Source organism: Stegostoma tigrinum, chromosome 12 (genome assembly GCF_030684315.1).
Source record: "Stegostoma tigrinum isolate sSteTig4 chromosome 12, sSteTig4.hap1, whole genome shotgun sequence".
In the NCBI taxonomy this organism is placed as follows: Eukaryota; Metazoa; Chordata; class Chondrichthyes; order Orectolobiformes; family Stegostomatidae; genus Stegostoma; species Stegostoma tigrinum.
Window position 1 is genome coordinate 30,069,133 of NC_081365.1, and position 144,179 is coordinate 30,213,311.

The window sequence follows — 144,179 nt, forward strand, 5'->3', positions numbered from 1 at the left end:
ACTAAACATCCTGGAGGTCACCAGCAACCAGAAACTGAACTGGACTAGCCATATAAATACTGCAGCTATAAAGAGGAGGCTGGGAATCATGCAACAGTTAACTCACCTCCTGACTTTTCAAATCCTGTCTCGTTTACAAGTCAGGAGTGTGATGGAATACTCCTCATGCCTGGATAAATGCAACTCCAACAACACTCAAGAAGCTTGATACCATTCAGGACAAAAGCAACTCACCCGTTTGGTACCATAGCCACAAATGTAGAACATTCACTAAAACTCAGAAGCAGGACTGTGTATCATCTACAAGACACAGCAGAAATTCACCAAGCATCCCTCGACAGCATCTTCGAAACCAAGTAATTCAAGAATGCAGCTTATCACTACCTTCTCAAGGGCAATGAGGGAGATGTAATAAATGCAGAGCCAGCCAGTGCAACCCACATCCCATGATGATTTATTTTAAAATGTCAAGATAATTTCCTGGAAGAATACATCATGGCATCAACCAGGAAGAAGGGATCTTAAATCTTAATAAAAACCAAAAAAAAAACTTGATGCTGTAAATCAGGAACAAAAATAAAAGTTGCTGGAAAAGCTCAGCAGTTCTGGCAGCATCTGTGAAGGAATAAACAAAGTTAACCTTTCAAATTCAGTGACCCTTCTTCAGAACTGACGGTGGTTGGGAAAACGTCAGTTTACATGCAGAAAAAAAGGTGGGGGGGATGGGTTAGGGAGTAAGTGGTAGGATAGAGCCAAAATTGGATTTTAAATCTTGTTTCGTGAAATCGAACAGAATTAATAAAATATTCTCACAGTAAGGAATCCTCTGGGAAAGAGTAACCATTTAAATCAAGAGTGGTGTACAAATGTTTGAAAGTGAAGTAGTAAAATTTAAAAAAAAATTACATACAAGGGAAGTTGACTCAGGCAGATTGGGAAATTGCAACTGGGGAAAGGTAATAAATGCTGAACCAGCCAGTGCAGCTCACATCCCAGGAATGATTTTTTAAAAAACAGTTCAAGTTAATTTCCTAGAAGAATGTGTCACGGAATCACCCAGGGAGAAAGATTTTAGATCTTAAAATTGTGAAATGGAACAGGTTTAATTAATAATGTCACAGTAAGAAATCTTCAGGAAAGAGTCCAGTTCTGGTCGCCCTATTATAGGAAAGATGTGGATGCTTTGGAGAGGGTTCAGAGGAGGTTTACCAGGATGCTGCCTGGACTGGAGGGCTTATCTTATGAAGAGAGGTTGACTGAGCTCGGACTTTTTTCATTGGAGAAAAGGAAGAGGAGAGGGGACCTAATTGAGGTATACAAGATAATGAGAGGCATAGATAGAGTTGATAGCCAGAGACTATTTCCCAGGGCAGAAATGGCTAACACGAGGGGTCATAGTTTTAAGCTGGTTGGAGGAAAGTATAGAGGGGATGTCAGAGGCGGGTTCTTTACACAGAGAGTTGTAAGAGCATGGAATGCGTTGCCAGCAGCAGTTGTGGAAGCAAGGTCATCGGGGACATTTAAGAGATTGCTGGACATACATATGGTCACAGAAATTTGAGGGTGCATACATGAGGAGCGATGGTTGGCACAACATTGTGGGCTGAAGGGCCTGTTCTGTGCTGTACTGTTCTATGTTCTAGTAACCATTTAATACAAGCGTGATATACATATGCTTGAAACTGGAGTATTGAAATAAAAAAAACCATTACATACAGGAGGAAAGTTGACTCAGTCAGATTGGAAAGTAAAAGGTATGATGACCTTAAAATATACAAGAAAAACAGTTTAAAGTTATATAATTTATCTGTGACTAACTGAAAAGGTTACTAATATTAATAGATTAGTTAAAGTTTATACTGTTTTGAGATGACTTGTAAACATGAGGCTCAGGAGAGTATTTTTCTCCTTTTTGCTATCTGAAATAGTAACAAGCAAATAAAACAAAAAAGGCTTTTACAAGTATGTATAAAAGGAAACAAGTAGCAAAAGTTTTTTTAAAAGGTTGAGAGGCAAGAAATTATTGGGAAAAAGCAAAGATTTTAAATAAATATTTGTCTGCCTTCATTTTGGAAGACAAAACAAAAGCATGCCAAAGTTGTGAGGAAGTATCTAACAAGAGTGAGCAACATAATGCATAGTACTAAAAATGCACCAAAAGGAATTAAACAGACAATAACCATCATTCTTCTGGGGTTATTGGACCACACACACTAGAATTCTAAAAGTGATAGGTAGAAAAATACTGGATGCACTGGTTGAGATCTTCTCAAACTCTAGATTATGGCACGTTTAGAGCACAGTGCAAATGTAACATATTATTCAAGAAAGGGAGGAGTGAAAAAGCAGGATTACCCCAAGCCTTTTAGGTGGACACAAATAAGGAAAATGTCAGAATCTATCATTAAGGAAGTGTTAACAGGTCACTTAGAAAATCCTAAACCATATTTTAATAAACAAGGCAGTTGTTAGAGTACTAAAGGTAAATGAAGATGAAATCACAAGCAAATAACCGTGAACTAATTGCACAATTAGGCAGGCTCAAAACTTCAAACAGCTAAATCTCAAAGGCCTACATAATTAGGCAGAGCCAATGTGGTTAATGAAAACTAAGTGTGTTTGATAAATTTATTAGGGTTGGAGGATAGTAGAGTGGCGGTAGATTTGGTTTTTCATGACATTTGATAAATCCACTGAATAGTTGTTGATGTCATTGCACTCAACACATTAATTGTTCTCTGCACAGACCTGCTGAATTTCCCAGCAATTTCCATTTGTTTGTTTTGATCTCCAGCATCTACAATAATTTTGTAGTATTGTGTAGCTTGTCTCCACACCTCACTTGCTCTTGAAACAGAGGTTTGGACATTAATGCATTGTTCCATTAGGTGAGATTAAGTAGATGGGGGCATGTAATCTGAAATTGAGTGCAATGATTCTCATTAGAAACATTTAAAGGCACTGAAAATCTTAATTTAAGAATAAAAAAAATCAGAAATCTTGACAATGTGGGTGTTGCAAGAACATTTCTGCTGGCTGGAGAATATTGAATTTGCAGACATAATCACAGAACAAGGGATTTTAACATTTAGGAGTGAAGCATGGAGAAATTTCTAAAGAGGGTTATGAATCTGGAATTAAGTGTACTATAAATGCTTAGTAATTGAGAATATTCAGAGTTGACCTAAACACTTCAAATGCTCTGAAAGTGAAAAGGGGATCAGATATGCAAGTAGAATTGAGATAAAAGGATCCACAGTGAATTGTTAAACGGCCATATATGTAATAGTTGGTGGTTCAAGAAAAATTCAAAGGAATAATGCAGAAGCTACATTCAGTCAGTAATTTTTAAACTTTTTATGAAAATCTATTCCAGTGATGTGGCAAGGTCTGAACCCTGTTTCAGGGGTAGAAAAGAGGAGAGATGAGAATGGAACCAAAACAGTTGCTGGAAAAGCTCAGTAGGTCTGGCAGCACGTGAAGAAAAATAGTTTGAGGTTACTGGACCCAAAACAGTAACTCTTTTGTTCACAGATGCTGCCAGACCTGCTGAGCTTTCCCAACAACTTCGCTCTTGTTCCTGATTTATGGCATCTGCAGTTCTTTGATTATTAGAGATGAGCATGGTTTTGGGATGCAACATTTAAGGACTTTGAAGGAAACAGTTGAGAAAGTCAAGGGTGGGTCTTTGACAGGGTTGTGCGGGTAAAATAAAAAGGAAAACCCACAAATCTCTGCTTTCATTATCTCCGCTGGGGTCACCAGATAAATGAAAAGTTTAAGTTACGGTCACAATCCTAGTTAATATCTTGTTTGGACATAATTGTTTTGACTGCTATAAAACTATGTATGTTTTTCTGCATATTCCAGTCTGTTTTAGTAAACATTGTTCAAAGCCATTTCATCGATGCTTCAAGTTCTCTGGCCAAAATACAGGTCCAACACACATCCACATCTCTTCCTTGGCCAGCACAGTTGGAACACGAAGTAAAACCCCATGCTGTTGGCATCAATCTGAACCATAATGCCCATCCAGCCAAATGAGTTAGTTACTATGGGACCATACGCTCATGTTGTGGCCTGAAGCTATGGATAGTGATGGTAGAGGCTCTAATTTATTTCCATCACATACAGCAATATCCTCAAGAGCAATACAGGTATTGGGATTTAGAAGGTGGCACTGAAAAGAGCTGTAGCTTTTGAATTAAGTTTTGAGTTCTTGAAATTTAGAGGATGACACCAGGCCCTGCAGTGAGGATGAGCAAACTGACCAAAGCACATGATGCAGCCCATTTATGGGGAATAGTTGTAGAGGAACGCAGTTGTAGTAATGGACAGCAAGTTTGGTACACACAGTTCTTCACAGTCGAGTGCACAGATCCAGAAGGCTCTGTTGCCAGCTCAGTGCTGAGGTTAGAACATCTTAACAGAGAATGTGGTGGAAGAGGAAATCCAATTCTCATAGTCCTATCTATGTTGTTAACATCCAGCTTGACCAAGAGATTCTGCTGATGGAGCAGAGCATCAGCATCTCTGGGCTAAAGTGAAATGTAAAACCAAAGATAAACTCTTGAATACTTCCTCAGCTACAAGCAAATTGGCATTAGTTCAATTATGCCCTATCACATGGATCAAAAATTGATTTTCATCTGAACAACAGTGGGATCAGAGCCCGTCAGAATTTGTAACAAGATAACACAAACAAAAAGGAGGTTGGGTAGCTCTGTTAAAAGGATGAGTTGAACACTTACCAAGATGATCAAGTAGCTTTGCAACAGATGCCACCCCAGAAACAATCCACAACACATGGCAGATTTACCAGTCTTCAGGGTAGAGTCAAGTCTTGTGGTTTGGCCTGCTCAGCCTTACCAAAGATAAGCCATATGAAACCATCAGAAATGGATTTACTGGCTGCAGGCTCATCATCTCAAAAGTGACTCATATTTCTATTTCCCCAAAATTAGAAATCTGTTTACCCCATCCTTAAGGTATTCGATGGGAACATTCACGATGCTCCAAAATAAGGGATTCCAAACATTTGCAACACTTAATTTTTCATCATAATCCTAAATGATCAGTACCTGGTCACGTCATTATGCTTATTTTAAATTACTCAACTTCCTGAAACAAGCTCTATCCTAAGAAGTCTCAAGGATGTTGATATTAAGCTGAGACGTAGAGAACGTCAAGATTTCTGCTTTAATCCCCAGTTCTTGATGAGAATTAAATTAGTACTCATTAAGAATTAAAAGACTGCTGGGCTTATTTCTGATTTCTATGCAATGACTTGCAGTGCAAGTACCCATTTGCAAAAGCTCTCAAGACTGCTGCAAGACAAGTCTAATGCAGTGAACACCAAGCAAAGATATTCACAATTTCTACTATTTAACTTTAAATCTGACTTTTGTATGAATTGATGAGGCATGGAAATCAGTGAATCTTATTCAGATTTTATTATACAGATACAATTAGGTAGCTAGCGTTTTCCACCAACACGTGGTGCCTGAGACTTCACTGGCTTAGCAAACTTCTGTTTGGGTGCTGCCTTTTGAGTAGCCTAGAAATATAAAAACATGAAATGAAAATTATGCAAGATTATTAAAATGTACACCATTTACAAAATTATAAATCATTTACAGCACAGACATTGGTCATTTAGCTGCAACCAATCTATCCTCTACACAAGCCAATTCTTCCATCCTTCATCTAACTGGCTTCTTTTGCCCCACTCCATGTAGCCTTCCTTTAAATGCATCCATGTTGTTTACTTCAACCACCCCTTATGGCAGAGTATCACATTCTCACCACTATTAAAGAAGCATTTCCAGAATTCCTTTTTTGAAGTATTACTGATTTTCACTACATTCAGTGAGAAACCAGAGCTGAAAAGATTGAGCCTATCTATCGAAACCTTTGAGTGTCAAGTCCCTTAGCCTTCTCATTCATAAAGAGAAAAAAAATTGTCTTTCCAGATGGAGCTATCTTGACCAATTCTTTTACACTCTTCTTTTTATGATAGAGACCAGAAGCATTTATGATACACCATGATTGATTTAACAAAAAAAGTCTTTACAAGTTTAATATAGCTTCTCCTGCTTTTCAATTTTAACCATTTAGAAATAAGCTTCAGTGCTCCTAGGATGTTACAGGTTGCATCAGCATAAGACAAAGAAACAGGAGAAGGCGGCAACCATCTGGCCTGCTCTGCAATTCAATAAAATTATGCCTGACCTGTTCGTGGAATCAGCTCCACATACCTACCAGCTCACCATACCCCTCAATTCTTTCACTGTTCAAAAATCTGTCTTTTCCTTAAAAGACATTGAACAAAGTAGCCTCAACTGCTTCACTGGGCAGTGAATTCCAGATTCAAACCTTTTGGGTAAACAAGTTCCTGCTCAACTCAGTCCTAAACCTACTCCCCCTTATTTTGAAGCTATGCCTCCTAGTTCTCATGACAAGTTTTGGACCTGTAACCTCAGATCTCCTTTAGCTACACTATTTAGACACTTCAGTCAATGAGATGTGGTGTCCTAATTATTCCTCGCAAAATCAGAATACAACAGGATCATGATCAGACGGGAATTAATGATTCCTTGAAAGTGGAGTCCCAAGTTGACAGGATAGTGAAGAAGGCATTTTGTATGCTTGCCTTTATTGGTCAGTGCATTGAGTGCAGGAGTTGGGAGGTCATGTTGTAGCTGTACAGGACATTGGTTAGGCCACTTTTAGGATACTGTATGCAATTCTGGTCACCCACCTACAGGAAGGAGGTTGTGAAAAGGTTCAGAAAAGATTTATAAAGATGTTGCCAGGGTGGGAAGGTTTGAGCTATACGGAAAGGCTGGATAGGCTGGGCTATTTTCAGGCAGTGTCAGAGGCAGATGGGTAATGTTACAGGTTTATAAAATCATGACAGGCATAGATAGGGTAAATCAACATGGTCTGTCCTCCAGGGTGTGGGGGTGCAAAAAAACAAAGTCCAAAACTAGGCAGCACAGATTAAGGCAATTCACACAGAGGGTGGTGCATGTATGAAATGAGCTGCCAGAAGTGTAACCGAATGTATCCACCTTCAGCTAGCGTACGCTGTTGTAATCTGCTTTTATAAGTATCATCTAAAAGGCATTTAGAAGAAGCAACAGCAACTTTTGTAGCTTTCTGTTTGTCATGTAATTTTGGTGGCCTACCACGCTTTCGTTTTGGCACATCTGACACATTACTACTGAGCATATCTGCAGATTCCTCCTTTACTTGACTTTCATTCTCATTTCCATTAACAGCTGGAATCTCCATCTGCGTATCAGCTGTGGGAGTTTCTGTCGCATTCTCAACTCTCGTCTCTGTACTTTCCTGCTCTGGCACACTTACACTAGACTCCATAGGTTCAGGGTGTTCATTAACATTAGCCTGGTTTTCATCATTACTGCCTCCTGCAGGGCAGTCCTGAATACCTTGACTTTGCTGAACTGATAGTTCTTCAGCTGTCTGCGTCTTTTCCGATTCATGCATTGCTACTTCATTCAAGGTCTCATCTTCCCTGCTAGGTGGAGGGCCTTCAGCAGATACAGGAATTTGTTCAGACTCCTGAAGTACCATTGTTATGGAGCCATCATCAGTGTTTTCATTAGTTTCAAGTTCCTGATGTTCTACAGTATTATCAATTGGAATCTCCACATCTTGTGTGTTGTCTCTGGAATTGAGAGTTTTCACATCTCCTTTCTGGTACACTGTAATTTTTCTTTCCTCCAGTTGCTTGTGTATATGCTCACATATCTCCAGAACTTCATGCATCAGCAGATGCCGTGCCAATGTGGCAACATCAGCCATGTGACAGAAATCAAATGCCAGGACTGATGTGTAGGCAAATTCCAACAGCGGCAAAAAACTTGTCTTATTAAACCCTGGAAGGAATTAAAAGTACAGTATTTCAAATAACATAATTATCCATTTTATAAAATCACGAGTGATCATCAGATTCAGGGACTGTAGGATAAACTAAGGGTTTGCTGCAGTGTACTAAAAACCAAATGTTGAAACCTGATGACAACAAAATAATGAGCATCCATCTACCAAATGTGGGGAAAAAATGTTGCACGTGAGCAAGTTATGAAATCAACCTCATTCAATTTAAGATATTAAGAAAAATTGAATTTGCTTAACATAAAATGAAATGATATGTAAACCACCATGTCAAATTGGAAATAATTCTACATACACACCAATTCTAATTAAATGGCAGCTGTTAGAGCAACACGAAATATTGGTTTGATTTCAGAATTTCAGCTGTGACACTACAGAAATCGCTGCATAATAAAAAGAAAAAAAAAATCACTGACCAAGAACCAATATGGCTTCTTCAACATTTTGCTAGTGATGTGAGATTAAGTTGCCTGACCTCTATATCATATATTGTGCATATGTAACAGTACAACATGGAAATAAAAATGAAGCATATAATTCAAATCTCAAAGAGCTCTGCTTGACTATGGCAGTTATGCAATTAAACTACAAAGCATCACTATTCATCTTTAAAATCAAATGATCATCAAATTCTTTCAGGTACTGCAGAATAGAGTACTGTAAGAGGAGAGTTTCACTGATGTCTACTACAAGCGAAATCCAGAAACTAGAGGACAAAAATACTAATGAGCAGGAATCCACCAGAGGCGTAAAACATTGCACGTAGACAAATTATCGAAAGAACCATACTTTTATTCCCAAGAAAAGTTAAATATAAGTTACATTAAATATAAAAATTATACAAAAATATGGAATTCATCACTTCTCCTCTGCCAAACTTTGCAATAGGTAGCCAAGGGATGATTGAAGCAAAGGCTGGTTCAGTCTACAAATGAATAGCTGAGCTGTCATTGGGGTTATCTGGATGGAGCACAAGATGGTGATCAGCCTCCATTAAATCATTCTGCACCTGGGTCATCTGGAGATGTTAACATCTTCAGGATAGAAAGGTAACCAAGATAGGTCAAACAAAAGGGAGCAATGATGAAGTTAAAGAAAAGAACGTTCTTTAATTACAGTTTGACACTTGCCTCATTAACTAATACACTAAAGTTAATACTGACCATGGTTAATAAGTAATTAACAAGTGTCTAATACTTCAGCTAGGACGAAACAAGCACTTATTGCTCAGCAAAAGTGAAACTCTTTTATAACCTAGTGATTTGTTTCATGCCATTAAGTTAGGTTTACCTTCATTCCTTAGCAAATGTGGAACCACTTAATGTTGTACTGATAATAAACACTTCAATTTATAGTTATAATTGTAACTTACAAAATTATTCAATTATTTCATACCTGAAAGGTCAACAACAGCTTCATGACTGGAGACTGCCCCTTTTTCGATAAAGAGTTCTCGAAAATATTCACTGCTTGCTGCGAGAACGGACTTATGTGCTTTGTACTCCTCTCCCTCAATCAGCAGGGTGACATCACAGAATTGGTTCAACAGTCTTTGAACGTTCAATTGCTCTAGCACTACTTGACAGTGCTTTTCAGATTCCTGTTTTACAAGTCCCTTGCTATCCACCTGAATAAATTGATTAATTTATACATTTCAAAACATGTATTACAACAATTTAAGTGAATCAATAGCTCACTAGTTATCATCCACTTGAAGAACACAATGCCATCTTTGATTATCATCCATCTGGCTCCATTACATGTCTTTAATATGATGAATGGATTCAGTTGGACAGATATAGAGAAGATATTTTCACTTGTGATGGAATATAAAACTGGGAAATATAAGTATAATTTTGTAACTAACAAATTCAATTACAAATTTAGAAGTTTCTTTACTAATTGAGGGGAGAATAGGGAAAACCGAGACAAATTGCGTAGACATTGCTAACAGAATGCTATTAAGTAAGTGGGGGAAGGGAGTAGAGTAAATGCTGTTAAGTTACATAAATTGAAGTGAAGGTAGTCTGTATGGAACATAAATGCCAGCACAGCCTGAATAGCATTCTTCCACATCATAACAGTTTGTGAAACAACTCAATGCAATGCTAAGAGATAGAGATGAACAGAATTTAAAGTATATGTTGCAGACCGGAATAAAACAACAAAGAGCAGGAATGCCGAAATACAAGAGATTGCCTCATCAACAACCTGTGTATGCTCATCATGATTCAGAACCCTGAGCAAAAGCATATATGAAAATACTAGGCACTATTTTCATTAAGATTTAACTCAGTTATGGGCTGATGACATTGGATGAAAAATAAGACCTAAAAAGGTGGGAAAAGATGGCGAAAAGCAAAGTTGTTATCCATCAATCAGTAAAAATATTGTAAATTTTGTGTTGGTCATAACCACTAATTCACAAAAGATGAACATGTCCAGATAATGAGCTGGTCATACACAGCATATCATATATGGACACTGTGATAAGTTTTTTTTTTACTAGGCATGATGGGGACTTTGGAACAGTAAGCCAAGCATGGCAACTCAAAACACAGTTTCCCTAGTTAGCCTGTTTCGTTTGTAAATGCTTTAGATTATTTGAGATATCTCAGGTTTAACAAATAAACTTCACACAAATAGATGAACTTGTAAATATTTTGTTTCTGGGCCTTCATTGAACTTGCATAAAGGAAGCTCGGTAAAGGGATCTTGTGGTCGAAAGCCAAGTTATATAAATTACGAAAACACTAGATAAATTTCTGGTGTTTGCATTAATACTTTATGCTGTGTGAGTCAGCAAAGGAGCACGATTATGTTAGTATTACATATAGATCAAGAATAACGAAAGGGAAGGAAAAAAATGGTCTCAACTCCTTGGAAATCTCTCAATGTGGATATGAAGAAAACAACTATGCTCTACGTGGAGAATATAGTAAATAAATTCAATAAGATTGTGTTTAAGATTCTGCTAACACATTTCAGCTGCAGCAATTCTTCCCTTCCTGCCCTCAACCTCTTAACTTGAGCCGGAAGGAAGGGACACTTTGTTGAAATTTTCCTGCCCACGCTGATTGCTGATCTAATATTTGGTCAGACTTGCAAATGAAGAAAAGTCTTTGGAATATGGACAAAACCATACGTCAAGGAAACACTATTTCCAGGAAAATAGGTGTGGAATACAAGAACACAAGATAGAAGTAATAGATGACTATATGGCTTATCAAACTTGCTTATCTTTGAACACAATCATGGCTTATTTGGGCCTCAACTACATTTTCTAATCCATTTTACATATCGATTGATTTCCTGAAAGATCACAAAATTTGTCTGTCCCAATCTTAGATGTAGTGAACAACTGTGCACTTGCCCTCCAGAATTCCAAAAATTCACAACCCTTTCAATACTAAACAATTGTCATCTTATCCTGAGATTAACTTCCTGTGTTCTAAATTTCCCAGCAGAAACAAATTCTCGGTCTCTACTCTTGAAGAATCTTGTATATTTCAAGAGCTTGCCTCTCATTTAAACTCCAGGGAAAATACTCGATCACTCAACATAAAATAACTTCCTCATCCCATGGAGTAATTCAGTAAGCCTTTTCTATATCATTCCTTATTATTGTACCATTGCAATGAAGATCAATATGCCACTTGCCTTCTTATTTGCTTGTTAACTAGCCTACATGTGTATCCAAACCCATAGCAATTAAAAAAAATTTTAAGCCGTATTATGATCAATGTGAAAAATCATATTATACTCCATCTGGCATTATGTCACAAATAATGTCCACATCTAGCTTTGTATGGTCAGCAAATGTAGGTGCATTATTTTGTCTCTATCATTAATACACACTGTAAATCATCACAGCCACAGCACTAATACTTGTCGCACTCTTCTAGTAAAGTCTGCTAAATTAAGAATGTCAGATTCATGCCCATTATTTGCTTCCTGTCTGTTAAGTAATTCTCTATCTACTATGATACATTACTTTGAACTCCATGAGTTGTTATGTTGCCTAATGATCTTTGTGCAGTATCTTATCAATTACCTTTTGGAAATGCAGTTATACCACTTCTAGTGTTCCCACAGGGCGGACATTGAGAGCCTTTTTCTTTGGATGGTGATGGCGAGCACGAGGGGACATAGCTTTAAATTGAGGGGTGACAGATATAAGACAGATGTCAGAGGTAGGTTCTTTACTCGGAAGACAGATGTCAGAGGTAGGTTCTTTACTCGGACAGTAGGGGTGTGGAATGCCCCAGCTGAAACAGTAGTAGACTCACCAACTTTAAGGGCATTTAAATGGACATTGGATAAACATATGGAAGATAATGGAATACTGTAGGTTAGATGGGCTTCAAATTGGTTTCACAGGTCGGCGCAACATCGAGGGCCGAAGGGCCTGTACCGCGCTGTAACGTTCTATGTTCTCAAATTCTCAAACAATACTCAACTCGCTCAAATCTACATCCCTTTTGTAAAACTATGTTATATTTTGTCACATCATACAATAAGAGGATAGAAAAAGGGAAACAATAGGAAATTGGGTTTAAGAAAGAAAACTCTAAATGCATTGTTACTATAGAGTATTTGTACACTTTCTATTTTAATTAACACCTTGGGTAAGATCTTGTTCAATACAGAGTGGAGCTGGAGGAACACAGCAGGTCAGGCAGGACGCTGAAGAAGGGCATAAACCCGAAACATCGACTTTCCTGCTCCTCTGAGACTGCCTGACCTGCTGTGTTCCTCCAGCTCCACACTGTATTGACTCTAACTCCCGTATCTCTGGTAGGATCTTTGTGATTTGACACTGCAAATAAATCAAGCATACATAGCAGTTTTTCTTAACATCAACAGCACGTTTGATCCTTTCTGATTCTTATCGTGGACAGTTCAGGGGAATCACCTTCCTGTATTGTCATTTCATTATCTTCACAGTAATAGTTACTAAAGGATGCTTAAAACGGATAAGTTTTCTATTAAAGCAGTACTTACAAATACCAATTCTTGCTTTGAGATGTTTTTTTTTCTGGTAGGCCTTGGAGGAGCACCCGATCTTCCCTCAGAATTACTTAAATCATCGTCGGTTTCATTGCTATCCTCCACTACTGGAGTATCTATTCCCAACTGCTCCAGAATTTCCATCGTATCGGCAGATACTGACTTGTTCCGATCGACCTTCTCCTTGCATTGAATGCATTCCCTGATGTAGTCTTTCACTTGCTTAAATATACCTGAAAATAAGACCCAAGTTAAAATTAATAAAAACAAAAGTAATGATTCACTGACAACTTGTCTCTAAAAGGCAGATTTAATTTGAAATACGTTTAAAAATTGAATAAAGAACAGATTCAATTGGGTTAGCACAACCTAACTTCTCAAAGCTCCTTCAACTTACTGTCATAATGACAATGAGAAATTTTTAGCACAGCTTTCTTTAACTGCTCGATAACTAAAAAAAAGTAATGTGATTTCAAAATATTTCAGACTGTAAATTACACTATATGGGACTTTGGAACTTCCGTAACCTAATCACAATTATAAAAAAATATTCCTTTTCCATCTCAAATCCCAGGAAACAATGGTGTGGTGGTAGTAATGTCATTAGAATAGGAATCAAGAGTGTTTCAGCACATAAACTGAGGCAGAAAGGAGCTGAGCACATTGTTAAATTGGTGGTTGTGTGGACACCTGGTTAGGAATTAATCTCAGAATCAAATATGACAACAAGGTTGTCGGCAATTTGGTTCAACCAAAGACAGTCACCAGGAATAGATACGGCATTGATGAGATAACAGAGCTGGACTTGAGATCAAAGATAATGGCTTTAGTCTTTCCAATTTTTGAAGAAAATTGCTGCTCAACCAGTACTGAATCTCAAAGTATTGGCAAATTAAGATTCAGCAGAGGAGTCAGAAAAATCAAAAGGGAAAGCTTGGTATTGTCTGTGTACTTGAGGAAGCAGCAGTCACATGAAAAATAAAAGTGAGCCAAGTATAGACCCTTGTAGAAGTGGAATGAGCAAAAAATAAAAACGTTTTAGAATTTTTGTGACAAGGAATTGTACGATTACAACATTTTTAATGATTTATTACAAATGAAAATTGTCCTCCGCTGCTTTACATAGACAGAATTATTAGACTTCAGGTGGGCAGAAACAGCAGTTTCCCCATTTATTAACAGAAAGACTTTGGAACAATGCACTTGTATCAAACCACCAAAGCGATCTCAGCACATCAACATTCATCACTTAGTCCATGCCACACAGGGTGAAATGCATGCTAACAAAAGAACATGGCCCTGGGTTAATGGGAACTGCAGATGCTGGAGAATCCAAGATAACAAAGTAGATGAAGGGTCTAGGCCCAAAACGTCAGCTTTTGTGCTCCTGAGATGCTGCTTGGCCTGCTGTGTACATCCAGCTACACACTTTGTTATCAAAGAACATGACCCTGTCTGGATTATCCACATGTGAAGCAAAGGGCTGCAACAGTGCTTCTCAAACTATTTTCCAGTGCAATATCATTTAAATAACCACATTTTCCAAGGCCAATGAGGGAAAGAAATGATAATAATCATTTCAAAACCAATAATACCCACTTCCCATTAAATAATATACATTTTTAACTTGTTCACAAGATGTGGACACCAATAGCTAGGATTTATTGCCCAATCTTCATTGCCTAGAGAACTGCCAGCCACACTGATGTGGGTCTGGAGTCATAGGCAAGCCAAATTTCTTCTCAAAAGAAGAACATTCACAGCTTTTTCAAACAATCCAAATCATCAAAGTCCTTCATCAACTGTAAATAATCCTGGGCAGATCTTTTTCTGCACCCTCTAAAATGGCTTCACATCTCTCAAGTTGGGTGCCCAGAACTGGACAATATGCCAGAGATAATGGGAACTGCAGATGCTGGAGAATTCCAAGATAATAAAATGTGAGGCTGGATGAACACAGCAGGCCAAGCAGCATCTCAGGAGCACAAAAGCTGACGTTTCGGGCCTAGACCCTTCATCAGAGAGGGGGATGGGGAGAGGGAACTGGAATAAATAGGGAGAGAGGGGGAGGCGGACCGAAGATGGAGAGTAAAGAAGATAGGTGGAGAGGTAGGGAGGGGATAGGTCAGTCCAGGGAAGACGGACAGGTCAAGGAGGTGGGATGAGGTTAGTAGGTAGCTGGGGGTGCAGCTTGGGGTGGGAGGAAGGGATGGGTGAGAGGAAGAACCGGTTAGGGAGGCAGAGACAGGTTGGACTGGTTTTGGGATGCAGTGGGTCGGGGGGGGGGGGAGAAGAGCTGGGCTGGTTGTGTGGTGCAGTGGGGGGAGGGGACGAACTGGGCTGGTTTAGGGATGCAGTAGGGGAAGGGGAGATTTTGAAACTGGTGAAGTCCACATTGATACCATATGGCTACACTTGTCCCCACACCTCCTCCCTCACCCCCATCCCAGGCCCCAAGATGACATTCCACATCAAGCAGAGATTCACCTGCACATCTGCCAATGTGGTATACTGCATCCACTGTACCCGGTGCGGCTTCCTCTACATTGGGGAAACCAAGCGGAGGCTTGGGGACCGCTTTGCAGAACACCCCCGCTCAGTTCGCAACAAACAACTGCACCTCCCAGTCGCAAACCATTTCCACTCCCCCTCCCATTCTCTAGATGACATGTCCATCATGGGCCTCCTGCACTGCCACAATGATGCCACCCGAAGGTTGCAGGAACAGCAACTCATATTCCACCTGGGAACCCTGCAGCCATATGGTATCAATGCGGACTTCACTAGTTTCAAAATCTCCCCTTCCCCTACTGCATCCCTAAACCAGCCCAGTTCGTCCCCTCCCCCAACTGCACCACACAACCAGCCCAGCTCTTCCCCCCCACCCACTGCATCCCAAAACCAGTCCAACCTGTCTCTGCCTCCCTAACCGGTACTTCCTCTCACCCATCCCTTCCTCCCACCCCAAGCCGCACCCCCAGCTACCTACTAACCTCATCCCACCTCCTTGACCTGTCCGTCTTCCCTGGACTGACCTATCCCCTCCCTACCTCCCCACCTACACTCTCTCCACCTATCTTCTTTACTCTCCATCTTCGGTCCGCCTCCCCCTCTCTCCCTATTTATTCCAGTTCCCTCTCCGATGAAGGGTCTAGGCCCGAAACGTCAGCTTTTGTGCTCCTGAGATGCTGCTTGGCCTGCTGTGTTCATCCAGCCTCACATTTTATTATCTTGGACAATATGCCAGTTCAGGCTGAACAGTATTTTATAAGGATTCACTATAATTTGCCTGATTTTGAACTCCATACCTTTAATCATAAAACCCAAATGTTGTCTGCATGATGAATCTGTTTTTCAACCTTCCCTGACACCTTTGATGAACACAGTTTTGCTCACTCTCATCCCTGTTCTACGATGATCTATGCTCGGCTCATTTTCAACATAAATTATGAAAAATGCTGATCCTACAAGAATTAATCTCTAGGAAACTCATTCCATTTTGAAAGACAACAGTTCATAACTACTGTCTCCTGTCAGTTGATGAATGGAAGGATGGAGGAAACAGAGCCTTTAGGCAAGGGATTGCAGATGGCGTCAAATGAAAGAAAACATTCTATTACCTTTGCACCCTAGGATAACCCTAGAACAGTCAATAACTAAACTAGTATTTTATCACGTGAGAACTGGGACGGTGGTAGAGCAAATAAGACGGAGCTTGGACTGCTTTTTTGTCTTGCAATCCTTATGTTTCAAGCAGACTGACGAGCAAATTTTAGAGTCGTCAACATTAAAACAGTGCTATAAATACAGGAAATCGAATGATCAAATCTGATCTGATATTTTAAAAAAGGATATTTAAACATTTTTTAAAAAAAACAAATTAGCAACCTACACGCCGACGATTCCAATGTATTAGAAGAAAATTTATTAAAGGAGGTTTGTGCAGAAACACAATGGAAGTGAGATGATTTTACAAAATTAAAATGTCGGCAACTCAGGCGGTAACATTGAAAAGAATAATTTGAATCTTACATAAATGTTTTAATCCTGCTCAATAAGGGTCGGGGAAAACAAAAGGCTCGTTACCTTTGGGGAGAGGGATTTCGGCTGGATGGATGGGGGAGCGGGTGGCCGGGTTCTCATCAGCACTCGCTAGCCCACTGCTTGATTAATGAGCGTGTCCTCTTCTGCTCTTCCTGCTCTCCCCGCCCCTAAGTGTCCCTGACTGCAGCTTCCCCACTGCCCCCCGCCCCAGCTCAGGGGAGGACGCGCGGTGCCGGCTACAGGGCCTGGGCTCATCCCTCGCAAAGTCGCTCACCTCTCCACCAGTAGTTCTGGGAGATGTTCTTCCAGGTCTGCTCCCGGGTCAAGTGGAAGCCCTTGGCGCTCTGGTGGAAGGAGGCGATCAGCTCCCGCCGGCTCTTGGCCTCCAGCACCACCTCCAGCTCGTCGAACTCGTCGCGGTCCTTGCGCTTCTTCTGGTAGTACAGGGTCCCTCGCCGCACCACGTAGCAGGCGGCAGCCTTGCGGATCTTCCTCTTGACGTTGCCCTCGGTCCCCGGCGCATAAGGTTCCTTCTCGTTGGTCAGGTAGCGGATAATGGCTTTGTAACTCTCCTCGTTCGACATGTCACACAGCCACCCTCCCCGCTGTGGCTACCAGCCGAGGCCTCGCTGGGGCGGTCGACAGGGGCTAAAGTGAAACAAAGAGGAAACCAAAACAGCAGGAGGCTTGTTTTTCTGACAAGGAAGTTCTTTCCAGTGTTGCTTTTATTTTTTTTTAAATTCGGATGTTGTGAAGTGGCTCGGTTTCGGACGCACGGAGCGGGAAAGGTTTCCTCGGATTGACAAAATGGCTGCTGCACAACCGGAGATGACATCAGGCCGTGACCTACGCGCCGGATGTACTTTTTCCGTCTCCCGGTGACTGCTCATGTGTGTTCCATTCGCTCGGAGTTGAGTGCCCGACTCAGTTGACCGGATGGCTGGTTTGCAGTGCGCGGTGATGCCAGCAGCACGGCTTCAATTTCCGCACTGGCTGCGGTTACCACTGAAGGTTCCTCCTTCGTCCCTGAGGTGTGGAGACGGCCACGTTGAAGCACCACCAGTCGACAGTCTCTAACGAGACCACAGCGGGCCAGGCAGCATCAGAACAGCGGGAAAGTCGACGTTTCTGACCTGCTCCCCTGAGGATGCCCAGGCTTCAGTGCTCCTTCAGCTGCACACCGTGTCAACTCTGACTTCAGCATCTGTAGTTCCTGCTTCGGACGAACAGTCCCTCTGGGACAACGAAGACTTTATTTTTACCCCTCCCTGTACGCTCGAGAATTGTACCTGTGACTCTGTCTTATCTCTCCCTGTCAGGATGTTGCCCAGGCTGAAGAGTTTGACTTGTGCACAGAGATCAGATAGAAGCGGATGAAACTAAAAGAACTGTAGCTCCTGGAGATGTAAAACAAAAACAGAAATTGCTAGAGAAGCTCAGCAGGTCTGACAGCATCTGTGGGGGAAAAGCAGAGTTAACGCGCCAAACTTCTCTCCATAGATGATGCCCGCCCTGCCAGATTTTTCCAGTAATTTCTGCTTTTGCTTTGGATAGAATGTATATATTTTCCTTGGAGCAGAGGTGGTTGGGGGAAAAGGTAATGATTGAGGTATTCAAAATTATGAGCGACATAGGTTTGATAGGGAAGAAACTTTTCCCTTTAGCAGAAGAATTAATGACTAGGGCATAGATTTAAGGAAGAGGCAAGAGGATGTAAAGAATTCTTTTTCACGTGGAGTGGTGCAAATCTGGAACTTACTGCCTGCAAATTCATTGAAGGCAGAAATCCTCATAACTCTTAAGTATTTAGATGTGCATTTGCAATACCAAGGAGCACGAGGCTACGGACCAAGTAATGGAAAACAGAATCAGGTGATTGTTTTTGACCAGCACAGACTTAATGTGACAAAAGGGCAGTACGATGGCTGAGTGGTTAGCATAGCTGCCTCACAACACCAGGGACCTAGGTTTCATTCCACCCTTGGGCAACTGGATTAACAATGCTAAATTGCCTGTTGCATTCAAGGATGTGTAGAATAGGTGGGTGTGTTTGGGTGGGATGCTCTGGGTCGGTGTGGACTTGTTGGACTGAAAGGCCTGTTTCCACACGCTAGGGATTCTACGATTCTAAAAAGGCCTTTTAGATCTTTATGGCTCCATATGCCGTAATGGATCAATACAGTTAAACTTGTTGCTTTTGATAGTGAGGGAAAACAGAGTACAAATCACCACCTATTTGCAGGTTAGGGAGGCAGGGAAAAGCTGGGCCGTTTTGGGATGCAGTAGGGGGAAAAGGAGATTTTGAAGCTTGTGAAGCCCACATTGATACCATTGGACCTCCCAAGTGGAATATGAAGTGCTGTTCCTGCAACCTTGGGGTGGCATCGTTGTGGCACTGCAGGAGTCCCAGGATGGACATGTCATCCAAAGGAGTGGGGGGGGTGTGGGTTGAAATGGTTTGCGACTGGGAGATGCAGTTGTTTGTTGCGAACTGAGTGTAGATGTTCCGCAGAGCGGTCCCCAAGCCTCCGCTTGGTTTCCCCGCTGTAGAGGAGGCCACAACAAGAACAGCGGATACAGTATACCACATGAGCAAATGTGCAGGTGAACATCTGCTTGATGTGGAAGGTCTTCTTGAGGGTGAGGGGGGAGGTGTAGGGGCAGGTGTGGCACTTCTGCAGTTGCAGGGAAAAGTGGCAGGTGTGGTGGGGCTGGAGGGGAGCGTGGAGTGGACAAGGGACTCCCAGAGAGAGTGCTTACTCCGGAAAGCAGATAAGGGTGGGGAGGGATGGCGTATCAGGAACAGGATTGCACATATTTAAAGATGAGGTGAAGCTCCAACATTGGACTATTTGTGTGTGTGTGTCAAAACAGCAGAATCAGCAAGAGTCAGAGCTAAGTGATTCCACAACTGATGGATCAGATCTAAAGCTCTGCAGTCCTGCCATATCTTGTCATGAATGGTCATGAACAATTAAAACAACTCACTAGAAAAGGAGAGTGCACAAATATCCACGTCAACATTTATAGAGGAATCCAGCACATCAGTGCTAATGATAGGGCTAAAAGCTAACTCTCGAGGTCCAGTATCACTGCGATACTTCAACGTGATGTCAAAAAAAACAGCTCAAAATGAGATATTGCAAAAGCTTGACAACATCGTAGCAATGGTACCAAAGATTTGTGCCACACAACTACACCCATAGCCAAGCTGTTCTAGTAAGGATATAACATTGGTACATTCCGGACAATGTGGAAAATTAACTAGGTATATCATAGAATCCCTCAGTGTGGAAACAGGCCTTTCGGCCCAACAATTCCATACCAATCCTTGGAGCATCCCAACCAGACCCATCCTCCTGTAACCCACCTAATCTACTCACCCCTGAATACTACAGGCAATTTAACATGGCCAGTGCACCTAGTCTGCACATCTTTGGACTGTGGGAGGAAACCCAAGCACCCGGAGGAAACCTACGCAGACATTGGGAGAACGTGCAAACTCCACACAGACAGGTGCCCGAGGGTGGAATCAAACGCAGGTCCCTGGTACTGAGGCTGCAGGGCTAGCCACAGAGCAACCAAGCCGCCAATGGCATGTCTTGTACATTAGACACAGGACTAATCTACCCTAGCCTATTACCATCTATCATATTTCTCTTGATCATCAGTAATGGAACTTGTTATCAACATTGCTATCAATCAGCACCTGTTTAGCAATAAATTGATCACTGATGCTTAGATCATGTTCTGTCTGAGCTACTCAGCTCCTCACCTTATTACAGCCTTGGTTCAAACATGGACAAAGGAGCTGAACTACAGAGGCGAAGTGACTGACTTTACCAAGTATAGCATCAAACAGCAAAAACTAGAGTCAACGGGAGTCAAGAAGAAAATGTTGCCTGAAGTCGTACATTGTACAATGGAGATGATTGTGGACATTAGATGTCAGTCACCTCTGCTCCAGAAGATCACTACAGGAGTTTCTCAAGGTAGATTTCTTTTAAAAATCAACCTGTTGAGACAGTTTTGACACACCTCTGGGAGGTGTGATTTGAACACACATTAGAGGTAAAGATAGTAGTGCCGTGCCACAAGAGTCCTTTGAGATCCTCATGGTGATGTCCACGGCAAAACTATCTTCGGTTGCTTGATGATTAATACTCCCTTCATCATAAAGTCAAAAATTGAGGTGTTCATTAATGATTGCATGATATTCATTGATTGCTCAGATATTGAAGCACACCATGTTCAAATGCAACAAGACCTGGACAACATCCAGGCTCGGGCTGACAAATGACAAGCAATGTTCATGCCATTACTAGTGCCAAGCATTGACCATTTTGAAAAGGAGGCATCCTTAGCTATTACCCCTTGACATTCATTTGCTGAATCTCCCACGACTAAACATCCTGGAGGTCACCAGCAACCAGAAACTGAACTGGACTAGCCATATAAATACTGCAGCCATAAAGAGGAGGCTGGGAATCATGCAACAGTTAACTCACCTCCTGACTTTTCAAATCCTGTCTCGTTTACAAGTCAGGAGTGTGATGGAATACTCCTCATGCCTGGATAAATGCAACTCCAACAACACTCAAGAAGCTTGATACCATTCAGGACAAAAGCAACCCACCCGTTTGGTACCATAGCCACAAATGTAGAACATTCACTAAAACTCAGAAGCAGGACTGTGTATCATCTACAAGACACAGCAGAAATTCACCAAGCATCCCTCGACAGCATCTTCGAAACCAAGTAATTCAAGAATGCAGCTTATCACTACCTTCTCAAGGGCAATGAGGGAGATGTAATAAATGCAGAGCCAGCCAGTGCAACCCACATCCCATGATGATTTATTTTAAAATGTCAAGATAATTTCCTGGAAGAATACATCATGGCATCAACCAGGAAGAAGGGATCTTAAATCTTAATAAAAACCAAAAAAAAAACTTGATGCTGTAAATCAGGAACAAAAATAAAAGTTGCTGGAAAAGCTCAGCAGTTCTGGCAGCATCTGTGAAGGAATAAACAAAGTTAACCTTTCAAATTCAGTGACCCTTCTTCAGAACTGACGGTGGTTGGGAAAACGTCAGTTTACATGCTGAAAAAAAGGTGGGGGGGATGGGTTAGGGAGTAAGTGGTAGGATAGAGCCAAAATTGGATTTTAAATGTTGTTTCGTGAAATCGAACAGAATTAATAAAATATTCTCACAGTAAGGAATCCTCTGGGAAAGAGTAACCATTTAAATCAAGAGTGGTGTACAAATGTTTGAAAGTGAAGTAGTAAAATTTAAAAAAAAAATTACATACAAGGGAAGTTGACTCAGGCACATTGGGAAATTGCAACTGGGGAAAGGTAATAAATGCTGAACCAGCCAGTGCAGCTCACATCCCAGGAATGATTTTTAAAATCACCCAGGGAGAAAGATTTTAGATCTTAAAATTGTGAAATGGAACAGGTTTAATTAATAATGTCACAGTAAGAAATCTTCAGGAAAGAGTCCAGTTCTGGTCGCCCTATTATAGGAAAGATGTGGATGCTTTGGAGAGGGTTCAGAGGAGGTTTACCAGGATGCTGCCTGGACTGGAGGGCTTATCTTATGAAGAGAGGTTGACTGAGCTCGGACTTTTTTCATTGGAGAAAAGGAAGAGGAGAGGGGACCTAATTGAGGTATACAAGATAATGAGAGGCATAGATAGAGTTGATAGCCAGAGACTATTTCCCAGGGCAGAAATGGCTAACACGAGGGGTCATAGTTTTAAGCTGGTTGGAGGAAAGTATAGAGGGGATGTCAGAGGCGGGTTCTTTACACAGAGAGTTGTAAGAGCATGGAATGCGTTGCCAGCAGCAGTTGTGGAAGCAAGGTCATCGGGGACATTTAAGAGATTGCTGGACATACATATGGTCACAGAAATTTGAGGGTGCATACATGAGGAGCGATGGTTGGCACAACATTGTGGGCTGAAGGGCCTGTTCTGTGCTGTACTGTTCTATGTTCTAGTAACCATTTAATACAAGCGTGATATACATATGCTTGAAACTAGAGTATTGAAATAAAAAAAACCATTACATACAGGAGGAAAGTTGACTCAGTCAGATTGGAAAGTAAAAGGTATGATGACCTTAAAATATACAAGAAAAACAGTTTAAAGTTATATAATTTATCTGTGACTAACTGAAAAGGTTACTAATATTAATAGATTAGTTAAAGTTTATACTGTTTTGAGATGACTTGTAAACATGAGGCTCAGGAGAGTATTTTTCTCCTTTTTGCTATCTGAAATAGTAACAAGCAAATAAAACAAAAAAGGCTTTTACAAGTATGTATAAAAGGAAACAAGTAGCAAAAGTTTTTTTAAAAGGTTGAGAGGCAAGAAATTATTGGGAAAAAGCAAAGATTTTAAATAAATATTTGTCTGCCTTCATTTTGGAAGACAAAACAAAAGCATGCCAAAGTTGTGAGGAAGTATCTAACAAGAGTGAGCAACATAATGCATAGTACTAAAAATGCACCAAAAGGAATTAAACAGACAATAACCATCATTCTTCTGGGGTTATTGGACCACACACACTAGAATTCTAAAAGTGATAGGTAGAAAAATACTGGATGCACTGGTTGAGATCTTCTCAAACTCTAGATTATGGCACGTTTAGAGCACAGTGCAAATGTAACATATTATTCAAGAAAGGGAGGAGTGAAAAAGCAGGATTACCCCAAGCCTTTTAGGTGGACACAAATAAGGAAAATGTCAGAATCTATCATTAAGGAAGTGTTAACAGGTCACTTAGAAAATCCTAAACCATATTTTAATAAACAAGGCAGTTGTTAGAGTACTAAAGGTAAATGAAGATGAAATCACAAGCAAATAACCGTGAACTAATTGCACAATTAGGCAGGCTCAAAACTTCAAACAGCTAAATCTCAAAGGCCTACATAATTAGGCAGAGCCAATGTGGTTAATGAAAACTAAGTGTGTTTGATAAATTTATTAGGGTTGGAGGATAGTAGAGTGGCGGTAGATTTGGTTTTTCATGACATTTGATAAATCCACTGAATAGTTGTTGATGTCATTGCACTCAACACATTAATTGTTCTCTGCACAGACCTGCTGAATTTCCCAGCAATTTCCATTTGTTTGTTTTGATCTCCAGCATCTACAATAATTTTGTAGTATTGTGTAGCTTGTCTCCACACCTCACTTGCTCTTGAAACAGAGGTTTGGACATTAATGCATTGTTCCATTAGGTGAGATTAAGTAGATGGGGGCATGTAATCTGAAATTGAGTGCAATGATTCTCATTAGAAACATTTAAAGGCACTGAAAATCTTAATTTAAGAATAAAAAAAATCAGAAATCTTGACAATGTGGGTGTTGCAAGAACATTTCTGCTGGCTGGAGAATATTGAATTTGCAGACATAATCACAGAACAAGGGATTTTAACATTTAGGAGTGAAGCATGGAGAAATTTCTAAAGAGGGTTATGAATCTGGAATTAAGTGTACTATAAATGCTTAGTAATTGAGAATATTCAGAGTTGACCTAAACACTTCAAATGCTCTGAAAGTGAAAAGGGGATCAGATATGCAAGTAGAATTGAGATAAAAGGATCCACAGTGAATTGTTAAACGGCCATATATGTAATAGTTGGTGGTTCAAGAAAAATTCAAAGGAATAATGCAGAAGCTACATTCAGTCAGTAATTTTTAAACTTTTTATGAAAATCTATTCCAGTGATGTGGCAAGGTCTGAACCCTGTTTCAGGGGTAGAAAAGAGGAGAGATGAGAATGGAACCAAAACAGTTGCTGGAAAAGCTCAGTAGGTCTGGCAGCACGTGAAGAAAAATAGTTTGAGGTTACTGGACCCAAAACAGTAACTCTCTTGTTCACAGATGCTGCCAGACCTGCTGAGCTTTCCCAACAACTTCGCTCTTGTTCCTGATTTATGGCATCTGCAGTTCTTTGATTATTAGAGATGAGCATGGTTTTGGGATGCAACATTTAAGGACTTTGAAGGAAACAGTTGAGAAAGTCAAGGGTGGGTCTTTGACAGGGTTGTGCGGGTAAAATAAAAAGGAAAACCCACAAATCTCTGCTTTCATTATCTCCGCTGGGGTCACCAGATAAATGAAAAGTTTAAGTTACGGTCACAATCCTAGTTAATATCTTGTTTGGACATAATTGTTTTGACTGCTATAAAACTATGTATGTTTTTCTGCATATTCCAGTCTGTTTTAGTAAACATTGTTCAAAGCCATTTCATCGATGCTTCAAGTTCTCTGGCCAAAATACAGGTCCAACACACATCCACATCTCTTCCTTGGCCAGCACAGTTGGAACACGAAGTAAAACCCCATGCTGTTGGCATCAATCTGAACCATAATGCCCATCCAGCCAAATGAGTTAGTTACTATGGGACCATACGCTCATGTTGTGGCCTGAAGCTATGGATAGTGATGGTAGAGGCTCTAATTTATTTCCATCACATACAGCAATATCCTCAAGAGCAATACAGGTATTGGGATTTAGAAGGTGGCACTGAAAAGAGCTGTAGCTTTTGAATTAAGTTTTGAGTTCTTGAAATTTAGAGGATGACACCAGGCCCTGCAGTGAGGATGAGCAAACTGACCAAAGCACATGATGCAGCCCATTTATGGGGAATAGTTGTAGAGGAACGCAGTTGTAGTAATGGACAGCAAGTTTGGTACACACAGTTCTTCACAGTCGAGTGCACAGATCCAGAAGGCTCTGTTGCCAGCTCAGTGCTGAGGTTAGAACATCTTAACAGAGAATGTGGTGGAAGAGGAAATCCAATTCTCATAGTCCTATCTATGTTGTTAACATCCAGCTTGACCAAGAGATTCTGCTGATGGAGCAGAGCATCAGCATCTCTGGGCTAAAGTGAAATGTAAAACCAAAGATAAACTCTTGAATACTTCCTCAGCTACAAGCAAATTGGCATTAGTTCAATTATGCCCTATCACATGGATCAAAAATTGATTTTCATCTGAACAACAGTGGGATCAGAGCCCGTCAGAATTTGTAACAAGATAACACAAACAAAAAGGAGGTTGGGTAGCTCTGTTAAAAGGATGAGTTGAACACTTACCAAGATGATCAAGTAGCTTTGCAACAGATGCCACCCCAGAAACAATCCACAACACATGGCAGATTTACCAGTCTTCAGGGTAGAGTCAAGTCTTGTGGTTTGGCCTGCTCAGCCTTACCAAAGATAAGCCATATGAAACCATCAGAAATGGATTTACTGGCTGCAGGCTCATCATCTCAAAAGTGACTCATATTTCTATTTCCCCAAAATTAGAAATCTGTTTACCCCATCCTTAAGGTATTCGATGGGAACATTCACGATGCTCCAAAATAAGGGATTCCAAACATTTGCAACACTTAATTTTTCATCATAATCCTAAATGATCAGTACCTGGTCACGTCATTATGCTTATTTTAAATTACTCAACTTCCTGAAACAAGCTCTATCCTAAGAAGTCTCAAGGATGTTGATATTAAGCTGAGACGTAGAGAACGTCAAGATTTCTGCTTTAATCCCCAGTTCTTGATGAGAATTAAATTAGTACTCATTAAGAATTAAAAGACTGCTGGGCTTATTTCTGATTTCTATGCAATGACTTGCAGTGCAAGTACCCATTTGCAAAAGCTCTCAAGACTGCTGCAAGACAAGTCTAATGCAGTGAACACCAAGCAAAGATATTCACAATTTCTACTATTTAACTTTAAATCTGACTTTTGTATGAATTGATGAGGCATGGAAATCAGTGAATCTTATTCAGATTTTATTATACAGATACAATTAGGTAGCTAGCGTTTTCCACCAACACGTGGTGCCTGAGACTTCACTGGCTTAGCAAACTTCTGTTTGGGTGCTGCCTTTTGAGTAGCCTAGAAATATAAAAACATGAAATGAAAATTATGCAAGATTATTAAAATGTACACCATTTACAAAATTATAAATCATTTACAGCACAGACATTGGTCATTTAGCTGCAACCAATCTATCCTCTACACAAGCCAATTCTTCCATCCTTCATCTAACTGGCTTCTTTTGCCCCACTCCATGTAGCCTTCCTTTAAATGCATCCATGTTGTTTACTTCAACCACCCCTTATGGCAGAGTATCACATTCTCACCACTATTAAAGAAGCATTTCCAGAATTCCTTTTTTGAAGTATTACTGATTTTCACTACATTCAGTGAGAAACCAGAGCTGAAAAGATTGAGCCTATCTATCGAAACCTTTGAGTGTCAAGTCCCTTAGCCTTCTCATTCATAAAGAGAAAAAAAATTGTCTTTCCAGATGGAGCTATCTTGACCAATTCTTTTACATTCTTCTTTTTATGATAGAGACCAGAAGCATTTATGATACACCATGATTGATTTAACAAAAAAAGTCTTTACAAGTTTAATATAGCTTCTCCTGTTTTTCAATTTTACCCATTTAGAAATAAGCTTCAGTGCTCCTAGGATGTTACAGGTTGCATCAGCATAAGACAAAGAAACAGGAGAAGGCGGCAACCATCTGGCCTGCTCTGCAATTCAATAAAATTATGCCTGACTTGTTCGTGGAATCAGCTCCACATACCTACCAGCTCACCATACCCCTTAATTCTTTCACTGTTCAAAAATCTGTCTTTTCCTTAAAAGACATTGAACAAAGTAGCCTCAACTGCTTCACTGGGCAGTGAATTCCAGATTCAAACCTTTTGGGTAAACAAGTTCCTCCTCAACTCAGTCCTAAACCTACTCCCCCTTATTTTGAAGCTATGCCTCCTAGTTCTCATGACAAGTTTTGGACCTGTAACCTCAGATCTCCTTTAGCTACACTATTTAGACACTTCAGTCAATGAGATGTGGTGTCCTAATTATTCCTCGCAAAATCAGAATACAACAGGATCATGATCAGACGGGCAACTGGACGAGGAATGGAAAATAGAGTTTAATTTAGATCAATGAGAGGTGCTGCATTTTGGAAAGGCAAATGAGGGCAGGACTCACACACTTAAGGGTAAAGTCCTGGGGAGTGTTGCTGAACAAAGAAACCTTAGAGCGCAGGTTAATGGTTCCTTGAAAGTGGAGTCCCAAGTTGACAGGATAGTGAAGAAGGCATTTTGTATGCTTGCCTTTATTGGTCAGTGCATTGAGTGCAGGAGTTGGGAGGTCATGTTGTAGCTGTACAGGACATTGGTTAGGCCACTTTTAGGATACTGTATGCAATTCTGGTCACCCACCTACAGGAAGGAGGTTGTGAAAAGGTTCAGAAAAGATTTATAAAGATGTTGCCAGGGTGGGAAGGTTTGAGCTATACGGAAAGGCTGGATAGGCTGGGGCTATTTTCCTGCAGTGTCAGAGGCAGATGGGTAATGTTACAGGTTTATAAAATCATGACAGGCATAGATAGGGTAAATCAACATGGTCTGTCCTCCAGGGTGTGGGGGTGCGAAAAAACAAAGTCCAAAACTAGGCAGCACAGATTAAGGCAATTCACACAGAGGGTGGTGCATGTATGAAATGAGCTGCCAGAAGTGGAGGAGGCTGGTACAATTACAACACTTAAAAGACATCTGGATGACCATATGCATAGGACGGGTTTAGAACTGACATGGGCCAAATGCTGGTAAGTGGGATTAGATTTATTTAGGCTAGTCAGCAGGGACGAGTGGGACCAAAGGGTCCGTTTGTGCACTGTACATGACTGACAGTAAAATGCTCTGCAATACATGTACATTGAAGTTTGTTTTCCAAGTACACGTATGCCTTTCTAGATTTTATCCTAATTGTCCTCTATATTCACATGCCTCCTCTTTACAATCAACTGAAAACACTACAATTGTACTTCTGATCCCAGAGGTGAAATTTAGTTAAACGGTGTGAAGCAATTCTTACAGAACACCACATCTCTATGATTAACCATTTTTAACCCTGACCATTCCTTTTACTTTGGTCGCCAGTTTAACTTGCCAAAGTTAATGCAATGCATGAATGGTCTACGCCTGAAATGTCAGCTTTCCTGCTTGGCCTGCTGTGTTCATCCTGCTCCACAACTTGTTATCTTGGATTCTCCAGCATCTGCAGTTCCTATTATCTGATACACAGTACTGGCTGCTTTGTCATGGATAGTGTCAAGTTTACTGTCATTTAAATGATTAGATTAGATTCCCTACAATGTGGAAACAGGCCCCTCGGCCCAACAAGTCCACAACGCCCCTTGAAGCATCCCACCCAGACCCATCCCCCTATAACCAACACACCCCTGAACACTACAGGCAATTTAGCATGGCCAAACCACCTAGCCTGCACATCTTTGGACTGTGGGAGGAAACCCGAGCACCCGGAGGAAACCCACGCAGACACGGGGAGAATGTGCAAACTCCACACAGACAGTCGCCCGAGGCAGGAATCAAATCCGGGTCCCTGGCGCTGGTGAGGCTGCAGTGCTATGTATATAACAAACCCGTTTTGCAGAGGTGAGCTATCCCTCATGATCAGGGGTGTAACCTACCCAGCAATACTGTGTTGAAAGCTTCTCAAAGTTCAAAAACAGACTATTGCATTACCCCTATCTACCTATTACTTCAGTCACTTTTCTATCCCTGCCATTAAGCTAATTTGTCTAACTTCCAGGATTTATAATGCATTTATAAAAATGGAGACCAAATATTATGACAAATTGGCTTGGTTCGAATGATTAGGAAGATAAACACCTTAAAATGTCTACAATTTTTAACTGCAGTTCTGGGTTGGAAATTCTTCCAAGGTTTGGTGCAAACTCAAATGGGACAAATGTCTGCACTGTAGAGACTATGATTCTACTTAGACCTTCATAATAAATATAAAGATTGTTTATAAGTGTAACTGCAGGATTACCAGATATGAATGTCAACACCTAATCACTAGTTGCTCTTTCTATCTTTTTAAATTTAAAATTTGTGCACATAATTGTTTGTCCTGGAAAAAAGGCCAAGACATCACTGACAAGTTCACACTTGAGCTAGTAAATATATTTTATAGGCATCACAGTTTAAATTCATATTTATTACTGTTTAGTTTGAACGTCTTTAAGAAAGAATGAACTTCCAATAACTAAAACACTAACTTAAAGAATTGCACCAGTTTCATTACCTTAGTTGTAGCTGCACTAACTTTCTTTGTTGCAGCTTTGGCCTTCTTAGCCTCTTTGGCAGCCCTGTGGATTAAAAAAAGTTACATAACTTTACCCCTACTATTAGTATTGGAAGAACTCTGGATCCCAGACAAAACATAAATCTAAGTAAAAACACCAGTTATGTTATGATATGATGAAGCAACTGGATATTTTAAGGAAAAACACATACGCTGGAAAAAAATCTCTAAGTATTTGTATTATAGTGCATGCAACTAGTAACTTACAAACAGGAAACTCTAATAGATGAGCAAAGGAGGAAGAATCATTCTGCTGAAAAAGCCACTGAACTGAAACGTGAGCTTTGTTTCTTCCCACAGAAGCTGCCTGGCCTCTTGGGTTTTTCCAGCACTTTGTTCACATTCAAGAGTTCTAGCATCTGCAGTATTTTATAACAGAAAAACAACTTTACATTTCAAACATAATTATTTCTCACCTGATTGCTTGCTCACGTTGAGCCTTGCGCACCTCAGGCTTCTGATTCCTCTTAGCCATAATCTCAGCAAGAGAGGCACCAGTGATAGCTCGTTGGAACTTCACTGCACGACGGGAGCGCTTTTTCTGAATTTCTTCCTGGTAATGAAAAAGTGATTTTTTTAAAAAACAATTCGAATAAAAAGCAAACTTTTGTTCAGATCAAATGACTGTAAAAACACACTTCCAAGACCACAAGATTTTAGTCAAGGTATTAGATGATTATGTTCCACGCACTGCAATGCCATTACTCCAGTTTCAAAATTAGTCCGAGTACCCACCTAAAACAATTTGAGATGCAAATACCCAGGGATATAAGGCAAGTATGATTTGAGGAAATAATCTGGTGGATGAATACCTCTTTGAAAGGGAACACCATGGCAAAATGTCAGTTCAAAAGTATGTTAAACAAGGTTGCTGATTCTTTTAATCTTGGGAAAATATTAGTAAGGCAATACCACAGATGTAATCCAAAAGGTGTTACAATTTCCCACATGTTTGTTAACTTCATTTTGTCAGCAACTCCTCTTTGGAAACGTTTCAAATAAAAAAAGGTAGGCCTGAGTAATTAGAGAGCCAAACTGAAGTAATATCAACATGTTTAAGAATGACTTTTCACGTCAACCCATTTCAGAATATTCACAAAATGCTAACTTGAGATGAAAATTATCAGGCTCAAATGCTCTTATAATCCCTCAAGACGAGGAAAGAAACTTTTCTCTGCCATCAACGTACACCAAGTACATGCAATTGATCTGAAATGCTTATCAGGAGACATCAAACTTTCTCCTGAAGGATACAGATTCATTACATATACATTTCTACAGCATTATGAATTACTGGATTACAGGAATAGTCACAGCAGGTCCTTACAAACTATGCAACATACAAAAAAAAGCCATCAGTATGAAAGAGTTTTATTCAAATGCACCCAGAGACAGTACTGTTACAGAATAAAATCTAAAGATCATAATCCAGTAGTTATTTTAAAGGCAAAAGTTTGGAAACATGCAATCTTTCAGGTGAAGCTTAAAAACTGATGAGTATATTCCAAATTCTAAGCTTTGACCAAGATAACGAAGCTCAATGACGCAATGGCACTTCGGAGAATGTCCTTTTTAAAAAAATTCATTCATGGAATGAAGGAACTGTTGGGTCTATCAGCATTTATTATCTGTACATTAGTCACACGTATGCCAGACTAGTTAAGGATGGCACTTTCTTTCCCTAAAGCACATTAGTGAACCAGATGGGCTTTTCCAACAATCAGCAATTTGGAATTCAAATTCCACCATTTGCCACGATGAAATTCAAACCCAGGTTCCTAGAATATTACCTGCGTTTTTGGATTAAGAGACAAGCAATAATACCATAAGGCTATTACCTTGCCTCCTTGTTGCTTTAAAGCAGCACAGTTCCACCTAGCCAACAGAATAATACTTACTACAAGTACAACACTGCTGATAACCCCTGACAACCTATGTATTTCACATGCACAAACTTCTCTCCTTTTTAATACAGAATGTGTAATTCTCACTTACAGACTGTCCCTTTTTGTGCTTGCGCCTGTACAAGACAGTCCAGTTGATCTGTCGAGGGTTTCTCTTGGACAGAAATGCTGACTCACATTTTGAATTCAGAAACTGGAAAACCTACAAAACAACAAAAACAAAAAAATCAGTAACACATTAGACCTTACCTAGGATCAGCAACAGCGCTAGCGGCCTTTTTAAATACGAGAAGTTGAAATAACTCAAATCTTAAAATACATTGCACTGTAACTCAAGTTACTTGGGACAGATGTATTGGAGCCTCAAATTTACAAATTGTTAATCAATCTTTCCTCCTCTTAAATTCACAATTTTTGCCAGGATCAATTTTACAAGTCTGAGCAATCCATTCTGTGCAGGTGTCTGAAAATCAGTGACAGCAATACAACTTTTTCACACCAGATATTGATAGTCAATTCAGCCAACCTCTCCACCACTTCAATGGATGATGTCTGGCTATAGTAATTGGAAAATGGTGCACAAGGAATAGCAAAAAAATGGGAGTACTTGGAGGAATGTAACAACTGTCCATTTCTGTCTGACAAAAATGGAATGGAAAAGGCAGAGGCCTGACCTAATACAGGAAAATTAGGGATGGTATTAGATCCAAGGAACAGCCATATTAATTGGCCAAAATAAGCAATGGACCCAACAACTTGGAGCAGTATAGATTTCAGCAAAGGATGACAAAAGGATTAAAGAGGAGGGAAGAAAATAGAGGATGAGTGTAAGCTTAGAGGAATGTACAAACCGATAAGTTTTAAAGGATATGTGACAAGAAAAAGTTTATAGTCAGTAACAGGGCAAGTCATAATGGGGAATAAAGAGAGGGTAGATCAGTTAAATACATATTTTAATTCTGTCTTCACAATGTACTAGAAACAACAGGGAACTCAGGGTCTAGTGACCTGGAGGAACTGAAAGAAACCAGTCTTAGTACAGAAATGATGTTGGGAATATCTAAAGGACTAAAGGCTGATAATTCCACAGAGCATGGTAATCTACACCTCAGAATACTTCAGGAAGTGGTTCTAGAAACTGTGGATACATTATAGTGGTTGCACTGACGATCATCGTTCAAGATTCTAGAGACTCTGGAACAGTTCCCATTGATTGGAGGGTAGTAAGCATAACCCCATTATTTTAAAAAAAAGGGGCCAGAGAGAAAATAGGGAATTACAGAACAGTTGACCCAACATCAGTAGCAAGGAAAATTTTAGAGTCCACCTTAAAAGATTTATTAGCAAAGCTTTCAGAAAAGGGATAGAATCGGGTAAAGCATGGATTTACAAAAGGGAAATCATGCTCAACAAATATGCTAGAATTTTTTCAGAATACATCAAGGCCAAAAGGGTCACTCAGGAAAAGCAGAGCCCCTTAAAGATCAACAAGGCCGTCTATGTGTGGAACCGGAGATGGAGGAGATATTAAATGAAAATTTCAATGTCAATATTTACTATGGAGAAGGATATGGAAACTAGAGAACTTTGAGAAATAAACAGTGATATCTTAAAGTGTCCACATCAGAGAGGTGGTGGTGCTGGATATCTTTAAGCACATAAAGGTGGATAAATCCCTGGGATGTGATCACGTGTATCCCAGAACTTTGCAGGAAGCAATCACTAGGCCCCCTGCTGAGATATCTATCATTAGTAGCCTAAGGGTGGGGTGGGTGGGGTGTGGAAAGAGGAGAGGTAAGACCGGAGGGTGGCTCGCCAACTAGAGAGCAGTGGGCCTGACTTCAGTGATGGCTAAGTTCTTGGAGGGGATTCTGATGGACAGGAAACTTCATTGTGTTTTTCTGAAGTGACAAAGAGAACTGAAGAAGGCAGGGAGGTGGTAATTTACTATATCAATTTTAGCAAAGTGTTTGACAAAGTTCCGCATGGTAGACTGGTTAGCAAAGTTAGCTCACAAGGAGAGCTAGTCATTTGGATACGAGCACGGATGGGGTGAATAACCAAAGTCTCTCCTACCCACTTAGTCTATCACCATTCAGATGATAAAGGGGAAGGGGCAACAAGACCTGGGTTGTATATCAGTCACTGAAAGCAAGCAGTGAAGATAGCTGATGGTATGCTGGCCTTCATAATGACAGGGGAGGTCACTTCTGGAGTACATGTGCAGTTTTGGTCTCCTTCTGGGAGGGTGGATGTTCTAGCTTTGGAGAAGTACAGCAGAGGTTTACCAAATGATTTGTGGGATGGCAGGACTGATGAATGGAGAGAGACGGGGTCCATTACATCTACGTTCACTGACAAGATATATACAGGAAGGATGTTCCCAATGAACAGAGTCCAGAACCAGGGATGCCAGTCTAAGGTTAGAGGGCAAGAAATTTAGGACTGATCTGTGAAAAAAAATTCTTCATCCAAGAAGTGTTGAGCCTGTGGGCTTCTCTGGCACAAAAACAATGGCTTTATGCTTAGGAAATTGTGTCTCACTGAGTGGATTGATTTTTTTGAAGTAACAAAGAGGATTGATGAGGGCACAGCACTGGATATGATCTATATGGACGTCAGTAAGGCTTTCGAAAAGTTCCGCATGGTACACCAATCAACAAAGTTAGATCACATGGAATAGAAAGAGAACTAGCTTTTTGGATATAGAACTGACTCAAAAAAGGTAGAAGACAGGCTGGTGGTGGTAGTGGAAGGTTGCATTTCAGACTGGAGGCCTGTGACCAGCAGCGTGCCACAAAGATCGCTGAAGCGGGTACTGCTTTTTGTCTATAAGTGATTTGGATGTGAACAAAGGAGGTATGGTTAGTAAGCTTGCTGAGGACACCAAAAATTGGGGCAGTAGCAAACAGTGAAAAAGGTTCCATCAAAGTACAATGGGATCTTGATTAGATGGGCTAATGGGCTGAGGAGTGGCAGATGGAGTTTAGTCCCAGGTAGATAGGATAGTAAATGCATTTGGTATGCTTGCCCTTATTGGTCAGTGCATTGAGTAAAGGATTTGGGAAGTCATGTTGCAGCTGTACAGGACATTGGCATGGCCACTTTTGGTATAATGTGCGCAATTCTGGTCTGCTTGCCATAGAATGGATGTGGCAAATCTTGAAAGGGTTCAGAAAAGTTTTAAGAATATTACCAGGGTTTGAGGGTTTCAGCTATTGTAGGAAGCTGAATAGGTTGGGGCTATTTTCCTTGGACCATCAGAGACTGAGGGTTTATAAAATCATGAGGGGCACGGATAAAGTAAATAGGTAAGGTCTTTTTCCCAGGGTGGGGGAGTTCAAAAATAGAAGGCATAGGTTTAAGGTGAGGGGAAAGATTTGAAAGAGATCAAAAGGGGCAACTTTTTCTTGGTAGTGCATACATGGAATGAGGAAGTGGTGGAGGCTGGTACGATTATACCATTTAAAAAGGCATTTGGAGGGGTATATGAATAGGAAGGGTTAGAGGGATACGGGCCAAAATCTGGCAAATGGGACTAGATTTAGATTGGATATAATATGGTTGATATGGACAAGTTAGATCAAAGGGACTCTGTCCATGCTGTACATCTCTAAGACTATTTTCAAGAAGATGTTTGAGACAGTTCTTGTGGCTAAGGGAATCAAAGGGAATGGGAAGAAAGTAGGAACAGAGTACTGAAGGATGCTGAACTGTGGTCATAACAAATGAAGGCGCAAGCCGAGAAGCCAAAGAGTCTGAGATAGTAGGAACTGCCGATGCTGGAGAATCCGAGACAACACTGTATAGAGCTAGACGAACACAGCAGGACAAGCAGCATCAGAGGAGCAGGAAAGCTGATCTTTCGGATCGAGACCCTTCTTCAGAAATGGGGGAGGGGGTTCTGAAATAAATAGGGAGAGAGGGGGGTAGGCAAATAGAAGATGAATGAAGGAGAAGATAGGTGGGGAGAAGATAGGTGGAGAGGAGACAGACAGGTCAAACAGGCGGGGTTGGAGCCAATGAAGGTGAATATAGGTCAGGAGTTAGAGATGAGATAGGTTGGTCCAGGGAGGGTGGACAGGTCAAGGTGGTGGGATGAGGTTGGGGCTTGAGGTGGGAGGAAATGGTTAGGGAGACGGGAACTAGCTAGGCTGGTTTTGGGTTGCGGTAGGGGGAAGAGAAGATTTTGAAGCTTGTGAAGTCCACATTGATACCCTTAGGCTGCAGGGTTCACAAGCAAATGAGATGTTGCTCCTGCAACCTTCGGGTGGCGTCATTGTGGCAATGCTGGAAGTCCAGGATGGACATGTCATCCAAGGGGCGGGAGGGGGAGTTGAAATGGTTCATGACTGGCAGGTGCAGTTGTTTGTTGTGAACTGAGCATAGATGTTCCACAAAGCTGTCTCCAAGCCTCCGCTTGGCTTCCCCGATGTAGAGGAGGCCACATCGGGAACAGTGGATACAGTATACCACATTAGCAAACGTGCAGGTGAACATCTGTTTGATGTGGACGGTCTTCGTAGGGCCTGGGATGGGGGTGAGGTATAGGGACAGGTGTAGCACGTGCTTCGGGTTGCAGGTAAAAGTGCTGGGGGTGGTGGGACCGGAGGGGAGTGTGGAGCGGACAAGGGATTCACGGAGAGACTGGTCCCTCTGGAAAGCAGGGAAGGGTGGGGAGGGAAAAATGTCAATGGTAGTGGGGTCAGATTGCAGATGGCTGAAGAGTCGGAGGATGATGCGTTGGATCTGGAAGTTGGTGGGGTGGTATGCGAGGACGAGGGAGATTCTATTTTGGTTGTTATTGCAGGGAGGGAGTGAGAGGGATGAGTTGTGGGAAATGCAGGAGACACAGTCGAGGGCATTTTCAACCACTGTGGAGGGGAAGTTGTCCTTTTTTTTCCCCCAAGAACCACATCTGGTATGTCCAGGTGTGGAATGCTTCATTACAGGAACAGATGCGGCAGAGGCGAAGGAATTGGGAATAGGGGATGATCTTTTTGCAGGAAGGTGGGTGAGAGGAGTGTATTCTAGGTAGTTGTGGGAGTCAGTAGGTGTGACAAGGTTTTTCAGCAGAAAACTGCTCAATGTCCAAACATGAGTAGTATTCATCGATGTGTGGGTGGAGCCAAAGAGTCTTCCTGGTTCATATTTTCTGTTTCTATGCCTGGTAAAATATTTCACTTTCTAGCCTGGATATTGTCATCAGTTGTCCAAGTTAAGAGCACAGAACTGAAACGAAAATGTCAGTCATTACAGAACACGTTCCATTTTCACCTCAAGACAGCATATTATGATTTTTTAACCCCACCCAATGACCTGAACACAGGTCAAGAGTGACAGACTCTTTCAAGTACTGTTTCATCTTTCAAATGAAATCCTATACTTCATGGACCTGATTGTTCAAAACATTGCCAAATCTCAAAACACCATTTATCCATCATTTCTACGCAACACCTATTTTAAAAAAGTGTGCTCACTTTTCTATTCAACTCCTTCCATACCTCAACAATTACCTCCAACTCTACAAGAGATTTGCAACAAAATATATACTGGTCAAGTGCCCCTCTATCCTTATTCAATTGCCTCAGCTGAATGCTCTGGTATTAACTCACTAAGCACCCCCATTCAATTTATTCGCCTTTCCTTTAAAGAGGCTCCTTAAATTCTACATTTGGCTAAACTTTCAGTCATCTGCCAAAGAGACATGGCTATAATTTTTATAATGCTCCTATGGGATGTTTTCAATACTTTCACTGTGCTATAAATACAAGTTGTTCATTGGTGTCAGACGTTCCAGCATTACATAACAGTGGTCGCAAAATTGCCTGAAACATTCTAATGTAGTGAAAGTGCAAGTCTTCAAAACTAGGATCTTTCACAAAAGTAAAACAAAGAAATACCGATGACGTAGGTCTGAAACAAAAACAAATTGCTGCTGAAAGACAGCATATCTGGCAACATCTGTGATAAGAAAGCAGAGTTAATATTTTGAGTCTAGTTATGATGAGAAGTCACTGGACTTGAAACGTAAACTCCATTTTCTTCCCAGAGTTTCACTAGCAATTTCTGGTTTTGTCTAGGATTTTCCACTCTACCACAGCTTTGTACTAGTATAGCTGATGTCTTTAATTGGCAAGTAACAAGATCCTTTACTCTCTACCAATACAAACAGAATCTCCATCAAACATAGCAAAAGGTCCTGACAGACTAAATCAACAACTAACTGTTCTTAGAAAGATGTTCTTAGAAAGATATTCTCAGTCAACCTAGGTTTAAACTAAGTTATCTAGAAATCTTATGTCCCTTATTTGACACTTAAATAAAAAACAAAACATTAACATAACTTTGCAATTATGTTTAGCACCTTAATTTCATGAAGGTTTCAACTATTCCCATGCAAGCACAGGACGTGACAGATCGTGTTAAAACACATCCATACAGTCCCAAACTGAGATTTGCAACTTTTAAAAAAATAAATAAGTTGTTTAGATAATTTGCCATATTCATTAAGCTAGAAGCTGAATAGTGAACTCAAACTTCACTTTAAAGGAAGTCTAACGATCTACTACTGCACAAAATTGTACTGCATCAGTACGAAAATAGGCTCAATTGGTCTACACGCTACTTGATTTAAAAATTTTAAAAAGGCTGAATATTACTATCGAAAAGAAACAAGTGAAAAGTCTTGGCAAGATCGAGCTGTACAGATTCTTAACAAACAGATCTACGAAAGGATTCAGCGTTAGTAGCAACTACCGATGCTGGAGAATCTGAGATAACAAGGTGTAGAGCCGATGTACACCGCAGGGCAAGCAGTCCAGACCCGAAAACGTCAGCTTTCCTGCTCCTCCGATGCTGCTAGGCCTCCTGTATTCAGCCAGTTCTACACCTTGTTATTTCTACAAAAGGATATTGGCCTGGTCAATTCACGTTTCGACTCAATGAATCCCAAGATACGCGATTTCAGTGCACATATTCAACACATTAACACACGGTGCCCTATTTGATCTGCGTGAACTAACGTATTTAAGAGCCAGTTCGAGCAGCACTGCACCACTTCAGAATTTTCCTTGCGTTTACCTTCCCATCAATCCTGGCGTAGCGCTTCCCATGACCCGGGTATATCTTATACCCACTGAAACTGCACAGTTCGACCCTGAGGAAACAAATAACCAGTCATCACGGTCGCTTATATTAAGGAACTTCATAACTTAACCGCGGATAGAATGACTTTACAGGCAAAAACAGCGGATGAAAGAGGATTAAATTAGCGATTAGACTCACTTCATGACGACAGTTAAGATGGCGCGAGAGAAAAGGAGGATTGTGGGTAAAGCCCTCGCGTTTCCGGAGGGGAGGAGTGGGAAGAAATATAAAACAAATCGCGGCTGCAAAATTAAAACGTATATGTTTGGAGGAAACAGTTTAAACGAATTTGATTGTTTCTCGAAAAAAGGGTGGCGTGTTATTGAGCCCTCACGGAAGCCAATCAGCGAGCGGAGTGGTTGCTTGGCGTTAAGCACGCGGGAAGTTGCTGCATGATGGCGGTTCAGGGCGGAGAGGTTCCTGACATGATGGTTAATACAGATGAGAGTAAGTGCTTGATTGTGATTCTGAGCATCGTATTTGAACCGTCCGATTGTACTGACACGTCGCTGTTTTATTTCCCTTGGGACATACCACTGCTGAAGTCTGGACGGAGGTTGTAGTTGATCACTGATCACTGTAAAGGTGCGGGCGGTGGTCAGAGACTTGTAGCTACAATTCCAACAGACGGCAAGTGTACTCCTTCCCCAAAATGTTCTAACTTTTTATAAGCCTTCTCTTTTCCCCTAATGACACGCGATTCTACCATTTTCTTTTATATTTATTGCCTAGTAACTTAATGTGGATAGGATGCACAAAATAGAAACCGATTATTTGGCCCAACTAACCTATGCTATTATACTTCCCTGCAGCCTTTTCCTAAGCATTCCCACCTAATCTATCGGAAGACCCCTCTGTTACCATTTCTTTATTTATCTAGCCTTCCTCTAGAACGTATGGTGGTCTGCATATGGATATACATCTATTCTTTTAAATCACCCTTGTAGAAATGACTTCCACATTCTCAGACAATCTTTAGTAAGGATTTTTTTTCTACTGATTTCACTTATCAGTTATGCATTTGACGTAGGCTGTAGTTTTTTAGTTACCTGCAAGTGGAACTGTTCTGTGTTCACTTTGTCAAAATCTTTAATTTTAAAGACCTCAATTTCTTCAACCCTCAGCCTCTTTTCAGAAGGAAAAAAAATCCAGCCTACAGATAGTATAGCCTCCTGTATCTGCTAACATCTTCCGAACCCATTTTGCATTTTGTCTCCTGCCTTGCTGTCATTTTGTAATGTACTAGAATTTGATGTGCTTCAGCTGTGAAGTTACAAATTTTGATAGATGGTTAGTGTAACTTTTTCTTTCAATTCTGCCCCTCTTAAAAAAGTACTCCACTTACCTAGATTTAATGACCACCTTAGTGTCTATCACTATTTTTTGTATGGCCAAATTATTTTGCCCCTTTGCTCTAATTAGATGCTTCTTTTCCAAGTAAAATGCATTTCCTTATTTTTCTTTCTGAAATACAATACCTCATCTGGAGTTTAGAAGAATGAGATCTAGTTAAGGCATGTAAGATGCCTTAGGACATTGACAAAGTATACATAAAAAGGATATCCCCTCGTGTGGGGCAATCTAGAATAAGAGATTGTTGTTTTACAATAAGGAGAAACAAATGAGGTGAAATTGCTTCCCTCTAAGGATCATAAGTTTGAGGAATTCAGTACTCCAGAGTGCAGTGGATGCTGGAACATTGAATAAATTTAAGGAAAACTTTAATTAGTGATGGGTTGAAGGATTATGGAGAGTGGTCAGGAAAGTGGAATTGAGCCTGAGATGAGATCAGCCATGATCATACCAAATGGCCCACTCCTCCTTGTTCTTATGCTCTTGTGTGTTTTTATTGGTGATGAACTTCATTTGCCAATTAAATTTAAAATCTTGTAACTTGTTGCAATTTGAGAAAGAACTTGAATTTGTATAGTGTCTTTCATAACCTCAGCACAGCCCAAAACATCTTCCTGCTAATTAAATACTTATTTTACTATAGTTCCTGCTGCAAAATAAGAAATGCAGGGTGGCCAATGTGGTACTGCAATCTCTTTCTAATGGAAACCTGCTGATCAGAAATTTGGTTTAATCGTTAAACTTGAATATGACACAAACAAACCAGTCAGACAGTATCTATACTGAAAGGCCATCTAAACAAATTTCTATCTATTCATTAACACTGCACAGAAGAGCATTAATTGGATTTAGAGCATCCACTCTGAAAGATGGCACTTCTGTGCAGTACAGACGGAGTGGTGTACTGTCCGGAGTGTCAGCACAGTTTATCTACACTCTCACTGAGCAAAATGGGAACCCTCAAACCTCTAACTTAGACAAGGTGTTTCCATTGAGTATTGTTTCTATTGCTTCCTTGGGTGACAAAGGTGACGTTTAAGTGAGAGGAATATAGTAATTGGGAGCAAGCTTATATAGCAGAAAGTGCCGGATCTGCTGTGCAGTACAATTGTGGTTGATCTTTGGTCGTAGTATTTTCTTGCAAGACTCCTATCTCCCTTGATGATCAAAGAGATCAAAAATTTGTCTATCTCAGCCTTTAATTATGTTCAATAATAGAGTATCCACAACTCATTGTGTAGAAAATTCCAATAATTTACTGTCTTTTGAGTGAAGAAATTTCTCTTCATCTCAGTCCTAAATGATTGTCCCATTGTCCTGAAACTGTGATCCCATCTTCCTAGATTCTCCAGACAGGAGAAATAAGCGTGTTCCGACGCTGTCAACTCCATCAAAATCTTGAATTTTTTTTGAGATTTACCTCACTTTTTTTTCCCCTAAACTCTGGAGAATATTACACCAGTTTACTCAGTCCCTCATCAAAGGATAGCCTTATCATCCCAGGACCCTTTGAGTACTGCCTCCAATGCAAGGATATCATTCTTTAAATACAGAGACCAGAACTGCACAAAGTATTACAGGTATGATTTCACTAAACTCCTATCCAAAAACTGGAAATAATTAGGTAAATGAGACAATTGGGTTGAAAGAAGTCTTCAAAGAAATCAATTAGTTTACAGGATGACTTGGTTCCAGAAACCCTGGAGATACTGGATTGAAAAATGTTCGTATACATAAATGTAATAATCTAGGCATAAACTGGTCTCATTTGGAATTACACCAACTGGATTTTCCTGGATTAGTACAGCTTTGTCAATATCCAAGAAGCTCACCTGATCAAGCAGGCAGCTTGATCGGAGTTCTGTCTACCACTGTAAATATTCACTACTTTGACTACCAACACACAATGCATAACAGTTTGCATCATCCACAAGATGCATTTGGGCAACTTATAAGGTTCTTTCAACAGCATGTTATAAACCATACCACTAGATGGAAGATAATAAAATGTGAGGCTGGATGAACACAGCAGGCCAAGCAGCATCTCAGGAGCACAAAAGCTGACGTTTCGGGCCTGGACCCTTCATCAGAGAGGGGGATGGGGGGAGGGAACTGGAATAAATAGGGAGAGAGGGGGAGGCGGACCGAAGATGGAGAGTAAAGAAGATAGGTGGAGAGGGTGTAGGTGGGGAGGTAGGGAGGGGATAGGTCAGTCCAGGGAAGACGGACAGGTCAAGGAGGTGGGATGAGGTTAGTAGGTAGCTGGGGGTGCGGCTTGGGGTGGGAGGAAGGGATGGGTGAGAGGAAGAACCGGTTAGGGAGGCAGAGACAGGTTGGACTGGTTTTGGGATGCAGTGGGTGGGGGGGAAGGGCTGGGCTGGTTGTGTGGTGCAGTGGGGGTAGATGGCAGCAGATGCATAGAAATGCCATCGCTTGCAATTTCCCCTCCAAACCATGCTACATCATAACTTGAAAAACTATATTGTCAGTCCCTCACTGGTGGAGAATCAAAATCCTGGAATTACCTTCCTAATACTAAAGTTATACACCGCTGATGGGCTACAGTAATTCAGGAAGGCAGCTCAGTCCCACTTTCTTTAGGGCAGTTAGGAAGGGGTAAAAAACATTGGTCTTTCAGTGATGGGTCAATATTCCAAGCATGAATTAGAAAATGCTGTTAAGCGAGGAGGAAAACAACATTGTTGGTGACTTTGTTATTCATGCAGTTCTTCCCTCAGAAGGTCAGAAATAGGGGTGTTCTCTGGTTGCACAAGGTTCAGCACTGTTCAGACTTCTCAGATATTGAGTAGTCGATGTCCAAATGCAGCAAGATGTAGACAACGTCCAAGCTTCCCTCTGATAAATGGCAAGTAACATTCCTGCCAGGTAACGACAATCTCTAAGTTGAGACTATCTCTCGCTGTCTCAACTCTCCACAGCCTGTCCACCACCTACAAGGCACAAGCAAGGACTTATACTTCATAATGCTCACTCTCATTAAAATAGAAAAAGAATCTTTCAAAGCCTCCCTGAAGCACATTCGGTTGTTATTTGGATTAGTCCATTATTCTTCTAGGAAGCAGTCATGCAGACCCTATTAAAATCTAATGAAATCTGCCAAGAATAACCAAAAATCATGAACAATAGCTCCCCCTAGCAGTGTTAATAACCCATCTGCCTTCCTAAAATTAAATTGACAATAAAAGTTTATGGCTGAAACTGTTTGAGAAAAATTAATCACCTTGACTAAAAGGCATTGGATGGTTCTGTACTGCAGGCAGGGGATAATACCTAGCACAATTTGCCAGTTTTGGCATAATGGCCATTTTAAATTTTGATCTATACAAGACCAGCTGTGAGCACCTGTTTTGTGTAGAATCTCCAGGAAGATCTTAGACTCCCCATCCCAGAGAGTGTTCTCAGCTAAAGTGAGCACAAGAAGGAACATTTTCAGAAATTAACTGTTTTGAAGGAATCCATGCAATTTATAAGTGCCGTAACTGCAGAATGTCAGTATGGGTGTATGTTCCCTCCATGGACTACAAGTGGTTCAAGAAGGAATCTAACAACCATCTTCTCAAGGGCATTTAGGGATGAATAATAAACATAGGCACTTCTGGGTGGGCCAGCCAATGTCCCAGGATTGAATAGTTTAAAACAAAGGAGTGCAGATTCAGTGTTGGTTGGATTTTTTTTTTGATTGAGTCATAGGGAATGTGGGTTTTGCTGGCTGGACCAGCATTTATTGTCCTCTCTTACTGCCCTCGAGAAGGGGATAGTGAGTTGCCTTCTTGAATTACTGGAGTCTATTTAAGGTACTGGGGTCATATAGCGACAGTTTTGCTAGCTTGGGACAGCGATACAAAGAAACAAAGAAACCTACAGCACAGGAACAGGCCCTTTGGCCCTCCAAGCCTGCGCTGATCAAGATCCTCTGTCTAACCTGTCATCTATTTTTTTTTAGATTAGATTCCCTACAGCATGGAAACAGGCCCTTCGGCCCAACAAGTCCACACCGCCCTTTGAAGCATCCCATCCAGGCCCATCCCCCCCCATAACCCTGAACACTACGGACAATTTAGCATGTCCAATCCACCTAGCCTGCACATCTTTGGACTGTGGGAGGAAACCTGAGCACCCGGAGGAAACCCATGCAGACACGGGGAGAATGTGCAAACTCCACACAGACTGTTGCCTGAGGTGGGAATCAAACCTAGATCCTTGGTGCTGTGAGGCTGCAGTGCTAACCACTGTGCCACCGTGCCGCGCCTTCTAACGGTCTGTGTCCATTTGCTCCCTGCCCATCCATGTACCTGTCCAAATATATCTTAAAAGACGCTAACGTGTCTGCGTCTACCACCTCCGCTGGCAATGTGTTCCAGGCACCCACCACCCTCTGTGTAAAGAACTTTCCACGATTATCTCCCTTAAACTTTCCTCCTCTCACTTTGAACTCATGACCCCTAGTAATTGAGTCCTCCATTCTGGGGAAAAGCTTTTTGCTATCCACCCTGTCTATACCCCTCATGATTTTGTAGACAGCTCCAAGTCTGGATGGGGCTTGACAGAGAACTTTTAGATTCTCATGTATCTGCTGCCCTTGTCTTTCATGGTAATGGTCATGGGTTTGGAAGTTGCCAAGAGTAAATTTCTGCAACACATCTTGTAATGGTACACAGCTGCATCTGTACATCTGGTGGAGGGAATATTTGTGAATGTGGCACCAATGAAGTGGGGCTGCCTTGTCTAGCTTCCTGAGTGTTGTTGGAGCTGCCCTCATGTAGGCAAATGAGAAGTATTCCATCACACTCCTGACTCATGCCTTGTAGATAATGAGGCTTTGTGGAGTCAGGCGATCTATTACTTGCAGCAAGATTCCTATCTCTTGTAGCCACTGTATGTATCTGTCCATCCATCAATCATCAGGGACTCTACCACTGCACCTCAAGAGGGCCCTTTACATTTGAACCAATGCCCCTAGCATGTTAGTCTGAAGTTCTGATTACTTGACTAGTAACAGTACCACAGCACCACTGCCTCCCTCTTGCATTATTACTAGTCCAATTCAGTTTTTGGTTTATCACAATCTATAAGGATTGATAGTGAGGACATTTGGCAATGGTTATGCCACTGAATGAATCAAAGTGGAGTTTATATTCTTCATAGCTATTGCAGCTTATCCTTTGCCAGAATTTCTAATTTTGAGACACCTGACCCCCTTTAATCTCTCCTACTGTACAGTTTTCAGTTTTACTTTGAGTTTAACATCAGCTAATCACAGCTTGTCTAATTATTGTTTCTTCTTGAAATGAAATGTTTGCCTTTGCATTTGTCTTTGACTTGGACTATGGGTTTTGACCTTGTTTTAACTGTTCTAATTAGGTTTAAAATGAGACATACATTCTTGTTTTAAAATAATTGTTTTTGAGTTGAAAATAAACATTTCTTTGTGAGAAAATTTCACATTTAAGGGCTGATTTAAAATAAATGTAAGATGCTACTTCATCTGTTGGCATTCTAGATATTTTCTAGTTAGCTTTTTCAGATCCTTTATTATGTTGCTCTTGAGCAGGTAGGACTTAAACCGAGTATCCTGACCCAGAGTTAGAGACACAACCAACGGCCCACAAGAGTACCATCTTATCTTGCTCCCTATCAGTCAATTGGATTATCAATTTCCACAATGTTAATTATGGCGAGTGGCCCAAATTGGGGAGGGGGGAAAGATATGTGGTGCCTGTTTAAATGGCTGGAGGGGTTACTCCAGATCCATGCTTCACTAGAACAATATGGTGGTTTGGGAAATGCAGATTTCCCAACAGTGGGGGCTTTATTGGGTTGCATGGTTTTAAACTTAACCCTCCAGCCAATTTGCCATTCTACCTTAGAATGTATCTTAGTTGTTTTGGAGCTGGATCAATCAAATGCTTGTTTTCTTTAATGTCCTGTTCTAATTGGTCTTGTTTCTGGGTTACTGTTTTTATTCAACTTGATAACTATTTTAAAACTCAATCTTACGTCAGTTATAATGGGAACTGCAGATGCTGGAGAATCCAAGATAAAGTGTGGCGCTGGATGAACACAGCAGGCGAAGCAGCATCTCAGGAGCACAAAAGCTGACGTTTCGGGCCTAGACCCTTCATCAGAGAGGGGGATGGGGTGAGGGTTCTAGTATAAATAAGAAGAGAGGGGGAGGCGGACCGAAGATGGAGAGAAAAGAAGATAGGTGGAGAGGAGAGTATAGGTAGGGAGGGGATAGGTCAGTCCAGGGAAGATGGACAGGTCAAGGAGGTGGGATGAGGTTAGTAGGTAGGAAATGGAGGTGCAGCTTGAGATGGGAGGAAGGGATGGGTGGGAGGAAGAACAGGTTAGGGAGGCAGAGACAGGCTGGGCTGGTTGTGTGATGCAGTGGGGGGAGGGGACGAACTGGGCTGGTTGTGGGATGCGGTGAGGGAAGGGGAGATTTTGAAGCTGGTGAAGTCCACATTGATACCATTGGGCTGCAGGGTTCCCAAGCGGAATATGAGTTGCTGTTCCTGCAACCTTCAGGTGGCATTCTTGTGGCACTGCAGGAGGCCCATGATGGACATGTCATCTGAAGAATGGGAGGGGGAGTTAAAATGGTTCGTGACTGGGAGGTGCAGTTGTTTATTGCGAACCAAGTGGAAGTGTTCTGCAAAGCGGTCCCCAAGCCTCCACTTGGTTTCCCCAGTGTAGAGGAAGCCACACCGGGTACAAAGGATACAGTATACCACATTGGCAGATGTGCAGGTGATTCTCTGCTTAATATGGAAAGTCATCTTGGGGCCTGGGATGGGGGTGAGGGAGGAGGTGTGGAGGCAAGTGTAGCACTTCTTGCAGTTGCAGGGAAAGGTGCTGTGTGTGGTGGGGTTGGAGGGCAGTGTGGAGCGAACAAGGGAGTCCAGAAGAGTGGTCTCTCCGGAAGGCAGACAAGGGTGGGGATGGAAAAATATCTTGGGTGGTGGGGTCGGATTGTAGATGGCGGAAGTGTCAGAGGATGATGCGTTGTATCCGGAGGTTGGTGGGTGGTGTGAGAGAACGAGGGGGATCCTCTTTGGGCAGTTGTGGTGGGGGCGGGGTGCGAGGGATGTGTTGCGGGAGATGTGGTCAAGGGCGTTCTCAACCACTGTGGGGGGAAAGTTGCGGTCCTGGGATGTGCGGGAGTGGAATGCCTCATCCTGGGAGCAGATGCGGCGGAGGCGGAGGAATTGGGAATAGGGGATCCCAGGTCGACCCATTGTCTCAGCCTGTTCCTGCCCCACCGAACTCATCTCCACCTATCTGGCCTCCATTTTCTCCCCTTTGGTCCAGGAACTCCCTACCTACGTCCGTGACACCACCCACGCCCTCCACCTCCTCCAGAACCTCCAATTCCCTGGCCCCCAACACCTCACTTTCACCATGGACGTCCAGACCCTACACACCTGTATTCCTCATGCAGATGGCCTCAAGGCCCTCCACTTCTTCCTGTCCCACAGGCCCGACCAGTCCCCCTCCACCGACACCCTCATCCACCTAGCCAAACTCGTCCTCACCCTCAACAACTTCTCTTTCGATTCCTCCCACTTCCTGCAGACTAAGGGGGTGGCCATGGGCACCCGCATGGGCCCCAGCTATGCCTGCCTCTTTGTAGGTTACATGGAACAGTCCCTGACCGTACCTACACAGGCCCCAAACCCCACCTCTTCCTCTGTTACATTGATGACTGTATCGGCGCTGCCTCTTGCTCCCCAGAGGAGCTTGAACAGTTCATCCACTTAACCAACACCTTCCACCCCAACCTTCAGTTCACCTGGGCCATCTCCAACACATCCCTCACCCTCCTGGACCTCTCAGTCTCCATCATAGGCAACCAGCTGGCTACTGATGTCCATTTCAAGCCCACCAACTCCCACGGCTACCTAGAATACACCTCCTCCCACCCACCCTCCTGCAAAAATTCTATCCCCTATTCCCAATTCCTTTGCCTCCGCCGCATCTGCTCCCAGTATGAGGCATTCCACTCCCGCACATCCCAGATGTCCAAGTTCTTCAAGGACCGCAACTTTCCCCCCACAGTGGTCGAGAACACCCTTGACCACATCTCCCGCATTTCCCACAACACATCCCTCGCACCCCGCCCCCGCCCCCGCCACAATCGCTCAAAGAGGATCCCCCTCGTTCTCACACACCACCCACCAACCTCCGGATACAATGCATCATCCTCCGACACTTCCGCCATCTACAATCTGACCCCACCACCCAAGACATTTTTCCGTCCCCACCTTTGTCTGCCTTCTGGAGAGATCACTCTCTCTGTGACTCCCTTGTTCGCTCCACACTGCCCTCCAATCCCACCACACACAGCACCTTCCCCTGCGACTGCAGGAAGTGCTACACTTGCCTCCACACGTCCTCCCTCACCCCCATCCCAGGCCCCAAGATGACTTTCCATATTAAGCAGAGGATCACCTGCACATCCGCCAATGTAGTATACTGTATCCATTGTACCCGGTGTGGCTTCCTCTACACTGGGGAAACCAAGCAGAGGCTTGGGGACTGCTTTGCAGAACACCTCCGCTCGGTTCGCAATAAACAACTGCACCTCCCAGTCGCGAACCATTTCCACTCCCCCTCCCATTCTTCAGATGACATGTGCATCATGGGCCTCCTGCAGTGCCACAAGGATGCCACCCGAAGGTTGCAGGAACAGCAACTCATATTCCGCTTGGGAACCCTGCAGCCCAATGGTATCAATGTGGACTTCACCAGCTTCAAAATCTCCCCTTCCCCCCCCCCCCCCCCCCTCCACCGCATCCCACAACCAGCCCAGTTCGTCCCCTCCCCCCACTGCATCACACAACCAGCCCACCTCATCCCCTCCCCCCTCTGCATCTCTAAACCAGCCCAGCCTGTCTCTGCCTCCCTAACCTGTTCTTCCTCTCACCCATCCCTTCCTCCCATCTCAAGCCGCACCTCCATTTCCTACCTACTAACCTCATCCCACCTCCTTGACCTGACCTATCCCCTCCCTACCTCCCCACCTATTCTCTCCTCTCCACCTATCTTCTTTTCTCTCCATCTTCGATCCGCCTCCCCCTCTCTCCCTATTTATTCCAGAACTCTCTCCCCATTCCCCTCTCTGATGAAGGGTCTAGGCTCGAAACGTCAGCTTTTGTGCTTCTGAGATGCTGCTTGGCCTGCTGTGTTCATCCAGCTCCACACTTTGTTATCCTACGTCAGTTATTTTCTTTTATGAAAAGGCATGCTTTGAATCAAAAGTACACTCTCCTTCCTTTTTGAAACATTGTATCAACAATTGAAAGGAAAATGGACATTTTTGTTCATCCTGTACAGAATGTGGTAACCAGTGGTGAAATGGAAATGTCTCTCATTAACTTCAAAAACTATTGCTTGGTGAAAAAAGTAATTTGGAAAGGCAGGCTTTGTGGCCAATGCCACCACTAGATGGCACTTGAAGAGACTGAAGTGATGAGCTGTGTGTGACGGATGTGGGTAGAAGTTGGGGGCAACAACTAGCAGGATGGCGACGGAGAGCAGTCAGAATGTAACCGATGGGTGGGGGTGAGGGGGCTTAAATCCACTTTCTTGCCTGAACCCCATGACCCTTGTAGATTTTAATAAAAGTCCAACTGCCTTGAATATAAGCCTCCACTGCTACCTGGGGAAGAGATTCCACTGCTAACAATCTTCTGGGAGAGGAAATTCCTCCACATCTCCATTTTAGATGAGGGACCCCTTATTTTCAGACTATACTCAGAGTTCAAGGTACCCATCCCAAAAGGGAAAGATCCTCTCAGGCAAGTACCCTGTCAAGCCCCGTCAGAATCTTATGTTTTGTAAGATCACTTGTGAAACTTCCAAACTCCATCAGTAGAGAAGAAAGATTCTCAATTTCATTAAGATGGAGGTGGTGTAAGTTGTAATGTGTTTGGACTAGTAATTCAAAGGTTCAGGCTAATAATCTGGGAATTTCACATGTCTTGTGGAAGTTTAAAATTCTGTTATTAAAATCAAGCCTAGTGATGACCATTGTTGTTAATTGTAAAAACAAAATCAGGCCCTTTAGGGAAGAAATTTGCTTTTCATACTTCGTCTGGCTCACACCAGTCTGTGGCAGTATAGCTGACTCTTAATTGACCTGTGAGAAGACCTAGAAAGCTCTCAGTTCTGTCAAACTGCTACAGATCTTAAAAATAAAGTAATAACACAGGACGAACTTGTAGACATCCCAAACCGGGCCCAGGCCAAGCTGAAATGTTCACCTTGGGAACATCTGGAAGGTTATTTGAAAATTGAACAACCTGACTGGTCCCACAGACTACTCGAGCAACAGCCTGACATTTGTCTGTGAGGTAAAATTCTGAGACCAGTTCCTGAGATCATGTTCCAGGCACCCCTATCACCATCCATGGATGTGTCCTGTCCCTCTGGCAGGGCCACAGTGCAGCGATACAGAGTTGCCTTGAGGTTTGTCATGGCATCAGGTCAAACACTGACAAAGAAACCTCCAACTGATTAAAATGTACTGACAACACTGCATTCAAGTGCCAACCTATGGTATGTGCTCCATCCTTATTGCTTAGAAGCGTTCCCACTGAGTAGAAGCTGACATTCGTAAAGAACAGTAGAGATTTCTGTTGTTATGATGGCCAAGGATTGTCTTCCAAATGACAAGACTTAAGATCTTATTTGTTAGTGTGAGTTAATCTGTACTTACTTGATTGGTCAGCGTTAGTGAATGCATATCATCTGTAAACTTAGATGTTTCATTTCCAAATTCAGGTTATACTTTAACAGCACATTGCATTGGGAATAGAATATTCACATCCGAAAATTTCTTTAAAGATTATGCTTATGACTTAATGGTTAGTTGCTTGCTACACCATTTCATTTCTGTCTGTTCAGGATAACTTTACTTTGCATGAGTTCTACCAATACATGAGTTATGTTATCATAAAACATCGCAATAGACGTAAGCCGTTCAGCCATTAATGAAGAGATAGTAGGAACTGCATATGCTGGAGAATCTGAGATAACACGGTGTGAAGCTGGATGAACACAGCAGGCCAAGCAGGAAAGCTGACGTTTTTCTAAAGAAGGGTCCAGACCCGAAACGTCAGCTTTCCTGCTCGGCCTGCTGTGTTCATCCAGCTGTACACCTTGTTATCTCAACCATTAACGAGATTGTGGCTGACATGATAATCGTCAACTCCACTTGCTTCGGAACAGTTTCCGCATCTAACACAAGCACATGCCTTGATCCGGGCTCCTCCACCCCAATGCCTCGAATCCCTGCTGCACCCGCGCTTGGCCACATCACTGCTCTCTGGCGCCACCCTGAGTTCACACTTGATGATACATCTGCCACCAGTGCTACATGGTCCTGCTATGGATCTAAACTTGCCGCTGTCAGCTCCTGTGCCGGGAGGCATCCCGGATAAGTCACAGACCTGGAGCCTCGGATCAGCCTGCGAGTCTGGACTAGTGGATTATGCCTGGTACCTGCTACTCACTCGCCAGGAGACCTCAGGCGGGCCGGGGTAGCCAGGTCCTCCACGCGCTGGCGTTGCTGTCGCCATCACTGTACACCTCTGTCATTTCCTTGGCCTCGTCGCTGTCCAGGCTCATGCTTCCCTCTTCTTCCCTTGAGGCACTCCAACAGTTACAGATTGCCACCCAGAAAAAAAGGACTCCTTATCCCAGCTGTCTGACTTCTATTAGGTAGTCAGTTTTTTTCTCAATATGAATATATTATTTTTACTCCATGTGCTCTTAGCATATTAAGTAGATTTACGTGCGGTATCTCATGTTTGGAAATCTAAATATATCACACTCATTGGTTCCCCTTATATACTGGCCTGAACAAGTTCTTCCTTTGTGGGACACGATTTCCCATTTGTGAAGCCATGCTGACTGCTTAATAGTACTGTGTTTCTAAATATTCAGCTATTAGATAATATGGGATGTAATTTCAGAATCATAGAATCCCTGCTGCAGTGTGGAAGCAGACCACTCAGCCCATTGAGTCCACACACATCCTCCCAAGACCCACCTCCTCAGGATTATAACCCTCCATTACCTATGGCTAACCCACCCATCCTGCACACCCCTGGAAGCTATGGGCAATTTAGCTGGCCGATCCACCTAACCTGCGCATCTTCGCATGGGTTCCTTCCACAGTTTAGACACGAGGAGAATGTGCAAATGCCACACAGACCTTAAAATATAGAAGCAGAAATTAGGCCATTCAGCCCATCAGGTCTGCTCTGCCATTCAATCATGGCTGATAGGTTTCTCAACCCCATTCTCTCCATAACCCTTGATCCCCATGACAATCAAGAACCTATCTATCTCTGTCTTAAATTTACTCAATGACCAGGTCTCCACAACCTTCTGTGACAATGAATTCTACAAATTCTCCACTCTCCGGCTAAAGAAGTTTCTCCTTAACTCTGTTCCAAAGGGCCGTCCCTTTACTCCAAAGCAGATGGTTGACCAAGGTTGGGATTGAGCCCAGGCCTGTGTTGCTGTGAGGCAGCAGTGCTAACCACTGTGCCACCATATTTTCATAAGGACAAACGTTAAGCTATGGGACCTATAGTTACCTTTTTAAAATAATTTAATCTATATTTCCTGATCAACTTGTGTATAATAACATCTCTGAACCTCTGGAGCAAGGGGAATTGAACCCAGGTCTCTGCATCTGGGGTAGGGACAATACCAGTGTACCACAAGTCATTTTTATCTCCTTTACTTTCTGAATAAGATGTCACATTTTCGCTTTTCTAATCTTCTAGGCCTTTTTTAGAATTGAAGGAAGATTATCACCGGTGCATCCACTATCTCTAGCTACTTCCTTTAAATCCTAGGATGGCCTCACTTGGGGACTTATCAGCCATTAGCCGTATTAGCTTGCCTGGCATTTGTCTCTAGTGTTAGTAATTGTCTGTGTCCTCGTTCCCAACTCTCAGTCCTTTGATTATTTGGTACTTTTGCAATACTGTTTGTGCCTTCTACTGTGAAGACTGATGCACAGCATTATCCTGCTTGACTGTCACTTTCTGATTCCCCATTTTTAAAAAAATTTCCACAGCCTCATTCTCAAAGGAGCAGTTTGCTCTGGTTTTTTAAAAAAATATTTCTCAAGAAAAATTTGCCCTCTGTTTTTGTTATTTGCCAATTTAGGTCAAAATTTATTTTCTCCTTGTATTTATTTTTGGTCATTTTTGTTTTTTAAAATTGTCCCAATCCTCTGGCTTACCTTTGTGTTCTTCGTGTCACATTTTCTTTCAATTTTATTCTATATTTAACTTTCTTGGTTAATCATGGTTGGTTTATCCCTTTTCTAGAATCTTGCTCTCTCATTGGAATATTTCTTTCCTGTGAGTCATGGAGATATATAGCACAGAAACACACCCTTTCTTCCATGCCAACCAGATATCCTATATAAACCTAGTCATATTCGTCTGCATTTAGCCCATATCCCTCTTAAACTCTTCCTATTCGTATACTCATCCAGATGCCTTTTAAATGTTGTAATCGTACCACCTGCTGTGGCAGCTCATTCCACACACACACCATACTCTGCTTGAAAAAGTTGCCCCTTTGGTCCCTTTTAAATCTCACCCCTTTCCCCTTTCACCTTAAATCTATGCCCTCTAGTTTTGGACTCCCACACCCTGAGCAAAAGACCTTGCCTATTTACCCTATCCATGTCAGTCAGGATTTTATAAACCTCTATAATGTCACCTCTTCAGCCTCTGACACTCTGGGGAAATTTGCCCCAGCCTATTCAGCCTATCCCTGTAGCTCAAACCCTCCAATCTTGACAACATCTTTGTAAATCTTTTCTGAACCCTTTCTAGTTTCACAACATCCTTCCTATAGCAGGCAGACCAATATTGCAGACGTGGCCAAACCAGTGTCCCGTACAGCCGTGACATGATCTCCCAACTCCTGTACTCCGTGCACTGACCAATAAAGGCAAGCATACCAAACATCGCCTTCACTATCCTATCTACCTGGGACTCCACTTTCATGGAACTATGAACCTGCATGCCAATGTCTCTTTGTTCAACAACGTTCCGCAGGACCATATTGTCAAGTGTATTAGTCCTGCCCTGATTTGTCTTTCCCAAATGCAAAACCTCCCATTTATCTAAATATAATTACATCTGCCACTGCTTAGGCCATTGGCCCATCTGGTCAAGAGTCCTGAACTATTTTCTTAAATGTCTACCATGCTTATCAAGAGATAGTAGGAACTGCTGATGGTGGAGAATCTGAGACAACAAGGTGTAGAGCTGGATGAACACAGCAGGCCAAGCTGCATCAGAGGAGCACGAAAGCTGACATTTTGGGTCCAGACCTTTTTTATTAAACCTCTTTCCAACTCCACTCCAGCCACCTCTGCCCTCATCTCTTTGTAATTTTCTTTATTTAAATTTAGAACTATTGTTTTCAACTCCAGTTTCTCACTGTGAGACAAAATAGTAAATTCAACCATGCTATGGTTGCTGCTCCCTACAAGATCATTAATTAAACTTGTTTCACTGCATACTACCTGATATTAAAAATAGCATGATCCATTGTTGGATACATTGCATATTGTTCTAGGAAATTGTTTAGAATATACTATATTAACTTCTCTTCATGGCTATCATTGCCAGTTTGATTTTCCCAGTCTATGATAAGATCTACTATATTTTGTATGGCTCCAGTGTCACTTGCCTCAAATCTGGCCTTTTTGTCAGAAAGATGGTCCAATATTCTTTCTTTATTCTATTGACTTTTTAATGTATTGTAAATCTTACATAATTTTAAAACAACAGGAAACCATTGCTGTAATGGATTTGCCTTCTCCTGACCTGTCATTGGGCCAGAATTTTGCATGGTTGTTATGATACCTGTAGCTCCACATTCAGGATTTTCACAAGGGCTCTGATTTTACAGAAAGTGAGTTGCTGCTGTGTATGTATCTCTCTCCCTAACTGTAATTCTCAAGCTGTAATGCATTTGAGCATGCGTGTCCCGCTCTGTTATACTATTGAATATTTGATATTTTTCACAATAATTTGGAAAATATGTTATTGGTTGTACTTTTGTAATGTAATCAGGATATCCTTCAATTTTTAAACAATTGTTCATAATTTAATGTTAGTTTAAAAAAGTAAGTATGGCTGAATTTAATAATTCATAAATACTAAATTAGTTATGTTAGTTTGGATTTTGTTTTTATTCTTCAGGTCGAGTAGTCGATTTATCAGGATTGGGATTGCAGCATTTGGATACAGTTGCTCTGTGCCTGACAAGTACCTTGATTCTGGACAAGAACCATCTGACTAAACTGGAAAATGTGGAGAAATGTGGAGATTTAGTACAAGTTGGTGGTACTTTTTAAAAATTCTCATGAGATTTTAAAGGACATGAGCTGATAGAACATAGAACATAGAACAGTACAGCACAGAACAGGCCCTTCAGCCCACAATGTTGTGCCGACCATTGATCCTCATGTATGCACCCTCAAATTTCTGTGACCATATACATGTCCAGCAGTCTCTTAAATGACCCCAATGACCTTGCTTCCACAACTGCTGCTGGCAACGCATTCCATGCTCTCACAACTCTCTGCGTAAAGAACCTGCCTCTGACATCCCCTCTATACTTTCCACCAACCAGCTTAAAACTATGATCCCTCGTGCTAGCCATTTCTGCCCTGGGAAATAGTCTCTGGCTATCAACTCTATCTATGCCTCTCATTATCTTGTATACCTCAATTAGGTCCCCTCTCCTCCTCCTTGCTAAACTTTCACAATAGCCTCTCTGTGTGAAATCATTGTTTTAGATTGAAGTAACATGTTATGTGATCTACATTGCATACTGCTCCAGTTATTTTTGTTATCTTGGTAATTTTAACATGAACATTTGTTGAACTGGACATCTTGTGCAGCAGGACCAATTAGGGAAGTAGCTATACAATTTTATGTTACCGTGTGAAGTTGCATGCGAGATGCATTGATATAATCAATCAAGTCCCTGCAGAAAAAATAAATGTTTTGAACAATCTGTTCAATAGTCATTTTGCTCAGGAATGTATTCTAGAATTCATTATTAGGTTTGTTCCAGGTCAGGGTCTTCTGTTGGTTGGTGGTACTTTGATTCCCATCTTAACAGAATACAGTATGATGTTAACAGCTAAGTACAAGCATCAATGTATCCTTCTCGAGCATACACATCTGTTCCATATGTTATTTTATGGTGTTTTTCCACTCCACTGTATTTTTTTTTCTTCCCTCTTTCATTTTTATTGAAAATTATTGCCATATGGTTGTATTAAGAACTATAATTTAAGGGAGTAAAATTGACATTAAAGGCACCATAAATAAATTCTCGCTAGTACAGAGCTTGAATATTACTAAACGAAAGGGACATGTCGCTAAAAATTTTCAGCCTGCACTGATCTCCATAAATGCAAGCGTGCTACATTTATACATTTGGGGAAAAGGAATTCTGATTGGCTAAGAAGCCTACTTTGCCTGACCTATTGCTGTGGAGAAAGAAGCAGTTAACAATAGGATAATTTTAAAATGGCATAGGCCTGAACATAATCATTTTGTTGAAGCACATGTTCTTTGTGCATGATTATACCTGGTCAACTCTATGTATAATATGAGATAGTAGGAACTGCAGATGCTGGAGAATCTAAGATAACAAGGTGTAGAGCTGGATAAACACAGCAGGCCAAGCAGCATCAGAGGAGCAGGAAGGCTGACGTTTTAGGCCTAGAGGGGAATCAACCTTCGGATCCAACGCATCATCCTCCAACACTTGCGCAATCTGCAAACTGACCCCACCACCAAAGACACTTTCCTCTCCCCACCCTTATCTGCTTTCCGGAGGGACCACTCTCTCCAGGACTCCCTTGTCCACTCCACACTCCTCTCCAGCCCCACCACACCCAGCACTTTTCCCTGCAACCACAGGAAGTGCTACACCAGCTCCCCCTCAACCCAATCCCAGGCCGCAAGAAGACTTTCCATATCAAGCTGATGTTCACCTGCACATCTGTTAATGTGGTATAATAGTGGATCCACTGTTTCCGTTGTGGCCTCTTCTGCATCGGGGAAACCAAGCAGAGGCTTGGGGACCGCTTTGCAGAACATCTACACTCTGTTCGCACTAAACAACTGCACCTCCCAGTCGTGAAACATTTCAACTCCCCCTCCCATTCCTCAGATGACATGTCCATCTTGGGCTTCCTGCAGTGCCACAACGATGCCACCTGAAGGTTGCAGGAACAGCACCTCATTCTGCTTGGGAACCTTGTAGCCCAATGGTGGGCTTCACAAGCTTCCAAGTCTCCGCTCCCCCTACCACATCCCACAACCAGCCCAGCTTATCCCCGCCTCCCTAACCTGTCCTTCCTCCCACCTGTCCTCTCCTCCCACCTCAAGCCTCACCCACATCTCCTACTTACTAACCTTATCCCACCCCTTGACCTGTCCATCCTCTCTGGACTGACCTATCTCTTCCCTGATTCCACACCCACACTCCCCTTTACTGGCTCCATCTCTGCCTCTTTGACCGGTCTGTCTCCTCTCCACCTATCTTCTCTTCTGTCTGCCTCGCCTTTTCTCCCTATTTATTTCAGTACCCCCTTCCCCTCCCCCACTTCTGAAGAAGGGTCTAGGCCCAAAACGTCAGCCATCTTGATACTGCTTGGCCTGCTGTGTTCATCCAGCTCTACACCTTGTTATCTCTATATGTAATAAAACTTGTTTTATACTTGTTGCAGTTGTCTGTAGCCAACAATCGCCTCGTCCGTATGGTCGGTGTAGCAAAGCTTGTTAATTTGCGGGTCTTAAACTTGCCTAACAACAGTATTGGAAATGTGGAAGGCCTGAAGGACTTGGTTCATCTAGAGTGGCTCAACTTAGCTGGAAACAATATTAAGGTATTGTATGTTTACTTAATTAAATTTGAATTACCACTGCACAGTCACCACAAAAAATGATTTCATTCTGAAGTATTTCTTTTTGTGCGTCATACCTTGAGGATAACTTTTTGTTTGTCAAATAAATACCAAAATGAAGTGAATTTATATGATTTATAACTTTTGCTATTTCTTTATCTCAATCCTCTTCATGTGACAACTTTAAATAGTAATTTTACCAAATCTATTGTCAGACTTGCTAGATACGGTTGTAGCGAACACAATTAATAACTGCTGCGCGCAGTAGCCATTGCTTCTAATTGGCAGGATGTGACTGTTGGTGTACTACAAGGATCTGTATCGGAACCTCCGTTATTCAGTGTATTCATTAATGATTTGGATGATTGAACAGAGAAATCACACATCATAATTTGTTGTTGGCTAAAAACAAAGCAGCATGGTAAGCAGCATAGATGGGAGTGTAAAATTTATATATATTGATAGATTAAATGAATTGACAAAACTGTGGAAAATGAATTTAGTGGCAAATGGGGAGGCAATAGCCTGGTGGTATTATCGCTAGGCTTTTAATACAGAGACGTAGGTTCAAATCCTGCCTTGGCAGATGGTGGAATTTGAGTTCAATAAATATCTGGAATTAAGAGTCTAGTGATGACCGTGAATCCATTGCTGATTGTCGGGGGGGATAAAACACCATCTGGTTCACTCATGTCCTCTGGGGAAGGAAACTGCCATCGTTACCTGGCCTGGCCTACATATGACTCCAGACCCACAGCAATGTGGTTGACTCCTAACTGCCCTTTGCAATTAGGGATGGCCAATAAATGCTGGCCTAACCAGCGATGCCTCCATCCTGTGAATGAATTTAAAAAGTGAGGACATCCATTTTGAAGCCAAAACAAAGAACAAGGTACTTTATAAGTGCTGAAAAAGGAAACGCAATAGAGATCCAAAACACACTTAAAACATCTTTCAATATGTATACCAATAAAATGTCAAGAACAGGCACAGGAAACACTTAAAGGCAAAAGGCTATTGGAATCAGAGATAATGGGAACTGCAGTTGCTGGAGAACCTGAGAAAACAAAGTATGAGCTGGATGAACACAGCAGGCCAAGCAGCATTTTGCTGTTCTTTGTATCTCGAGGGCTACAATGCATTCACTATACAAAGCTAGATCACTTCTGCAATACTATGAGCAGTTCTTAGTACCACACGTGAGGGCTATTAGCCTTGTAGGAAGTACAATATTGGCTTAATTGAATGACATCAGATATCAAGGGCTGTAGTCCATGTAATTTGTAAAGTTAAGGGTTGATTTTGTTCAAATTTTAAGATAATGAAGGAAACAAATAGGCAAAACTATTTCCTCTGTTTGGGGAGTCTAGGCCAAGGGATCATTAACTCTCTAAAGGTTACAGACAAGTCTCTGGACTCAAATTAGAAAAGACTGGGATAAAGGAGCTTTCTTTCACAAATAGTAATTGATGCTAGATCTGATGGATTTTTGTAGGCCAAAAGAATTAAGGGACATGAATGCAAATATGTGGAATTTGGATGCACGTCAGTCATATTCTCATTGTCTAAAGGAACATGTTTGAGGGGTTAAATGGCCTTTTGAGCAGGCTTCTGTCATATGTCCTCTCATCAATCTTTTACTTGCAGTTCACTTCACCTTCTTAAGCAAAAGTTGTTACTCCTTGTACTATTTCTCCACAAAGATGATCCTTTCTACCCTTTGAACAACTGCTTTGTTGCCCTGGCATCAAAGCATTTTAATGTTGTGGGATATGCAATTATTATATTGTAAACTCCAGCCTGATCCGTGACTGTAAGTTTGGTATTGCTGTTCCACTAGGGACTTTGTCCTCTAAATAATGTGACTCTAAAACTCTTGTCTTTGCATCATTTGTTCCTGCTTAGAATATCTCCAAGGCTTTGAAAGAAGTGTAACAGTGAACTTTTCAGCACTGTATCAGCATATGACTTCATTTCCAAAACTCTGTGCAACTTCCTCAAATTGCTTCAAAATGGTGTAGTTGAAACTTTTTCCACCATCTAGGGTGGCACAGTGGTTAGTACTGCTGCCCCACAGCGCCAAGGACCCGAATTCAATTCACGCCTCGGCGACAACCTCTGTGGAGTTTGCATGTTCTCGTGTCTGTAGGGATTTCTGTTGGGTGCTCTGATTTTCTCTCTGTCCAAAGATGTGCAAGTTGTGTGGATAGGTAATGCTAAATTATCCCATAGTGTACAGGTTTGTGCAGGCTAATTGGATTAACCATGGTAAATATGGGCATTGGGGATGTGGTGGGTTTTGGTTGCAATGCTTTTCAGAAAGTCGATGCAGACCTGATGAGTCAATTGGCCTCTATCTGTACTGTAGGGTTTCTATGATCTATTCTCAGCCTTCTTATTGGTACGTCAGTGAGTTCATTAACCAGCCTATCTGCTGTTTTGCTAAAGATTCTTACCAGTTTCATCATGGCAAGTCAGCAACCTTCAATATCCTTTCAATACAGTAAACAAAAGTGATCTCCTCCAGCTGGTGCAAAGAATACTTCAAAGGACACTTCTTCTTGACTATCTAGCAGATATCATCTGATACGTTTGAAGGCATCATACAGAGATCTCTTGTAGAATATGCCTTGGCTCTTCACTATGAATCTCATCTCTTAAAGAAAAGCTCATCAGAATGTGAAATATTTAAATTATCGTTCTCTAAAAAGGGTCTTTTGTAGAATGTGAGCATTGTTGGCAAATTGTCCCAGAGGAGCTGGTAAGCTTCCACCATGAAATGATGAAATCTGTGTGATGTGGTCCACAGTGCTGTTAGTAAATTCCAGTATTTGGATGCAGCCACAGTGAAGTAGCAATGATATAGTTTCAGATCAGGATGATGTGTGGCTGTAAGGGAAGTATGCAGGGTGATGGTGTACCTGCATATTTGCAGCTAGAATCAGCCCAGAAATAACAATTGCAAACATGATTTTGTTCATTCTCCGAAGTTCTCCTTAACAATATCTGGGGGCTAGTGCCAAAATTGGGAGACCTGTCCCACAGATTAGTCAAGCAACAGTCTGACATAGTGAATATCACAGAATCATACCTTACACTTACTCAATGTGATAATAAGAAACAGCTGAAGGCACTGCATACAAGATGTTGAAAATGTAGAAAATTGACCAGATATTTCCTCGGAAAAAACAGGATAGATCCAATCTGGTCAATTACTGCCCTTTCAGTCTACTCTCCATTATCAGTCAAGTGATGGAAGGGGTCATCAAGCAGCACTTGTAAAGAAACAACCTGCTCACTAACACTTAGTTTGGGTTCTGCCAGGGCCACTCAGCTCTTGATCTCAATACAGCCTTGGTCTAAACATAGACAAAAGAGCTAAAATCACGAGGGTTCAGCATTTGATGAAGTAACCATATAGGAGCCCTTCGAAAAATGGTTTGACATTCTGTTTCGTGAACCAGATTTTATTGAAAGTGAGTTTCCACGATCCAAAAAAATTCACCTATTTAATCTATGTTCAAGAGAATCTTGGGATGATTTCTGATTTTCTTTGTAATCTGGAATGTTGTTTTGATTTTTACAGTCTATGGAACCAGTTAATAACTGCTTGGCACTTCGACATTTAGATTTGTCAGACAACAATATTTCCCTGATAGGTGACCTATCAAAACTCCTGTCTCTGCAGGTAAGATATGTAAACAATACTTCCATCCTAATTTAAAACAATTGCTTGTTCAGGATACTGTGGAAAAGTTTACTCTTTCCCTTTATTATATCAAGCAAATCACAAATTTTTAAGACATGGAGTGTGGAGCTATGTTGATGAATATGTCTGGTAAATACATTTTTATTTAACAGATACTGCTGTTGCATGGAAATACTATCACCACACTTCGATCTGCTTCCAGTCATCTGCCACCAGACTTGACCATCCTTTCTCTAGCTGAAAATGAGATCAGAGATCTCAATGAGGTACAATACATATAATTTCTTGGAAGTAATAATGCCTAAAGTATATGATTCAGGTTGCTCAGTAAATTTGCAACAGTAGTGTGAAGTGCAAGTACCAATCGTATACTATATTCACATTCTAAAATCAAATGTATTTCATTGCTAACAGATTGTCATGTCATAATAAAGCTTCTTCCTTATCAATGCTTAAATGATATTTTTTTATTAGGTTTCTTATCTTGGATTCCTTCGTGAGTTGGAACAGCTGTCAATCATGAGCAATCCATGTGTAATGGCTACCCCCTCCCTCCCTGGATTTGACTATAGACCATACATAGTCTGTTGGTGTTTAACCCTGCGGATTCTAGATGGTTATGTAATCTCACAGAAAGAGAGGTAAATGAAAATATGGTTTCTGTTGAAGAATTATATGCTGAATTTATAGTTTTAAGATGATCAGTTTAAAATCAAACCTTGTTCACTGGAATGTGTATTACATGATAATGTTGTGCTTATGAAATAGGTTACTTCTTCTGGTAGTATTTGTATCAAGTATTTCAGGTTTGTTACTGTGGTAGTTGGTCCCTTTTGAGGACAATCCCTGAGGATAGAATCATATGACCTGCTAGCCCAATCAGGGAGAGAATGGGGAATCGCCCAGCCGATTAATCAGAAAACAAGGCATATACTTTGTTTCCTGTAAGTATGTTTTGTTAGCTGTGTTAAATCATTGTTTTATAAGTAAATAGGTGGAGCCAAACTTTAAAATTTTAGTGACTAACTGATTAGATACAACATTCAAGTTTGACATTGGGCTCTAATGTCAAAGAACCTCCAATGATGCTAATATAAGTTGAATTTAAGAAACAATTGATGCTGTATTAAGATTAGGTAGATGCTATAAATTCTCATTTGGGTGAAACTGAAATGAGACTAGTCTAACTTGTATTTAACAATGCAGTGGTAAAATATCTTCAACCTAGATATGATTAAAGTCCCACGAGAGATGATGATGTGTTTATTTACAGATGCACCTCGTGCATTTTTGAGCTTGGCATGCTATTTTCACATTGGATGAAAAAGCAGAAAATGCTGGAAATAGGCTGCATGTCAGTCCTGTGTCTGTTTATTATTTGATTTAAGACCCATTGATTGTGTATTCCGTATTGAGACAACAGACTAAAAGGCTGCACACATTTCTTGCACCCACGGAGGCCCTGGACACTCAGTTTCCAGACACATTCATGTTATGCAAGTTCTCTACATTATCTTTTTCCACTGTCCTGCCACAATAAATGGACTCCAAGGAACCAACTAGATCAGTTAGTATACTCTACTATATCGTAGCAAAGAAACATAAAGCATGTTTCTGATTATTCCATGGAACTTCCTGCACATCATTGAATTAGATCCCAGGGTGCATTGTTTACAATGTTGTCAAATGTTGCAATGGTCACTCATTAAATTTAGATGGGGTTGATTAGTTAATATGCAAAAGTCTGTGTGCTTACGTCCCACTTTGAGGTTTCCTGGTCACAATGTAAACTGATTTGATTTATTTATTGAAATCTGTATTTTGTAACAAAATACACTGAGCAATGTTGTGTCATCTTAAAACAGAAAAAAAAACAAAACATAGAATACAAAGTCAGAAAAATAAATAAATAGTGTTCAACTTTACAGAGCTTCTTTAACTCTGCCCAACTTTGTCCTGGTCTTGGCTCAAATGCTCTTGAAACCCTCATTAAATGATTGAGCAGTGATCTCATAGAAACCTTACATTTCTAACACGACTAAACAGGGTAAGTGCATGAAGGATGTTTCTGATGATCAGAGAATCCAGAATCAGAGTCAGTGTAAGAATATGAGGTAGGCCATTTAGGACTGGAATGAGGAAAAATTTCTTCGCCCAGAGAGTCGTGAACGTGTAGAATTCCCTGCCACAGAAAGCAGTTGAAGCCAAACTATTAACTAACTATTTTCAAGAAGGAAATAGATATATTTTCTGATCGTTCTTGGGACCATATGAGAGAGTTGGCTGCAGTATTAAACAAACGGGAAGATAAACTAAATAACAGGTTCCTAAATTTTTATCTATCTTGCAAAAAAAGGGACTGGGAAATTTTTCATTCTTACACTGGGTTTCATTGATAAGACAATAACTAATTGCTCATTACCCTTGCCCTAAGGAAAAGGGAGTGAGCTGCTTCAGTGAACTGTTAACTGTTCATGATTATCATGCTCCCAAATCTATATTTTCTCCACTTGATGCAGTTTTTGTAGCCTGCTCTGTGCACTGCTGTAGCACAGGGCACTACTTAGTATGTGAATGCTCTTCAAAAGAAGAAATTGATAGTTCAATTATCTCTGTTGTTGTGGACCTTAGAACATAGAATATTACAGTGCAGTACAGGCCCTTAGGTCCTCGATGTTGCGCCAACCTGTGAAACCAAACTGAAGCCCATCTAACCGACACTATTCCATGATTATCCATATGTTTATCCAATGACCATTTAAATGCCCTTAAACTTGGCGCGTCTACTACCATTGCAGGCAGGGCATTCCACACCCTTACTACTCTCTGAGTAAAGAACCTACCTCTGACATCTGTCCTGTATCTATCACCCCTCAATTTAAAGCTATGGCCCCTCGTGTTAGCCATCTCCATCTGAGGAAAAAGGCCCTCACTGTCCACCCTATCTAATCCTCTGGTCATCTTGCATGTCTCTATTAGGTTACGTCTTAACCTTCTTCTCTCTAATGAAAACAAACAGCCTCAAGTCCCTCAGCCTTTTCCTCATAAGACCTTCCCTCCATACCAGGCAACATCCTGATAAATCTCTTCTGCACCCTTTCCAATGCTTCCATATCCTTCCTATAATGCTGCGACCAGAACTGTACGCAATACTTCAAGTGCGGCCACACCAGAGTTTTGTACAGCTGCAACATGACCTCATGGCTCCGAAACTCAATCCCTCTAGTAATAAAACCTAACACACCGTACGCCTTCTTAACAACCCTATCAACCTGGGTGGCAACTTTCAGGGATCTAAGTACATGGACACCGAGTTCTCTGTGCTCATCCACACTACCAAGAATCTTACCATTAGCCTAGTACTCTGTATTCCTGTTAATCCTTCCAAAGTGAATCACCTCACACTTTTCTGCATTAAACTCCATTTGCCACTTCTCAGCCCACCTCTACAGCTTATCTATAACCTGCAACATCCTTCCGGTGCTGCAGTTCTTCATAATATATTTTAGGCAACCATGTACCAATATAAGAACTATTCCACAAGCTAGTATCATTGTGAAGCACCAGAGTGAATTATTAATGTGCACCGCACCAAAGCTTAAATGATTTACAATTACATGACAATAATATTAGTTAGTCTAGGCCCGAAACGTCAGTTTTTGTACTCCTAAGATGCTGCTTGGTCTGCTGTGTTCATCTAGCTCCACTTTGTTGTCTCGAATATTAGTCAGCTGCCAGGCCTCAATTCCTATAGTGCAGACATATGCCATTTGACCTAACGAATCTGCACTGACCCTCCAAAGAGCATCCCACCCAGACCCAATCCCTTACCTCATCACTGTAATTCCATATTTTCTACGGCTAATCCACCTAGCCCGCATATCCCTGTACAGTGCAAGGCAATTTAGCATGGCTAATCCACCTAACCCGTATGTTTGGACTGTGGGAGGAATCTGGAGCATTTGGTGATTAAACCCACTTGGACACAGGAGAATGGGCAAACTTCACACGGAAGGTCACTTAGGGATGGCATTGAACCTGCGTTCCTGCCGCTGTGAGGCAGTAGTGTTAACCATTGGACTTGACCACTGCTGTGGTAACTGGTGTTTTGTTGTATATAGGCTTCAGTGGCCCTTCAATCATGGTGAAAAGTAATGAGACCTGTTGAAGGGATTAGGTAGAAGTGAGGAAAAATACAAATATACTGCATAACACTTTATTCTGTTTCAGCCTCAAAGCAGAGTGGCTTTACAGTCAAGGGAAAGGCCGATCATTTCGACCTGGTCAGCATGTGCAGCTGGTCCAATATTTGGCCTCAGTTTGTCCTCTCACTTCAACTCCAGCACTGCAATCTGCAGAGGATGCTAAACTTGAAAAAATCCTAAGTAAACAGAGGTAAAAAATAGGACCCACAATTTATAAGTGGCCAGATGTTTTGTATAGCTGTGTACAACCAATGGATAGCAAGAACTGTTTTATTTTAAAATTTTCACTTTTAACTGGAAGGAATATATTTAATATCAGTGTTTAAAACATTTGTAAATTCAATATATTAATAATGATCTTGTGTATGTGATGTTTATAGATACAAATACATTATTTGCATGTGCATATGCACAATTACAGATACATCCAAATGTATGTACATATGCTTTTAAACATGAACTTGTACGGGTATCTTCCATTTAAAATACTTTCTAATAGTGTGTTTTATCATCACGCAGATCACACAAATAATTAAACTTTCCCAAATAGCACAGCCTCCATTTTTATTCAGCATGGGTACTGGGCATGTACCAAGAACCATTTTGTAATTACACTTGCTCAAGCCTGTTTTCTTAAACATCCTGCTTTTTCACTCATTGCCTCCTTCAAGGACTTGGGAGATGAAGGAGAAAATAAGGGATTTGGAAGGAGGAAGCAATGAGAAAATATGTAAATCAGTATGGTGGTAAGGTACAAGCAGTTCTGGAGAGGGAGATAGTGGGAGAATGTGAATTGATAAGAGGAGTAAGTGGGTCAAAAGAGGAAACGACTAAGCAGAAGGGTGTGAGGAGGTTGGTACAAGGAAACAGCTAGCAGCAAGGTTGAAGTAAGCTAGGACAAGGTAGCAGCAGATGGGAAGTGAGGAATAAATTATTAGCATGAGCAAACTTTGGGCCAGTTAGGTTCAAGGCAGCCAATAAACTGCTTATTGTAAAAATTACAAGTTGAGAAAGTGAACCCACCTTTATTGCATGGTTGAGATACCGCATTGTGGAGCTGGAGGAACACAGCATCAGAGGAGCAGGTAAGTTGACGTTTCAGTTCGGGACCCAAAATATCAACTTGCCTGCTCCTCTGCTACCTGGCCTGCTGCCTTTCTCTAGTTTCAGTGTTATCTCTGGCATAAGCAGTTTTTACTATCTCTGAGCGAGTTATAACCCTCTTAACTTGGGTGGCAACTTTGAGGGTTCTATGTACGTGGACCCCAAGATCCCTCTAATCCTCCACACTGCTGAGAATCCTGCCGTTAACCCTGTATTCTGCGTTCAAATTCGACATTCCAAAATGAATCACTTCACACTTTTCCAGGTTGAATTACATCTGCTGCTTCTTTTGCCCAGGTCTGTATCCTGTTAATGTCCAATTCCAACCTAAAACAGCCGTCTGCCCTGTCCACAAGTCCACCAACCTTCATATCATGAATTTATTTCAAGTCGGACAATGGAACTTTGGACTTTAGACTCACATTGTGGAATGTTCTGACAAAAGTCTTGCAAACCTGTTGCCCCTTTTAACACTGTTCTTAAAACCTGCCTCTTTGTCTTCAGTGATGTCCACTAACTCCTATCCTGTTGGCAGTTAGCTTCTGTTTTCATCATCCCAAGTGCTTTGGGAATCATTTTAAGGCTGCAGTATTAATTGAATTTGTTGATTATCTTAACAATTATTTACTAGTAGGATTGCAGCCTGTAGAGATAAAAGGTAGGGAAATTTTGTTGACCTGCAATTTATTTCCAAACCTGCATACTAAGATAAATGTTGGAGAGCATGGTCGTCAGAGGAAAATGCTCTACATTGTATGCACGTTAAAATCAGAATTAGAACTTTACAATTAAACAGTCGTTTAATTTCAACCATTCTAAAATTTAGATGTTTTGTTGCACCGAAGATTCCCTTTGATTAGATGTCATGTACAGTGAGTTCCTGAAAGCTAAGCCATCTAGCAAATGATTTCGAATGTTAAGGCCCAATTGTATCAACTTGATATCAAGTTTTTTTTTGTCAGCCCTTTGCATCTCCATCTATGACAATTACAGTGAACATAAGATCAACAAAATGTGAGGCTGGATGAACACAGCAGGCCAAGCAGCATCTCAGGAGCACAAAAGCTGACGTTTCGGGCCTAGACCCTTCACGTCAGCTTTTGTGCTCCTGAGATGCTGCTTGGCCTGCTGTGTTCATCCAGCCTCACATTTTGTTGTCTTGGAATCTCCAGCATCTGCAGTTCCCATTATCTCTGAACATAAGATCAATGCAGTTTTAGTATTATGAATGGAATAAATTCAGTCTATTTTAATTGAGCTGTGTATAGCTGTGTACAAACAATGGATAGCAAGAACTGTTTTATTTTAAAATTTTCACTTTTTACTGGAAGGAATATATTTAATATCAGTGTATAAAACATTTGTAAATTCAGTATATTAATAGTGATCTTGCGTATGTGATGTATGCCATTTGCACCATTTGAGTCCAAGCCTGCCTTCTATGGAGCAATCCAGTCAGTTCAACTCCTCGTTCAATCCCACTAATAGTACAAGTTTATTTGCTTCATTGGCTAATTTAATTTGTTTTTAAAATCAACAAATAACCTTGCTTCCACCTTGTCAGCAGTGAATTCTGGATCATTATCACTCACTACATTTAAAACATGTTTTTCTATCACTCTGTTCCCCAAGACCAGTATGAAAATTTCATTAGGCCACTCCTGGTGTTTTTGTGCGCTGTTCTGGTTGCCATAGTATAGGAAGGAAATATTCTCTCTGCAGAAGAGATTCACTAGGATGTTATCTGCGCTATAGTGATTCAGCTATGAACAGACTGCTAGATAGGCCGGGGTAATTTTCCTAAGAGCAGAGAAAACTGAGGCGGAAAATCTGAGAGGTGTACAAGGCTCTGAGGGGCATAGACGGTGGAATTCGGGACCAACCTTTCCTCTTAGAGGGGATAATAACTAGGGGGCATAGTCTATAGATAAGGAGCTGGAGATGTACATGGCATTAGAGGAAAGAATTTTTCATCAAGAGGGTTGTGGGTATCTGGAACTCATTGCCTGAAAGGGTTATAGAGGCAGGAACCCTCAAGACATTGAGAACTTACTTGATGAGCACTTGAAACATAGCATATAAGGCTATGGATCAAGTTTGGAAGATATAATTACAATAGCTGGCCGTTTGATGACACGTGTGGATACTATGGGATGGGCTGTAAAAACTCTGATTCTATGACTGTACATCTGTATTCACTAATCCATGTGCTATCAGCTTTTTCATTTTAACCTTGTAGTTAAAATTCCCCCACTGAACTACTCTTATGTACCCACTCAAAAAGTCTTGCATCCTTTCTAGTGTGCAATGACTAGAACTAGGTGCAGTGTTCTAGCTGGGACTTAACCAGGCACTTCTGGAAGCTCGTTATGACTTGCCTGCTTTTGTAGTCAATGCCTGTGTTCCCAAAGCCCAAGACTTTGGGCAGCTTATTTTGTTTTCTTTTGTGTGATGTTAGGCTTCACCAAATGGAGCTCCTGGAGAAGCTTCAGAGTAGCAGCCATGTTTCACAGTCAAGTCCAACCCGAAAATTGTCATTTCAAAGTGAAAGCAACAGCCCAACTCAAAGTTGCAATGCCCATAATGTACAAGGTAAGAAGAATCCACGAATTTACAGTATAGTAGCTACAACTAACACAATGAAAAATGATTGAAGTACATTTGAATGTTTGGCTGTTCCATTTTATATGCACTAGGATGCAATGTTTTTGATTTTGAAATAGTTTATAACCCCTGTGTCTTTGGCATTTGATGTATTTTCTAAACCTTCAGGCAATGCACATATTGATTTGTAATATTTTGGGAATTTAATGTAATATAGGAGCTTTGCAGCAATCTTTTGGGTTTCCAGGTTAATTATTTCTGACAACACAACTTAAAATGATGTGATACCTAGTAGAAATAGAGCAAGCTGAATGAGAACGGCCTTTGATATGGTCACAGACAGTAGGCGCATGCATAAAGTTAGCCCATGTGCATTCAGGAAGCAAATAACTTTAAAAAGAGCACAAAGGATTATGATAACGTTAGTGTTTCAGATTGTAAGAAAGGAGAACATGGTGTTCTTCAAGGATCAGCATAATTTACATTAATCTTTTATACTGAGGAACTGAGTATCAGAATTTGCAGATGATGCCAAAGTGGGGTGAGGGGATGAATCCGAAATGGCATGTAATACACTATGAAACATTTTCCACTTAGAGCCAAGCTTTGTAATCAGCTTTAATAAATAAATGTGAAGTGATACAGATTGGTAGGGAAAACAGAAGTAACATCTACACATCAGGAAATATGAAACATGCAGTAGAAGAGCAAAGCAATCTGGGAACCATTGACAACACATCAAAAGTCAGCAAAACATTAAATATATGCAGTTAAGAATAGCCATAATCTAATCAAATGATGGAACAGACTCATGGGGTTAGACAATCCTTTGGTATTCTTATGCATTCTCTTGTGTCTCAGACAGGGCTATTGGAATGAATTAGATTAGCAGCATCAATTCTTGAAACGTTGAACTTCTCTGTTCTATGTATACTTTAGTCAGGAAGATGTGTTGATGGTTGGAAACATTGTGTCAATGCTTTGGGAAGAGTGGGAGGTAACTTAAATTGATGACATAGATTGGAGCAAATGTCTTTATATATGGCAATAAATTAAGAATAAGGACAACGAAGAGGCAAAGGAAAATAGGAAAAATGTATTTCTAAATGGCTCCTAGACAATCAATCCCTTAAGGGAGCTTCTGAATATACAACTGTCCTTGGTCAGCTGCTACCAACCTTTGCTCTTCTCTTTCTTTGAGCTATTTTAAGTTCCCCAGGCTCTAATATTTAGAAGCATTTTAAACTGAACTTCAAGGTAATTCCCAGTTTGGATATCATCTGACCACTTACTTTAAATGCTAATCCCCTGACTTGGTCATCTCTTTAAAGATCTTGATCTTTTCCAAACTTTGCTTCAAACTCCTAGACTTTTCAAAGCCACACTTGTGCTCTTGATCTACATTGGATTAAACCATAAGATTTTATTAGTCTGCAACTCTTCTCCCACTACTGTGAGGAATTTCTGCTTCCTCCCAGGCATTTCAGCTTCATTATGATCCTGGCCAGAAACTCCATACCTGAGTTGAAGTACTAACCTCTGCTCCTGGAATTTGGAGTGACCTAAATATCGCCGTATTTCTGCCCTGAATCCCACTGTGTACTTACCGAAACCTCATTCTTGGCAAAATTATCATCAGTACATCCTTTGAAACTGTATCCTCAAATGGCTCTGGACCTCACTTATTCAAAGATCAAAGAATCCTTACAATGTGGAAACAGGACCTTCAGCCCAACAAGTCAACACCGACCCTTCGTGCATCCCACCCAGACCCGTCCCCTGTGTAACCCACCTAATCTGCACATCCCTGAACAGTATGGGCAATTTAGCATAGCCAATCCATCTAGTCTGCACATCTTTGGACTGTGGGAGGAAACCCACGCAGACATGGGAACAACGTGCAAACTCCACACAGACAGTTGCCCAAGGGTGGAATCGAACCAGGGTCTCTGGCGCTGTGGTTAGCCTCACTGTTGTGCCCATTTAAAAATCTGCACTGTCATTAATGCTCCTTGCTGATGTATGTAAATGTTATTCCATCCCCAGACATCTGACTTTAACTCTGGATTCCCACCTAATGTCTCCAATCTGTTTCCTATTTATTTGTGGGGTTCTGCTTTGTAACCATGCCTATGTAGATTGCATTTCCCTGAAACTAGTCACATGTACATATTTGTAGCTACTCTGGATTCGACCCCATCACTTACATTTCCCCTTGTCCTGAACTTAGATTTTTGGTTTGTTTCTAATGCCTCCTCATTCCCTCTCCTGTGTTCACCTTGTCCAACTGTCCTTAGCACAACTTTTAATTAAATTCCTGACCAGCCAACTTCGTCCTGGTCCTCACGTTAATGGTTCGCTCTCCCCCTTCTCACCCTTCTCCCCACTATTCCCCCCCACTACTCACTCACTCCTTTCAAATTTGTTGCCATGATTTCTCAATAACTATCTCTTTTTGGTTCTCCATTGGCTCTGCAAGTTATCACTCCATCTCCAGCTTCCCTTTCTACTCCCTAGCCCTTGAATGTAGTGTTGCCACCCAAATTGATGCCCATCTTTCCCAAGACTGCATATTTGAATTCACTTGGATTTCTGACCATGGTCCTGTCGTAAGGCTGAAATGGTTATTAATAAAGTCATAAGCGACACTTTATTTGCTCAAAGCAAACTATCTTTATGACCTTCTTGGTCTGCCCACAGCCTTGACACTGATGATCTTTGTTATCTTCCTCCAAAGCCTTTCTGCTTTCACCCGGCTAGTTGGAATTGCACTTGTGTGGTTCCACTGTTATTTATTGTAGCCAGACTATTACTTGCAATAGCTTCTCTTCCCACTCCCTCATATAACTCTGCTATACCCAAACCATCAATTCTTGGATTGGGTATTCTGAAGGTGTGCGATGAGTGGCCAGAGGTTGTGGTCCACATGTGTACTAATAACATAGGCAGAAAGAGAGATGAGGTTCTGCAAAGTGAGTTAAGAAGGAAGTTGACAAGCGAGTCATCTCTGATTGTATTCTAGGAATTACTTCTTGTGCTACAGTCCAGTGAGACTTGGAATATGTGGCAAAAGAACTGGTATGGGAGGGAGGGCTTCAGGTGTGTGGATCCTGTACAAGAAGGACAGTGTGCCTCTAACTGGAGGGGCACCAATATCCTCGCAAGGACATTTGCTAGTGCCACTCAGGAGGGTTTAAAGTAGTCTGGTAAGGGTTTGGGAACCAGCGCAGTAGGTCAGCAAGTAAAATGAATGAGGAAGAATCTGAGTTTAAGGCCACTAAGACTAAGAGGAAGAACAGACAGGGGGAAGTAACTGATCACGGTGGGACTGTCAGTTTATGTTGCATTTGTTTTAAGCCTGTGATAAGGTCCCATGTGGTAGACTAATTAGTACAGTTAGATCATGTGGGATTCAGAATTAGCTTGCTAATTGGATACAAAATTGTCTTTACAGTAGGAAACATAGGCTGGCAGTGGAGGATTGTTTTTTGAACCTGAGGTCTGTGACCAGCTGTATTCTACAGAAGTCAGTGCTTGGTCCAGTTGTCTTTGCCATTTAAATAAATGATTTGGGTAAGAATATAGGATGCATGGTTAGTAAGTTCATGGATGACACAAAAATTGGTAGTATTGTAGACGATGAAGAAGGTAACCTAAGATAACAAAGAGACTTTGGTCAATTGGGTCAATGGGCTGAGGTTTGACAGATGGAGTTTAATTTGCATAAATGCAAGGTATTGCATTTTGATGAAACAAACAAAGGCAGGACTTATACAGTTAATGGTAGGGCCTTGGGTACTGTTGTAGAACAGAGACCTAGGGTTCAGGTACCTAATTCTTTGCAGTTTGGGTCACAGGTAGACAGGGTGGTTAATAAGGCATTTAGCATGCTTGCCTTCGTTGCTCAGACCTTGAGTATAGGAGTTGGGATGTCATGTTGAGCTTGTACAGAACATTGGTGAGGCTTCTTCTGGAGTACTGTGTGCCATTCTGGTTGCCCTGTTATAGGAAGGATATTATTAAACTAGAGAGGATTCAGAAAAGATTTACCAGGATGTTTGCTGGGATTGGAAGGTTTGAGTTATAAAAATAGGCTGGGACTTTTGAACTGGAGCGTAGGAGGTTGAGGGGAGGCCTCATAGAAGTGAATAAAATCATGGGAGACATAGATATGGTGAATTGCCAAGGCCTATTCCCCTAAGATGGGGGAATTAAAACTAGGAGGCATATTTTTAAGTTGAGAAGAGAGATTTAACAGGGACATGAGGGGTAACTTTTTTTTTACAGCATGGTTGGTATGTGGAATGAACTGCCAGAGTAAGTGATAGATGTAGCTGCAGTTAGGTTGTTTAAAAGATCAGAGATAATGGGAACTGCAGATGCTGGAGAATCCAAGATAACAAAGTGTGAAGCTGGATGAACACAGCAGGCCAAGCAGCATCTCAGGAGCACAAAAGCTGACGTTTCGGGCCTAGACCCTTCATCAGAGCTCGATGAAGGGTCTAGGCCCGAAACGTCAGCTTTTGTGCTCCTGAGATGCTGCTCGGCCTGCTGTGTTCATCCAGCTTCGCACTTTGTTATCTTGTTTAAAAGATGTTTGGATAAGTACACCAATAGGAAATGCTTGGAGGGATATGGGCCAAACACATGACCATAGGACTAGTTTAGTTTAAGAACAAGGTTGGCATTGACCAGTTGAGCTGAAGGATCTGGCTCCATGATCCCTGTGGTACCCTACAAGTCAGTAAAGGCCACGTGGAAAAAGATCTGTTTATTCCTCCTCTGTTTTCTGTCTAGCAACTAGTTTTCTATCCATGTCAGTATCGTACTTCCAATCCCATGTTTAGTTTTGTGTACTAATCCCTTAGGTAAAACTTTTATTGAAAGAATGTTTTCAGCATGTAGTTAAAGCAGTAATGTGTATTAATTGTTAGATTAAGAGAAAATGGTGTGTCTTTGATGTGATGTAACTACATACTAAGTAATATGCAATAAACCTTGTACTGTTTATCAAGATTGAGTTCGTCTCCTGTCTCGGGTATCAAGTGGGCATTTTTCCCACAAGTTATTAGTAGCCTAGTCTAATATCACTAAGAATGATCGATGGCAGTGAATCTACCCAAGATATTGCAAAATTATATCTAACATCGGGATAGGGACTGTGGTGAAGACTTTGTCGGTTGAAACATGCTGGTAGCGGCGACCTCCACTGCTTCATTTTATAAGAACAGAAACCAAACATGACTGTTTCCCTTGAGCAGAATTGATGTGAAGGAATATGAGTTTTTACAGCATTGCTTTAAAGAAACTTTGTTTACATGTTACAAAGTTAAATTTCTTTTGTTTTGTTATCTTGTAGAACATGTAATTCGAATTAACGCATGGGTTGGTGCAAGTGACCTTGGAGACCAATGTCAAACTGTCGAGCAGTTCTCATCAAGACAGACTGTAGGGTCTTGTCAGAGTGAGCTCTTATTGGAGGATATCCAGACTGATGAGGACAAGCTTAATTGCAGTCTTCTCTCTTCAGAATCTACATTTATGCCTGTAACCAATGCAATGTCTCCTCTTTCACCTTCCAGCGATCAAAGGCTTCCTGGACGTATTCTAGCTGTAGAAGCTGATGTGTCATCGTTGCATTTGGAAACTGGGGATATGCATGAGGATAGTGATGATCAAAAATATCAGAGGGCTGCAAGAAGAACAGAAAACTATGTAGGATGGGTGGAAAAAGCCATTTCCAAAAGTGAAGAAGAGAATGACAGCAAATTGTTCCATGTATCCAGTCCAATGAAATCATGTGTAAATGTTAGTACAAGTGTAAACAACTGCTTGGAGTCAGCTGCATTATCAAAAGAGCACAGTTTGCTGGACAACAGATTGCCCAAATGCCCATCAGTGGAAGTTGACCAGAAGATGATAGGAGAAGACTCAAAGCCAGATAAGTCTGGCTCATCTGAAAGAGTTGAGCCAAACCCAGAATTTCTAAATCAAATTAATAAAGCAGCCGTAAAGATTCAAGCACTCTGGCGAGGATTCTATACCAGGAACTGTGATAAAAAGGCAAAGGAAATACGTTGTGAAATCCGGCTGCGTAGGATGCAACAACATATACAATACTTAACTGAAGAAGTAATCAGGTGAAATATTTGAGAGGGAGGGGTTCTTTCTGAGAATTCTGTTTTAAATATACCTGACTTAATCAAGCTCAGATTTAAACCTAAGAACTGATGTAGCATGAATTGCCATTTGTAGATGAGAGTTTTATCACCTAGGTGTAGATCTATTGCCTAATTTCATTGTTGAAAGGTCTGACTCAACATTTTAGACAATGCCTCTGAGGGCTAGATTCCCCAAGATACAACTCTATGACTAAGTAAAAATGGTTTCTTTCTACGTACCCTATTTATTCCATTTAATAACTTTAGAACTCTGGTCAAACCCTTTGTCTTTTAATTTCCAGGGACTATGACGTTAGTTTGTTTAATCTTTCTTTGTAATTTAACCCTTTATCATTTTGGTAAATGTACATTGTACTCCTTTTGAAATTAACATACCTTATCTAAGGTTTAATGCCCAGAATTGTTCACAGGACACCAGCACTGGACAAAGTAGAGCTTGGTATAGCTGTAGCATCACTTCTACTCCTGGATTCTTGTCCTCAATAAATAGAGGTCAATATCGCATAAACATTTTGGATCACTTTTCATGACATTTTAAGTGAGACATACCTGGGACCCTAAGTCTTTTTGGTTCCCGCTGTTCCTCACTTTTCATTCTTTGGGAAATACTTTATTGCATTCTAATTGGGTCCTTGAACATGGCCCTTTCGCCCACCTTGTCTGCATTGACCATGATGCTATCTAAACTAATCTCATCTGCCTCATATGGTCTGCCTGTGTTCTCTGCCTGTTCAAGTGTCTGTCTAAATGCTGCTTAAGCTTTGCTATTGTATCTGCTTCTACCACCTCCCCTGGCAGCATGTTCCAGGCACTTACTGCCATATGTGTTTTCTCAAAAAAACCTTGCCTCACGCATTTCCTTCATTTTCCCCTCTAACCTTAAACCTTTTCCGCCAAGTATTTGCTGATCCACAGTGAGTTGGTCATAGAAGACAGAGGGTAGTTGTGGACATCTAAGAACAGTGGTGTTCCAGAAGGATCATTATTGCGACCTCTACTTTTACTATATCTAAATAGGTGAAAATGTAAGAGATCTGATTGGTAAGTTTGCAAACAGCACAAAACTTGGTGGAGTTATGAAAAGTGCAGAAGGTTATCAAAGGATACGGCAGGATTTATATAGGTCAGTTGGAAAGTTGGGCAGTGAAATGACTGTGTGTAATCAGGACAAATGTGAGGTGATGCATTTCGGGAGATGAAGTGCAAGTGGAAAGTATACAATAAATGGCAGGACCCATAGGAGCATTGACATAGGGAGGGGTCTTAGGGTGCCAGTCCATAGTTCCCTGAAAATGGCAACGCAAGTGAATAACATGGTTAAAAAAAGCCTGAAATATGCTTGCCTTGAAGAGAAATCACCAGACTCAAATGTTAACTTTGCTTTCTTCCCATAGATGCTACCAGAACCTGCTGTGTTTTGTCAGCAATTATTTTGTAGGATGGGAACAAAACTGTTCACAGTATTCCAGCTGTGATCTGATTAGCACCTTGTATAGTTTTAGCAAGCGTGCCCTACTTTAATATTCCATTCCCTTTGAAAAAAAGCTAGCAATCCATTCGTTTCCCCTACCACCCACTGAATTCATATCGTCGCTTTTTGTGATTCATGCATAAAGAACTCAAAGCCCACTGTGCTGCAACCTTCTGAGTCTCTTCATTGAAATTTCTGCCATTTCCCCAACATCATATTCCATCTACCAAGTTTTTGCCCAATCACCCAACTGCTTGCCTTCGTTAGTTGGGCATTGAGTATTAAAGTCAGCAAGTAATGTTGCAGCTGTGTAAAATTTTAGTTAGGACACAATTGGTGTATTATGTTCAGTTCTAGTGGCCATACTGTAGAAAAGATGTGGAGGCTTTGAAGATACAGAGAGATTTACTCGTATGTTGCTTGAATTGGAGTGTATTAGCTTTAGGGAAATTTTTGATAAACATGGGTTGTTTTACCTAGAGCATCAGAGGCTGAGGGGAGACCTGATAGAAGTATATAAAATTGAGAGTTATGGATATGATGGATAGTCAGTCTGTGAATGAACTCACATTTGTCTACATTAAAATCCTTTTGCACAATCACTTGCTCAATTAATATCTCTTCATAAATTTATACTTGCATTTAATCTGCTTACACTGCCACTGATTTTTGTGGTTATCATAAACTTGGATGTGTAACTTTTTACTACCCTTTTATGTCGATCATTCTGGATGTGAGTTTGCTCACTGAGCCGGAAGGTTATTTTTTAGCTGTACTTCCTACATGAATGCCTGAGGAAACAGGTACTACCTAAATGTCTCAAATACAAACCTCCCCTTAACACCCCACTAGCCAAATGATCAATGATGCCCACAATAGACTCCATAAAAACTAAGCTTCCAGCTCAGCGAGCAAACTCACATCCAGAACCTCAACCTGAGCTACAAATCTTCTCAAAATGTAGATCATTAAAACATTTAGTGAATTATTGTGGTCTAAAGTAGACCCTTTGCCGAGGACTCGCAACACATCGTTTCAATTGGAGTAGTTGGTCTTTGTTGCTGCTCTTTGTCCCTAGATACAATTTTCTAACAGGTCTGTACCAGTCTACAATGCTAAATTTTAACTTTTAATTAAGTATTTTATGAAGGACATTATCAAATGTCTCTTTGAAAGTCCATATGAGTGACTAGGTTTACTAGGTAGATGTAAATCCAGCCCAATTTCTAGTAATTTTCCAACAACTGGTATTGGATAATTGGTGCATCATGATCTATTTTCTTCTGTCTTGAAAAGTACAGTAATGAGCAATTTTCCAATATGAAGGATGGCTCCCAAACAAGTGAACTTTGAAAGATTAAAGGCATTTATTTGCAATATATAACGCATATATCTGACTTGAATGAAGGAAGTGAATGCACTTTCACCAGGTTCGTGGGTAACACAAGAATAAATTGGAAGGCACGTGGTGAGAACTATTGAGTCTATGAAAGATATAAAGCAGTTGGATGATTGGGCAAAAACTTGCTAGATGGAATATGATGTTGGGGAAATGGCAGAAATTTCAATGGAGAGACTCAGAAGCTTGCAGCACAGTGGGCTTTGAGTTCTTTATGCATGAATCACAAAAAGCGACGATATGAATTCAGTGGGTAGTAGGGGAAATGAATGGATTGCTAGCTTTTTTTCAAAGGGAATGGAATATTAAAGAAGGGCACTCTTGCAAAAACTATACAAGGTGCTAATCAGATCTCAGCTGGAATACTGTGAACAGTTTTGTTCCCATCCTACAAAATAATTGCTGACAAAACACAGCAGGTTCTGGTAGCACCTATGGGAAGAAAGCAAAGTTAACATTTTCGAGTCTGGTGATTTCTCTTCAGTACATTCCCCTAGTCTAAGGTAAAATATTACTGGCAGCAGAAATGATCCAGAGAAGGTTCATAAGCTTCATTCTGAGTATAGAGAAATTTTTTTGAGGAGACGTTGAATAGGCTGGACATGTACTCCTGTGCAGAATAAGAGAAGTCCTTATTGAAACATACAAGATTCTAATGAAGTTACAGAGTAGATTGTTTCCCGTAGTGGGAAAGTCTAGGCCAGGGAGGACATAATCTTGATTAAGGAGTCACCAATTAAGACAAATGAAGAACCTCTTCTGAGTGTAGTGAATCTGTGGAATTCTTTACCACGGAGAATTGTTAAGACTAGGTCATTAAGAATGTTTAAGGTTGAGAAAGGCAGATTTTTAGTTGCTGAAGAATCAAAATTCATGGAGCTAAAGCAGGACACTGTGGATTATCAGATCAACCATGATCTCATTGAATGACGGCAGGCTCAAGGAGCTGAGTGCCCTATACCTGCTGCTTTGCCTTATGGCCTACCATCAGTCCGTATGCAATATGCTCACATAATTTCAAATCCTGGGATGAAAACCATCTAGTATTTGGAATTTGTCAATTTTTAGTGCATTATTTCCTTGATTTTTATTTTGCTTACATTAATTTTGTTAAGTTTAGTCTCACTGGATTGTGCCATGTTGTGAATTTTGCATAGTAGAAGAAAAGTAATCGTTTTCATTGGCAATATCACTGTTATTCAATTTGAAGGGCTCTGAATCTATGAGAAGTGTCAGAATCTTTAAAAGGAAACCGCTGAAGAGGAAGTGAGAAGAAGTTTTTTTTTCCATTTGCCTTCATCCTCTCCCTCATCAATATGCCCTCAACAACCTGCATACTCTTTGTTACACTCCCTACCTCTTGAATATGTTCTTTCCAAAAATGTTTCAACCTTCTTTTGATCTATGTTGGACCTTTTGTAGATGGAGAAAAGAATGTGAAGAAGAACGTATGCAAAGGATGGTGCAAGAAGAAGCTGTAAGGTTTTTATGGAACCAGGTAACTTCCATTGGTGCTTGTGGCTCAATGAACTTTCTGATCACAAAAATAAGTGAATCTATTCTCAGTAGTAACTGTGTTTTTGAAAAGTGAATATTACAGGTGAAGAGCTATGGCACATTGCACATCACACCAAAATTGCAATAAGTAAGAAAGCAAAACTCATATTTCCAATAATCAAAGTAGGATTAAAAAATTGGAAATGATTAGACAAGTACGCCATTGCTGCTTCTTTGAGGAAGGATCTGGTTAATGTAGAAGCTTGAGATAATTAACTTAAAATATAAATGTCATCTCTGGTTAAAAAGCATTCATATCTTAAAATAGGTTTGTGGGGTACTGTGGTAGTGGAAGCTTCAGGACCTGCAAATATTTAGTCAAAAGCAGACAATGACAAACTGTTAAAATGGTTGCCAAGGGGTGTCTCGTGAAGTTTGCAACTCAAGACAGTCATGATCTGAGAAAGTTCCAAACTGCATTTATAGTGATTTGGAGTACTCTCCCTTGAACTGATGTACATACACAGCATTCCTTGTGGAATTTCATGCCATTGTTGAAATCTGTCCGAAAACACCAGGACAAAGTGTTCCTAGATTCTGTCCCCAAATTTACAGTGTAACAAGGGAGAGCTGACCAGACTAGCTATCCACACCTTTAAATGTGAAAGACTACCTTCTGGTGAATGTCACTTCAGCAACACATCAACTAAATAGTTGACGTTCTTGATGGCCTTCATTTGTTGGACAATTTTAAATGTCCTTTTACTGCTGGAAAAGAAACAGTCTTTAAACTTACCAGTTAGTTTATTTCACTGTTTGTCTTTTACTCATTTACTGATGTGCTTCATCTGCTGTGTGTCGGATACAATTACTGTCTTGACAAATTAACATTGGAAGTTTCCACTGTAAATGTGGATGTAAGACTTTACAATAGCAATACAAAAATTTTTAAACGGGGTCTGAATTGTACCACTTGCTTTGAAAGCAAAATACTTGATTGTTGACTCCATGTGCTACATCACTGAAATTTAACTGGTACATTACGCTGCCTCCTTAAAATTTTCAAAAGCTAGCATTGTATTTGTGTCTCTGTGGCCACTTAACTGGTCCATTTTAAAATCAAAGCTTGCGCCCTAGTGTAATGTTCATCATTGTCTGTATTCCATCTTAAAGTCACCCAAAAGTGATTACAACTGAGGAGGTAGAGATCTATGAATAGTTTCTCCCTTGGATCACAACAGTTCTGATGGCCTAAATGTCTGAAACCTCCTTTCTTCAATCTTTTTATAATTGGTCTGATAAACTCTGGCAGTACTGATACAGCAGCAGTAGGTCTTAGCCAATCCATAATCAGTTGTCTTTCCTGTTTTCAACATCCTGTTCTTTGTAACTATTTAACAAGCACATTAACACTGTCTCTGCTTTATTCTCAGAGGCCTGCATCAATACCAGGATCTGTTTGAAGACTCCAAATAGAAAACTATTCCACTTGGAGAGAACTTCTTTTGTTTCCCCATTAACATGAATACTCTGGGTTCAGAGCTGCCAAACAGAAATTGCAGGTTCATTCAACCCCACTGTAATTAGCTTTCTATTTACTCTTTGGTCCTTACTAGATTCCAAATAGTTGCCATTGTCATTGTCAAGAAACTGAATAACCTTTCTGAATACTCACCAGCCCACTTTGGTTGCACAAAAGCAATTAGTCTTTCCCATCAAATGAGTCATCACATAAGTTAGAAATAGGTTTAAAATTTTAACAAGTGACCTGACCCGACCCAACCCAACCCACTTGTTCTTGAGCGTTAGCGTTCAGCCCAATAAATAAGTGAATGGAAATTTATAATGTTAAATGTACAAAATATATGTGTGCATTTAATCTTACAGATTTCAGAAAAGCTATTTATGTGGCATATTTTCATTCTAGTCTTTCAGGGCTGTTCTTTTCCTTTTTGCAGGTTCGGAGCCTCCAAGAATGGCAAATATGCATGACTCAGAAGCAGAATGGAGCATTGCAGCCCCATGCTAAAGAATCCGTTTCCCCACAGCATACGTTTATTCATTCATTTGAAGGCACACCACAGTCCTTTCTCTTGAATGACCACCCGAATCCTACTTCTGGACAAGATACTCACTTGGGATGTTCGTTGCAAGAATTTCCTGATTCTGGCTTTCAGTCCTCAGCCATCACCCGTAATTGTCTCCAAGATTCCTTGAATTCTCGTCGGAGTTCTTCAACAGGGAGCACAAACACAGTTGTAGAAGTCCCCTGCGTTGTTACAAAAGATTACGAGTGTTTGACTGAGGAGTTCAAGGAGCCAGAAACCCTAGATTCCAGCCGCACACCCAGTAGTAAAGAAAACTCGGATAACAGTGAGCAGGACAGCAGTCTTATACAGCAGTATCTTAATTCATTAAGGCAACTGGATGCCGAAGATGATGAACCAAATTTTAGCAGGAGGACAGAATGCAGTTCACAAGAATGTGGTACTGTGAACAATGTTCATGAATCCCTTTGTGGTGCTCAAATTCAAATGTCTGGTGATTGTAATACCAAGTTTCCAGAAGTGGCTGTCATTGAAACTGACATTGTGGACTGTATAGATGTACAAGGAAAAATTCATGAACTAATCCCAAAGCATTGAGTAGATGCCAATAACTAGTTAACTATTCAGTTAAGAACAGTGCTGATAAGGTCATTTTTTTTTGACAATATGCATATTAACGTGAAAGCAATATATGAAGACATAGAAATATTCACGCTGAAAAATACTCCATTCAGAAATGAAATATTACTGTGATAGTTACAGTTTATTTCTTTCAAAAGCTCTTAGAATGTGATTTACATAAAATATTAACAATTAATTATTTAGATTTTCTTGTCAACATTCCAGAGCAATGATTTTCAGCCTACAATCTTAAAATTTTTTGAATGGTTTTTATTTTCTGAAGAATAACACTTACTCTCTTCCGTCAGTGTACTGAGACATTCACAATTCCTGGTTCAAAATCTACACATCTCTGCACACCACCTGTTGGCATGATAGCATGTCCAAGATTATTCCATTCCTGTATGACATATGATAGTGGCGAATTTGCATACCACACTGGCAAAACTTATGTAGCAGCAATCTAGAATGTCATCAATTTGCTAACTTGTTTCTGTTAGTCGTCTTTATTGATGGAAATATGTTCTTCACCATTGCAACAATGTTATTTATGGTGCGAGGTGATGCTCATGACGGACTGATTTAGCACTACTCTGCCAAGAAGAGATTATGTTATTGTAGTTTTGACAGATTTCTGCAACCATAATTTCTCTCACATTCTAATTTACACTGTTAGTAGACCTGTTTTTGTATCCCAAGGATTCTAATTCTTGAACCGTTGATAGACAACCTATAATCAGCTAATCAAAAGCTAAAATAATATATAAGTAGCTATAATGGAGTTTTCTTTTAAATATGAAACCGCAAGCAGTTAATTGTGTATTTGGTAAGTGTGCATTTCTTTACTATTGTGGAATAATTTATTTGCCTGTCCTTGGGAGAGAGTAAACTTTATTGGGCCTGCAAACCAAACATTAATGAAGTTGACTAAATACATTGCAGATATGGTTCTGAATTGAAAACCATTCGATTTCGAATTGTACTAAAAGCTAATGTGAGACATTACAATAGAATTCAGCATTTCTTTAACCAGCTCATTGCGCATGACCATTATTCCTTAATCTTCCATGTGTCTGTGAGCATCCAGTGAAGACAAAACCAAGCTGAACTGTGATGTCAAGTAATTAACCAAACTGTTGTTACCTAGCATCACATATAAAATTAACTTTGACTTGTCAAAGCCTGCAAAATATATCTTGTATTGTATTGTGTTATGCTGTCAGTGATAACATTATGAGCAATTAACTTACTGGAGAACTACTTCTGTGAAATTATAACAAAAATGAAAACAAAACAGGTTGCTATGCCTGTACTATTCTATCTTATGTGTAACCATGTGGTTCGGAGCAATTCCTTTGAACTTCATTGTACATTTAGATGTGTGGCATGGAATGGGCTACTGATCTGAGGTTTATTTGCAGCTGAACTTGTATATAGAGACTAAAGCTGAAGAAAATGTTACTAACACTGGAAAAAGTTACATCCCTTATATGAGTGATTTATTGTGTCATTTTATGTAATGAATATATGAATGCTTATATTTGGATTATTGATATTATGCATGAAACATATCCTCGATACTTCGAAGTAGTTTCTAGTGAAAGTTATGACAAATAATAACTAACCACTAAGATATGCATGTACCTCTTGCTCAAAAACATCGCATTTTTCAACCAAATTGCATTTTACAAAAGCAGTGTAAAGAAAGGAAATTATATCCAAGCGATTAAGTATTAAGTGACCATTTGACTTTAGCGTAACCTGGGTGCACATCTTTTTAGTGGCAATTTTTACACTTCCAAATGATGCAAAGTTCTTTTTGGCCTTTGCTTATTTTGGTTCAAGGATGAATATCTGTAAGAAATATGCATTTAAAATTTATGAACCCTAATAATGTCTGTGCCACATGTAAGAATTGTTAACTATATGGGTTGGGGGAAAGGTGGAGAAAAGAATTGGGGTGAGCAAACTGATAAGTCACAGAATTCCCAATCTTACATGTGGAAGTTTTTATGTTCTTACTGTCATTGCTTTAACCTGTAGGGATTTGAAATCTGGTTCAAATTTACTTATTCTTGGAACAAGTGCATAGTCTTCAGATTTGTTTGTACTGGAGTAAAAATGCTCTGCAGCATGCACTGAAGACAAAGATTATGATAATTGAATTCCACAAAGGTCAGTATCTCTCCAAATCAATATTTTTGCAATAACCATCTTTCTGCCTTTTTCAAGCTTTGTGTTTTACATGTATAATACACTGTTTTGTTGATGTGAGAACTTTTGAAATGCAGTTATTTGTTAATCAAATTTAAGTTACCTCATCTGTACAGTAATACACCTTTTGCTTTGCTTTTTAAAACAAATTTTCTTTGTGGTTGACGGGATAGCAGGAACTGATTTGTCACTGTAAGCAGTTTCGTTAACCTTCATTTGTACATAAAGCTTTCTCAGTACTGTCAGATGTCAATTTTATTTGTAACAAAATGTAAATAAAGCCTGTAGACCATAACCTAATGTTTTAGAATAGAGCTGATAAGATTTACAAGCAGTTGAGGTTCACAAGCAATTTGTGAATTTGCAGAAGTATTTTATATCCTGGTCCGAGAATGAGATCTTTGACTTTAGCCTGTGTGTGTGTGTGTGTGTGTGTGTGTGTGTGTGTGTGTGTGTGTATATCTGTTAGATATATACTTTTTATTACCCACTGAAAACCATCTTCCCCATGAATTATCTGAAGTGGTTTCTTATTTTGTAGAGACAAAAATAGGGGGAAATTGACAACTGCAACAAATTGACATCAACATGTGAGTTCCATCAGTTGAAAAGCATAAATGAATTACTGTTTTAGAAATTCATTTTGTAACGATGGGTCTCCACCTAAAAGTCAACTTTCCTGAATTTTAGGACCCTCCATTTTGGCATGTTAATTTGAAAATCAAGAGAGAATCAATTTGATATTGCATTGAGTAGAATCTGGGCCAGACTTAAATTCACCATTAAACAAAAAAACCCAAAGAACTGTAGATGCTGAAAATCAGAAACAAAACCGAAATTGCTGGAAAAGCTTGACAGGTTTGGAGAGAAAGAGGTGTTAATGGTTTGGCTCCATTGACCCTTCTTTGTTTTGCTCTATGTTCTTAATTTCCCATTGTTTTGACAAATTTAGCCATGTAATCTGATAATCTGGCCAATGAACAAAATTGAGATCAAAGCCCAAATTATCTCTTGATGGCAGTTAATTATGTTGAAACAGTTGATTAGTTGGAGCACTATCCCAGGAATCTAATGGAACAAAGTTAGTGATTTAAGAAAAAATATATTCTTGAGCAGAATTGAAGTCTGTGGCACAATTTAATCCTGAGTAATTTCAATATGACCTACCAAATTTAGATGTTGTTTAGTCTGGACAGGAACAGCGTGCTTTCACCAAAAGCCTGTCACAATTAACCACCGGCCAAAAAAATTATTTTGTATGTAAGTGTAAACTATTGTTTCTATATTTGAAGGGCAAGTTTGTGGTCTAATTTATTGTTTGTTTACATTATATTTATTTGAATACTTTGGTACTTTTTTTGTATACCGGTTTAATACTTAATAAAATGAGTTTTCAAGCATCTGAGTAAAATTTTGCAAAAGTTTGTCATTTGATTTTCACCCATTTTGTGATCTGAATCTTTTCTGCATTTACATAATGAAAGCTTTGTCAGAATTTGAAGAATTATGGTGGGAACTTGAAATATTTTAATTCTGTCCATTGGAATAGGAAAACAGTAATGTATTTATAGCCTTTAATCTTCTGTTGAATAGTCAGCTGCAGTGTTTCAGCCGAGTTTATTTATATTGAAGTGGTGAATGAATTTACCTGACCTTTGTGTTTGTACATAGTTCAGGTAACGTGAACTCCTTCCACCCCCCTCAGCCATCCTGGTAACCCTGCATGGCTAAACAATCTAGGTTCCAAATCCCCCTGGACTCTATGGGCAATTTAGCATAGCCATTCCATCTAACTTTGACATCTTTGGACAATGGGAGGAAACCCAAACAGGCATGGGGAGAATGTGCAACCACCACACAGAGGTTAGCGTGCAGGTGCTTGGAAAAGCAAATGGATGAGAGATATACTTATTGGCACAGTACATTTGGAAGAGGGATTCTTTTAACAGGATTGCTTGCCGACATTCAGAAGATGTTTGTTTTTCAAGCTTTCTTGATATTTAGTCCCCTGCCCACTGCTGGGTGCAAGTTACTACGGTTGAGGTGGAGGCCTATTATGGGCTTTAATTAAATGCTCTTGAGGCCTCATTAATGGCCGGAAGGCCACATTTCCACCTATAGCTGTCCCCATTGCCCCATTGATGGAAAGAACCAGCTGAGGCCATTCGAGTTGGGCCCTAAACAAAAAAGCAACAACCCCATTGCAATATGTATACAACAGGCCTCAAAATAATGGGAGAAATCTGAGGAGCAAATATTTAGGCAAATAGGATTACATAAACAATGACAATAACAGTTGGGAATTAACTACACAAACATCAACCAGGATACAAACAATCTGAAAAATCTAAACTTTCTTTTTATTTAACCCGCATGTGTGATGCCCAAAAAGGGAGGGTGCAATTCCAGATTTTGACTTAGTGAATGAATCTGGACGGTTTGATGAAGTAACAACAGGTGACTATTTTGGAGAAAGTGATCATAATACAGTTAAATTTAGCATCATTATGGAAAAGGGAAGGAGAGAACAGAAGCAAAAGTTATAAATTGGGAGAAGGCAAACTTTACAAGGCTGAGAGATGATCTGAGAAAAGTGGACTGGTTACAGCTACCTGAGCCAAAGCCAGGGACAAATCTTTGGAAGGCTTTCAAAAAGAAAACTGGCAGTTCTGGTTAATTGAGAGTTCTTGCTTCATTTCTTGAAAACGAAGTCTAGGATTGCCCTTTTCTTGTTGGGTTTGTCCTGTGATGCCGAAATTAGTTTTCTTAAATGCAATTCAATTTTGTGCCTTCTGTGCCTTTCACACTTCTCAATTATTATTGCTTCATGTTTTTGCACTCAGAAACTTCCCCACAACTTTGCTTCTAATTCAGAAGCTTATTGGGTAAGATAAAGCAAACAAAGAGAATAAATGACAATATGAAAAAATAGTAATACTTTAGGAAGCTTTTAAAGGGTTGTGAAATGTACAGAACTGAGGTGAAAAAAAGAAATTAGGAAAACAAAGAGAGGATGTGAATAAATATCAGTCAATGAAATCAAGGGCTCTCCAAAGATATTTTACCAGGCTATTTGAAGCAAGGTAATGATTATGATACAAGCAAGATAGCTGAAGATTGGAGATTGTACATGTACCATTATTCATGAAGAGTAAAGGGGACAGACCAAATAATTATAGGCTGCTCAGTCTCACCTCTGTAGTGGGCAAATTACTAGAACAGATAGTGAGATAGAGGATCGACTGTTACTGAGAGACACCCTTTAATTGGGGATAGTCAGCATGACTTTAAGGGAAGGTTGTGTTACTAGCTTGAGTTTTTTTGAGGAAATAACAAGGAGAATTGGTGTTGTAGTGAATGCTCTCACATGGATTTTATTAAGGCATTTGATAAGATCCCAAATGACAAATTGTTACGAAAGATTAAAGCCCATGGGATACAAAACAATGTGGTGACTTAGATCCAACATTGGTTCAGTGACAATAATAGAGGTAGTGGTAGCGAGTTTTGAGAAGATTTGTAGCTCAGGTTGAGAGAGGTAGTGGTTTTTGGATGTAGTTGTAAATGGAAAGCAGTTTCTAGTAGAGTTCTACATGGCTTAGTTTTGGGTCTGTTGCATTTTTTAATAGAATATATTGATGGTTTAAACTTAAAAGTGGTAGGTTTGATTGGGAAATTTGCAGACGACGCAAAAATTGGGCATAGTTAATACTGAAGAGAATGACTTTCTACACCAGAAGATTTCAATGATTTGGTTGAGTGGACAATAAAGTGACAAATGGAATTCAATCCAAAGAAGTACATGGTTATGTATTTGGGAAGGGCAAACATAGCAGCTGAATATACAAAATAAACAGGAGGGTTATGAGAGAGTTAAAGAAAGTGAGGCCATGGAGTGCATGTCAATAGGTACATGAAGTTGGCAAACAAGTAGATAAGACGGTAAAGAAGGCACATGGAATTCTTCCCTTCACTAGACAAGGCATTGAATGCAAGAGCAGCAATGTGCTGTTGGAACTATTTAGGATGCTGGTTAGGCCGCAGCTGGAGTTTTATGTACAGTTCTGGTCACCAGTTACATAAAAGACAATTGCTATACTGCATAGAAAATGCAGGGAGATTTACAAGAATGTTTCCAGGGTTTGACGACTGCAGGTACGAGCAATATTTGATGGGCTTAGGTTACTTTCCACTGAGAAAGGTGATTAGAATAGATTGGAGAAAAATCTTTTTCACCCAAAGAGTAGTGTATGCCTGAAATTTGCTGCCCAGAGTCTTAATTCATTTAAAGGAATCTAGATAAGGATATAAAGCTCTGTAACTCACATGGTTTTGGACTAGATGCTAGAAAGTTGGATGAGAATGTGTAGCTGGTGCCGACATGATTTGCAGAATGGTATTCTTCTGTGCTATAACTTTTGTGTTTTATAGTTCCATGACCAATTATTTCAACCTTATCAATAGAAGCCGTTGTTCTGTTAGCTTCACAATTATACCAGTCCACTAGCTTTCAATAGTTACTGTATATGGAGCTCTTAATCACTCTGCTCCTCTACAGATCCGGGCTTCTCATCAGTTAGAAAATATTGGCTTGAATCTTCTAACTGGGCCAGTTGCATGATATCACCTGCCATTTAAATATATATAAAAGGTAATATTTGACTCCATATCCTGCAGAAATTAATGTAAATGGGTTAATTTTTTTTTTGCCTTTTCGTATGTGGTCTAAAAGGCCTAGTTGTAAGGGATAGATTGTGAAGGTGAGTTTAAAAAAAGTTAGTTCTTTAAATGATCTAAAACTTTAGGGGATGTGCATGAAGAGTCTAAATGTCAGATATTGTCAAACATTTTAAGTCCCATAGCCTTCTATAAGATAGTATTGTTCATGTGCATTTATAATACATAACAGTTTAATAGTCTTTTCAAAGTAGTTGGTTAAAAAAAGTTTGCAGTAAAGTTTGAGAGAGATCACAGTAGGTCTGAAGGTTTAGTAAATGTTGATGTCACAATAGGTCTGAAGGTTTAGTAAATGTTTGAATGGCTGAACTTGAACTAAAAGCTTTATGTTTCACTTCAAACAGCTTGTTATGGTGTCCTAGGAGTATGGAAACTGTAGCCTGTTTGCTGCCTTCTCCCTCAGCCTTCAAGCTATAATGAATGCCATCATATTACTATTGCTCAGGAATTATCAGAGAGTCCAGCAACATCCTAGACTGAGTTTTCAGAGAGTCAATTGCCCACCTCAGTAAGTACACAGGCAGAGGTCATTGAACTAAATGATATTCAAAGTGATTGCACTGTACCAAGGTTACAGTTGGACACTTCTGTGAAATGTTGTAATATGATCTGATGCTGAACTCAAGATGCTGCATTGCCTTATCAGGGCAATGGAAGTCACTATGGCACCACAATCTGGGACTGGTGGTATGTGCAAAATTTCACAGTTGCTGTAACTACTGCAATCCATTCGTTGTGGGTGCAGCCATAATAGGAACTGAGTTCCAGGATTTTGAACCAGTGACTGTGAAGGAATGGCGATATATTTTCAAGTAGGATGGTGAGTGGCATGTAGTGGAACTTGCAGATGGTGGTGTTCCCATGAATCTGCTGCCTTTATCCTTCTAGATGGTAGTGGTTGTGTCTTTGGAAGATGCTGCCTCAGAAACCTTTCAGCGTTTCTGAATTTCTACAGAGTTTCTTCCAGATGATGCACATCGTTGCTACTGAGTGTTGGTGGTGAAGGCCATGGATATTTGTGGATGTAATGCCAATCAAGCAGGTTCTTTGTCCTGGATGTTGTCAAACTTCAATGTTTAGAGCTATACTTATCTAGTCAAGGGGCATGTATTCTATCACAATCCTGATTTATGGTCAGGATCTGGGGACTTGGGAGGTGTGTTACTCACGGCAGCATTACTAGCCTCTAACCTCTTATGGCTAATGTATTTCAAAGGCTATTCCATTTCATTTTCTGGTAAATGGAAGTCCTAAAATGTTGATTGTGGGATTAGAATCAGTGATGGTAACACCTTTGAATGTCAAGTGGCAATGGTTAGGTTCTCTCATTGAAGATGGGCATTGCTTGGCACTTGTGTGGCATGAATATTACTTATTACTTATCACTTGTCACCTCAAATCTTGATAACAACCTGTTTGCTGCATTTGGACAGCAGACTACTTCAGTATCTGATGAGCTATGAAGAGTGATGAATGTTGTGCAATCATTAGTGAATATCCCCACTTCAGACCTTGTGATGAGGGGAAGATTTTTGTCGAAACAGCTAAGGATTGATATGCTTACCGACAGTACCTTGAGGAATTCCTGCAGAGATTTCCTGGCACCAAATTAACTAGTCTCCAAAATAAAACAACCATCTTTCTACATACTAAGTATAAATCAAACCAGTGGAGTGTTTTCCCCAACTCCTATTTACTCCGGTTTTGTTGGGTCTCTTTGCCATTCTTGATTACAAGCAGCTTTGATATCTGGAATCCAGCTCTTTTGTCCATGTTTAAACCAAGGCTGCAATACGGTCAGGAGATGAGCAGCCCTGTCAAAACTCAAATTGAGAGCCATTGAGCAATTTGTTGCTGAGTAACTGCTACTTGATATTACTGTTGATGAACGAAGTTCAACTTGAACAAGTACCGATTCAGCTGAAGGGGTTATTAGATAATAGTCAGCAGCTGATTTCCTTGACCATGTTGACCTGATACCACAAAACTTCCTGGGATCCAGAGTGAGTCGTCTTCTGATTGTACTCCATAGTGCCGCCACTTTTGCTGGATAAGCCCTGTCAGTGGGATAGGATATATCCAGGGATGGTAGTGGTGTTTCCAGGACTTTGTCTGAAGTATAATTCAGTGAGTATGACTATTTCAGGCTGTTGCTTGACTAGTCTGTGAGACAGCTCTCCCAGTTTTGTCTTAGACTCAAATGTTGGTAAGGAGGACTTCGCAAGTTCAACAGGGATGTTTCTACCATTGTCTTTTTTGATGTCTACATTGATGACAGGTGTCCTGTTCCATTTCATTCCTTATTTGAGATTTTTAATGGTTATGACCTGTTTTAGGCCACAGCTGGAATATTTTCTATTGTCCTGGTCACTACATCACAGGAAGGACGTAATTTCTTTGGTGACTGTGCAGAGCAGATTTAGAAGAATGTTCCCGGGGTCAAATTGCAGGTATGATAAAGATTGGAGTAGGCTAAGTTTGTTCCTCTTAGAATAGAGAGGCTTAGGGTTGACTTTAAGATGTGCAAAATTGTAATGGACATAGACAGGACAAACCTTTTACCCCCAATGGAAATGGCCATTGACGTGATGCACACATTTAAAGTGATTTGGTAAAAGGATATGAGGGAACACATCTTCACTCAAGGATTGGTGGAGAACTGGAATTTATTGCCCTGTGTGGTGGTTACAAGAATTTCCAGAGTCTGGCTGCCATTCTCTTATCCTCTGACCCTTATCTGCTGGGAGTGACCAGACAGAGGTCTATAGAATGTTAAAATGGCCTATCTTACACACTGTAGCAAGGGATCCCAGAGTATCTAAAAATAACATGCTGAAGACCCTAAACAAAGAATTACATAGGTAGTTATATTTTGGGATTCAGTTACAAGAAATTAATGTATATTAAATAAGATGTGTACTGTTACCTAAATCCAATGCTATTGAGTAAGCTTATATCACATATAGAATAGGGGTACAATTAACCAGTCACTACATCAATACACCTAACTATTGTAATATACAGCTAATATGAAGGTATGCACATACTGTCAGTTCTAATTGCTACGATTTGTTTTAACCTAACAGTGCTTCAGTAAATATCAATCATCCTCCCTATCTGAGCTCTGCTGTATTTTCATGAGTTCTTTCTAAGCACAAAGGTTTCTTGAAATAAACATCCTTGTGGAGCTGTAAACATTATCAGTATGATTGCTTTGCTATCTTGCAGATAAGCCTGCTCCTACTGTATCATGATCTGTACATCTTCCCATGTTTTGTTGAACCAGTTGTTTGTGACCTTGAGTTTATTCACAGCGAGCAGCATGTGATTGTGTGCCATTAAATATTGGCTTGCAGAAGTTTTTTTTAAACACTTTCAGTGGTTGAGGCACCAACCTTCAACTAAGCGTAACAATAACTCGATCTGCAACTGACAGCAAAGTGGGATTGGATTAGGTGCTTAGCTTTGGTTTTAATTTTTTCCTTCTGGCTGGCAGACTAGTCGGGCTGAATGGCTACTTGCTGTGTTGCATGTTCTCTCTGGTTTTTGGGCTTACTTCATATACCTCTGCCATAAAAATATTCACTGACATCTACTGCCTTTTGAGACAGAGTTCCAAAGTCACACAAACTTATGAAGAAACAATTCTCATCTCTCTTCTAAAAGGGAGAACACTAATTTTAAAATAGGGCTCCCTAGCCTTGGATTTACCCGCTCCTTTGACATCCACCTTGTCAATCACATTCAGTCTCTTATACACTTCAATCCACAGACAGACAGATACAACACCTCAAGTAGTGACACAGATTAATAAGCCTGAAAAGCTAAACATTGAGGTTGATATCTAGAGGGATAGATTGAAAAATCAGAGAAGGAATGTTAAACATGTATAGCAGTTTGATTATACCAAACCTGGGCCAATTTTGTTGGTCTTACTATTAAAAGGATGTAGATGCACTGGAGAAGATATCAAATGCATCCAGAGACTGACTTTTCACACCCTGTTGACATTAAGAACAGAAAGTCAAGACTTGAAAATTGCCTGGTTAAATGCTTCGAGACCACTTTCACAAATTCAGCCAGTTTTCAGTTGTCTCCCATCTGCAGGGGTGGTGGAGTACAGATCAACTGCCCAGCTGCAGACTCTGAGACAGTGTTCCAGGTCTGCAGATCCTCACTGCTTGCCTGCATAGGACTGGACTGATAAGCTGCTACTGGTGGTCATGACCTAGCTGCTTTTGTTTTGTATTTTTCTTCTTTAAAAAATCCTGAGAGGATGCCTTGCAGTTATTGTACATTGTACAGCAGCTTGTGCTCCCCTGCAGCTGGAAGATTGACCCATAAGCTTTGAAAGCCCTCCATCCACCTTTATTTTTGTAAGAAACCTGTGTTTATGCTAATTAAGGGGTTACTCTGATCAAAATTTCAGGTTAGTGATTGTTTTCCCTGCAGGCTTAGTTTGGTACATGGAGAACCATTCTGCATTCTGTTACCTGCCAGCTGGGTAAAGACAAAGGGAAGACCTGATAGGGTTTGTGTAGACTTGAAAAGAGGTTTCCATTTTTTTTGGCGGTGGTGGGGGGGGGGGGGGGGGGGGAGAACAAGAATTAGGTGCCACTCAACAATAAATCCAATTGGGAGTTCAATAGATAATTGTGGAAAATGTTAAACCTGTAACCATAAGGAGTAGTTGAGGCAAATAACATTGCATTTTAGGAGAAGCAAGGTAAGAGAAGGATAGCCTCCTGGCTATTCCACTGGACTAAACCGAAGGAGATACCAAGGACTGGAGTGCAAAACCTACAATGGCATCTTGGCAAATTTAAATTCAATTATTTAATAAATCTGAACAAAGAGCTAGTCACAGGTAACCATGCATCTCCTAGATTATGATTAAAAGCTATCATCTGATCATTAATGCTCTTTAGGGAAGGAAATCTGCTATCCTCCTGGTCTGACTTGTATGCGACTGTTGACTTAGAAATGTATGACTTTTAGATGCTGTCTGAAATAGTTTAATAAGCCACTCGGTTGTATCAAACCACTACAGAAAGATCAAATAAAATCAAAACTGGACAGATGAGCTAACAATAAGCTTGGCAGCGGAAATGATAGGTGTGGAATGGTGATGGATAATTAGCTAACTAACCAAAAGAAAAGATTCTACAAACATTTCCATCCTCCATGGTCCACGATATCAGTGCAAAAGACAAAGTGCCAAAAGGATCATCAATCTTGGCCATCTCCTCAATTCCTCACCATCCCAGATATTAGTTTTCAGTAATACGATTCACTCCATTCCACAAGGTATTAAGAAATAGCTGCAAACATTGGATACAGAAAAGACAATGGGACCTGATGACATCCCTCATTTTAAATTTGTGGATTTTAGACTGTGGACTGAAATGGGAAAAGAACTGTTTTTAAATTCCAAGGATTATTGAAGAATACCTGCGTCTTTAAAGATCAAGGAACTTAACACACAATGTCAGTCTGTTTACGCAGCTGCTTCTTCAAGCAAAGTGGATGTCTAGATTGCGTATGAGCTGGAGCCAAGGAATGTGTACAAATGGACCTTCAGCTGGCAACATGTCATTGGACTGTGGATTACTGACCCACTGATGACAAAGGCTTCTGCCTGACAACAATATTAATTGGATACCAGGTAGCTTGTGAACGTGAATGTTTTGGCAGAAACCATTAGACCTCTGAAAGAGAAGGAGTTGTTTTTGCTCATGTTGAGGTTGTACAGCTTATTGGTGAGGTATCTTCTGGAGTACTCTGTGCCCAGTTCTGGTTGCCCTGGTATTAGGAAGCATATTGTATTGTTTAAGGATATTTCTAAGCTAGAGAGAGTTATGAAAAGATTTACCTGGATATTGCCTGGAATTTAAAGTTTGAGCTATAAGGAGAGGCTGGATAGGCTGTGATTTTTTTTCTAAGAGTGTAGGCGGTTGGTGATATTTTAGAGGTTTATAAAATCATTGAGGATTATTTTGTTCTGTACCTTTTAAAGAGCGGGTTGAAGACAAGTGAAAAACTGTTGAGTTGGAATGCCAATAAAGTGAACAGCCTGCGAGCCCTTGGCTTTTTTTTTAAGAAAGCTGGAACAGTAGAAGCAGCCTGAGCGGGTATGGTCAAGCTCTCACAGGACCATGATTTTTAGTTAGCTTTCGGCAGAAGCTGCTGGAGTCTCAGCAAGGTTAGAAGGCAGTGAATCTCTCCTAACTTCTATTCGCTCGCTCTCGCGCTCGCTCTCGGTCTCTGTTTTCTCAGGATGTTTTTCCCCCTGGGCTGCTGGAGCGCATGTGAATTTCCCTTTTGCTGAGTGTGCTTTTATGGGGCATGACTAGATTGAAATAGTTACTGGTAAAATAAGCTTTCTGTTAGAGTTAAGTTATACCAAGTTCCTTTTTCTTTGGTTGTGTTCTAACTATATTATATGAATAAAGTGTGTTTTGCTTAATATGGAGTAGTTTGACCAATCGAATTGCATTTGGGACACAGCACCTCACACATTTACTTTTAAAAGTAGAAGTTAGGGTCTGGGCCACCTTCTCATTATATTTTGAAGGGATCTGGTCTAGTCCATAACATGGCATATCCTCCCACACAAGCATGACCACTAAGCTGGGGGATCCACCCTTGTTCGTTGGAAGCCTAATTTCTCTGTATAGTGGAAACATGACTTACCAGTTATTATACTCTATGCCCCAACTGATGAATGCAACCAAGCCATATGCATCTTGACCATCTTATCCACTGGTGTTGCCACTTTCAGCGAACTGTGGACCTGTATGCCTAGATCCCTCTGTATGTTGATGCTACTAAGGATTCTGATGTTTACTGTATACTTTTTGCATTAGATCTTCCAAAATACATCACCTCACATTTGTCTGGATTAAACTCTGTCATTTCTTTTCCCAAGCCTCCAGCCTCTCTCTATCCTGTTGAATTCACTGACAATCCTCCTCACTATCCATGGCTGCTTCACTCAAGTCTGCAAACTTACTCATTAGGTTACCTAACATTCTGCTCCAAATCATTAACATATATTACAAACAACAGAGTTCCCAGCAATAATCCCTGTGGAACACCACTGGTCATAGACCTCCAGTTAGGAAAACACCCTTCTACCTATACACTCTGCCTTCTATGACACAGTCAGCTCTCTATCCGTCTTACCAGCTCACTGTAGATATCATGTAAGTTCGCATTTTGTATCAACCTGTCATGAGGGAAGCCTTGTCAAAGCCTTGCTAAAGTCCATGTTGACAACAGTTACTGCTCTGCCCTCACAACATCTACTGCTCTGCCCTCATCAATCATTTCCTCAAAAAACTCAATCAAGTTTGTGAAACACTATCTTCCCCACACACAGTCTCACTGCCTATCACTAATAAGTCTATATTTTTCCAAATGTGAGTAAATCCTATCCCTAAGAATTTTCTCCAGTAATTTCTCTACCACTGTATAGCTCACCAGTCTTGGTGGGCAGAAGGGCCTTTTCCTGTGCTGTACTGTTCTTTGTTTACAGAAATTTTTACAGACAAAGTATTTTTTAATTCCAAATTTTAAGTTCAAATTGAATGTCTTCAAAATTGAAGTGATCTATTTTGTGAGAATAACTTGAGCTCATGCAACATAAAAGCATGTCTTCAAATTAACTGAATTGTACAGTTCGCACCATTTCCTAGGATTTGAACAGATGTTTTGTGAACAATATCCTAACTTTCATTGACTTCTTTCTAACTATATTGTGGGTTACTGCCTTCTCCCACTAAAGTGCAGTGGGTAGTTGTGATTTCATTATATGGGGTTGGATGTCTTCTCCCCACTTTTTTTCAGCTGTTTCTACCATATCCTCACTGGCACCATCGCATCAACTGTCTTGCAGTTTCATGTTATGTTAACATTAACTTACCTGCACAATGTCAAATTTTAAACTGATGATCATTTCTTCCTTTTGTTTTAGTTATGCCCATTTTCTGAAGCTACTAGTTTTACTAGTAATTGGCTTCCGGGCCATAGGGTAGTTGCTGATGGTGCTTAATCAAATCAGATATGCTCACTGTGCTTGCGGCAAGCTCTAGCCATTGATCATCTCCTCCCAAGGATCTTTCCATTTGTTTGTCCAGTCCATTGTAAATGTACACTAGCTATTATTCAGTGTTAGGGGTCAAGATGGAGCAGAATTTGTAAGGTGTCCGGGAGGGTTTTCTAGAGCAGTATGTATGTAGCCCAACTCGGGAAGGGGTCATACCGGACCTGTGTTGGGTTGAAATTACAGTAGGGGACTACTTTTGGAAATAGCGCCCACAATTCCGTAAGTTTTACAATACTCGTGGACAAGGATGGGAGTGGTCCTAAAGGAAGAGTTCTAAATTGGGGGAAGGCCAACTATACCAAGATTTGGCAGGATCTGAGGAATGTAGATCGGGAGGAACTGTTTGAAGGTAAATCCACATTTGATATGTGGGAGGCTTTTAAGGAGAGGTTGATTAGCGTGCAGGAGAGACATGTTCCTGTGAAAATGGGGAATAGAAATGGCAAGATTAAGGAACCATGGATGACAGGTGAAATTGTGAGACTAGCCAAGAGGAAAAAGGAGGCATACACGAGGTCTAGGCGACTGAAGACAGACGAAGCTTTGAAAAATTATCGGGAATGCAGAGCGAATCTGAGAAAAGGCATTAAGAGTGCTAAGAGAAGACATGAGATATTGCTGGCAAACATGGTTAAGGAAAATCCCAAAGTCTTTTATTCATATATAAAGAGCAAGAGGGTACCGAGAGAAAGGATTGGCCCACTTAAAGACAAAAAAGGAAAGTTATGTGCTGAGTCAGAGAAAATGGGTGACATTCTTAATGAGTACTTTCCATCGGTATTCACCAAGGAGAGGGACGTGACCGATGTTGAGGTTAGGGATAGATGTTTGCTTAGTCTAGGTCAAGTTGACAGAAGGAAGGAGGAAGTGTTGGGTATCCTAAAAGACATAAAGGTGGACAAGTCCCCAGGTCCGGATGGGATCTATCCCAGGTTGCTGAGGGAGGAGAGAGAGGAAATAGCCGGGCCCTTAACAGATATCTTTGCAGCATCCTTAGACACGGGTGAGGTCCCGGAGGACTGGAGACTTGCTAATGTTGTCCCCTTGTTTAAGAAGGGTAGCAAGGATAATCCAGGTAATTATCGACCGGTGAGCCTGACGTCAGTGGTAGGGAAGCTACTGGAGAAGATACTGAGGGATAGGATCTATTCCCATTTGGAAGAAAATGGGCTAATCAATGATAGGCAACATGGATTGTGCAGGGGAGGTCATGTCTTACCAACTTAATAGAATTCTTTGAGGACGTGACAAAGTTGATTGATGAAGGAAAGGCTGTAGATGTCATATGCATGGACTTCAGTAAGGCGTTTGATAAGGTTCCCCATGGCAGGCTGATGGAGAAAGTGAAGTCACATGGGGTCCAGGGTGTGCTAGCTAGATGGATTAAAAAAAACTGGCTCAGCGACAGGAGTCAGAGTAGTAGTAGAAGGGAGTTTCTCAAATTGGAGACCTGTGACCAGTGGCGTTCCACAGAGATCTGTGCTGGGGCCACTGTTGTTTGTGATATATATAAATGATTTGGAAGAAGGTGTAGGTGGTCTGATCAGCAAGTTTGCTGATGACACTAAGATTGGTGGAGTAACAGATAGTGAAGGGGACTGTCAGAGATTACAGCAGAATATAGATAGACTGGAGAGTTGGGCAGATAAATGGTAGACTGAGTTCAATCCGGGCAAATGCGAGGTGATGCATTTTGGAAGATCAAATTCAAGGGCGAACCATACAGTAAATGGGAAAAGTCCTAGGGAAAATTGATGAACATAGAGATCTTGGTGTCCAGGTCCATTGTTCCTTGAAGGTGACAACACAAGTCAATTGGGTGGTCAAGAAGGCATATGGCATGCTTTCCTTCATTGGATGGGGTATTGAGTACAACAGTTGGCAGGTCATGTTGCAGTTGTATAGGACTTTCGTTCAGCCACATTTGGAGTACTGTGTACAGTTCTGGTTGCCACATTACCAAAAGGATGTGGATGCTTTGGAGAGGGTGCAGAGGAGGTTCACCAGGATGTTACCTGGTATGGAGGGCGCTAGCTATGAAGACAGGTTGAGTAGATTAGGATTATTTTCATTAGAAAGACAGAGATTGAGGGGGGACTTGATTGAGGTCTACAAAATCATGAGGGGTATAGACAGGGTGGATAACAAGAAGCTATTTCCCAGAGTGGGGGACTCAATTACTATGGGTCATGAGTTCAAAGTGAGAGGAGGAAAGTTTAAGGGAGATATACTTGGAAAGTTCTTTACACAGAGGGTGGTGGGTGCCTGGAACGTGTTGCCAGCGGAAGTGGTAGACGCAGAGACGTTAGCGTCTTTTAAGATCTATTTGGACAGGTACATGGATGGGAAGGGAGCAAATGGACACAGACCGTTAGAAAATAGATGACAGGTTGGACAGAGGATCCTGATCGGCATAGGCTTGGAGGGCCGAAAGGCCTGTTCCTGTGCTGTAATTTTCTTTGCCCTTTGTTCTATTATCATTTCTTTCTGCTCTTGCTCCTTGTTTTGCCCCAACCATCAACAATTCCGTTCTACAGGCATGTTATGTGGGTCCCAATCAGCTGTCTGCACTTTCTGAACTAATGTTGCTTGCTGTTCCATTGTAAACATTATGTTGGAGCCTTCTGCTGCCATCCTAAAATTGACCAGTTTTCCTCTTTCTTCGTGCACACATTCTCCTGCCTGTTCCTGTGCGGCCAGTTCTCAAGTCTGCACAGCTCTTGCATCTCGTATCAGTAAGGTCCCCTTACCCACCCCTCTGCAGCCTTCCCGAATTGTCTGTAGCCCCGGTGCAGATATGGCCTATTCTATCATTGGTCCTGGAAAGGTTCGTCCTGCCTGAAAATTACCTAGCCTCAGCACGGCTTGTCCGGTATGGATTGGCTTCTCTCACAATCCCGTTGCCAGCTAGGATTGTCCAACGTGGAATTGACTTAGCCTCTTGGTACTTGCCTAGGTTGTTCCCTGGCTTACTGCACTAACTACAGGTGGTAAATAAAATATACCCACCCCTTCACAGAGCCTTCCTGATGACCTGATATGAGCATCCAGTTTGTGATGTCAATTGTTATGGCAGATTACTTCAGGAGATTATCTTAGGAGTTTCAGGTTAGCGATCTTCATTGTGCCAATTTTAGGAGAGCCTACCCCAGAAAAGATTCAGAAATAGCACTCTAACTCAATAAGGATTCATCAGCTATTGATACGTTGGAAGTTATGTAGACCGTACATTACTTGTATTCTGAAATGGTCTGTTTTCGACAAGCTTCTGTTTGGAACATATTCCAGAAGTGGCAAGGTTCTCATTACTCTTGGTCTTGAAGAAATGGGGACTGTTCGCCTTGGAGAAAAGAATACTGACAAGAGATTTTGTAGAAGCTTTCAAACCCAAAACCAGGCTGGGCCGGGTAGGTAGAGAGAAGCTGTTTCCACTGATAAAAGGAATGTGGATGAGGGGGCATTGATATAAAGTGATGCGCAAAGAAGCGAGGGCGAGATGATAAAAAATGTTTGATACAGCGAATAGTTAGTGTATGGAATGCACTGCCTGGAAACATGGCAGAGACAAGTTCAGTTGAGGTATTCAAAAGGGTCGTGGGTGATTGTTTTGGTTAGAAATAGTTGCAGAATATGAGTATGAGGGCAGTGACAGATTTCAGGTGGATTTAGAGAGATTACTGAACTGGATGGATACATGACAGATGAAATTTATCATGTAGGTGTGTGAAATTATGCATTTTGACATGAAGAATGGGGAAGGGCATTATGAACTATATAATACCACTTTGAATTTAATGCAGAAAAAGAAACACTTAGTGGTATGCACACACAAATATTTAAAAATGTCAGACCAAGTTTAGAAGGCTTTAAATTTGTGATGATTCGGATGGAGAGTCGCCAGACTTGAAATAATAATTATACTTTCTTCCCACAGATGCTGCCAGACCTGCTGAATTTCACCAACAATTTGTTTTTGTTCAAATATGAAATCCTGGCTTGATAGAGAAATAGAGTACAAAGGGGAAAATCTTTAGTACCAATGTCAAATCCTTAGAAAAGGCGCAGAAAAGATTTACTGAAAGGGTTCAGGAATAAGATTTTGCAAGTGGAGAACGTGGTGTTGTTCTCCTGAGAACATAAATAATCAAGAGGAAATTTGCTAGTGATATTCATAATCATAAAGAGATAGAAAAAAATAAATAGGTAGAAACTGCTGGAGAGAAATTTGGGTCTGACGTGAGTTAGCCCGTAAATCCACATAAGGTTCCAGCTGGGGGTTAGAATGAGGTAGAGAGTTTTACTTAACTTCATAAGCAGTAATCATGTAGATCATTTAAGATTAATTTTAATTTAATCTTATTCAAGAAAATAGGTTAAAAGAAGTTAGTTATGCTGAATAAACACACCCAGATAGAGCAGAAGGACAGAATTTCTGTGAAAATGCAACATGGCTGAACCAGCAATAATTCTGAAGCATTATTTTGAAATAGAATGTGTGGATGACCCTGTACCATGCCAATTCAGATGAAGCAACAGGGTTCATTAAAGCTGAGAACACTGGGTGCTTTATTAATTGCTTTCCACCTGCCCTGCCATCTTCAATAATCTGTGCACAGATACTAGGTCCTGCTACTCCTGCACCCCCTTCACAATTGTAACCCCATTTTAGATTGTCTTTCAATGTTTTTCTGACCAAAGTGCAGTACCTGATGGCTCTCCACATTGAATCTAATCTGCTACCTATCCACCAATTCCACCAACTTAGCAATTATACTTTTAGAATTGTCCTCTTCACAGTTTACGACTCTTCCAACTTTGGTGTCATTTGTAAACTTTGGTTATGTCCTATGAACACCAAGATCCAGATCATTAATATAAGTCAGGAAAAGCAAAAGTCTCTTGTACTGATCCCTGGGGAACTCCGCTACAAATCTTTGTCTAGCCCAAAAAATACTCATTGACCATTACTCTGTTTCCTATTGCTCAGCTAATTTTGTGCCAACATTGTTACTGACTTTTTTATATCAAGACCTACAACTTTCCTCACAAATTTGTTGTGTGCTACTGTATCAAACACTTTCTGGAAATCCATGCATTCTACATCAACAATGTTATCCCCATCAACCCCTCTGTTACCTCCTCAAAAAACTTCAAGTTATTTATACACAATTTCCCCTTCACAAATTGGTACTGACTGTTACTGATCAACCCAGTTGTTTTTATGTGTCTATTAATTCCATCCTGAATAATGTTTTTTAGAATATTCCTCACCATGAAGTTAAACTAACCAGGTTGTAATTGTTTGGAATATCCTTCCTTTGAAAAGCTTTGAATGATGCCACGTCTACCACGTCATTATCATACGGCAATAAAGAGCATTTGTCTTAATTCTAATCTTGAGGGAAAACCACAATATATTCTGGTTCTGTCTAAGAAGTAACCATTTCATCATTACTCTCTTTGAACATTTAGCAGTTTTGCATCCATGTTGTCACTGTCTCTTTATTCTCATAGGCTTTAATTTTGCTAACAATTTTCTTCTGTGGTACTTTGTCAAAGGTCTGGTTTGAAGTTTCTATTTCAAAAAAAGCTTGACTGTCTCTATTAATTAAGCAAAGAACTTAGTCAAGTTTGCCATACATAATTTACTTCTAAGAAATCTGTGCTGACTTTAACGTATTAGCTCATGGTTTTCAAAGTGCCATTTAAATTTGTCTTGGATTAATGGGATGATATTTTTACCACTGGAGTAGGAGAATGACCAGCAGCCAGTTAGGAATCCTGATAGGTTCTATCTGAAGATTCTGTCTATTTGACCTCAACCTTGGAATCAGCATCACACTTCTGGTTTCCAACCACTGACAAGAGCACAGGCATGAAGACAATCCAAATTTTGGCAAAGGAAGGATCCCGATTTTAAGAGGTGCAGAAAAGACTGCAGGAAGCATTGCTACTGAAGGCAGAATAAAGACAGAAAACAATAGGAAGAGATGAGGATGCCGTTCACCAACTGTCAACCCTCAAACTCAGCACTTTTGAGTTCTCTGACTGTTCCCTGGGATCATGCTTGAGTCAGTTGGAAGCAGAATGTTGTTTGTAATGGATTGAGGAAGGCTGAACATGCATGGGTCAAGGTTTGCTGAGTATGTGAGCAGCAGCCATGTGACCCTTTGCAGCTGGATGCACTGCTGCAAGATGTTTAATGACCTAAAGAGGGCAGACAAGGTAACAGAACTCTACTAAGATAATGGGAACTGCAGACGCTGGAGAATCCAAGATAACAAAGTGTGGGGCTGGATGAACACAGCAGGCCAAGCAGCATCTTTGGAGCACGAAAGCTGACGTTTCAGGCCTAGACCTTTAATCAGAAAAGGGGGATGGGGAGAGGATTCTGAAATAAATAGGGAGAGAGGGGGAGGTGGACTGAAGATGGATAGAGGAGAAGAAAGGTGGAGACGAGATTTTGGGTGGGGAGGTAGAGAGGAGATAGGTCAGTCTGGGGCGGACAGACAGGTCGAGGGGGTGGGATGAGGTTAGTAGGAAATGGAGGTGTGGCTTGAAGTGGGAGGAGGGGATAGGTGAGAGGAAGAACAGGTTAGGCAGGTGGGGACGAGCTGAGCTGGTTTTGGGATGCAGTAGGGGGTGGGGTGGGGTGGTGGTAGGGGAGATTTTGAAGCTGGTGAAATCCACATTGATACCATTAGGCTGCAGGGTTCCCAAGTGGAATATGAGTTGCTGTTCCTGCAACCTTCGGGTGGCATCATTATGGCACTGCAGGAGGCCCAGGATGGGCAAGTCATCTAAGGATTGGGAGGGGGAGTTAAAATGGTTCAGAACTGGGAGGTGCAGTTGTTTATTGCAGACTGGGTGTAGGTGTTCTGCAAAGCTGTCCCCAGGCCTCCGCTTGGTTTCCCCAATGTAGAGGAAGCCACACCGGGTACAGTGGATACAGTATACCACATTGGTGGACGTGCAGGTGAACATCTGCTTGATGTGGCAAGTCATCTTGGGGCCTGGGATGGGGGTGAGGGAGGAGGTGTGGAGGCAAGTGTAGCACTTCCTACGGTTGCAGGGGAAGGTGCCTGGTGTGGTGGGATTAGAGGGCAGTGTGGAGTGGACAAGGGAGCCTCAGAGAGAATGGTGTCTCTGGAAGGCAGACAAGGGCAGGGTTGGAAAAATGCCTTTAGTGGTGGGGTCGGATTGTAGACAGTGGAAGTGTCAGAGGATGATGCATTATATCCGGAGGTTGGTGGGGTGGTACTTGAGGACAAGGGGGATTCTCTTTTGGTGGTTACTGTGGGGGTGGGGTGTGAGGAATGAGGTGCGGGAAATGCGGGAGTCATGGTCGAGGGTGTTCTCGACCACTGCGGGGGGGACGTTGTGGTCCTTGAAGAATGAGAACATCTGGGATGTGCGGGAGTGGAATAGTGGAATGCCTCATCCTGGGAGCAGATGTGCCAGAGGCGAAGGAATTGGGAGTAGGGGATGGAATTTTTGCAGGAAGGTGGGTGGGAGGAGGTGTATTCCAGGTAGCTGTGGGGTTCGGTGGGCTTGAAATGGACATCGGTTTGTAGGTGGTTGCCTGAGATGGAGACAGAAAGGCCCAGGAAGGTGAGAGATGTGTTGGAGATGGTCCAGGTGAACTGAAGGTTGGGGTGGAAGGTGTTGATGAAATGGATGAACTGTTTGAGCTCCTCTTGGGAGCATGAGGCGGCGCCAATACAGTCATCAATGTAACAGAGCAACTGGTGGGGTTTAGGGCCAGTGCAGGTGCGAAAGAGGGACTGTTCCACATAACCTACAAAGAGGCAGGCATAGCTTGGGCCCATGGAGGTACCCATAGCCACCCCTTTTGTCTGTAGGAAGTGGGAGGAATCGAAAGAGAAATTGTTGAGGGTGAGGATGAGTTCGGCTAGGCGGATGAGGGTGTTGGTGGAGGGGGACCGGTCGGGTCTGCGGGACAGGAAGAAACGGAGGGCCTTGAGGCCATCTGCATGGGAAATGCAGGTGTATAGGGAGTGGACATCCATGGTGAAAATGAGGGACCAGGGAATTGGAAGTTCTGGAGGATGGTGGGCGGAGCCAGGTTGGGGAACAATGAGGTTGGAGGTTGTGGGTGGGAGGTCACTTAAGGTGATGAGGTTGTGGATGGTATTGGAGATGATGGTTTGGTGCTCGGGGGTGGGGTCATGATCAAGGGGGTGGTAGGAGGAGGTGTCGGAAAGTTGGCGTCTGGCCTCAGCAATGTAAAGGTCAGTGCGCCAGACTACAACTGCGCCTCCCTTGTCTGCAGGTTTGATGGTGAGGTTGGGGTGGGAGCAGAGGGCTGCCTGTTCTGCCGGGGAAAGGTTGGAGAGGTTGAGGCGGTTGATGTCTCACCAGCTTCAAAATCTCCCCTCCCTCCACTGCATCCCAAAACCAGCCCAGCTCGTCCCCACCTGCCTAACCTGTTCTTCCTCTCACTTATCGCCTCCTCCCACCTCAAGCCACACCTCCCTTTCCTACCTACTAACCTCATCCTGTCCCCTTGACCTGTACATCCTCCCTGGACTGACCTATCCCCTCCCTACCTCCCCACCCATACGCTCCTCTCCACCTATCTTCTCCTCCATCCATCTTCAGTCCACCTCCCCATGTCTCCCTATTTATTTCAGAATCCTCACCCCATCCCCCTTTTCTGATGAAGGGTCTAGGCCCGAAGCATCAGCTTTCGTGCTCCTAAGATGCTGCTTGGCCTGCAGTGTTCATCCAGCCCCACACTGTTAACAGAACTCTACTGCATGACAACCCCCACCCACCTGTTGTGTTTCTCTGGTACTTCTTTTTTCAGAACAAACCTACCTGGTCAATGGGCATTCCATCCAACACCTTCACCATTCATGTCCTTCACCTCCAAAGCACAGTGGCAGCCATGTGTATCATCTACAAGATGTGTGATAGCAACTCACCATTCCCTTGATAGGACCTTCCACCCCTGTAAGCACTACTCTTTATAAGGACAAAGACATGAGATTAGTGGATACACCACCATCTGCAATGTTCCTGCCAAACCACATACCTTCCTGATTTGGAGTTACGTTGCTGTTCTTGTACTGTGCTGCATTAAAATCCTGGAATGCCCTTCCTAATTGCATTGTGTGTGCCCCTACACCACAAGAACTGCAGTGGTTCAAGATGGCACTTCACTACCAGCTTCTCCATTAAGGGTTTGGCAGTAAGTGCTGTTCTAGTCAGCAATGTCCCTATCCCACGAACAAACTAAAATGTAAGTTTCTGATCCTCTTTGAGATCGAGTGCCAACTTTAGGTGGGAAGGGATTTGATTACTTGGAATGTAGATATCTGTGCTTAGACCAAGGGGACTGATCACATTAGCCTGCTGGAAGACTTGGCTTTAGCGAGAATACTCGGGTTCATTCAGCTGCTTCACCTTAGCCTTACAAAAAAATTTTGCAGCTGAGATCTCTATCAGGGAAAACAATCATTTTAGCTGTTGTTCTCACCACCTCCGTCCTCACAATGAGGTTGGGCTTATCAAGCAGAGGTACTTCGCGACAATTTCCTCCTACTGTGTCTTTGGAGGAAACTCAAGACTTCCGGGTCTTACTTTTGTCATGTTGAGTGTGGACTGCGAAAGTGCAAATATTGGAATGGTACGTCCCATTCCAAAATGCAGACTACTTTTAGTTGGAAAAGTATACAGTAGTCAACGTTAAAACAGAACGGCATTAAAAGTTTGGCAATGTGGGTCATTAAAATCCCATGTAGACCCACGAGGTAAGAGAACCCAGCACCCAGTGTTAACGAGTATGGTGGAAATAATGCAGATTGCATTTCCGTTATTCGATCAACGGCTAATAACTTATCAAATGATTGCAATTTACGCATGACCTTTTCTTTCATGGTTACAACAGCAAACGATATATCTTGCAGGGGCAGTGTGATGATCTTAACTGCAGCTGACGAAGAGCCAATGTGAATTATTTTTGCTATAAGCACAAAAACGAGCAGGATAAACTCAGGAGATCTGGCAGCATTTGTGGAGAGACAGACATAGAGTGAATGTTTCGAGTTCGGTATGACTCTTTTCAGATCACATTTGCAACCGCTGGTTAGCATCAACCTGATGGGTCAGTGGGCAAACATCTGCCGAGATCATTTAAAACGGTTTTGGTATAATTCTATTCCAGTAACGTCAAGGACAATTAACCACCATCGCTGCACATTATTGAGACCGGAGCAACATCATTGACAGGGATGGAGCAGTGGAAGGTTATAGTCTTATTGGACATTGATGTTGTCAATCATCAGCGCCATAGTCTAATTGGACTGGCGGCGTACGCTTCAACACGCTGAATGGATGCGGTCTTCACAGGCCGGCGGGCTGCTGGATGATGATTGGTTGGAAGAGAATTTAATCAACCGTGAGGGGGCGCAGCGCAGTTGCGAGCTCGAGCAGCAGTTGGAGACAGGTCGCGACGGTGATAGTGTTTTTTCTTGCGCAGGATTTGCTGCTGTTATCTTTTCACAGTAATTATCTTGGGGTGTGGGTGGGAAGGAAGGGTTTTCATTGCCTGTGGTTACCTAATCAGAAAGCCTAATCATAGGTCGACTGCATAGTTGCATTTTTTTTTCCAATTCTGGCTGGAAGTTTTTATTATCAATTCCGAAAGCGGGGGAAGGAAACATTAGTGAAAGCTTCGCGAGTCTGTGTGCAAATGCAAGAGTTAATAACGTGATCATAATAATGTGCTTCCTTTTTCCTTGAAAAAAAGGAAATGGGGTTAATATCTGACGTCTAGCTTTGACTTTTTCTCCTCATTCCTGGTCTGGTGACAGCCTTGCTGCAGCTATTATGTTTTCCACACGTTGATTCGTCCGTAAGGAAAGATTATGTGCACCCCCTGGTTGGCTTTAGGTAAGTACGTGCTATTTCTACTGTTACTTGAGCCAGTACTAAATTTCATAATACAGATATGTTTTATGTTTGGTTAGCTATGCTGTTGTCGTTGGTCTGTCAAATCGTAGACAACCAGTCACCTGTAATGGGCTTCTGTACTCCCACGCTATTAGTTCGTGACCCTCAATGGTTCCATCCTAAACCCCCATCACCTTCTGTTTTTCTTCTGCCATTCCCTTTGACCATCCCATCTCAAAATGTCAAGTCCAATGTGCCTTGGTTTTTTTCCCCAAAGGTTGTGCTTGATATTTTCTAGAGGGGTATGTTTTAGATTTCTGGGAGTCATCTCCTCCTTCTTTCCTTCTTTCTCCTTTTCCCCCCCCACCCCCCCACCCCCCCACCTAACCTGCACTCCCTGGACTGACTTTTTTCCCCCTCAACTCCCCACCTAACCTCACCTTTCACTGGCTCCACCCCTGCCTCTTTAACTTGTCTGTCTCCTCTCCACCCATCTTCTCTCTGCCTCCACCTCTCTCCCTATTCATTTTAGAATCCCCTTCCCCTCCCCGTTTCTGAAGATGGGTCTAGGCCCAAAACGTCAGCCTTCCTGCTCCTCTGATGCTGCTTGGCCTGTTGTGTTCATTTAGCTCTGTCTTGTTATCTCAGATTCTCCAGCATCTGCAGTTCCTACTATCTCTGAAACATACAACTGGGTCCCATGTACTTACCCGTTTAGAACAAAACTGGCAATTACCCTACTCGTTGTAACTGACCAAATAGTATAAATTCCAAGCAGAGTAGAACAACATTGTTTTGTTGGAGGGCTCACTGATGTTACCGAGCATGGTGATAAAACATCAGAATGCGAACAAGCCAGCTCAGCGAGCAAGACAACCTCATCATAACTTGAGCTCCAAATCTTTGGTAACACTTTAAGAAAATGTGCTTTCCACGCACCAAAGAGGTCACAATTTGTGCCTCCAACAATCACTGCACTTTTAGTAGTCCACAATATGCCAGCCATTTTGTGATAATGCATAAATGTAAACATGAAATAGAACTGTTCAATATGAAACAATCCAGTTGGCACAGTGATAATGGGAACTGCAGATGCTGGAGAATCCAACATAATAAAATGTTCGGCTGGATGAACACAGCAGGCCCAGCAGCGTCCCAGGAGCACAAAAGCTGATGTTTTGGGCCTAGACCCTTCATCAGAGAGGGGTATGGGGTGAGGGTTCTGGAATAAATAGGGAGCGGGGGGGAGGGGGTGGGGTAGGCGGCCCAAAGATGGAGAGAAAAGAAGATAGGGAGGGGATAGGTCCGTCCAGGGAAGACGGACAGGTTAAGGAGGTGGGATGAGGTTAGTAGGTAGAAGATGGAGGTGTGGCTTGGGGTGGGAGGAAGGGATGGGTGAGAGGAAGAACAGGTTAGGGAGGCAGAGACCAGCTTGGCTGGTTTTGGGATGCAGTGGGTGGAGGGGAAGAGCTGGGCTGGTTGTGTGGTGCAGTGTGGGGAGGGGACGAACTGAGCTTGTTCTGGGATGCGGTGGGGGAAGGGGCGATTTTTGAAGCTGGTGAAGTCCACATTGATACCATTGGGCTGCAGGGTTCCCAAGCGGAATATGAGTTGCTGTTCCTGCAACCTTCGGGTGGCATTCTTGTGGCACTGCAGGAGGCCCATGATGGACATGCCATCTAAAGAATGGGAGGGGGAGTGGAAATGGTTTGCGACTGGGACATGTAGTTGTTTATTGCGAACCGAGCGGAGGTGTTCTGCAAAGCGGTCCCCAAGCCTCCGCTTGGTTTCCCCAATGTAGAGGAAGCCACACCGGGTACAGTGGATGCAGTATACCACATTGGCAGATGTGCAGGTGAACCTCTGCTTGATATGGAAAGTCATCTTGGGGCCTGGGATAGGGGTGAGGGAGGAGGTGTGGGGACAAGTGTAGCATTTCCTGCCGTTGCAGGGCAAGGTGACGGGGTTGGAGGGCAGTGTGGAGCGAACAAGGGAGTCACGGAGAGAGTGGTCTCTCCGGAAAGCAGACAAGGGTGGGGATGGAAAAATGTCTTGGGTGGTGGGGACGGATTGTAGATGGCGGAAGTGTCAGAGGATGATGCGTTGTATCCGGAGGTTGGTGGGGTGGTGTGTGAGAACGAGGGGGATCCTCTTTGGGTGGTTGTGGCGGGGGTGGGGTGTGAGGGATGTGTTGCAGGAAATGCGGGAGACGCGGTCAAGGGCGTTCTCGACCACTGTGGGGGGGGGGGTTGCGGTCCTTGAAGAACTTGGACATCTGGGATGTGCGGGAGTGGAATGCCTCATCGTGGGAGCAGATGTGGTGGAGGAATTGGGAATAGGGGATGGAATTTTTGCAGGAGGTTGGGTGGGAGGAGGTGTATTCTAGGTAGCTGTGGGAGTTGGGCTTGAAATGGACATCAGTTACAAGCTGGTTGCCTGAGATGGCGACTGAGAGGTCCAGGAAGGTGAGGGATGTGCTGGAGATGGCCCAGGTGAACTGAAGGTTGGGGTGGAAGGTGTTGGTGAAGTGGATGAACGGTTTGAGCTCCTCTGGGGAGCAAGAGGTGGCGCCGATACATTCATCAATGTAACGGAGGAAGAGGTGGGGTTTGGGGCCTGTGTAGTTGCGGAAGAGGGACTGTTCCACTTAACCTACAAAGAGGCAGGCGTAGCTGGGGCCCATGCGGGTGCCCATGGCCACGCCCTTAGTCTGTAGGAAGTGGGAGGAATCGAAAGAGAAGTTGTTGAGGGTGAGGACGAGTTTGGCTAGGCGGATGAGGGTGTCGGTAGAGGGGGACTGGTCGGGCCTGCGGGACAGGAAGAAGCGGAGGGTCTTGAGGCCATCTGCATGCGGAGTACAGGTGTATAGGGACTGGACGTCCATGGTGAAAATGAGGTGTTGGGGGCCAGGGAATTGGAAGTCCTGGAGGAGGTGGAGGGCGTGGGTGGTGTCACGGATGTAGGTAGGGAGTTCCTGGACCAAAGGGGAGAAAATGGAGTCCAGATAGGTGGAGATGAGTTTGGTGGGGCAGGAACAGGCTGAGTACAGTGTTCATTACAACATGCTACACCAGAGTTTCATCCCCATTATAGTAGCTCCTGAACTCCTGCAGCCTGAATTAAGAGAGTTTACATTTCTTTGCAAATAATTCGTTCCATCAATTCCTCAGTCCCAACCTTGCAGTCCACCTCTTCTGCTGGTTCCACCTGGCCTTGACCCCTTTCACCATCATCTTCTTTCCTGCCACATTGGCATTATTTTCTGCTACTTTCACACACTACCATGTGTTTCAGCATTCTTGCTCACTTTTGCCATTCACTTCATCCATGCTGCTCTGATCGCAAGCAGTTTCTCTTTTTTTTTTATTTTGCTGCGATAAGCTGATTGGTGAGAGACAACCAGTCTGTAGTTGGAGAGCATCTTCTCGCCAATTCTGCCCAGTCTCCTTAAGACTAGGACTTATCTGATTGTTCAGCCTTGTGATCTGTGAAGTTTTTTCCCAGGTGTCTTGGTGGCTTTTGAGCATAAATTTACCCTCCGCTCCTGTGTATTTTAAGAGTTGGTATGTGTATTCATGACACCCAGTTCTGCCTCCTGCCTGCCTCTCTGGATGCCTCTTACTTGGCTCCGATTTTATTGTGCAGAACATCCAGTACTGGAGAAAATGTGTCTACCATCTAAATATTTTGTCTTCAGAGACAATGGGAACTGCAGATGCTGGAGAATCCAAGATAACGAAGTGTGGGGCTGGATGAACACAGCAGGCCAAGCAGCGTGGATGCTGCTTGGCCTGCTGTGTTCATCCAGCCCCACACTTTGTGCTTTTAAATATTTTGTCTTCATTGCTTCTGTAAACTTTGTTCTCTACTCAACAACTCATTCCTGATTTGCAATATCACATTTTAGTTCTGATGCTGTATTTTAGGAAGGAAAGCAAAAAGATTCACAAGAATAGTTCTGGGGTGGAGGAATTTTAGCTACAATGGTAGATTGGAGAAGATGGGGGCTGTTTCCTTGGGGAATAAGAGGCTGAAAGGAAATTTGGAAGTATTCAAAATCATGAGGGATCTGGTTACAGTAGCTAGGAAGAAAGTTTCCACTTGTGGTGTCATCACGAATGAGGGCACAGATTTAAACGAATTACATTTTTTTTTAAAAAGTCAAAATGCTATGAATTTTGCTTTTCCATGGCAAGTGGTAAATGGCTGGGCTACACTGCCTGTGTGTGTGTGTGCTGGAGCAAGGTTCGGTCAAAGCTTCCTTACGGGTGACAAACGTTCTTCTGAAGTAGAAGGATGTGTGGGTTTACCAGAGAAGGCAGGAGGATGGCACCAAGATAACTGCATTTTTGGCTGATGAGTCCAAAGGGTGTCCTCTTGCACTGTTTCTGCAAGTTGCATGAGATTCTAAATGTGACCTCCTAAGCTGTTTTATTACTTAATGGAAAATTGAATGAAGTATTCAAAAAAAAAGCAAAAAAGAGAATTCTTTGCATGAAAGAACATAAGTTTTGAACAAGAAGGGAAGTATATACTATGGTTTGCATCCAATGGCGATGAGATAGTTATGAAACACTGCAATAGGCATATTTAGCTACCCAAAATAATTTGTTCAAAGTGGTGAAGACATTGTATAGAATGCATTCCGTAATCAAGCAGGCAAATGAAAAATTCGTCATGATCTGAAGGGTGATGAAATACAAAAGTGAGAAAGCAGTTAGTTCAGCAAATTAGACCAAATGAGATAGTGGGTTTAGTTTTCAGCTAGGAAAAATCCCCTGCTGAAGAAGGGATACAGTGTGGATTCACCAAAATGATACTGGCATTGAGTATAGGTTACACAAAAATGCTTTGTGTTCTTGAGTGTCAGGGTATTTGCAGCAAACAGTCTCCTCAGATCGTAGAATCATCCGAATCCCTACAGTGTGGAAACAGGCCCTTTTGGCCCAACACTTCCACACTGGCAGTCGGAAGATCTCACCCAGACTCATTCCCTAGTAGCCCACCTAATTGACACATCCTTGAACACCACGGGCAATTTAGCATGACCAACCCACCTGGCATGCACATCTTCGGACTGTGGGAGTAAACCGGAGCTCCTGGAGGAAACCCACACAGATGCAGGGAGAATGTCCAGACTCAACGCAGACAGTTGCCCGTGGGTGGAATTGAAATCGGGTCCCTGGTGCTGTGAGGCAGCGGTGCTAACCACTTACCAGGTAGAAGGATCCAGAACAAGGGGGATTTGTTTTAAAATTGGAGAAGTTAGCTGAGTGAAGTCAGGAAGCAATTTTAACATAATGGGGAGTCTAATTTGAAACTCTTGTTTTGGAGATGTGTAGGTGATGAATCATTGAAAGTTTAGTGAGATTGAAGAATTTTCTGATACAAATGATATGTAAACTTTGATTTTTGAGGTACAGGTCATCTGTAATCTAAATGTATGATGGAACAGGCTTGAGGAGGTAAGCAACTTGATTGTTTCCCTTTAGTATTTTTCATTTGTTTTATGTTTAAATTGTGAAAATGGAAAAAAATCAATAGAGAGAGAGATGGAGGAGAAAGTAAGTGGTCTAGGCTGTACATATACTGTGCTTAATATTTATTTCAAGGTCAAGAGGGGTGTCCAGGAAACTAACTGTCTGGTTCAACCTCAGGCAGTTGTCCGGAATGAAACTGAGATACTTGCAGCAACCAAAAACAATGGCTTTGGTCTTCAACACTTATCCGATTTAAATATTAGTTCTCATCCCTATTGTATCACCAGGTAAATGAAGTGACAAATTAGAAGGTTCTAGGAAGAAAGTGGCTAAGTAAAGCTGGGTGGCATTGCTGGAAAAAGTAAATACTAGGAAGTAAATCTGGCTTAAATTATTAGGGAAGATAAATCAGAAAATGGTTTACTGAGAGTGGGGAAATCTGAAATTCTGGACTGTTTGAATATGAAAAATCTTTATGAAGTGAAAAGGGTTGCAGTAAAGAGGCTTGGGTTACCATCTTTCAGTTCTCAAATATACAAATTGTGATGTTTTTCATTATTGAATTTGCAATGTGAAACTCAGTACTCATTTTCATTTGATCAAATTTAGTAACCAAAGTTCACTTATTTACTTACCATGAGTATCCTGTCTATATGAAATCCATCTCAGTTACTTGTTTCACCTTGAGACATTGGGCTGGGTGTGCATGACCTGTGATGTTGGTTGTCATTGACAAGCCTACAGAAAATTTATTTTCCCAATATTCTGACTGAATTGAATGGGACTTCATCCCGGGGGCTGGATCCCCTTAAGTAATCAGGAAATCCAGATTGCCTGGACTGTGCATATGGGTATAGGGGAAATTGATCAGAGAGAGACAGTATAGATGATTATGAAGACGCATGGGGGAAATATAAGGGGCTGTGAACAGGACAATGGAGGTTGCAAGGAGGATGAGTGAGCGAGTGGAAGAACCACTTGGGCAACTCGACCAGTGTCCTTTGGGAACATGAGCTGGACCTTTGTAAGTGGCCTGACTCTGAATAAGCTCCTCCAGATCTGCACCGTAACTTAGAAATCACAAAACCCACCCTTGATCCTATGTGTAATTCACCTGCGAGGAAAATATGGTAAGAATCGGATGAAGATGTGGGTGCAGATTTCTGAAGTCAGGAATTAACCAGACCTTTCAAATGTACTTTTACCTTCTTTTGATTTCAGGTTCACTATTGCATTCTACTATTGAGCACAAACAACAAAGTATCCAGCCTGGAAGAATCGAATTCGAGGAAGCCAGCATGGATTTGTAATGGGTGAGTCATGAATCATGAGCCCTGTTGAATGTTTGGAGGAAGTGATTAACTAACTGATGTTACTTAAAAAACACAACTGTTTGTTTGTGTTTATGTAGCAGCTTTAAACATAATAGACTGTTGCAATGGTCTTCACAGGATTGGTATGAGACATAATTTGGTACCTCTTTCCCTAACAGGATGTTTCGTTAAAGCAGTTTTAGGGAGTCTCCTTGAAGGAGGAAAGTAAAGGCAAGGAAGTGAAGAGATTCATGTAGGAATTCTAGAGCTTAGAGTCTTGGCAGCTGAAGGCCACCAGTGCTGGAGCAATGCAAACCCAGTATATCCAAGGGATCAGAATGAGAGGAGTATGAATGAGTTGTAGGACTGAAATGGGTTAGAGGTAAGAAGGGGCACAGTAATGAAAGGATTTGAAAGCAAGGATGCAAATATAATGCTTGAGGTGTTGCTTGACTGGGAAGCCAGTGTAGGTTGGTGGGGTGATGTGATGCCTGAACGGGACCTGGTGCCGTCTACAGGAGTTGTAACAGATTTTTGGATGACGTCCAGTTCACAGAAGGTAGAGTGCAGGAATAGCCAAGACTTGAAATGCCAAAGGCATAGATGGGATTTTTGGCAAAAGATGGGTTGAAACATGGGTGAGGTGACATTGATAAAGTAGATTCCAGGAAGAATGCACTTGCCCTATAGAGGAAGTACAATGAAAAATCAAATTTGTGGTGAGGATAATTTTCAATCTTTTACAAGATTTTACTGACCCAGCCTGCATTTATTGCCTATACCTTGTTGCCCTGGAGAGGTGTTGGTAGGCTGCCATCTGGAACTCTTGCAGCCCATGTACAGAATATTCTAGACTTCTATTCTCTGGAATTCGGAGACAACAGGCTGAGGTATCAATTCCGTCAGGGGCTTGACAGAGCAGATACTGAAAAAGTACTGTTTCTGGCTGGGGATTCTACAACATGGAGCTGCAGGCTCACAAAATGAGGCTGCTTATTTAGCATAGGAATCAGGAGAAATGCCTTCACTCAAAGGCTTTTGAATCCTTGCACTTCTGTACTCTTGATGGCTATGGGTGCACTAATCTTGAATACATACAAGGGAGATGACAGAAGTTTAAAGGCATATGAGGATATTGCAAGATGGAGTATAAGTGGTTATGATATTACTGATTTGGCGTAGGTGCGATGGATGGCCAGCTCGGCGAGCAAGCCAACAACCTCACGCACTGTACCTGCACTCAGCCTCTGGGTTTAATAACAATGTCATCGTCATGGTAGCAGAGAGTAGCCCTTTTCTCCCATAACTATCGATACAAGGTAATCAGGCTAGGAAATGAAGCACTAACTGGAGAATTGGGAGGAATATAGGTATCATGACATCTCCAAGTGCAGCTGTGTAGGCTTCGAGAATGTGATACTAATGACTTGCACATGGAATAGAATAATTTCATGACATTACAATATGGTCATCTCGACGCAGTGTGTATACGGTCTGTAGTGCCCTACACCTGGGCGATGCCACCTATGTTACTACTGTCTGGGTTTTAGCACTGATCTCATCACAAGTTAACAAGGTGAAATGAAGTGATCTGTCACAAATCTGTACTTTGTTGCAGCCTTGATATATTTGTAGTTGATGATTGTGAGATCCCACACTAGTCAACAATGGATCTATGGTAATAGTGACTTCCATAATTGCTCTGCACCTTTTGTAGCATTAGGACCATTTTGACAATAACCCCTGCTGTAGCTGGATCCATTAGCCCTGGCTCCGGTGAACATATATGGGAAATATCAGAAACAGAACAGGCTCTTCAGTTAGAGGTAGTCAGTGATTTACATTGCTCACAAATGACCACTTTTCGTGCATATAGCGAAAAATGGAGGACTCCAACGAAATGGCAAAATCTGCCTTGCAACATCATTCAAGAGCACAATGTTACCCAGAAGAGCATGGTGTTTAAATACTCCAGTTCAAGGTGAGAGGAAATTAGGTTTTTGCCCTTGTGTAGCCCAGAAATCTTCATGAAGGCATGGTGGTATTTTGCTGGATTAGAAATCCAGAGTCAGATGATGCTCTGGGATACTGGTTCACATGCCAACACAGCAGACAGTGGAATTTTAATCTGGATAAAATATGCAATTAAAAGTCTAATGATGACCATTAAACCTTTCTTGTAGGAAAACATCTGGTTCACTAATGTCCTTGAGCGAAGGAAAACAGCTGACCTTACAAATCCAGCTGACCTGGCATATGTGACTCCAGATTTGTGGCAATGTGACTGACTCTGACTCTGACATGACCTACTCCACCACTGAATTATATGAACCTCTGTTGGGGTGGGAGGGGAGGGGAGGTTTGCGGTGATGGGTGGGAGAGAGAAAGTGAATAAACTAGATTGATCGCCTGGCATCAACTAAGATACCTGAAATGAGTTAGGCAAACACAATCCTGCAAAGTCGTATCAACATTTTGGGCTTGTGCCAAATTTGAGAGCTGTCTCAGTAGTCAAACAGCCCCCCTAACATAGTCATACTCACAGTGTCAAACCTGACAGACAACATCTCTACTGACACTAACACCATTCTGGATGTGTCCCAAACCACTGGCAGGACAGACCAAGGTGGCCTGTGGTCCCTGTAATGTTTCCTGTCACTGCATGCTCCAGAACATACAGACCTAAGGATTCAAGTACATAATTCTTTGAAATTTGTCACATGTAGACAAGGTGGTTAAGAAGGCGTTTAGCACGCTTGCCTTCGTTGCTTGGATCCTTGCGTAGAGGAGTTAGGATGTTATGTGACAGTTGCACAGGATGTTGGTGTTGCCTTTCTGGAGTATGGTGTACAGTTCTGGTTGCCCTGTTTATAGGAAGTGTATTTATTAAATTGGAGAGGGCTCAAAAGATTTCACAGATGTTGCCAGGAATAGAAGGTTTGAGTTATAAAGATTGGCTGAGACATTTTTCCACTGGACTGTAGGAGGTTGAAAGGTGACCTTTAGAGGTGTATCATAAGGGGCATAGATAAGGTGAGTGGAAAGGGTCTTTTCCCTTGGGCAGGGGAGTTTTAAAAACTAGGGAGCATATTTTGAAGGTCAGAGGAGAACAATTTAGAAAGGACACGAGGGGCAGCTTTTTTTAGAGTGGCTCATGTGTGAACTGCCAGAGGATGTGATGGGTGTAGTTACAGTTACAGCATTTAAAAGACATTTGGATAAGTACATGAATGGGAAAGGTTTGGAGCAATGTGTGTCAAATGCAGACAAATGGGGCTAGTTTGATTTGGGAACATGGTCAGCATGGACTAGTTGGACTGAAGGGTCTGTTTCCATGCTGTATGACTCTGATTGGTAGAGCAGTTTGAAGGAGCTTGATGGTCTATTCCTGCTCTTGTTTCATGTGAAGAGCAACTTTAACTAACAGTATATGCAGTGCCTCTTGAGATGGTAGGATTAACAACTTACATTTGCATAATGCTTTTTGTGCAGAGGGACACGCTGGGGCATTTGCAGGGGTAGTGTTGAGTTAAAATCTGATGCAGAAAGATATCAGGATAGGTGACCAAAGAGGTTGTTTTAAAGATTGTCATAAGGAGAGAGGCAGAGAGAAACAAGGAGGAAATTCTAGATGGTTGATAGAATATCCACCAGTGTTTTCGGAATGGAAATCACTGAAGTGCTGCCTGGTGGGGATGCTTTCAACATTTGAAAAGCATCTGCTATTTGAAATGCCAGTAGACAAGCAATGAACCACGTGCAGATAAGTGGGGCTTGTGTGATTTTTGTTTGTTGGTTGTTAGAAATAAGGTTGACCTGTTTCCATGCCGTATGACTCTAGGAAGTCTCTCTGGTGTGGATATGTGCTTGGATTCTCATCTTTTGGCTCAGATTTGACACTAAGGTTGCAAAAACCTCACACAGTTGCTTGCTAGAAGGATGGAATTGATTGTCTTGGGAACATGTTGTGCCCCTGTGTGTCAGTGAGGTAGCTGGGTAGCAAAGCTTCTGAAAGAGCAGGACTAATCGGACACTAATTTTTCGCATTTCTGAAATTGTGTGCACGTGTAACTTCTGGAAGTGGTTGTTGAATTATTCCATGATCAAGGTGAGTGTTGTAAGTGTGATTGCTACTGTCAAAACTAATTCTAGGGCACACCTTTTGAAGAAAGCATTCTATAAGGATCCATTGCATAGACTGCAAATGAAAATGGGAATTAATGGAATAGGTAGAAAATTGGTTAGAGGCTATTTTGAGGTAGAAGATTGTAGAGTGTATTTCTGATATGCTGCTTCTCTGGAATCTGTACAAGATACTCTATTTTTCATCATCTTTAGAAATGAGCTAGATGAAAGGAGTAAGAGGCCAAGTCCTGACAACTCCAAGGTGGTAGTCAATAATATATGTGAGAGCTGATAATTTCAAAGGTACACTGATGTATTAAGTGACCTGTGAATTGAAACTTGATTGTATGAGGTAATCTGCTTCATACTGGAAGAAAGGTGAACAAAACTCTAAATGCTGAGAAATCCGAATCTCTGAGAACAATGGTAATTGTGGCACCTTGTACAATCATTAACAAGCTCTTTGGAAATGATTGATTTTATTTTTAAAAAAAAACAAGAGGCCATTGGAGTGCTAGCACTTAGCAGAGAGAAACTGGAATACGAAGGGAGGAAATTTCTGTTATTACTAAAATACTGGGCACTGCAACTCCGCAAAGAGATTGGTTTCACAGGTTGGCGCAACATCGAGGGCCTAAGGGCCTGTACTGCGCTGTTATGTTCTATGATAGCTTAGGCTTGGTCAGTTTGCTGCTCAATTGTTAGAACAATACTTGAACTAAAGGAGGTAAATCATGAGGTGAGTTTGCGAAGACTAACTTTTCTATTCTTTTGTGTATAGAAGACTAACATAATTAATTGTGTCCAAAATGATCAGGAGTCAATTCTGTAGACAAAATGCTATTTTCTCTGATCAGTATGGAGCAAGGGTACGTATACGTTTAGAATTGGAGCTCGAACATAGTGTTGATATTGGACAACTAATCTTCACACAAGGCAGTGGAAATATAGAACTCCTCTCCTAAAAAGGTGTTGGGAGTTATAGAACCAAGGCAGGTAGAATGAAGAAATAAGTTAGTTGTGGTTTAATTGAGAAATGTTGTACTGTTTGTGTTCTTGTGTATAGTAACTATTTGCAGGCTTGGCTATCTCCTTTTTAAGAAAAGATTAGACTGTGTCTTTCTCCTTGTTCTTGCCAAATGTTTTCTGGTTCTGAAAATGTTAATTACTACTTCCTCTTTCTTTCAATTCCCTTTCAATTCTTTGCTGTTATTGAGTTTTGAGAAGATTTTTGTAGCTCACGTTGAGGTTCTGGATGTAAGTTTGCTTGCTGAGCTGGAAGATTCGTTTTCAGACGTTTTGTCACCATTCTAGGAAAAATCAGTGAGCCTCCGGTGAAGCGCTGGTGTTATGTTCCACTTTCTGTTTGTGTTTAGGTCTCCTTGGGTTGGTGATGTCATTTCCTGTGTAAGGAAATTAAGGACATTAAAATAGATTAAACACGTGACGCTGTTAGAGAGATGGTTATTATGGAGTTCAAAAATTTGCTTTCAGTTGTGGTGAGAACTCGTGGAAGAGCAGAGAGTTAAAACTGAAAGATTAGCAGCTGAATGGAAGATGAATGAGTTGCTTTGTTAAAATTTGGCTTCCGACCTCCATTTAGCCTGAGGGACTGAAGCTGGGGGAGAAGGAGATCCCACTGAAGGTAATAAAGATAATTTGCCACAGGTGTTTTCACTATAGTAAAGTAGGCCCCGTGAAGTTGTAGTGTTGGTGGTTTAGAAGAAGCACTGGGAAGATGGATATGATGAAGGAAAGCATGGTGGAGGCTAAAAATCTGCACCAGAATGTACAACCTGGTTAAGAGTTGGAGAAGAAAGTGCTAGGTCACTTGTTTGCGAGTGTAAGACCACAAGACGTGCAAAAATTAGGTCATTCAGCCCATTGAGTCTGCTCTGCCATTCAATCTTGGCAGATACGTTTCTCAACCCCATTTTCCCCATAACCTTTGATCCCCTTAACAATCAATAACCTGTCTTAAATATAGACTCATAGACACATACAGCACGGTAAGAGACTCTTGAGGCTAACTTGTCACGTCAACCAGATAGCCTAGATAAATCTAGTCCTGTTCTCCAGCATTTGGCCTATGTTTCTCAATTCTTTCTATTCTGTGTACCCATCTAAATGCCTTTCTAAATGTTGATTGTACCAGTCTCCACCAGTTCCAGAACTCTTCCACATGAGTTCTCACTACAACCGAAAGCAAATTTTTGAACTCCGTAATAACCATCTCTAACAGCGTCCTGTTCGATCTGTTTTCAATGCCCTTATCCACCAATTAAAATTACCTTGTTCAATCTTTTTAAGCTCATTCCATGCATGTACCACGCTCTGTGTGGAAAGTATTTCCCCTGAGGTCCTTTCCTTCCACCCCTAATGTCAAACCAATGCCATCTAGTTTTGGACTCTTTTCCCCCCCCCCCCCCCCCCCCCCCCCCCAACCCCTGGGGGAAAATACATTGTCTATTTATCCCTGCCCCTCGTGATTTTTAAGCCTATGTAAGGTCACCACTTGTATATACTCAAAGACCTGGCCTCCACAGCCTTCTGTGGCAATGGATTCCATTAATTTACCATTCTCTGCCTCCAGTTTCTCCTCATCTCTGTTCTGAAGGGCTTTCCCTCTTTCCTCCAAGGCTTTCTTTTAGGCTTTTGTTTAAGCCTTTCATTCCTGGGATCATTCTTGTGAACCTCCTGTGGTCCCGCTGCAGGAGCAGTACATCCTTCCAGAGGTACGGGCCCAAAATAGCGCTCAAAGCTTTAAATGTGGTCTAACCAGAGCCTTGTAAAGCCCCAGAAGTACCTCCGTGCTCTTATATTCTTGTCCTCTTGAAATAAATGCCAACATTTTATTAGCCTTTCTAACTACTGGCTCATCCTGCAAGTTAACCCTCCAAGAATGCTGGACTAGGGCTCCCAAATCCCTTTACTTCAGATTTCTGAATTTTCTCCCCATTTAGAAAATAGCCTATGCTTCTATCTTTACTACAAAAGTGCATGACCTCACACTTCCCCACATTGAATTTCATCTGCAACTTGGCTCACTCCCCTAACTTGTCAGAATCCTTCTGCAGCCTCCCCACCCTCTCAATATTACTTGTCCCTCACCTATCTTTGTATTACCTGCAAACTTAGCCAGAATTCCCTTGTTCCTTCATCATCTAGATCATTAATGTACAAAGAGAAAAGTTGTGGTCCCAACGCTGACCCTTGCAGAATACCAGCTGCAATTCTGACAAGGTCCCTTTTATCCCCACTCTGTGCTTTCTGCCAGACAGCCATTACCATCTATCAAAGCCAGTACCTTGCCTCTAACACCATGGGCCCTTATCCTACTCAGCAGCCTCCTGTGTGGCACCTTATTAAAGGCCTTCTGGAAGTCCAAGTAGATAATATCAATTGGCTTTCCTTGGCCTAACCTGATTGTTACCTCCCCAAAGAATTCTAGCAGATTTTTCAGGTGTGACCTCTTGATGAAACCATACTGATGTTGTCCTATTTTACCATGCCCTTCCAAGCATTCAGAAATCTCATCCTACACAATGGACTCAAATCTTACCAAGGTCAAGCTAATTGGCCTTTAATTTCCTGTTTGTTTTTTTTTTGCCCCTTTCTCAAACAGGGGTGTTACATTAGTGATGTTTATTTTCCCAGCTCTCTGGGACCCTCCTTTCCTCCAGTGATTCCTGAAAGATCACCACTAAAGCCTTCACAATCTCCTTCGGACCTCTGAGTGTAGCCTATCTGTCCCAGGTTTTTTATCCAACTTCAGACTCTTTTTTTTTTTTTTTTTCTTTTTGCACCTCCTCCCGTGCCCCCTGATTCTCACTTGAATTTTTGGTCTGTTACTCATGTCTTCAGACTGATGCAAAGTACTTGTTCATTCCTCCACCATTTCTTTGTTCCCCATTGCTACTACTCCAGCATCACTTCCCAGTGCCCCAGTGTCCACTTTTGCCCTTGATATATTCAAAGAAACTCCTCTTGCAATCTTCTTTTATATTACTGGCTAGCTTACTCTAATATTTTTTCCTTTTTTTGTCGGTTATCCTCTCTCCAATTCCCTGGCTTCCCACTGCCCTTTGCCACATTATATACTTTCTCATTTGCTTTCATGCTGTCCTTGACTTCCCTTGTTATCTCTGGTTGCCTCATCCTCACTTTTTAGTATGTTTCTCTTTGCGGTGTCTCCTGAATTACTCCCAAAAACTCCTGCCATTGCTGTTCCACTGCCATTCCTGCTAGGCTCCTCCCCCAGTCAATACTGGCCAGCTCTTCCCTCATGCCTCTGAAGTTGCTTTGATTAAACTGTGTAATGCCATAATATCTGATTTTTCAGCTTTTCCCTCTCACATTGCAGAGTAAATTCTATCATTGTTATGGTCATTGCCTCCTCAGCGTTCCTTCATCTTAAGCTCCCTTATCAAATCTATCTCATTGCACATCACTAAATCCAAAATTGCCTATTCCCTATTGGAGTCCACCACAAGCTGTTCCAAAAAGCCATTTCAAAGGCATTCCACAAATTCCTTTCTTGCAATTGACTACCAACCTGATTTTTCCCAGTCCATCTGCATTCTGAAATCTTCCATAATCACTGTAACTTTGCCTTTCTTGCACATCTCTTTCTATTTCTCGATATATCTTGTCTCCCAAGTCCTGACTTAATGTCCTATATCTATATCTGTCTGTCAACTGTTCGGAGCCCTGTATGTAACTCTCATTATGACTTTTTTAGAACCCTTTGTGGTTCCTCAATTCTACCCACAAATTTTGTACCATCTGACCCTATTTTGTTTCTTGCTATTGATTTTTAATTTCATTTCCTACTAATAAGTCATCCCCACCCCATCTGCCTATCTTTTTTTGGTAGGACGTATATCCTTGGATATTTAGCTTCCTGTCCTGATTCCCCCATGCAGCCATGTCTGTGATACTTATCACATGATACCTGTCAATTTCAATTCGCACTACAAGCTCTGTTACTTTTTTATACTGCGTGCATTCAGATGCCATACCTTTTTTAGTCTTTTTATTTACGGTCCTTTTCACTGTGACCCCTTTCATCCAATATGCTTGGAGTTAGAATCCTAACCATGCAATTGAATATGCCCCAACAGATGCAGACCTACCGTTTTCTTTCCCATTGGTTGTTATGCTACTTAGTTTTACCCTTTCCTTCCCCCACTTTGATAGTTCTGTTGAACACCTACTTATCCTTTTTGCTAGAACATTGGTTTCAAGTCAGTTCAGGTGGAAACCATCCCAGCGGTACAGATACCTCATGTTTCAACACTGAAGCTAGTGTCCCAAGAAATGGAAACCTCTCTCTGGCACCACTCCTTTAGCCACATATTCACTTCCCCTATTCTTGAGTCCCTCTGCCAATTTGCACGTGGCTTGGGTAGTTATCTAGAGATTGTAACACTTGTTCCTTAATTTTTCTGAAAATCTCCAGACAGGTCCTCTTTCCTTGTCTTGCCTATGTTTGTCTCAACTGTGGACCACAGCAACTAGATCCTCCCCCTGTCTCTCCAATATCCTTTCAAAGTGGCCAGAGATGTCCCTCACCCTGGCATTGGCACGCCACATACCACGTGGGGCTCTGAAGAAGGGTCAAGGCCCGAAACATCAGCTTTCCTGCTCCTCTGATGCGGCTTAGCCTGCTGTGTTCGTCCAGCTCTACACCTTGTATTCTGGGACTCTGGATCCTGCTTACAAAAAATATTATCTATTCTCCTAACTACATAATTCCCTACAACTACCACTTGTCTTTTTGCTCGCCCCTCTTGACTGACCAGCTGGCTCATCCTCCCTACAGCCCTGCCCCTCATCCACACCCAGGAGCATGTACCTCATACTTGTTGGACAAGGTGAAGAGCTGAGGCTCCTCTGTGCCTGACTGCAAGTTCCCTCTACCTGCTGTGCTTGCAGTCACACTCTGCTGTCCCTGACCACTGACTGAATTTAAGGTATTTAATCTACCAGATGTGACCGCATCCTGAAACAAAGCATCCAGATAACTGACCCCCTCCCAGATGCGCCACAGTGTCTGAAGCTTGGACTCCATCTCATCAATTCTGAGCCACTGTTCCTCCAGCAGCCAACTCGTGTCAGGAGGAGCAGGTAAATAAATTAAAAATGACATACTCCCATATCTCAATCTTTGGTGACAGATGTAATTGGAAGTATGCCCCTCATGATACAACTGAGGTATTACAGGAAGTATATCCTGGGAGGTTTCCAGACTCTGGTAATATGGTAACAAAACTTGAAGAATAAAACTAAGGATGTTGAAGTTCAATTATCGGAGACAATGTTTGATTGAATGGTTAAGGGAAAAATCCTGAACAGGTGGAGGACAAAGTGGATATTTTTAGTTGTGAAGTTTGCTGAATTACAATGGAAAGATGGGAAAACTAAAGCAGTTGTATCAAAAATCATACACAGAAGAAGAATCTGAGTGTATCGTAGAATGTTACTTCCTTAAAAATGTCACCTTGATGAAGAAATGGAGATGCAAGTGAGAAGTGGTCAGAAGTTCAAGTTTTATTACCTGGGGTTTGTAGAGAGCAAGTGTTGCAGGTAACATATGAGTTACGAATACGTTGTCATTTGCATGTAAGGAACACTCCAGCCAAAATACACAAGCACTTTCATTGGCCTGGACTGTAAGGATGTGGTTGAATTTTGCCTGACAGACTATGCGTGTCAGGTAATTGGAAAACGTCAGGTAGTGATTAAAACCAGCACCCTTAATACCTTTTTGAGGAACCTATTTAACAAAGGTCTTAACTGATAATGTAGGGCACCTACCTTTTTTAAAAAAAAAAGTGGGAATCAGTTTTTGGTGACCATAATGGATATGTCCATTAGATTTCTAGAGTCCATTCCATTATGCAGTATTGTAGAGGATTAGTGTGTGGAGCTGGAGGAGCACTGTCAGCCCCATCAGAGCAGGAGGAAAGTCAATGTTTTAGGTTGGGACCCTTTTTCTTCAGGACTCTGAGCATCTGCAGTTCTTGTTATCTCCAAGGATTATAGAGGAGTTGTGCAATTTTTTTTCCAGATATGGACTACCTACGGAGAGACAAATTTTACAACGGTCAAATTTTATATCAAAGTTATTCAAAGAAGTTATGGATAGCTTAGGAGTAAAACAATTCAAATATGTACCATGCAGAATTGCAGGGAACATTCGACTGGTGGCATCAAACTTTTTAAAGACCATGTTCATAGAATCATATAATTCCTACACTGTGGGAACCTGCACTTCAGCCATCAAGTCCACCTTAGCATCCCACCCAGACCCATCTGCCATCCCCTTCCCTATAACCCACCTAATTTACACATCCCTGAACACTATGGGCAATTTAGAGTGACCAATCCACCTAGCCTGTCCACCTTTTTGACTGGTGGAAACCCACGCAGACATGGCGAGAATGTATGCAAACCTCATAGAGTTGCTCAAGGGCAGAAGTGAACCTGGTCCCCTGGCACTGTGAGGCTGCAGTGCTAACCACTGAGCCACCATGCTGCCCAAGTTGGGGACTATCAAGAGAATTGGCAGAAATGAATTCCATTTGTTGTCTCTTTTTTTTGCAATTAGGGATGCACCAAATTGTGAATTTATCAAATTCAGCCCCCATTTGAATTAGCTTTTGGGCACAAGGTGAAAGGACCACTGAAAAGTAAGGAGAAATTGAATCCGAGTTCAGAGACCATATATTTGGATTGTGGTAAATTTTAGGAAATAATTTAATGGAGTGGGTGAATTAAATCAATAGCATTAAAAGTAGCACAGTGTGTGATGAGATAACAGCAAGGTGTAGAGCTGTATGAACACAGCAGGCTGAGCAGGAAAGCTGATGTTTCGGGCGTAGACCCTTCAGAAATGGGGGAGGGGCAGGGGCTTCTGAAATAAATAGAGGGGGAGGCAGATAGGTGGAGAGGGGATAGCCTGGTCAGAGAGGCAAGGGTGGAGCCAATAAAGGTGAGTGTAGGTGGGGAGGTATGGGAGGAGATGCTCTGTCCAGGGAGGATGGTGTGTGATGAAACTGGAAATGGAAATGGACAAGAAATCAAAAATTTGTAATTTTGCTGATGGAGCTAAAATGTTAGTGTTACTTCCAGTGGTAGGTGAATGTTTTAAAAGCAAGGTTCAGTAGGCCTTATTAAATCAAAAGGAAATTGAGCAAGTGAGGTGAATCATTTGATAACACCAGATACAAAGAAGTCTGTGTCATGTGAATATGCTCAATTGGTATATTGATAAAGAAGGCAAACAAAAGGAGAATGTAGTACTGGTTACACTACAGCATGAGGAACCAAGTTCAGAGGATTCTGAATTGGGCAATGCCCAATCTAGTTTGAAGAATGTGGAAGTTCTCAAAAATTGGATGTGGACAGATGGTCCTATGGAATGTGAAAACAGACGTTATCTAATACCATCAATGAAGGAGGTACTATGATTCCTGAGTGAGTTTTTTTATCGACAGTTCGCACTGAATTTTAGCAGCATGGTTGCTCCACTGACTGAATTATTGAAGAAATGTAGGAAATTTCAGTGGATGGAAGATTCTTATTTGGCATTGGACAGCCTGAAAGCTGTGTTAACCACTGCCCCAGTGTTAGCTGCACCTAATTCTACAAAGCTATTAAAGGTGGCATTGATGTGTGTGTGGGTGTGGGTGTTGGTGCTGTACTCTTACATGATGAGAAAATAAAGATCTCTTAGGTATTTTTTGAGAAAATTGAGCCATCCTCAATGGAAATTGTCCATGATTTTGACAAGGAAACATTCACCTTGGTGTTGGCATTGCAATGTTTCCATATTTACACTGCTGGCCATGTGTCTGAGACAATTGCATATTTGATCATAACCCCTTAAAGTTTTTGGAGAAAATTAAGGGGACACATTCCAGACTTGATATGGAGCTGCTTATTGCAGCCATTCAATTTGAAAATTTTACATGTGTCAGGACGAGAGAATGTAATTGCTGACACGTTGTGACTGAAGACAGATGGAGCCATTTGATGGCGGGAATAAACAGACTGCAATCACTGTGTAATCGTGAATGTTGGCATGCATAGAGCCAATATAAAGTATTTGAATGGTACTGTACTAATAGTGTAAGATGACTTTTTAAAAATGAAGCCATCTTTGAACGTTAGTGCACTTTTTTAAAGGGAGAGTTGTGATGAAGCTGTGACATTGAGTTACAGAATAATGAGACACTCATTCATGTCTGAGGTGTGAAGAAATTTTATTCTCCCAAAGTGCAGTGAATGACTAGAATTTTGTACCCCAAGAGTTGGAGAACACTTGAAAGTATTTCAGAGGAAGTAAATAGTTTTTTTGGAATATCAAAAAGTCATGTGTTGGGAGCTGGCATGAAAGCAGAGCTGAGGCCTAAGGTGAACAAGCATAATCTTAGAGCAAGCTTCAGGAGCTGAATGGCCTATTCCTACTGATATTTCAAGTTCACACACCAGATTTTTCCCTCCGTGATCTGCAAAAGCGCAACACTCTAGACAACACACACTACTCAATTATTTTTAAAACTGCAGCCATCTCTTTGCACATCTCTTTCAAAGCTTTGTTTTAAAATTGTTTTTCAACTAGGGACTAGAAAAAGGAAAATAAAATGTGATACTTGCATTTTAATTGGTTTGAATATCTTCCAAACTGTGGACATCAAGCTAACAGGTGTATAGTCTTCCACTCTCTCCCTCATCTTCCCTTCTGAAATAGTGGAAGTTGTGTTTGCTAATTTGTAGTGAGCACTTTTCTGTGATCTAAATAATTGAAAAAATGACCATTAGCTCATCCATTGACACTACGACTATGACTACGGCCTTGTTTGAATGTTGTCTGGTCCAGAGATTATCAAACCTCAGTGCAGCTATTTTTTTCCCCCAAGTAGTACCTTTTTTAGATTAGATTCCCTACAGTGTGGAAACAGGCCCTTCAGCCCAACAAGTCTACACCGCCCCTTGAAGCATCCCACCCAGACCCATACCCCATAACCCCCACACACCTGAACACTATGGGCAATTTAGCATGGCCAGTCCACCTAGCTTGTACATCTTTGGACTGTGGGAGGAAACCAGAGCACCCGGAGGAAACGCATGCAGATGTGGGGAGAGTGTGCAAACTCCGCGCACAGTCACCCAAGGCCGGAATTGAACCCGGGTCCCTGGCGCTGTGAGGCTGCAGTGCTAACCACTGAGCCACCGTGCCACCCTTTTTACTGATGCTAATTTCTCTTAGTACTTCAGTTCATAAGTCCCTTAGTCACTTACTATTTCTAGGATACTTTGAGTAATCTTTTTGTGATGACAGCTGCCAAGTAACAATTTCTTTCCCTGATCTCCATTGTAATTTCACTGTCCCCATTAATAGGTCCACATTCATCCGTTCTCATCTCTTTTCCTTTCACGTATTGATAGAAGCAGGGTTTTGCTGTTTCCTTAACAATTTTTGTTCTCCTTTTGCTTGGTCCTAAATTACACTCAGTCCTCCGGGTTATCATGCTTAGTGGCATTATTAAATGCCTTTTTCCTTTAATTTAATGCAGTTAATTTTTTTGCATTAACTATATGGTTGGGTCATGTTTTTCTTAGTTTTTGCCTTTAGAATGCATATTTTTTTTCTTCTAGCCCTTGTATTTCTTTTGAATTCGAGCCATTGCCTATCTACTGTCAAATCCTGTGTATTTTTCCTATTCATCCGAGTCCCTCATTCTTAATTGTCATTGCTCAGAGTTAAGGCTACAGTCTTAGAGTGAGCTGTGTTGCATTCAAGCTTCATGTAAAATTTTCATATTATATTCACTTTCCCATGACTCCTTTTTACAGCAAGGCTATTAGTTGCCCTTCCACATACAATTCCAAATACAAAATTGCCACATCCTGGGTTGGCTCCTCCAACGGACTGTTCAAGAATTCCATCTTGTAAACACTGTTTGTTTTGTAATTTATCCTTTCCAGCAGTTGACTTAGTTAACTGTCTATATGCAAATCAAAATAGCCTGTTTTCATGCATCTCTAATTTCCTGACTAACAGTATGTCAGGATTAGTACTACATTCAAGTTTTCTCTAAGCCACTCTCAACACTGTTCCCCTTTTTTTTGTTTCTTATCCTCACCCTCACTTTTTGTGTATCTTGATCCTTGGAACAAAGACCCACTGGTAGTAACATACTGATGGGATCCTTTTGTGTGCTGTCCCACCTCTTTCTTTTACCTCTTTTTGTTTATCCTGTCTAAATGTGGAATATGATTGGATAATCAGTTCATTCTTGATCACCCTATAATCACTTCTCTGTAATGGCAGTTAAATCTTATCTACTTACCTCCATTGGATGTGTAAATCATTAATCAAAGTTGAGTACAGTTGCTTTGGGAGTCTATTGTCAACATGCCCCTCCAGCAAAGTTGGCTATTGATGCTGACCATGGTGGCTTGGGAGGCATTGTTGGTGTTTGCCTGCTACTAGTTTTGGAGAATCTTGTGAAGGCACTGCCTGCGGATTTTAATTGAGAAATTTTGTCTTTTTGATCTACAGCTTGCTCTCTTGGCGCATGAATGTATTTGTTTTGCTTTCAATGTTTTATATCATATCTTTCCCAGTACCTTTTTGTGGAAGTTCAGAGAGACAGCATCAAGACATCTTTTATCTGATTTTAGCTCTTTAATTGTCGAGTTGCTCCAGTGTGACACAATTTGAGATCCGCACTGACAAGTACTGTTTACTCGTGTTGCTTCAACTGCTTTGTGGTATAGGTTAATTGACCAATAGTAAGACTGAATAGTTCATAATTAATCAGCTAATTGCAGCCTCTATTTGTTTTACGAATGCTATGTTTCTGATCCTCCCGGTTCTCTACCATAATTTTACTTCCCAGGACATGTTATGAGGTTATGGTCAGAAGCTTCCTTCATGTTTGAGCGAACTGCTCAATTTCCAGTGATTTCATTTTATACTAAATTTATGAATTTCCCTTGTGTTGCAGATTTACAAAGTTGTTGTGAAGATTGGCTTGATTATGCACTGGTGCAGAGTGACCGTTTCAGTATGGACGATCGCTCCACAAAAGAAACTCTTTTTCCCTGCTATGTCCATCGGCCCCTTTTCATATTGCTGATACTGATGACAGTACTGATGCTGATTTTAAATTTGCATAATATAAAGGTATGTGCGGTAATATAGCCAACATGCTTGAAGTAAAATGATCATGTGCACTGTGGCTTGAAGTAGGATTGTTTTTAAAAAATGAAATGGTTCGTTTCTCCTGCACCATGTGTTGAAATGGAGAATGCTAATTTGATCACGTTTGTGTTTTTTCTCTGAATGAGTGGGTATTGCTGAGTTTTCTCCCAGTCTGAATGCTGTTGAGTTGTATGTGCTCAGTGTATGGTGACCATTTGGGTTCCAGACCACCCCTCATACTGTCATTGACCATCTAATTAGAAGGGACACCACAATCGTCTGAAGATGTTTTGTTTTTTCTTCTCCCTTTCTCCACCTATGAAGATAAATATGATACTCCATTCAGAATCACATCAGGATTTCCGAGTAGGAATAGTGAATTTGGGTCTTACTGATGAGTGCCGTAACATCAGTTAGAAGTTTAAGTCAATTGTCTCTGTGCAGTTCTGCTGTTCACATTTTACGAAAGAACTTAAATTTATAATGAATGCAGTGAAGAGAAAGTTCATGAAATTGTTCCCTAAGATGGTGTATTTGTCCTATGATGACTTAGTAAATTTGGCTTAAATTTGTTAAAGTCTTTTTAAGAATAAGTCATGATCTCAATGAAACTTTGAAGGGGCTTATGGCGTGTATTCAGATCCCTATTCAAGGAATCTAGAGTTTGTGGACAGCTTTGGGATATCAGTAGATCAGAGACTAGGAATACTCGGGGAATCATTCATCTTCTGACTCCCCAAGTCCTGTTCATCTGCAAGGCATGTGTCAGGAGTTTGATGGAATCTCCTCATACCAAGATGATTTAAGCTCCCACAACGCACTCTGAACTTGACACCATCCAAGGCAGAGCTTGATTTGTATTGCACCCACTCCCGGCACTGCCATTGTCCAGTGGTAGCAGTATGTACTATCTACAAGATGTATTGTGGAAATTTTCCAAAGATCCTTAGACACACCTTAAAGAACCCACAACTGTGTAGACCCACTTCCATCTAGAAGGACAAGGGCAGCATATACATGGGAACAACATCGCTTGTAAGCTAACTCCAAGCCATCTACAATCCTGGGTTGGAAACATGTTGCTGGATCAAAATTCTGGAATTCCCTCCGAGGGCATCCTGGGACTATCTACAGCACATGGACTTTAGCTCACCAGACACCTTCTAAAAGGCAACTAGGTCCTGCCAGCAATACCCACATCTCATGAGAATTAAGGAAATGAAAAAGATCTAAGGAGGCTTTACACAGACTTGAAGAGTGAGTGGCAAGCAACTGGCAGTTGAGATGAACAAATGAGTAAGGAGTGGAAGTGGTCTGTTGAGCTCCTTAATCCCATTCCTGTCTTCTGTGGGATCGTGCCAAATCTGACTGTAACCTCAAATCCACATTCCTGCCCATTGTTAAACAATAATTGTACTTTTGTTTGCTTTGAAAATATTCAAGGGCTTTTCTTCCACTGCCTTTTTTCAGGAAGAAACTTTCAATGTCTTCCATCTTCTGAGAGAAAACATTTTGCCTCCTTTCCATTTTAAATAGGCATCCTCTGATTTTTAACCGGTGACCTCCAGCTCACAATTCTCCTTTTAAGAGGAAACACCTTGCATATGTACCTGTTAGGACCTTCTCAGGATCTTGTATATTTCAATCAGGTTGACTATGACTCTTTTAAACTCCAGTGGATACATGCCAAGCCTATCCACTGTTTCCTCAGAGTAAACCCCTCATTCCATGCTCGTAAACCCTCTAAACTGCCTCCAACACAATGTGACTGTGCTTGAATACAATATAATGTAACGAAGTGTGAAGTTAACCACTTTGGTACAAAAATGTGGAAAGGTAAGTTGAGGGTTATTGAACAGGAGCATGCTGATTGCTTTGGACATCATGTATCACTGAATTATAGCATGCTCATAATCTCTAGAGTTTCAAAGAATGCGAAGCATTCTTACTGAAATGTTTAGGATCACCCCATTGTCATAAACATTAGACAATACAAGCTCAGTCACCTTTTTAATTTCATCTTAACAGTCCTGTTATCCCAGAAATCAGTGTTGTAAATTTCTGTTGAACTCCCTCTATGACAAGTATGTCCTTCCTTGGATAAGAGACAATATTCAGTACTCCGGATGTGGAGTGCTAAGGCTTTGTACAAATGCAGTAAGACATCTTTTGCTCTCGTATTCGGCTCCTTTTGTGATGTCGTTTACTTTCCCAATTGCTTTTTGCATCTGAACATTAGCTCAAAGTGACTTGTGCAAGAAAATCAAGATTTTTTTTTACTTTGGATGTCAACACTTCCTAATCTCTCACCATTTTAAGAATGCCTTTCCAGTTTGTGTTCTACAGATGTGGCCAATTCATATTTTTTAATATTCTATTTCATCTGCCTTGTTTATGCCCTTTTATTCTGGCAACTTGTCTATGTCCCCTTATACTTGTCTTCCAATGTACAAGAACCATTCTAGATTCAGAAGTTTGGAAGGTGATGGCCAATGCGTTAATTTGTGGACAGTGTCTTTCAGACTTTGGGATATAAATCATGACTATGTTCAGGGGATTTATTAACTTGTAGACACTATATTTTGCCAGTACAATTGCTTGTTTCTCATTTCTTTCCTTGTTTACATTCATTCTGTGGTTTTAGCATTTCTGGGAGGATTTTGAGATTCCTGGGTGAAGGGTACTATGTATTTGTGTAGCTTTCTCCTCATTCTGTTGTATCTACCTACAATAGACCCGCATCTGCCTTTACTAATTTCTTCCACTTTAGATATCTGGAAGCTTTTACTGTCTGTTTTTATATTTCATGCTACTTTACTTCCCTATTTTACTTTCACCTCAGGTTTTTTTGGGTTGTCTGTTGAGATTCTAAAATCAGTCCTTGGGCTCACTCCTTTCTCTTTGCAACTTTTTAATGCCTCTGAAGACCAGAAGAAGGTCATTTAGCACTTTCAGCCTGTTTCACCATTCAGTAGAATCATTGCTGATCTAATGTTCCTTATCTCTACTTTACTGTTAATCTCAATGCTTGATTTCCCTGACTTCAGCCTGAAGTATTCACAAGACTCTGCCCCCGCAGCTGTCTGTGACAATGAATTCCAAAGACACTCATCCCACGTTTATACTCCATTTCTCTACTTTTTGCCCACTTATACTTCTTATTTGCCTCTCTCCCTCCCGCTCCCTCCCAAAACCTGCTTGTCCACCTATTCGTTTTATTGGCAAACATGGCCACAACACATTTCACATCTTTCTTCCGAGTCATTAATAATATTGTAAACAATTGCATCCCAGCATTGATCTTCGTGGAACCCCACAAGTCACAGATTGCCAACCTGAAAAAGATCTCCATATCCCCACTTGCTGTTTCCTGTCCATTAACTAACTAATTTTCAATCCATACCCATATATTACCTTCAACACTATGCTGTTACCCTATGACTTAACCTTTTTGTGAGGTACCTTGTCAAATGTCTTTTACATCTATTGCTTCCCTTCTGTCCACTGTTTGAGACTTGCTGAAAAACTCAATTGGTGAGACATATTTTCCCCTTTCATGAAGTCATGCTGGCTCTTACTTTGATCTGTTGTAGTCTTTACCTTCACTTGTTGGCCACAGTTGTGTATCTTTTCTCGTTGGCTTTTTGTGTCTCAAAAGCAATATAGTTTTGTTGTAAACAATGTATTAATTCTTTAAGTGTCAGCCATTGCCTATCTACTCTCATGCTGTAAGACAGATTCACTACTTACGACAACCACTTTTTCACCTCATGGTTTTGTAGTCTTGTTTGGTCATTAAGACCCTGGTTTTGTATTGCACTGCATTTTCTTTCAAACTTTACATAAGACATTCAGGTAATCTGGTCAGCCTTCCCTGAAGGCTGTCCTATTGATATTCCTTTCTCATTCCATATACTGGATCTTAAACAGCCCAATCTCTAATGAGTTTTTCAATATACTGTTTTAGGAAATTGTCTTGTATGTATTCCAGAAATTTAACTTCCACTGCAATACTACTGGTTAGGTTTACCCAGTCTATATAGTACCCATGACTACTGCATTACCTCTTTTTTTTTTTAACATGTGTCTCTTAATTTCCTGAGTTGTACTTTGTCCTAGTTACCACCACTGTTTTGGTGACGCAAACAACTCCTGGCAAAGTCTGCTGCTGATTGATGTTCCTACATCCTGATTTTCCAATCCAAAATCATCTCACTGTTGTACTGATCCCTTCCTTTTATTAATTGTGCTTGCGCCTCTCTTTACTTTTTATTTATTGTTTCTAAATGTCGAACATCCTTAACACTTTATGGGTCTTTGACACTTTGTTTAATACTGGCCTTTGTTCTGTTGCCTTTCACTGTTGCTTTCTATTCTTCCTAACTTTATCAGGTTGCTTCTCTTTTATCTGACTTCCCTCTCAGGTTACATCTTAGTGGGATGGGGACCTATCTTTCTTTTACAAATCCCATCTGCCCCAGAAACTTCCAATTCTTCAGAAGCGTAGAGCAATCTCTCCTGCACTTTGTTCAGTCCTGTTTGTGTACTTGCTAGCATGTGGCATTTGGTGTCATTTAGAAATAACTGTCTTTGGAAGTCCTGCTTTTCAGTGTTTTTTGCTGAGTTCCTAAATCCTCCTTTTAAGGATATTACGGTTCTTTGCGCCAATGTTATTTATCAATGTGAACCACTACGTCTGGTAGTTCACCCTCTCTTGCAAAAGAATGCCCTGTAGCCACACGGTGGCAATCTTGCTATGTGCATTGGGAGGCAGCACACCATTTTGACATCTCATCAATGACTACAGAAGTGCCTGTATGTTCCCCAACTACTGCATCTCTTACCACTATTCCCCCCCTCCCCTCCCTATTTGAGCAGTTGAGCCATTGTACTGTGGGTTCGTTTTAGCTGCGCTCCTGTGAGCCGAGGAATAACCTTCACCAGTAGCAAAACAGAACAGTGGTGAGTGAACCAGATGTACTCGGACTCCAGTGCTCCCTGCATGGCCCTCCTAGATTGACTGGTCACCCTCTGCCTGCATTCTCTTAACCTGCAGTGTGACAGCCTTCCTAAATGTGCTCTTCAGATAGCACTTAACCTCTTGGATGGTGTGTCATGGTGATTCCAACTGATTTTCTGAGCTCCAGTTTCTATTACGAGTGACACTTCCTGTATACATGGTTGTCTGAGACATGAGGAGGTGTAAATGGTTTTGGATGCAAGTTTTGCACAGCTGAGTTGATCTGCCATGTATTAACTTTAATTTGCAGACTATACTTCTATGTTTTAAAAGTATTCAAAGATTTTTTTTGAGGAAAAGAGTTTTAAAGACTCCTGATCACCTCCAGATTTTTTAAACTCCTCTCAGTTTTAAAGGGCTAACTTCTGTTTTTCCTGATTCTTCTGTAAGAGGAAACATCTCCCCCGTATCCTACCCACACGACCCATCAGAATCTTGTTTGAGTTTGTTCTGTGGTTTTGGTTTTGTCACTAGTTTTTTTTCCATTGCCTTCCCCTCAAGAGCAGGGCACTGAGGCAGGTCATAAACAATTCAGCTGAAATGGGAATGTGTTGAATGACATTCTGAACTCTGCAGCAGTCACCTAACTATCTAACATGCTGCTGGGCCTGCTGTGTTCATCCAACCTCACATTTTATTACCTTGGATTCTCCAGCAGGCCTGACTGCTTTAGTTGCAGAGGCTGGTGTTGTCAGCTAAAAGCTGACAGCCATCTGTTGCGTCAGATGGGGCTGGATCTGTTGCCCTTGATAAGTAAAACCTTGCCATGTGTGAAATAGCTGTGACTGGTGCATTTTCAGCGACTTTTTGGGCAGCAGGGCCGGAATCCTGAAGATCCCCTAAATAAAAGCAAAATACTGCAGATGCTGGAAATCAGAAAAACATTGCAAATGCTGCAGAAACTCAGCAGGTTTGATAGAATGAGTGAAAATTGAAACATAATTAATTATCTTATAAGACTGGTAGGAGTATTCTCTATTTGATCTTGAAATTTTAACTCTGTTTCTTCCTCAGATGTGCTGAGTTTCTCCAATATCGTCTGAATTAGTTACTCAAAAAGCTTGCATGTGGTGCGGCATTCTTGAAGCCTGTTATCTGATCCACTCTTCTGTGCTTTTTGTTGAAAGTGTTTTGGAGATAAAATGTGTGATGACAGTGCAAAAAAATGTTCATAATGAATACTTTTTCTTTTCATAGTATGATAAATATTCAATTTCTGGATCCGAATCTAAATGGAGGAGTTACCCAACTCCAAAATTTTATTCTGCTGTGAGGCAGAAGGTGGAAACCAAGAGCCTCCATTGGATTGACAGGTTGTTGCAATATGGCTACCAGAATCACAGCTTCACCCCTGAAGAAAGGTCAGAGGGAACGCTCCTCATGAAAATGATCGAATGGCCAAAACCACCCAACTCTTCTGTGCCCTTTGAGAAAAGCAGCGACCCAGCACATGCTCACTTTGTAATTGTAAATTCTGCAAAGACTTTCTACGTGGGAGATCAGTTACAAGTGATGCTGCAGATGTACGATTTTGAAGGTCACCCAAAGCGATATGGAGGTGACTATCTCCAAGCTCGGATCCACACCCCAGCTTTAAAAGCTGGTTCAGTAGGCACGGTTATAGACAACCAAAATGGATTTTACTATATCAATTTTAATTTATCGTGGCCGGGGAAAGTTGAAATTTCCGTTTCATTGGTTCATCCCAGTGAAGGGATACAAGCACTTAAAAGACTACGTGAGGAACGGTCAGGGAGAGTGTATTTTAAAAGTACCTTCAAACATCGGGGTGCTTCAGAAACCACTGTGTGTAATCTTTATTTGCCTCAAACTGAGCCACTCTGTAACTTTACTGATCCCAGGACTGGGGAGCCCTGGTTCTGTTACAAACCAAAGAAGCTTCCCTGCTCTGCTCGTGTCAACCATTTTAAAGGAGGCTATGAGAAAAACCTCTTAATTGGGGAAGAGAAGCATTATTTCCAAAGGTAATTGAATTAATGTTCTTCTATTTATTTTTCTTTTAACAGTCTGCTTGAGATTAAGACTTCATAAGAATGAGGTATAGAACCAAACATCCCAATTCTAGGGTATACTTTAAGAGGGAAGTCAAGAGGGCAATAAGCTGATGTGAGCTATCTTTGGCAAATAAGACTAAGGAGAATCCAAAGAATCTTGCAAATACATTAAGGACAAAGGGGTAATAGGGAGAGAATAGGGCCCCTTAGACAACCTTGCTGATTTTTTATGTGGAACTGCTGGAGGTTGGGGAGCTACTGATGCAAAATACTTTGTTTACTGTGGAGAAGGATATGGTAGATAGAGAAGCTGAGGAAATATGGAGCAACATCTTGAAAAATCTCCATATTGCAGAGGAATCAGCACTGGATGTTTTAACAAAAGTTAGATAAATCTCCAGGACCTGGTCAGGTATACCCTCAAACTCTGTGGGAATCTAGAGAAGTCGTTGCTGAGTTATTTCTATTATTGATAGAGGTGCTGGAAGACCTGGAGACTGGCTAATATGGTGTGCCACAAAACATCCAGTGAACCTACAGACAATGAGCCTGCTGTTAGTGGACAAGTTGTTGGAGGGAATCCTGAGGGACAGGATTTGGAAAGGCATGGACTGATTAGGCATAGTTGACGTGGTATTGTGCGTGGGAACATGTTTCACGAACTTGATTGAGTTTTTGTTTTTGAAGAAGTAACGAAGAAGCTTGGTAGAGCAGTGGACATGATCTTCATGGACTTCAGTAAGGCATCCTCATGGTAGACTGTTTTTAGCAAGGCTGGATCACATGGAATACAAGGAGAACTAGCTATTCAGATACAGAACTGGCTTGAAGATGGGTGGTGGAGGGTTGCCCTTTTAGGCTGGGAGTGTGTGACAGCAGTGTGCCATAAGGGTTGGTTCTGTATCCACTTGCTTTTTGTCATTCCTATAAATGATGGAAATGTGAACCTAGGATGTATTGTTAGCAAGCTTGCAGATGACTCCAAAGTTGGAGGTGTAGTGGACAGTGATTTAAGGTTACCTCCAGAGTGCAATGGGATCTTGATCTGATGGGCCAAAATGCCAGATGTAGTTTAATTTAGATGTTTAATATTCAGGTCACTCCACTAACAGAAGGATGTGCATGCTTTGGAGAGGGTACAAAAAAGGTTTATCAGGTTGTTGCTTGGCTTGGAAGATTTTAGCTGTGAAGAAAGGTTGGATAGTCTAGGCTTACTTTCACTGGAACACAGGAGGTTGAGGGCTAACCTTGTGAAGCTTATTAGATTGTGAATGGTGTGGTTAGAGTGGAAAGTATGAGGCTTTTTCACAGGGTGGAGGGATCAATTATTAGGGGACACAGATTCAAGGTGTGGGGTGTGCATTGTGGAGTTTAAAAGGTATGTGGGAGGCAAATTCTTCATGCAAAGGAATGTCCTGCCAGAGGAGGTGGTGGAAGCAGACACAATAGCAACATTCAAGAAGCAAAAAGAAGGAGAGAATAGGATCCTGTATGTGAAGACAGCTTTAGCATGGAAGAGCAAAATGCGGTGGGGCATGTTCCTGTTGCTCTAGATAAATGTGAGGTGCTGCATTTTGGAAAGGAAAATCGGGCAGGACTCTTGTACTTAAGGGTAAGGTCCTGGGAAGTGTTGCTGAACAGAGGCCTTGGAGTGCAGGTTCATTTGCTCCTTCAAGTGGAGTTGCAGGTTGACTGGATAGTGAAGGCAGTGTTTGGTATGCTCGCCTTTATTGCCAGTGCATTGAATATAGGAGGTGGGAGGTCACATTGCAGCTGTACAGCTTCTGGAGTACTGCATGCAGTTCTGGACTCGCTGCTATAGGAAGGATATTGTGAAACTTGAAAAGGGATCAGAGAAAATTTGAAGATGTTGCCAGCTTTGGGAAGTTTGTGCTATGGGGAGAGGCTGGATAGGCTGAGTCTGTTTTCCCTGGAGTGTCAGAGGCTGAGGGGCTGATCTTACTGAGGTGTATAAAATCATGACAAGCATGGATAGGGTAACAAGAAAAGGTCTTTTTCTCCAGGGTTTGGAGGGGGCGTGGGTGCGTGCACGTGGGGTTTAGTACATAACTAGAGAGCATAGGTTTAAGGTGAGAGGGGAAGAGATTTGAAAGGGATCTACTTTTTCACGTGGAGGGTAGTGTTTGAATGGAATGAGCTATCAGAGGAAGTGGTGGGGGCTGTTTCAAGTACAATGTTTTAAAAGGCATCTGGATGGGTAATGAATAGGAAGGGTTTAAGATGGATATGGGCCAAATGTTTGCAAATGGGATAGATTTGTTTCAGATATTTGGTTGGCATGGATGAGTTGAACTGAAGGGTCTGTTTCTCTGCTTATCTCTCTGACTATGACTGTGGCTCTGGTTCTGACTCTGACTGACTCTGGGAAGTCAATTAGAAACATGACTGCATTTAACAGCAACAAAACCTGAGATTATGAAGTGACTAACGTAGCAAAACACGTCCAGGTGCCCTAGAGGAGTTTTATCTAACAAAATGTGACTCAGCTGCATAGGACATAGCAGCACATTGATCAAAAGCTTAGTTGAAGTTGCAGGCCTTGAGCACCTTTTTAAAGGAGACGGAAATTGCAGGGGAAGTTCTGGAAGTCCCATCCAACACATGGGGTGTTGTCTACCAAAGATCCAGCTGTCGATCATTGAGCCTTTTTTTAATGCAGATTTTGCAAATGGGCAAAATTGGAGGTACGTATCTAAAACATTTGGCTGGATGCATATTACAGAAGTAGGGAGGGGAAAAATCCCTGGAAATGGGGCTTGGTGTTTGTTGTTGTCACCTTGTTTCAGACAATTCAAGTGGTACTACAGTGAGCTGGAAAACTTAAAAGAATAATTCCCTGCTCTTTCCACCCCTGCTTTTTTTTAAACATGCTGTTTAAGACCTTCCACTTCAACTCAGCTTATGAACAACTGTGGTTTAAAAGATCTAGTTGCCAAACTAGGTCTGTTGTAGGTGATGAGGGAACCAACAAGAGGGAAAGACATACTAGACTTCATCCTTTCTGATCTCCCTGCTGCAAGTGCATCAGTCCATGACAGTATTGGTAAGAGTGACCACCACACAGTCCCTGCAGAGACTAAGTCCTGCCTTAACAGTGAGACTAACTTCCACAGTGCCATATAACACAATCTCTGTGCTCAACCGGACAGACTTTGAACAGATCTAACAACTCAGTAGTAGGTATCTGAGGTGCTGTGGGCCATCAATAGCAGCAGAATTACACTCTAGCACAATGTGCAACCTCAGAAATGCACATTCCCATTCAGCTGTTACCATCAAGCCAGTGGATCAACCCTTGTTCAATGGAGAATGCAGAAGGCATGCCAAGAGCAGCACCAGGCATACCTGAAGATGAGGTGTCAGCTTGGTGAAGCCACCAAACAGGACTACTTTCATGCCAAACAACATGAGCGCCAAGTAATGGAGCTAAGTGATCCCACAACCAACAGATCAGATCTAAGCTCTGCAGTCCTGCCACATCCAGTCTTGAATGGTGGTGGACAACTAAACAACTCACTGAAGGAGGCGGCTCCACAAATATCCCCATCTTTGATGGAAGAGCCCAGCATATCTGTGCAAAAGATAAGGCTGAAGCTTTCAGCAATCTTCAGCCAGAAGTGCTGAGTGGATGAACTATCTTGGCTGCTTCTGGTAGTTCCCAGCATTACAGATACCAGCCTTCAGCCAATCTGATCCATTCTATGTGCTGTCGAGGCCCTGGATACTGCACAGGCTGTGGACCCTGACAACGTTTTCTGGCAATAGTACTGAAGACTTGTGTTCCAGAACCTGCAGCTCCCCTAGGCAAGCTGTTCCAGCACAGTTACAACTGAGTCGATTTATCAACAGTGCTATCAGGTAGCACATGCTTGGTGCCCCCAGTTTGGGTTCTGCCTGGGCCACTTGCCTCTTGACTCTTATTTATAGCCTTGGTTCAAATATAGGTAAAAGAGTTGAATTCCAGAGGTGAGGTGAGAGTGACAGCCCTTGACATCAAGCTATATTTGACCAAGTTTGGCATGACAGAGCCCTAGCAAAACTTGAATCAATGGGTAATGAGGTGGGGGGAGCTTTCGAGTGGTTGTAGTCATACCTAGTACACAGGCAGGTGGTTGTTGGAGGTCTGTTATTTCAACTCCACAGAATCTCTGCAGGAGTTCCTCAGGGTAGTCTCCTAGACCCACACGTCTTCAGCAGCTTCATTGTGACCTTCCTCCTCTTGTAAGGGCAGATGATTGATTGATTGTGTGCAATACTCAGCACCATTCCTGACTCCTCCAGACATTTTAAAGCATTCTGTGTCCAAATGCAAGAAGGTCTGGACAATATCCAGGCTTGGGCTGAAAAGTGGCAAGTAACAACATTCACACCACACAAATGCCAGGCTATGACCATTACCAATAACAGACAATCTAACTACTGCCCCTTAACATTCAGTGGTGTTACCACCACTGACTTGCCCCCATCGTCCACATACTGGAAGTTTTCATTGATCAGCAACTCAACTGTATTCACCACCATAAATACAATGGCTACAAGAGCAGGTCAGATACTAGTAATACTGTGGCGAATAACTTAT

The 144,179-nt window shown here is 41.4% G+C and overlaps 4 protein-coding genes across 9 annotated transcripts in view; 2 read left to right on the forward strand and 2 right to left on the reverse strand.

The window, feature by feature from the left end:
• Positions 1 to 5,434: 5,434 nt before the first annotated feature.
• Positions 5,435 to 17,815, reverse strand: LOC125457303 (zinc finger and BTB domain-containing protein 11-like). 4 transcript variants are annotated; one of them, XM_059650249.1, is made up of 5 exons: positions 17,252 to 17,813; positions 12,928 to 13,166; positions 9,319 to 9,550; positions 7,372 to 7,904; positions 5,435 to 5,557 (listed from the first exon to the last, which is right to left on the reverse strand). In XM_059650249.1, the coding sequence occupies exons 1-5, from the start codon at positions 17,559 to 17,561 to the stop codon at positions 5,477 to 5,479; spliced, it is 1,395 nt and encodes a 464-aa protein (XP_059506232.1). In that variant the 5' UTR covers positions 17,562 to 17,813; the 3' UTR covers positions 5,435 to 5,476. The 4 variants fall into 4 exon arrangements, with proteins under 4 accessions (XP_059506232.1, XP_059506235.1, XP_059506231.1 ...); XM_059650252.1 differs by having other exon boundaries at positions 7,455 to 7,904; positions 17,252 to 17,811; XM_059650248.1 differs by lacking the exon at positions 5,435 to 5,557 and having other exon boundaries at positions 5,564 to 7,904; positions 17,252 to 17,815.
• An 8,958-nt stretch (positions 17,816 to 26,773) lies between these two features.
• Positions 26,774 to 39,467, reverse strand: rpl24 (ribosomal protein L24). The gene is made up of 6 exons (XM_048540913.2): positions 39,385 to 39,467; positions 39,181 to 39,256; positions 32,189 to 32,299; positions 30,610 to 30,746; positions 30,134 to 30,197; positions 26,774 to 26,896 (listed from the first exon to the last, which is right to left on the reverse strand). Exons 1-6 carry the CDS (start codon positions 39,387 to 39,389, stop codon positions 26,816 to 26,818), a joined length of 474 nt encoding a protein of 157 aa, XP_048396870.2. The 5' UTR covers positions 39,390 to 39,467; the 3' UTR covers positions 26,774 to 26,815.
• On the forward strand, positions 39,467 to 87,011 carry cep97 (centrosomal protein 97). Of its 3 annotated transcripts, XM_048540911.2 has the most exons (11): positions 39,467 to 39,693; positions 55,869 to 56,005; positions 58,418 to 58,576; positions 62,181 to 62,282; positions 62,456 to 62,569; positions 62,778 to 62,944; positions 66,534 to 66,698; positions 70,071 to 70,204; positions 75,576 to 76,356; positions 80,691 to 80,766; positions 82,724 to 87,011. In XM_048540911.2, the coding sequence occupies exons 1-11, from the start codon at positions 39,639 to 39,641 to the stop codon at positions 83,408 to 83,410; spliced, it is 2,577 nt and encodes an 858-aa protein (XP_048396868.2). In that variant the 5' UTR covers positions 39,467 to 39,638; the 3' UTR covers positions 83,411 to 87,011. The 3 variants fall into 3 exon arrangements, with proteins under 3 accessions (XP_048396868.2, XP_048396869.2, XP_059506236.1); XM_048540912.2 differs by lacking the exon at positions 39,467 to 39,693 and having other exon boundaries at positions 55,912 to 56,009; XM_059650253.1 differs by lacking the exon at positions 39,467 to 39,693 and having other exon boundaries at positions 55,926 to 56,012.
• Positions 87,012 to 108,952: 21,941 nt separating this feature from the next.
• The window catches only part of nxpe3 (neurexophilin and PC-esterase domain family, member 3), a 50,764-nt gene continuing 15,537 nt past the window's right edge, over positions 108,953 to 144,179 (forward strand). Inside the window, exons 1-5 of the mRNA XM_059650254.1 lie at positions 108,953 to 109,021; positions 109,331 to 109,409; positions 116,111 to 116,202; positions 132,348 to 132,526; positions 138,762 to 139,549. Of these exons, the coding sequence (XP_059506237.1) occupies positions 116,199 to 116,202; positions 132,348 to 132,526; positions 138,762 to 139,549 (971 nt within the window). The 5' untranslated portion in view covers positions 108,953 to 109,021; positions 109,331 to 109,409; positions 116,111 to 116,198. The remainder of the gene's footprint in view (positions 109,022 to 109,330; positions 109,410 to 116,110; positions 116,203 to 132,347; positions 132,527 to 138,761; positions 139,550 to 144,179) is intronic.

Bases quoted from the DNA above. Each gene is read 5' to 3' on its own strand.
- cep97 (XM_048540911.2), top strand. From the start codon at position 39,639: ATGATGGCGGTTCAGGGCGGAGAGGTTCCTGACATGATGGTTAATACA. The intron at 56,006-58,417 runs GTTGGTGGTACT...TACTTGTTGCAG, and splicing joins AATGTGGAGATTTAGTACAA to TTGTCTGTAGCCAACAATCG. The intron at 66,699-70,070 runs GTAAAAAATAGG...GTGTGATGTTAG, and splicing joins AAAATCCTAAGTAAACAGAG to GCTTCACCAAATGGAGCTCC.
- rpl24 (XM_048540913.2), bottom strand. The intron at 32,300-39,180 runs GTAAACGCAAGG...GTTGTTTTGTAG, and splicing joins ACGCCAGGATTGATGGGAAG to GTTTTCCAGTTTCTGAATTC. The intron at 26,897-30,133 runs GTAATGAAACTG...TTATATTTCTAG, and splicing joins TTAGTGCAGCTACAACTAAG to GCTACTCAAAAGGCAGCACC.
- LOC125457303 (XM_059650248.1), bottom strand. From the start codon at position 17,561: ATGTCGAACGAGGAGAGTTACAAAGCCATTATCCGCTACCTGACCAAC. The intron at 13,167-17,251 runs GTGAGCGACTTT...TCTTATTTTCAG, and splicing joins CCAGAACTACTGGTGGAGAG to GTATATTTAAGCAAGTGAAA. The intron at 7,905-9,318 runs GTATGAAATAAT...AATTCCTTCCAG, and splicing joins AGCTGTTGTTGACCTTTCAG to GGTTTAATAAGACAAGTTTT.